The sequence below is a fragment of the Thunnus maccoyii genome, chromosome 8, assembly GCF_910596095.1.
Source record: "Thunnus maccoyii chromosome 8, fThuMac1.1, whole genome shotgun sequence".
Taxonomy (NCBI): Eukaryota; Metazoa; Chordata; class Actinopteri; order Scombriformes; family Scombridae; genus Thunnus; species Thunnus maccoyii.
In genome coordinates, this window is record NC_056540.1 from 31,329,175 (window position 1) to 31,473,353 (window position 144,179).

General features: G+C 38.7%; 4 protein-coding genes and 1 long non-coding RNA gene across 9 annotated transcripts in view; 2 read left to right on the forward strand and 3 right to left on the reverse strand.

The window, feature by feature from the left end:
* The first annotated feature begins 760 nt into the window (after positions 1-760).
* Positions 761-20,684, forward strand: slc25a48 (solute carrier family 25 member 48). The gene is made up of 7 exons (XM_042419816.1): positions 761-1,010; positions 4,014-4,057; positions 4,752-4,823; positions 5,829-6,081; positions 9,079-9,366; positions 13,937-14,070; positions 17,687-20,684. Exons 1-7 carry the CDS (start codon positions 956-958, stop codon positions 17,789-17,791), a joined length of 951 nt encoding a protein of 316 aa, XP_042275750.1. The 5' UTR covers positions 761-955; the 3' UTR covers positions 17,792-20,684.
* A 14,776-nt stretch (positions 20,685-35,460) lies between these two features.
* LOC121901343 (complexin-2) lies at positions 35,461-93,262 on the reverse strand. 2 transcript variants are annotated; one of them, XM_042418078.1, is made up of 4 exons: positions 93,188-93,262; positions 54,045-54,218; positions 36,399-36,574; positions 35,461-35,922 (listed from the first exon to the last, which is right to left on the reverse strand). In XM_042418078.1, exons 2-4 carry the CDS (start codon positions 54,073-54,075, stop codon positions 35,725-35,727), a joined length of 405 nt encoding a protein of 134 aa, XP_042274012.1. In that variant the 5' UTR covers positions 54,076-54,218; positions 93,188-93,262; the 3' UTR covers positions 35,461-35,724. The 2 variants fall into 2 exon arrangements, with proteins under 2 accessions (XP_042274012.1, XP_042274011.1); XM_042418077.1 differs by lacking the exons at positions 54,045-54,218; positions 93,188-93,262 and adding an exon at positions 51,121-51,216.
* Positions 81,864-82,884, forward strand: LOC121901345. Its single transcript, XR_006097255.1, has 3 exons — positions 81,864-81,917; positions 82,029-82,303; positions 82,442-82,884. It is a non-coding gene; the product is annotated as an uncharacterized LOC121901345 (long non-coding RNA).
* A 21,215-nt stretch (positions 93,263-114,477) lies between the features above and the next one.
* Positions 114,478-118,508, reverse strand: thoc3 (THO complex 3). The gene is made up of 6 exons (XM_042418897.1): positions 118,259-118,508; positions 116,496-116,652; positions 115,779-115,983; positions 115,380-115,541; positions 115,136-115,236; positions 114,478-114,652 (listed from the first exon to the last, which is right to left on the reverse strand). Exons 1-6 carry the CDS (start codon positions 118,436-118,438, stop codon positions 114,489-114,491), a joined length of 969 nt encoding a protein of 322 aa, XP_042274831.1. The 5' UTR covers positions 118,439-118,508; the 3' UTR covers positions 114,478-114,488.
* An 822-nt stretch (positions 118,509-119,330) lies between these two features.
* The window catches only part of shtn3 (shootin 3), a 43,600-nt gene continuing 18,751 nt past the window's right edge, over positions 119,331-144,179 (reverse strand). The window contains exons 3-17 of one of the 4 annotated variants that reach the window (XM_042419655.1): positions 138,850-138,944; positions 138,204-138,378; positions 137,719-137,816; positions 137,430-137,511; positions 136,996-137,090; positions 135,346-135,492; positions 133,622-133,775; positions 129,921-130,098; positions 128,931-129,001; positions 128,709-128,812; positions 127,620-127,634; positions 126,918-126,986; positions 126,055-126,181; positions 123,972-124,266; positions 119,331-122,788 (exon numbers count right to left, since the gene is read on the reverse strand). In XM_042419655.1, coding sequence (XP_042275589.1) covers positions 122,653-122,788; positions 123,972-124,266; positions 126,055-126,181; positions 126,918-126,986; positions 127,620-127,634; positions 128,709-128,812; positions 128,931-129,001; positions 129,921-130,098; positions 133,622-133,775; positions 135,346-135,492; positions 136,996-137,090; positions 137,430-137,511; positions 137,719-137,816; positions 138,204-138,378; positions 138,850-138,944 — 1,841 coding nt within the window. In that variant the 3' untranslated portion in view covers positions 119,331-122,652. Of the gene's footprint in view, positions 122,789-123,971; positions 124,267-126,054; positions 126,185-126,917; positions 126,987-127,619; positions 127,635-128,708; positions 128,813-128,930; positions 129,002-129,920; positions 130,099-133,621; positions 133,776-135,345; positions 135,493-136,995; positions 137,091-137,429; positions 137,512-137,718; positions 137,817-138,203; positions 138,379-138,849; positions 138,945-144,179 lie in introns of all 4 variants that reach the window. The other 3 variants (XM_042419654.1, XM_042419657.1, XM_042419656.1) reach the window with 3 other exon arrangements.

Here is a 144,179-nt window from a genome sequence, read left to right on the forward strand (position 1 = left end):
CTAACAAATTATTCCACTCATAATACCTGTAAACTCCTCTGCCTCCTTTCTGTACATCTACATTATTTTTTGTCTTTTTTCGACAGCAGTTTAAACCCCAGCAGGCAGACTGTACAGTACAGGACATATAGGACATAGTGAGACATTTATATCCATTAACATTGATAATGTTTTATCCACTTCTGTCCAAAAAAAAGATATGGATTCAGTTACCCAATTTATCCACAACCAGCAAAGATCAGATGAGCTTCAGTCCATTGTTTTAAGTGCTGAGGGAGGAATGTAAGTCCAGTGTATGATTTTTTAATTATATAACTTTATGAATCTGATTGTTTTCTGTCTCCAGAGGTGACAGACACTCACAAATCTTCCTCCCATTGACACAGAGTCTGATTGTTAAAAGAAACGAGTGATGAGAGTTGTTGTAAATATGATCAGCTGATTACAGATGCGCTATATATGTTTAAATATAACATAAAACATCACTGAAATCTTTATATAGTCTTCCACAGACAGGGTGTAGCCTCCTATGATACATTGAGGAGGGAGGTTCGGTGTGTCAACAGGCTGCAGTTCTCAGTAGAGTCTGTCTGCATTTCTGCTCAGCTTTTCCTCCTCATGGCTCATTTCCATGACTCTGTGTCTATAGGCTGTGTGGCTTTGGAGAGCTCGCATCTGATTGGTCGGGAGAGCCATCCCGCAGATCCAAACCGCGCTGTGATTGGCCGCTTGTGCCAACCTGCTGTGCGGTTCTCTTATCATCGCAGACACTCAGTAAGATCTCTTTTCGTTACAGAGAAACTGATCCGGCAACTACATTTTCAGTAAAGTCCGACCGTTGTTTTCCTCATCGCTGTGACTGATTGTGGTTTTTTTTTTTATTACTATCATTTTTTTTTTTTTTTAATGTGCTGACTGATGAAGTTTGGACGCGCAGAGCAGCTCTGAGTTGAAGATGCAAACCTCAAAGAGTTTTCGGTTGGATGATTTTATCGCAGGATGGATCGGAGGTGAGTGGCATTAAGTTATTTGCAGCCTTTTATTCAGAGTGAAGCTGCCTGTTGGTGTTGTGTGGATCAGTGCGGGGGGGGTTTTTTGGGGGAGGAAGGGGAGAGGAGGGGAGGGGGTAGGAGTTGCACTCAATGTCCTCTCAAATCTGCATGTTTGTTTGGATGAAATCAGGTTTGCATTGAGGAAAACAACAGATAAACACACGCACAGCTGTTATATTCGCACAATAAAAAGCCGCTTTGTAGGAAAACCGCTGCTGATCAACATGCATCCACATCCATTGTAAACAATGGAAGGTCTGCAGAGAAATGTTGCCCCCCTCTCCCCTCCCTGCTTTCACCACACTAATAAACACTCTGACCTCCTGCCTGCTTTAACTCACAACTAAAATAACATCCTGAAGTTAAATGCTTTATCTTCTTGCATTTAACGGCTGCGGTTGAAGGATTTAGTTTCATTCTAATGAGAAAACGTTGTTGAAGTAGATTTCCATGCGTGCAGCTCGGGCCGTTAGAGGCGCTGTTGCTGCATCAGTTTTAGTTGAATAAACAAAAGTAGGCCTCCCAAAGCCCTCATACTGACCCCATGTTGTCCTGTTTATTCATACAGGATGGTCCTGCGGCAGCAAAAAGCTATTCTGAATTAAAGATCAATAAAAACCTGAGAGAAGAGAAGCAGAAAGTCTTTGGAATTACATTTAAAGTGTTGCATGTGTAAAGCCAAATTAAGAAAAAAGTTGAGATCAAACTGTTTAAACTTAAAAAAAAAAGTAAAATTTAAACTAAAACCTAAAGTTTTGGGATGAATTTGAAAGTGATTCAAATATTTACATGGTTTAATAATGTAAGAATAAAAAAAGCTGCTGCTGCTGCTGCTGCTGCTGCTGATGATGATGATGATGATGATGATCTGTGATGAACGTTGCAACCTTAAATCCAGAATTTCTGTCATCAATGCTACAAAAATATGACTCACAGCTAAAAAAAACTGTAACTTGATTGACTGAAAACTGAACAAAAAGCAACAAAACTACTGCAAAATTCAATAATCCAACGAAACTGATTGTACGTTTTCACAGAAGACTTTGAAATTCTGACTGTAATGGTGCAATTTTTTATTAAAAGTGCAAAAAATCTGCCCTTTTTTTACAGTATGTGCAGTAGTGGACGCAACAAAGAAGTCACCTAAACACACCGTTCATATGTTTTCTCTCATTGTCTGTCGGTGAATAAAATAACAGTCGTATGTGAGATGAAGCATCTTTCACTCTGCTGTGACCTTTAGGAACTAATCCAGGCCACATGCAATCAAACTCAAGTTTCTAATGGCTTCAAACTTGCTTTTTTCTCAGGAGTTTGATATGTTGGTTTAAAAAAAAAAAAATCAAACTAACATGCAGTAATTATCCTGTTTTTCTTACTCTAGTCGATTAAAACATAGTTGAAAGGAATGTTGGAGAAGTACTGAGCAGCAAAGATGAATATTTAGAGGATCTGGGGAGGCATAAAGCATGATGAAGTGATGACTGATTTGTGACTGATTTTTTTTTTCCTGGAGCAACTCAAGAAATAAAACGAATAAAAAAAGCAAATCGTTTAAAAGATTGAAGAAAAATTTAGTATCAGTCGAACACTTTGACTTGCATTCCAGCTGAAAATGACTCAACGTATATACAGCAGAGTGAACCAAAGCTGTCTGCTCAGTTACACATCTGAAATAAAGACTTGAGATGTCTTAAAAAGTTTAAATTCTCGAACTGCTGCTAAATACATAAAGTTACACCCTAAAACCATGTTACGAGTACAAGCTGCAGTTTTAAGCTCTGCTCTAGGATTTAAGCGGCAACTGCAGGATAAAGCTTCTTTTTTTTTTTGCAATTTCTGCTTCTGTAACTGTAATGGCAGCAGCCAAAGCTGGATTAAACAACCAGATGAAGTGAGTCGGTAAAATGGGCAACTGCCCCGGGGTCACTGCATGTCAGTTGGTTTTTGTGGTCATCACAACTAACTGTAAATTTGTTGGGCAAGTTTCAAAATACGCTCTATTAAAGCCAAATATCATCAGGAAGGATTTGAGTAGTCAGCCAAGCCCTGCATCAGAACTTATTCTTGAGGTCTGGTAGAGCGCCCAGAGTCAAAATCTAGTTTTAAGATTTTCTTTTAATTATTTGATGTTGCTTAAGTCTTAAGACGCACAACAGATCTGCAGCCAGTGATGACTGGAATCTAAAAGTCAAAGATGTGTGTGTGTGATCTGTTACCTTCGGGTACATTCCCATCAGCTATAGGAGGAGAAAAGACGATGATATGAAGAGTTTTTCTGGATGTTTCAGTAAAGGAACCTTTTGCGTGGCTGATTTTAATTGTAGCCCTTGGTGCAGAAGACAAAGTTCTTTGTTTTGTAATGTAATGTAAGTATGTGTTTATTCAGCTGTATTTTGGTGTCTTGTAAGTCCATATGGGTTTAGGCGCTCGTATGTGCACGACATAACTAACTAACTATTGGTTGTGTAATGAGTCTTTAAGCAATATAGTGTATAAGCTGCCATGTGTAGTGCTGTGTATGTGTGTGTGTGCTCGATGGGTGCTGGAAGGTGATGGGACATCCACACAATGCACAGAGAGCGGTGGGGACATGAGGCACAATGGCTCATTTTTGCCCCTGGGCCTCATGATTACAGCACCGTTTGACCGTTCTCTTGCTACATCTTTATCACAAACTTCATCACAAAGCATAACAAAAGGCCATAATATTTGTTTCATAATGGAACAATGAAACTAATATGAAGTGGTGTAGCTGTCTATTGAGGGGACTTTTAAAAAAAAAAGTCTTACAAAGAAAAAGAAAAGTTCACAGTTATTAAAGTAAATCCAACTTTTCAACAAAATGCCTTTTCATCTGCAGTTCCACAGAAACATAATCTCTTTATTCCTCCTCTGGTATTTTGTAAATTCATTTTTTTTCCCTTTGTGTGTCTGTTTTTCTTTCTCTTTTGGCTGCAGGAGCCTCCAGTGTTGTTGTGGGCCATCCACTGGACACAGTGAAGGTATTTCAGTCCTACGGCATGATTTTACCACACGTCTCCCACATACATAACCGCCCCGTCCTGAATATAGTCGTGTAAAAGAACAAAAATCTGCCATTTGATAAGGCTCATGTATCTCTGGAGCTTTGTCCTGTAGGAACAATGAAAGGCCAGTTTGCCTCTTTGAAGAAATGCTCTTGTTTTTTCTGACAGACATGTATCCATTTACTGATGCACAAAGTGGGGAAAAATAGGGGATAAATGGGGAAATTATGTATTTTTTTGATACAGAAAGAAGGCAAATCCACATCCAAAATGTTATTGGTGAAAGACGTTGCAGTTCTGGCTCCATTCGGTAGTTTGGATTTTACACTAAAAACATCTTCTGAAACTTGTTAATCTCGTCTATAGAGAGGTGAATTCCAGATTAGCTCAGATTAGCTAGTTTTGCTAGCTTTCAATGTATTTTGCAGGTATTTGTTGTAGAAAGCTAACAAAATCATTGTTTTATGCTACAAAAGAAGACGTGTTTACATTTTAATGTCCAGTAAAGTAGTAGATACTTATATTAGGAGGCTGTTTTGAGAAAGCGCAATGAAAACTATAAGGAAATACTTTGTTCAGCTGATGCTAAAGGAACAGAGTCGAGCTATAATGGCTTTCTGTTCTGTTTTATTCAGTCCTGTTGTGACGCTGTTTGGTTTCTCTCCTCTAGACGCGGCTCCAGGCGGGGAAAGGCTACAAGAACACTTTACACTGTGTCCTCACCATCTACAGGAAGGAAACGGTAAAGATCAAACGATGCACTGTAACGTCCTGAGTACAGTATGAATAATTAGGAGATAACAACCATTTTCAATTCACTTCCTGGATGCTTTGTACATTGCTCTTTGGTAATAAAGATAGACAGAGCGAGAGGAAATGAAATATTCAGTCATACATTTCTTAGACTTTGAGCTTAACAAATCCTGAGATTTATAAATCTCCTCTTTTGTCTCAGTAAGTTGTGTTGCTGTCAGTTTTCACTCAATGATAATACTCTTCTCTACATTTTTTTCCACTCATGCATTATATTTATCGCATCCCAACACTGTAATTTGTGGGTTGCTTATGTTTTTATACCTATTTTTTATTTAGCTTGAGTCGGTTCCAGTTTTTGTTTTACCCCTGTTGCTTCAGTGACCCAGTTTCTCAGCAGGAATCCTAAAAATTGATCAAATGTTGAGTGAGTTTAACCAAGTTATTTTTAAAAGCTTGAAATGAAGATAAAGGTTTTAGATCACCAAAGCTTGATTATTTGTGCGATATGAATGATTATAAGTTAAATTGTCAGTGGGAAATGAAGGAAAGTGTTCACTGCATCTGTTGAACTCTAGGTTGACGGTGCAATATGAATCATTGTGGTATGTGTCAGCCTTACACTACCTTACAGAAACCAAAGGCCTCCTCCTCCTCCTCTTAGTGGTCAGATGATTTGTTAAGGCAGTGGACAGCTGTGTTTAAGTTTCAACATGTGTCTACCAAACCCCCCCCCCCCCCCCCCCCCCCCCCCCCTTGACTAGGAGAGAATGCTTTCTGCAGAAAGAAAAATATTTGGCAGCAACCTCCAGTCTTCATTCTGCTACTTTTCATTCTGTGCATTGTTGGCAGAGGAAACGCTGAGTACACTCTTGAGTTTAAAATGTGCTCCTTTAAATCCAGGGTTTTACATTCTTTCCCCACAAGAAAATGTCTTTTTTGTAATTCATAATCACTTACAACTAACTGTATTGCAACCTGTCATGTTTCTCAGGTCATGGGGTTCTTTAAAGGCATGTCTTTCCCGCTGGCCAGCATCACCGTTTACAACTCTGTGGTGTTTGGTTTCTTCAGCAACGCACAGAGATTCATAAGCAAGTATCGCTATGGCGACGGGCGGCATCCCTGTGGCATGCTGGATCTGACCGTGGCCAGCATGCTGACTGGACTGGTGTCAGTGGGACTGGGAGCCCCGGTGGATCTGGTCAAGATCAGACTGCAAATGCAGACGCAGACGGTTCTAGCAGGTAAATCAGGGTTAAGTTGTTTTTGTTGGGGGTTTTTTTGGCTTTATTCCCCCCCCCCCCGTAGGCAGCAGAGAGCAGGAAAAACAGTTTAATCTTAAAAAAAATACATGACTGCTGTTGTTGTTTCTGTTTTTTTTTTTCCTCTGGTTCTCTGGAACATAGTCGACATAGTTGCTGACAACGCTTGAGCACACACAGACAGTCCTAGCAGGCATATATGTTGTTTTAATTTGTCTTTGGAAGCTCAAATAGACTCAATTTGTTTTCTAAAGTTAAAATTTTTTTTTATAAAATTCGTACAAGGATCAGCATCAGAAACAGACTCGATGTGTCCGGTCATCATCATCAGTCAGCCAATCAAACTGAAGCAGTTCAAGGTCGTGAAATAGCCGAACGTCATTATGACATTGCATTCTGATACTGAGAGACTGAACAAACATCACTGACTGTCAGACACTGTCACTGTGTGTGTGTGTGAGTGTAACAAGGCTCCATTCAGTGATTTGGAAACATTTCCACCTTATCATGCTGTTTACTGTGAGAACAGCAAGGTCCCTGCTACTGACCTGACTACTTGACATTTAGACTTCATCCACAAGTTGCAGTTCTGGTGTAAGACTGTCACCTAAAGTAAATGTCATACTCCTCTTAAAATCTATGAAGCCTTGAAAAGTGGCTGTTTAAAGGTCAATAGTCTTAGCTTAGATTCATGTCAGATACTTAAGCATCATAATCTAAATCTTTGAGATTCATCTGCACGTTTGCTATGTTCCAAAAGCTTACATTTTCACCAAAAAATTCCAAAAAGTGGCAAAATTTATTAGAGTTGCAATGATTAGTCGATCGTCAGAACATTAATCGGCAACTATTTTGATAATCAATGAATCGTTTCAGTTGTTTTTCAAGCAGAGATGCCAAATATTTGATGGTTCCAGCTTCTCAAATGTGAAGATTTGCTGTTTAGTTATTGTTATTTAGTTAATTGAATATCTTAACATTTTTAGACTGTTAGTCAGACAAAACAAGGAATTTGAAGACCTCGCTGTGGCCCTACAGTTCACGGACTAAATGATTAATCGATAAAATAATCGGCAGATTAATTGGTAATTAAAATAGCTGTAGCTGTTGGTTGCAGCCTTAAAATTGACTACTTCAACTTAGGGCTTCAGGTATCGACTTTTTGTAGAATCCAGTATTTCTACTGATGAATTCTAGTAATTAATTGAGTAATTGGATAAGAATGCTCATGATTTTAAAAAGCAAGACCTAAAAGCAGCATTTCTGAGAAAGGAAAAAGCATTTTGTAGCTCAAAATGTACAATTGAAACATTTTAAACAGCTTAAATGTCTCAAAATTGTTCTTTTGAGGGTTTTGTATTATTGTATCTACTTGTACGGCTGTCATGGCTGAAGTTGAAGTACTGAAAGAACTTGAAGTGATAGTTGAAAGAGAAGCACTTAATGAAGTAGAAATGGAAGTACCAATAAAGTTGTAGTGGCAGATGAATTGGAGGTGCTGAGAGGGTTTGAAGTGGCAGTTATATTAAAAGTGCTAGAAGGAGCTGCGGTTTCAGATGAAGTGCAAATGCTGAACAGAGATGAGGAACCAAGTTTTTTTCTTCTGCTTTCGATTCACACAGTCAACTGGTGAAACAGTGATTAATATCCGCACTCTCATCCACGCATTACACAAGTTCATTGTCATTTGGATCATACTGAATTTAGGGAAGTCAATTATATTCCTGGAAAGGTCTGATAAGTGATACAGACACCTTTTAAAACTACAGGGGTGAGGCTGTTTGATAGTAGAGGGTCATATTTTGGTTGGGGTTTTGTTGTCTTTCTGTTAAACAGTAAACCAATAAAACTGAGGTCACAGCCGTTAAATTAAAGGATGAACTTGCACATGAAACATTTATTGCCTTTTATTTGTTTATGGTGTCTATTAAACTCGCACGCTTCTGTTTTTGGCATGTGATAACTTCCGTTTAGACACCTCAGATCCAGACTGATTATATGATGGTGCAAAGTGCCAGAAGATTCACTCAGTATCGGGCAACACTTTGATTTGATAAACCTGATAATACCTGATACATGGTTATATAAGAAACCGATTCTTTTTCACTACATTCAAAACTGTGGTTGGCATTTTGACTGTGTTGATAATGGCGAGAAATATTAACAATGCATTAACACATTCAGGGTTGGTGGTCTCATTCCCAGTGTACAGGAAGTCAATGGTTTGAGACACTTCAGAGTCAGATGTCAGCATAATGTTTTTGTCAGTTTTTCTTTTGCAGTTTGGAGAAAGATGCACCAAGACACAAATCTCTAAAATGCTCACAAACACCCTAAGAACTGGCTATAATCATCTTTTATATAGTTATATGTTTTTAAGTTGAGTTTTATGACAGTCTATTAATCACTTCCACTGATTTTTAACAACCATACAAGCAGAAATCCATCAGAAGAGGAGATAGACTAGTTTATACACCAACAGGAGCAGGAAAGTCAAGTCAAGTCAATTTTATTTGTATAGCCAGATATCACAAATCACAAATTTGCCTCAAGGGGCTTTACAATCTGTACAGCAATACAACATCCTCTATCCTTAGACGCTGGATTTGAATAAGGAAAAACTCCCTAAAAAACCTTTTAACAAGGGAAAAAAATGGAAGAAACCTCAGGAAGAGCAACAGAGAAGGGATCCCTCTTCCAGGAAGGACCGACATGCAGTAGATGTTGTACAGAATAGACCAAGAAAGTAAAATACAGTATGGAAAAACAGGATGACAAACAGTAAATGGATCGATAACGTATGAAGAATCTGATCAGGACGTTGAGCAACTTCCAATGCTGCCAAAAACAGATGGAAACTGAGCCATGAAACCTCCATCCCCATGTAACCATGTAACAAAGAGTACACTGCTCAGTCATTAGGTTAAATATTGCATTGATGTTGCTAATCTTGTTGATTTTCCTTTTTATTCTTTACAGAGAACTTACACCTTGCCGGCAATGTATCCAACGGCACCAACATCCCTCTGCGCTCTGTCGACATCCCCAACCAGAGACTCTACCGTGGCCCCATCCACTGCATCAGCAGCATCCTGCAGACCGAGGGCCTCCAGGGCTTGTACAGGGGGGCCGGAGCCATGATCCTGAGGGACGTTCCAGGATATATACTCTACTTCATCCCTTACACCATCTTCTGTGACCTGCTGAAGCCAGATGCCACGTCCAGCCCTCATCCGTGTTCCATCTGGCTCGCTGGAGGACTGGCAGGTAAATGTGACCAAATCTACAATATGCAGCGTTATAGTAGTGATATATTGGGTATTTCTGTTGTGTTATTAGAGTTTGGTTTGCCTTAAATTGTCTTTTCAGTAGGGTTAGGGATCTATTTAAGTGTAAGTTATGGTCTGCTGTGAGGCCAGGAAGTAAGAAAGGAGTAAGAAAAGAAAGAAGAGTGAAGCTAAACCTTCAGGAACATTGTGCACATCTTGAATTACTACAAGCTGGTTGGCTTGTATTCACTGGTTACGTCCGCCTACAACTCATCAACTTAAACGTCGGCTCATGGGACAGGAAGTTGACAAACTGAGGATAAAGTAGTGTTTTTTCTTCTTTGGGTTGTATCCAAATCCAGTTGCATTATTGTATGTTCTGATCAGTGATGTCAAAACCTAACTGGGTATTAGGCAGCTGTTGGAAACAGTGACTGCAATGTTACACTTTTAACCCACGCAGAGCAATGTAGTAATACTTCCCGGACCAACAGTATGTGAGTCATTGTTGATTCACCCTTTAAATGACCAATTTATCAAATTTCAACCTTATCTCCAGTGTTCTGGGGCGTAGATCTGTTGTTCTTCCAGCACCAGAACCTTCATTCAACATATACAGTGACCGAGTTGGGGGCAATGAAGAACTACAGGCTATTTTCGCTTTGATTTCTAGTCTCTGCTTCTGGGTATGCAGCTCAAAAACAAAACTTCCTTGTTCTCTTCGCTTAAATTGCGATCTAGCTACATTTCCAACAGTGAAAATGGCATCCCAAAATATGAGTGCAGAGGATACATTTTACAGTGTTTTGGCTGACTCGGATATTCAGGCAACGACGTAAAGGCCGCGGTTAAAAATGTGTGTATATATACAGTATATACATCCATTCAGATATATCTGTTCCGAACAGCCACACTCGAAGGTGGGATGAAAAGCTTGCTGTCATGAAGAGGGGCAAGACATAATAATTGTTAAATATCAGGATAATGGTGCACTGAGTTGTATACATTTGAAGTGACAAATAGTTGTGTAAAGAGTGAAAAAAGACAGCTGGAGAGACAAGTTCAAAGTATGCTTTCTTTCTCTCCTACGCACAGCTGGTCTGGACGTCAAGATTGTCAGTGTTGGAAAATTAAAAATAGGCTATTGTCAGACGCAGTTCAGACATTGGACAAGTGTGAGGAGAAGAGGTTTCCAACGCTATTTGACCATCTGACAAACTCTTCTGTACACCGGAGTACACCGGCAGCTTAAATAATGACCTCCTTTGCTTCTTTAGTTTGGACAGCAATTGGCTCTCTTGTCACCAAACACAAGCAGTACAGCTGTTGACCGTCCAGCAGCTGAGCCAGCAGTGCACTCCCATTTAAATCAGATTTGGCATGAACTGTTTCCGACAGAACACCAGAATACTAACGGTCAGTTCGTTTGATGGCTTATTGTAAGTTCGCATGAAAAAGAAGTGAACATGAAGTACATGACTCATAACTATTTATCATATTGTTGAGAAAAATCAGGTTTATTGTATATCGGCAAGTTGATGATCAATGTAAGCAACAACTCAAGTTGCATTGCCTCGATCAAAGCCATGATGCCAGTTCATTTTGGTCCCTCACCTGCTGTTATGCCAATGAGAGCACACCAAATGAACTTGTGTGTGAATGTATATCCAGCCCAGATTGTTTTAGATGATGCACAAACTTTGTGCTTTAATGGAAGCTATTTTTTCTGATTCAGCAAATAAATGCAACAAGTTAAAAGGAGGATTTCTATAAATCCAGAAACTGTATTCAAGCAATGTACAGTATATGTGCAGAAATTAAGATCAAGATCAAGATTCAAGATTTAGTTTATTGTCATTTTCTTTCAACAACAAAGAAGAAAATGGATAAAACATATATAGAGAGAAAAGTACATGTCTCAGTTTGTGCAGGCAGCCCTTGCATGTCAACGAGTGACCAGCACTGATTGGGGAGTTATATAATCCATTTAGCTGCCCAGAGAACATTTGGCAACATAATTGTTGGGACAACCGGTTTGTAAGGGTTAACAGTTAGCCTAGCTTGCACTCCTCCGTGCTTGCCCCACTTCCACGTCCTGTCACACTGCTTTCGATGTTTCCTCTCTGGCGCAGATCCAGGCAAGGCTGTGGTCTCCTTCGGGTCCACTAGGCGTAGCAGAATAAGCGCGCTCAGCTGATTTAATTGTCCCAGCTAGTATTTCTTATAGCAAAAGTATTTGTTACAATGTCCAAAAGAAACTGATGACATATTTCCCTTGCACTCCACACGATGACGTAGACTTAGACATGGACAAAGACACTGCATAGTTGGAACAAGGAGAGGCCGCCGTAAACGTTGGTCATGCCGCCATCACACCAGTTCATGGAGAGAGAGAGAGAGACAGAGAGAGAGAGAGAGAGAGAGAGAGAGAGAGAGAGAATACCACCAACAAGGACCTTTTTTAATGTATCTTTTCGTATTAAAATAACTCTTCTGTTAGCTTCCTCAGTGCAGTTTTTCCTTTGGTAGGTTGGTAACAGCAGCAGGTAGCAGTTAGCAGTTAGCAGCTAGCCGGTTGTTTTGATTTAAAAATATATCCAAAGATGATATTTCCTCTTCTGTTCTTCCTGATTAATACTGTTACCTCTTCTTTAGAGTCTTTTCTGAAGATTATTTGAAGATTGTTTTGCAAAATGTCCAAGTTTGAGATGTACTCAGGAACCCATCTCTCTCTCATAGAACGTAGCAACTGGTTTAGTAGGAAATGATGTACTCTAATACAGATGTATTTTACTTGACAGTAAAGATAGTATTCTTTTACTTTTCCTTGTAGCTACAAACCTATTTCCGGTCTAAATCACAACCCAGAATGGCCTTGATCTGATCAGTCAGCAGCGTGTGAAGTTTGTTTGTGCCGACTGATCTTTTATTGATGTCTGTGTGCTGTTTTACTGCATGATGTGTGTCGGTTATTTTTATTGACTAGTGAAACACCTTGTGACGTTTGCTCCGGATAGGTGTGCCACAAATAAAGGTTACCTCAGTTCACCTTAATTAGGAGTGTTGCTGGGTTTATTAGTGTGATGGCTTCATTCCAGGACAGAACAATTACAAGAAATCATTAACCATTCATCATCTGTGAACACGTGGAAGCTCAAACTTTAGAAATCAGGCTGTTGCTGCATTGAAATGTAGAGCAGTAGGGGTGTTTGAACGCACAGCCAACCACAGGGAACGACCCGGGTGAATGTGAGCTGTGTGCACGGTGGATAAACAGTGAAGGGCCTGTGGACTCTGATTTGGGAATTGTTTGGTCTCAGAGGTTTCAAGTAGACTTGCTTCCAGATGCAGACCGGCCACCTACGAACACGTGACAGAGTCAAAACGTGTTGGAGAGAAGACTGAAATCCCTGTGTTCTGTAAATCACTTCCATCAGGCCTGTATGTGAATCATCATCTGGTGCCAAATTGAACCCCTACAACTCTGAAAATGTCCAAAATAAACAGCGGCTGTTCGACAAGGGTATAAACTGTGGTATTTTAGAGCAGCCCTACACCATAAATTCTAACATGTTCAGTTCACTTGAAAAAAGTTTGGAAACCAATTGCCTGTCATATCACAACAATTAACCACCGATAGTAAACTCAACATTTTGTTTAAAATCTAGTAAACTTGCCATGTTATTTCTAGTAAGATATCCTATTTTTATATACTATTTTTACTATTTATACTATTTTCAGTTTAAGCCTTTTAATGCAGTGGAGTAGGACAGACTAAACTTATTTTGTGTATCATCAAATAGCCATTAATTCACATTTTCTAAAAGCATTTTTTTTTCTGCTAAGGTGGCTGTTTTCCTCCCAGTCTCCAAATAATAGACTGCGATTTAGCTTTTGATGACTTTATTGAATACTGAATTCTAATATAAAATATATCAGCTGAGAAACAACTTCAAAGAGGATTGCTGGCCTTTTATTTTCACTTTACCGCTGGTACTTTTCCACTTCCCCAGCTGTCTGAATGGATATATGACTCAACAGGTTTTATGAGATCACCTAAATGCACCATTGGTTTAAGTTATTTCTGGTTTCTGTGAGTCTTCAGGTCCACTGAAGGATCCATCTTTGTGGTCTTTGAAGTATCACATGCTAAATTGGGACATATTTGGGGGGAAAAGTCTGTAAATTATACAGTATTTTATTCAACTTTGTAAGTTTCAAATTGAAATTTTCAAGCTTTGACTTCACTGCATGTCCCAGTGGTCTTATTTAGAAAAAAACAAAACACTAACAAGCAAATTAAGATGATACCTGACTTTCCGAGCACATATTTCATGTTATATGCCATATATTTGAACACAAAAAATGTATTTTAATAGTCACATTTTGTTGTTGGATTGTGCCCCTGTTTAATATTCAGCGCCATTTGTACTTTTCCATATTAGATGCCAGTTAATCTGACTTTCTGAATTACCTGGAATGCAGCATAACGCGCTGCGGGGAAAAGAATCCATAACCCCGGCAGTGTTTCACACTTGACATCTAAAGTTATTTTTTCTCTACTTAAGGGTCCATTTCCTGGGTCACGGCCACACCGGCTGACGTGGTGAAGAGTCGAATGCAGGCGGACGCTCAGCTGCAGAGGAAGTACAGGGGAATCTTACACTGCATCATCCACAGTTACAAGACAGAGGGAGCACAGGTGAGCGGCATGACTTCCAACCTGAGGAAGAGAAGTTTGATTTACAGCAGAACCATAACACGGTCATAAAAGTGCTTATCGCAAACTCAGTCAACCTGTCAAGAATGAATCATCTGCATTATGAGCTTCCTTTTTCCTTGACAGCTTATTTGTGTAGGAAAACGTAAATAATGATGGATTTGATCTAACGTACGTGCGGTTTTCATTTTTGTGATACACTTGGCCGAATCACAAAAAAGTGTATCTATAAAAAGTGAAAAGCGGTACAACCCCTTAATAAGAAAGCAAATACTTTCTCCAGATTTACAAAAACAAACCAAGAGCAAAACCAAATATGAAAAAACAAGAAAACTTGATATGTTACGTTCAGAGGCTTTATCAGCATGTTCAACTGGAGAAGATTCTGTTTTGACACGATTTTATTACAGCTGCTTAACAGGCTGTAAATATCATTTTAAGTCCTTAACTTGTCCTCTGAACTCAGCAGAAACATCTATTTAATTTCTGTATTTTAAACAGTGTTGGGCAGTAACGCATTACTTGTAATGTATTACAGTAATATTATTACTTTTTTCAGTAATGAGTGGTATAAGGGATTACAGTTTGAAATTCAATAATTACATTACAGTTACTAATCCCAGTAACACTCTGTTACTTTTACACTTGGGGGTCGGCATGCTCGCTGTCGTAGTGCGGTTAATGGAGTGTTGATATCAATGTCTGCCATCAGCTGACAGATAAGGAGGAGAAATGTGACCTCCAAAGTTGTGATGTAGCTTAGCCGGCTTGCTCACCTGATGCTGGCTCAGTTCAGAGTTGGAGGGGTGTGTGAAACGTGCGGCTGAGGTCGGGACGTCTTCCAAACTGTTTCCTGCCTGCTTGTTTTCTATTTCTACATGTTACTGCAAAGGAGCTGTAATCTGAATTAAATGACTGCACCGTACTGTGATGAAACATATCAGTACTGGTGTTAATGTTGACGTTGACACCGAATGTATAAAACAACACGCTCAACACGTAATCTTCTGTTTAAAAACAGCTCTGAACCTTGCAAGGCCAATGCTGACATCTTTTAACCGTTTGGGACTTATCTACGTCACTCCCCCACAGACACACACACACACACATACAGGAGAGCCTCTCGTAGCAGAGCTCAGCGATAACACACATGTACCACACAGAAACTTTTACAAAGTGCCGTGAATGAGCCTCTAATGACTGTCAAAGGACTCTCTGTGTTTCCAGCACGGACACGGAGAGTCTACCAGCTCTACATCTCTGTTCATGCTACACTGAGCGGTGGTCAGTTGGTGTCCCCTTACTTCCTGTGTCACACACTACATAGTCACGCCCCCTACAGTCATTGTCCTATCCGGTCCTCTGCTGCATTTTTTAAAATATGCTGGGAGGGAGGGAACCAGCAGAATTTGGGTGTGTAGTTATTCTTTAAATACCAAAGATGCTGAGTACCATTCCCGGAGTGCCAGGGTTACTGGGTTACTAGCTGCTGTAAATGAAACAGATGGTTTAATCATTCAGAGGTGAAACCCTAGAAGAGTGTAAACACGACAAGCGTCAAGCTGTATTTTCAGAACGTGAATCCCCTGAAGGGTGTTGATCCACGTGAATCTGTTGGTGAATGAAAGCTCAGCATCCAGACAACGTCTTCTGATAAAGATCACATTACACCAACAGCAGCCACGGCATCACACCCACACACATGCAGTATGATAAACAGACTCTGGTTCTCCACTGATCTGAGAGTAATGGATAATCAGATTCATTTATTAGGATTAGTGTCATTTATAGGAAAATGTTTAAAAAGCTGGAAAATATAGGTGACATTACAATGAAATACAGACAAAACTTGCAGCTCTCATCCTGATTTATGAAATGGTTTTGATCTATCAACAAGAATCAGTATATGATGCAGCTGTAAACTGTTCCATGAAACTACAAACAGCAGATTTGTGACTTTGTCTAGCTTTAGTGGGGGTTATGTCAGGTGAACCGTTGCAACGTGATTGTATTAATCCCTCTCAAATCAACAACAGATTTGCTGCCAAAACCAACGTCCTGGTGTCAGGGTTCATAATGTTCATAATGTCAAAGGTCACAAAATGTAGACAAACTATTCAGGCTTCCAACATGGAAAAGCATCAGAAACTTTGTTTAACAAAACAATCATGTGATCAATAACAGAAGGTCACCAGGAGGGGACTGAACTGCTCATGTGAACTCACGGATCAATGAGTCAGGTTATTATAGGATACTGTCCTCTAAAGCAAAAGAAGATACAACACTGTGTTCCCTGTGCACTTTGTGTTTTTGTTAAAAGTCAAAAGTTTTATCTTGGGATAATGTTCTTTAGTTTCATATACAGATCTGGAAGAAAGAGATTAAAATGTAAAGAAAATCCTGATAATGAAAAATTGTGCAAAATCTGAGATTAAAGGAAGATATAGTAAGATAAAGTAAGCAAAGAAAACTCTGGCTGCAACTGATGATAATTTTCATTATCGATTAACCTGTCAGTTATTTTCTCAATTAAGTGATTGTAGTAGAAGTTGATTAGTTGTTTGGTCCATAAAATGTCAGAAAATGGTGTAAAATATTGATCACTGTTTCCCCAAAGTCCAGGCTGACATCCTTAAATGTCTTTTTTTGTCCCAACCAACAGTCCACCACCCAAAAATATTCAGTTCATATTCACAGAAGACTAATGAAACCAGAGAATATTCACATTTGACATTTTTCTTTAAAAATGGCTCAAAAAGATTAATCTATTGTCAAAAATTTAATTTAATAGTCGTCAACTAATCGAATAATTGACTAATTGTTGCAGCTCTAATTGCAATTATTTCTTTTTATCCTCAGCTTGCAGTTGCAATGTGCATAACATTTAGGTAGCAGTTGCTTTCACCTGTTAAAATGCCAGACATCAATGATGGCAGATTAAAGTTAATGTCATGAGTAAGTTGCCAAAGATGTTGTCTGGAAACTGGATATCATTCATGACGCAAAAGAGGCGTCACTTTAAATCACATCAGGAGTCAAAGTCTTCCCATTTAACATTGCGTATGATATTGACTCAGGCATTTTGGGAAATGTGCTTATTTGCTCCCTTGTGGAGAGTTAGATGAGAAGATTAATACCACTCTCGTCTGTTGAAGTATGAAACTAGAGCTATGAGGTGATTAGCTTAGCTTGCTTAGCATCTAGAGGGGAAGTGGGGCAAACTGCTCTGTCCAAAGTTTAAAAGGTGCCTACCACTACCTTTTTATATCTCAGTAATTAAGTTATATATAGTGTGAAAACTAAGGCGTGCAAAAATAAGTACACTACACCTGTTGTTATTCCATGTGTCAGATATATGTAATGAACATTTCACAACTTCTGCTTATTTTTTTTATGCAAGTCATGAACATAAATCTGACTGCCTCTCAAAACTGCTGTAATTCTGCACTCTCAACTTACAAATTGATTTTGTAATTTGATGAGTGGATTCAATACCGGATTCAGATAAATGCTATCCAACTCCAGCCTTGATTTTCCAGATAATGAAAAACAAACATAATGTAAATCCCTAAAACTGTCCGTATGTTTCTGTGTGCAGGTTTTCTTCCGTGGAACATCAGTCAACGCCATTCGAGGCTTCCCGATGAGCGCCACCATGTTCCTGACCTATGAACTTTCTCTGAAGTTCTTCAGGGGTCTTTAGGATCAGAAACGATTTTGGTGGTAAAGGAACGACACTCAGTTTTTTGGCAAATGAGCACACAGCAAACAAATCCCAGTTTTACCAGCTGTGAGTCAGCAGCTCTTTTAACTGATGTTAGCTTGTATGTTGCACTGAACACACAGTATAGTGTTGGCATGCTTCACTGTAAAGTGATCAAATATTTTCACTCAAATAATACGAATTAGGACACCACAGTCATCCATGTGTTCCTGGGTAGATCATTTCCATGAAGACCAGGATCTATCTGTGCTTATATAGCATGTTGAGATGTTGAGCTACTTCTTCCAAGTTTCAAAGCTAAAACTTTAGATAGTTGACAGCAGGAACAAGAGAAGATATGTGTAAATACATACAGGGTTTGAGGCTGGACTCAAATTAGGAACCTTCGTTAACGATGGTTGCCCCTACAAAGCACTTTTTATGCTAACATGCTTCCATATGATGTTTGGTAGCACTTAAACTTAACCATGTACTGAGAGATGGTTTGCTAACTTGCATTAACTCAGAAGAGAGAAAACAGAATATCTAATGTCATTGCCTGATTTTGTTGTCTTAGACAATGATATTTATTATTCATATTGCTCTATATTTGAATTGATAATGTAAGTAAAGCTACATGTACAGATGATTTTAAATGGTAGCCAAGTTCTGGATGGAAACTATGTGTGTGTTTTGTGATTAGTATATCAACCAAATTAGCTTTAAAGAAAAAATGCAATACAGTTTGCAACATTAGGGTTTTTGCAATAACTTACTAAAGTTGAAATATCGCAGGTCAGCTGTTAAAAAGAACTGCAATAGAAGAACCCCTTTGATAGTCATGTCATTGGAAAAGTGAGAGTAAAATGTTTTCGTCAGCATCTTTGTTGCTAGCTGCTAGCTTGAGCATTAGCTGGTTGAAGTTGAAGACGCCTCTGTTGGTGCTGCCAGCAACATAAGCATGATAAGCACGTGATAAGCACGTGATAAGTACGCAAAGACAAATTCTAGAGAAAGTGGGTGCTCCTCTGCAGTTACAAGGAAGTGTTTGTTTGTGGAGATTGAGGATTGATTCATCGTTTGACTTTGGCTCTTTAAAAGTGGTTCTGAGATGAATTTACCAGGGAAAGTCGATGATTGGGGAAGTTGCGAGCATCCTCGGGTTAGTTGTGTAGTTGCTAAATATTTCCTGATGCAAATGCAAAAATAAATATAGCATAGCACAAAGATAATGAAGCGAACTGGAGACACATGGATGATTCTGGTGGAGCAGCGGAATATTTATTTGGTTGAAATTTGCCAAAGAACTTAGTGTGTTTTCTTCTTAAGGTGGTTTTGTGGAAATGAGATTATGTTGTCAGTTTGGGATCAGCAGAACTTAAGCTGGAGAACAGTCATCTGCTCACACACCTGCAGGTTTTTCCTGTGAGACCATTATTCCCCTGTGTCAATCTGTGATATATTGCACAGTAATACTTTTATTACACAGTATCACCCAATAAGCACTGATTTTGTAGGTCCAAAGAAGTCTAGACATCTAAATTAAAAATTTGCCAAAATCTGGTTGAAAAATTACAGTTTTTCTAGACGTTTAGGTTATCTATAACTGTTGTGATAACATCATCGCAACACACTGAAATATAGTAATTTAAGTGCTTTGAAAACAACACTCACTTTTCAACTAAACTTGGCTCAGTTTTAATCCAGCTTTCTGGACATCATTTGGCCTGCAAATCAGTGCTTACTGGCCAAGATTTTGTAGTCATTTATCAAGAAGAAGGGAGTGGTGCACTTTCATCTGACAAAGATGAAGAAATACAAATTCATGCTGAAAACAGAGCTGAATGCTTGTATAGAGGATGTGACATTTTCAACACAACCGTGAGTTTAAATTTAACATTTTTGTGTCTTTTTTTTTTTTGCAGATGTCTCAGTTTGCTTTCAGTGTTGGTTTGGCTGTTTCAGTTTAATTTTAATTCAATTTCAGTTGTAGTTAATTGTTTTATTTTTGTACCATGCACATAATCCATAATATACATTTTAAATTATTTTACATAATAATTAGTGCATTTACGCATTTTCATCTCAGTTTTGAATATTTTTGATAGCTATAATGAGATTCAAAACTAGTTAAGTTAGCAATAAAATAACTGCTCTTTATGTTGTATTGAACAGTACAGTGTAGTGCTGAAAATGACACATCCTTTTATTCACAACGTGAAATGTTGCCGCCTTCCACTGCACATGAATTGTATGTGCATCCCATGTTACTGTCCACCTGTACATATGTTTGTGTGTTTCTTATATTAAGAAAAGTGAGTTTTACAAGTTAATTTTAACTTCATATTAACAAAAGCTAATTTTACCCATGATACCGTTCAAATGCATAAATTCTGAACCGTTTCACTACAGTTATATTATTGCTTTTTAAAGCTTGCAGCACAAATATAGAATATAATATCTCAATAGTTATATGGCATTTACACTAATGAAATTAAGTTTCATTCTGAAATTTTGAAAAACATTTATTCAGACAAACTCATTACTTTCATGGAAATGAAGCAAATTCGGAGGAAAACAATCAAACTAGTCCTCATGTCAAATTCTTCCTGGATCAAAAAGTCATATTTTTAAGACACAATCATTTTCTCTTTTTTTTTAAAATATCCATTAATTTGACCCTGCACATCTTCCCAAAATTGATATTTCTAATTTTGAAATGAATACCTTTTGAAGAAAGTTGTCTGCCCTCAGAGTTTTATAGCTATATTTTACATATTGTTTTCTTGTCATGTAAATACTTGTAAATATATAAACTGCCATTCCAGATGGTGGAGAGCCAGAAGTGTCTTATTGTACATAAATAAAGCTTTTAATAAACACTTGAACAACCCTGCTGCTTCTCAGAATCTGCTCTTCTCAGAATATTGTACTCATGTGGCAGCATGTCATGTGACAACCGCTGCATAAAGATAATGAGTTGCGACCAGATAAACACTTCAGGATGTATATATACTGTACGTTACACTGAAGGAGTTGATTTTCATGTAACTGAGCCTACCAGGAAAATTTAGGCGTTAGTAGAAATTCGGCCTGACGGTAGTCGTCTGCCTGCAGACTGCTGATAAGAGTGTGAAGCTGAGGTCACTGTCATAACTACAGTAAACTATATGCTCTGTTTGTTTTGTACATTTACCTAAAACTGGCTAATATTATACAACGTCCACTAGATGGCAGCGTGTCACAACAAGTCATTCAGCAGCTGTTCACTACCTGCTGGATGTCCACTGGAGTACAGTATCAAAGAAAACCTGCCTAAAAGAGAATAATATCATTAATTAGCCTTTTTTATATTGCACTTTTTAAATATTAACTTTAATTTCTAATTACACTTGTTCATTTTTACAGTTTAATAAAGTTTGGAGGTATTAATGATCATTTTAAATAACCATTTTTCTGGCATTTCATGTAGAATATCTACTGCAGCTGTCCATAGGGAAGTTTAGTTTTTATACCGGTCAGGGGTTTACATTTCCCACTAAATCCAACCAAAGCTAACCAGGAAGAGGCAATGCAGCAGCACAGCAGCACAACATCTGGTGTGATGTGTAATCCTGACCTATGATGCTATAACAAATAACAAAACAGCCTCCATTCCCATTTACAGTAAGATAACCACTCAGTGTACAAAAGAATTTACATTTTCTTATTACCAATGTATATGTAAGGTTTTGTTTTAGGTTTTTTTTGTGTGTGTGAAGAAAATCTATCTTTCAGTATTGTTGAAGGTCCGTCTGTGTCAGAGGACTTTGGTATTTGTTAAAAGTGTAAGTTATAAATGAGGTTTCAAGACAACATTAGACAACATATAGATGAATAAAGGGGGCCAGATAGTCACTGGCTGAACTGCTAGTCCACCACTCATAAATGCTGAAAAATTCGACATCATCAAAAATCATGAGGACATATGATGTACAGTTTGTCGAACAAGAATTAGCAAAGAGAAAGTGTGGTAACAAATAGTCCCTTAGTAGCGTCAGGTAACAGGATGATATTATGAGTAAGACTATTGAGTGTTTTATGTGCCTGACGCCAGCTAAGGATACATCAGCTGAATCCTCCCCGGTCAGAAGGAATAGTTGGATACTCTCAAGATTAAGTTCAGTCTCTTTAATCACCACACAGACGGTCGAGGCCATGAGTACTCCAATACGCTGGTATATTCAAGTTTATGTATGTGTGTGAGTGTGCGGTATCTGAATAGAAATAAAAATACATACACTATAAAGTTATATTAAAATAAAGGTCTATGACATGGGTAATTAAATCAATAAATGAAATAAACTCACTTTAGTAATGACCACATTACTTGTTACAGGTGATGTAAAATAACTGCCAATGCCAGTTTAACACAAGCACAGTTAAATATGCAATACTTCAAACAGCCACCAGAGAGCACTCTATAAATTTGATAGAGATTTTGCATAATTTATAGACAGAGGTGTCTCTTCCCTCATGTTGTGCATCAATAAGCAGATAACTAGACAGGAGTTTCTTTTTTTTTTTTTTTGGTTAATTCAACTTATTACCTGACAAACCAAAGTACTCCATGCAAACATCATAAAAATAGAGTTGTCGAATGATTTTCTAGAAAATGTATCTCCATATAATTTGTATATTGATATTGCAATATAAAATTACACATAATGTCAGAGATTTTATTTATATCTCCTCCTCATAACCTTCACTAACATCGACTAATTGAAACTTTGTAAATATGAGCTCAACAACAGTAGAAACTGCAGCCTTAAAAGTGAGAGTTGGATGTCAAAAATCACCAAATGTGTATTCACTGTAGACTATAAGATGACTGTCTTTTTTTCTATATATTATATAAATCCATATTCTATTCTTGGAGTCACTACAGGTCACTCTTGATGAGTGTGGGCTAAACAACAGAGGAGAGAGAGCACTTTAGATGTAAATGAGGCTCTCATGTTGACAGGTTTTCTGATCTGGAAGCCAACAGATCAGCAGCTGGGATTCAGTTTGAGGTTGAGTCAGGCCATAGATCAACCAAAAGCGGTACATTTTCACAGCACCTGGGAGGTTGGCTGCTCCTGTGTCTGACCTTTGATATGTTAATGTCCTCACTTTTAATTTTCCAAGAGCCAACAGAGAAGCCAAAACCAATACAGTCACACCATGTCCTCACTACTACTACAGACGCATCTGAAAATGTACCTCTAATGTGTCTGAATTTTGCTGTTCATGCTAGTTTTTTGAATTGTTTTCTAAATGTTAACACAAAGGATGCATCATTTTTTCTCTTGGTCTAATGGTTGTTCACCAACAACAAAACTGCACATTGGTCCCTGGCCTGACTCTGAGGTCAGAATGGGCTTGATCTTGATGCCGACAAACACTTAACAAACACTGGACACTAAACACTTGTCCCAGTTGTGGCTAACATACTCTAAGTTGGTCATTTTAGTATTGAGACCATGCATGAGGAAAATAAACCTGTGCAGCTGTCCCAGGCCCGGTCCAAAGACTGCGTGAAGGGTGACCAAGCCGTAACAGCTCTGTACTGTGCATATACAGGTGGCACAGGTGTAAGTGGATACATAAACATTGCTAAATGAAACTACACTGACTATAATAGGCCTTTTTCACAGCAGACACTTAAGCTATTTCCAAATTCGTTCACGACTCCCTATTTAACAGACACTTGTTAGTTTAGTTAATGATGAGAAGTAAATCAAGATTATTAATCATCATCATTTTGTGTCAGGTATTGAGTCGTACAACTGTAGTTTTTTTAATCTACAAAATGTGATATATTGCATTGTTAGCAGAAAGAACTGTACTACTCTGCAGAACTGTACTTTTTTTGGTCTGTTGTGGGAATTTTTGAGGGCACGATATAGAGCATACATTTATACTCAAATTTGGACACTCACATGGATGAATATAGTGAACTATATAATAAATAGGGTGTGGTTTTGGATGCAGCCCATGTGTTACTAATAATGTGAACTGTGGCTCTGTTGTATTCAAGTGTTCCAGTAAGTCATGACAGTGTGACAGTGAAGCAACGTGTACAATATGCTATACATATATAATATAATACCAGGAGACTGACACCAGCAATCATTTTATTTTTTACACTTGTTTTTTCTGCTGTGACAAAGTGTGGTCCGTTAAAAAGGCCTGTTGTAGAAAAATACTGTTACAGGCTACACATGAAAATTAAGGAATAAGGAATTTTAAGTACGATTAATTAAAAAACCTACTTTGAATACAAATCACTTTGTTTAAAGACGTTTTAGAATACTAGTCTCTAGATAATACAATGTAGAACTGATGTGTTTTCTGGTGTATCTGCATTATGTCTTGAGGAGAAGTGAACAATTGGTCTGTTCAGGTGGCTAATACGCAGCTTCTTTCTCCTCTTCACCACTGTCCCTTCTTCCTTTTCTCCATCTGTCCATTTCACTCCTATAATCTGCCCTGCCACTCACATCTATAGTTTTTTTGTGTCCGCTTAAATACATCACTTTGCCTTCCTTCCTCCTTCATCAGTCATTCTCCTCTCTCAACCTCCTCCAGACCCCCTCCATCCACTCCTGTTTGTTTCCTCCTTTTCCTCCTTCCTGCCTTCATTTTCGGGTTTAAAATGTCTGTGATTTTCCCTCCTGGCTGTGTCCCAGTGCAGCTGAGGTTCCCACCCCTGCACGCAAAATACAGAATCTAATACACATACACACACACACACAGTCCACATAATGACTGATGGCTTCAGTTTAAATGTGTGTATGGATGCAGCAAAGTCTGCCTTGGTACACATTACAAATACATTTTCATCCATCATTCAGCATTTTCTCAACTTACCTTAAGTTTAATTGTTTAAAAGATACTGCCTTCCTATTCTTTGCTTGCGGATGGTGATCCATCTGTCTAGCACTAACTTGAAGGATATAGCTAATGATTTTCTATATTTTTCTTATAGTCAAGAAATCTCATGTGCAGATCTGAACCGACAATGAACTGATCTATTGACAGGTATTGTGTGTGTATCTAAAGTCTGATATATCTTATTCTTCTGTGTCTTAGACCTCCATTGTTGTCCAAAAACTATTAAAAACACATCAGTGAGCCACACCGCTGCACTGGGTGACATGTTCCTTCATTGTGAAGAGTTTGGTCATGTTAGTTTGTTTAGTTTGGCTCCAAAGACTAATAACAGCGATCATGTTTTCAGTCTCCAGAGAGTAGTTCTGTGTAAGGCATTTTCCAGCTTTGATGGCTTATTGTGCTACATATCACAACCTCATGACTTTGTATTGAAGTTTTGGAGAAATTTACAATGTACAGTGTAGTAGGAAGTAAAAAGCACAACAAGCTAGTGGCAAGCTCTGTAAATTGGAAAATGTTTAGTGACATCTGCCTTACACAGAACCACTCTCAGGAGACTGAAAACATGATCACTGTTATTAGTCTTTGGAGCTGTTTCTCTTTGAGGTGAAGGAACATGACACCCAGTGCAGCTGTGTGGCTTTTTTTGGACAACAACGGAGGTCTACGGCACAGGGGAATAAGATATATCAAGCTTTGGACACACAAACAATACCCGTAAGAAAATCAATTCATCATTGGTTTGGTTCTGCACATGAGTTTCGTTCTGAGGAAAGAGAAGATGATCCCAAATGACTTTGGTGAACCTTGACCTTTAGTTTAGCACCTCCGCTGGGTTAGATTTACCACTTGGTGAGAAATGGAGAGAAACTAATCAAAATGACAGTCTCTGGTTTCATATTTCATGTTTGGATGCACAAATGACACCAATGTATCTGTGCTTACATGCTGTGAGTCCATTATACTGCAGTGAGATTTCACAAAAACCAAGGTGTCATTGAGTTTTCACAACAGTTTTTCATTACATCAACAGGATACAAGGCCAAAAAATGATAAAAATGATTCAATTGTTATCTCAAACAATTTTATTCTGTATTCAGGCTTGTATCATCTAAGCAGCTTTCCATTCAGCTTACCTTACATTTCATATTTTACAGAAAAAAAATCCATCAACATAGTTTTAGTTTTGTTGCTTTTAGCAGAAACACAGAGGAAATATAATTATACATATTCCAAGACACACAATGCATATGCTTACAACCACACACACTGTTATACAACCTTTTGTCTTGGCATTTACAGTGTCCCTGTTAAATGTGAGCATTCGCTGTAATAAACAGCTAATCTCTCTCTCTCTCTCTCTCCCTCCACATGTAAATGCCTTGTGTTGAGTTTTCCTCAGGAGACAGAAATACACTAAACCACTTCTCAGCCGTCTGTCATTCAAACCCCTTAACGAGAAAAGTCTACTGGTCTCTGGAAATTACAAGCAGCCCACACACACTAATCTGTCAGTCAGTCTTTCATTCAGGATTAACAAGACTGTAAAAGAGCAAATCACCGCTGGTAATTCATCAGTTACACAACACTGACGATGGCGGCAGCGGCGGCAGCAGTGTTGAGAAGCAGTGAGGTTTGAGGCTGTGTACGACTACAGCAACGACAGCAGGTGTGTTTGTACTGGACAAATGGTGTGAATGTACGCGAGTGTAGTGAGTGTGAAGCAGGGAGTCACTGATCTTTTTATATTGCACCATTCAGATATTCCTGTATTGACCCTAAAGGATTCAGTGTCAGTACACTGTGGAAAAAAATGACAAAAAAAGAATTGAAGGTGGCTGTACTACCTCTAACACTTATATGAGTAGATTACATTAAGAACCATGTATTTGACATCCCTACAAACAAAGCAATTCAATCAGATCCAACAACATCCTCTGGCTACTACACTTTATGCTAGTGAGAGGGAAAATCTTTAGTTTTAAACTTCTCTCCGCATCAAAATCATCCAAATTGCATGAGCAATGTTTTCAGAGAAAGATAACTTTTTTTAACCCACCTTCATTTATCATATTTGCAAAATGTTCACAACCAACATCTTCTACATGTGGATATTACAATAACCAATATTTCATATTAACAATAGATCAAATGTGAAAGGTGATGAACCCTTACAGAATTGTGACCCGACTGCATTTCCCCTCTGCTCTACAAGCTTTATAGCTTCTGTCACCTGGACTTCTGTTTGTCAGGTGAACAGAAACAAGACTTCAAATGAATGCCAGTGTTGCTCAGTAGCGTACCTGCTTTGGCAACTGCTTCCTAAAAAGTTCACTATATCAACTCAAAGGGTGATAATGTTGATAACTAATGATAATTAATACAATTGTATTGTCCTAATGTAATTAATACTTCAACAAACTATGCTCTCGTAGAGCTGCATGGATGACATCACTCAGCTGTACATTTAAATACAAATATTTTCAGTGTAAGAGACTTAAATAAAGAAAACTAAAGGACAGCAATTATTCTGACAGCACACTGACTGAGATCGACATCCCATAATATAAAAATGATAATTGGAATGGGATATTTCTTGTGAGAAATGAGAAATGAGATTTTTTTTATTGTTTATGCGTAAATATTTTAACATTGTTTTTTGAAGATGCTATACAAATAAACACCTCAGTTAACCCTATCAAGAAAGACATGTCAGAGCAAAAGAGACAATTTTTTAAAAAATTGTCATGTTTGCAGCTGCACAACATTTAGGCTAGTAAATACATAAAATAGATCATACAGTGACTTTAGTTCAGTTTGTTGGATTCTTACCTCACATAGCCAGTCAGTGTTTATTATTATTCAGCTGCTGGGATGAACAGCACTGTCGTTTGGCTGATTGATGGTTGGTGTCTGTGCATTATGTGGCGGTGATTCGGCTCCAAACGATGTTAAATCTACTACAAGCAAACTCGGTTTTGTTGTGCTGCCAGAGTTAAGAACACTGGTCCTCTTCTCACAAGTGAATGTCGGCCATTTTGCTTTGAATCTCTTGTTGTGTGTTTGGTGAGTTGGACTGAGCTACTTAGCCACTGTTGCTACACATGTCAAGCTTTGAATTCTTTACTTTTTTCTCTATTTTTTGCTTTATGTTGACTACCACTTTTCTCATCTTTTTTTGTTCATTTTTGTTTTGTATGACTTTGTATGAAACAAATACAATTGTACTTAACAAGGATGAAGGCGGCTGAATCACCACTTAAAAGTCAAGATGTTCTAAAGTTGTTTTAGAACATCTCATTAGTTTTAGACAAAAGCAGGCTTATAATTTTTTCCTGGAAAAGTCAGTGTAGCAAGCCAATTAACATTACTGATTGAAAACTGAAGTCCCAGACTGACTTTTAGTCCAGCTCATTTAAAAATGAGAAACCTTCAGAAGGGTCAGTATGGATTTGATGGCTACATAGACTACATCTCATGCTAACTGAGCACTGTTAAAAAGACTTAGCCTATGTTAAAGCTTATGATGCTAGGCACTAGGCTTATAAGACATGAAAATAAATGAACAGCATTGTTAATTTATTGCATGTAAGCTTAAGTAGGAATTGTTTTATAAGGAAAAATGTGTATATCAGTCTTTCTCTCTATATATTTTTTCCTTTTAACGATGCTAAATGATGATTTTTACACACAGATCTAAGGTAAACTTCCCCAAACACAATAAAGAGCAGGACGAAACCTACTCTCTGCCATAATTAGCATCTGGGATGCAACCTCACATTACGTTACCCCACAAAAAGGTAATTAGCTAACATTGTGCTACCCTATAGCCTTGAAGTAAATCACTACTGTAAGCTAATTATACAGCCATGTTAATAATAAATTATGTTAATTTTAGAGCAGAACACGCTATTTAATCCATTCCTTGCACTTTTGCTTTTGTGCTTTTGGTCTCAGAAGTGATAAGCAAACTACACTTGACTTAAAAACTTTAAATTAATTTAATAACAAACAATGAACAAATACTAGCAATTTCTGGTAATTAAGCCAATAGTGCTCATTAAAAAAAAAATGTAGGCTATACAGGCTACCTTTGAAGTAGCCTACAAGGAAGCGGAACAAAAAGACAGGAAGCTTTTTATAAACATTTTTTTATTAGTGTTATGTATTTAATTTCCAAAAAGAATGATTCAATTCCATTGATGAGACAGTTTTACAGTGATTGGGCTCCACATAGAGTATATGACATGCAATTAAGGAAAAAATAGAATAAGAACTTGTATTTTACATTCTTAACCTCTGCACCCTGAAATTATTTTTACCCTGAATTAAAAAGAAAGACCCTCTTGATTCAATTATAGGAACTTGAAAAAAAATCCAGTCCTTTTTCAGTCATTTATACCATTTTTAAACACTTCTTTTATTCATTATTTCCCCATTTTCCTCCCAATTTTGTTGTTGCCAGTTCCCACTGTGTACCATGGTCCATGTCATTGCCAAATCCCAGGAAGGGGAGAGACCACCATGTGTCTCCATGTGGAGTCTACAGCTGCTTTGCATGACTTTAAAGACAGCTAGCGTACTGTACAGGACAAGGTCACATCCTCTCAAACCAGTAAACATCGCCAATTTTTTTTTTTTTTGGTTGGCACAATTGGCCAAACTAAAGGGACTGTTGCCAGGTGTTGAACCCTGGGTCTAAAGGTGTGGCTGAATGTATTACCTCTAATCCCTTTCAACTTCATCGCTTAAAAGGCTGGCGGACAGTAAAAAAATTAAGGTAGTTGATGGTGGTGACTCTTTTGATGCCACAACGGTTGTCAATGTAACATTTTGACATATTCTAGTGCAAATGCCAAAAAGACTGGAATGTATTCAAACAGTGTCTCTTCACAGTAACAGTTGTGCTAAAAGCTAACAAGAGCTCCCCAAAATCTCGACATCCACTGGAGGGAAAGTAAACTTTGTGATACAACAAGCTACGTAACATGCCATCTCGATAAAAAAAAAAATTTTCACCGAGCGCAACACGTTAACTTCAACTTGTACATCTAGTGGCAGGAATCAGCAGGGCAGTCACAATAACGGTACATTTACATGAAAATGTTACAAAAAAGACAAATGTTATGACATCATCACAGCGTTCAGGCAAATCAAATCCAGCCTTGGTTTTTTTTTTTAGGTGGAGGAACGATAAAGTTTAAAGGAAAGTTTTCATCTTAAAATGTCCTCCGTCTTAACTGCTCCTTGCATTTCATTCAGTTATATTTAAGAAGTAAACGTTCATGGCAAGTCTTTTGCACACTGCCAGTATGAATTCTTTTTTTGTGTATATATCATAATAATCATGAGAAATATCACTAAACCTAATAGAGAAGCTTTTTTTCTTTTTTCTTTTTTTGGAGGGAATGTACTGTGGTTTTGAATGGCAGTTCAAAGCCAAGCCTGTTTCTCAGTTATCTGAATGTTTCTGGGCTCCTGACAACAGAAGATGCTTTGATAATCCAGTTTTTCAGCTGCAGTGTCTTGCAACTTGAGTCCCAACTAAAACCATCCCATTGACCGACAATGGAAGTAGCCTTTGAGCTAAGACGTTTCAGAGAAACACCAGCCAGGATTTGATGTAGCTGTTTAAATGTCTTTGAGGCCTTTCATCTCAAAATCTACACTTGCGGTTTTCATCTCACTCATTCACGCACATCTAAGTCTGTTCAACTGTTAAAAATATACACTTTATATATTCCATGTAAGATAATCCTTATTGTTAACAATTCCTACTCGGATTTAAAGAAACAACTCCTCGCTTTTACACTATTATCTATCAAACCAAAGATTGATCTAAACCGAGAAGCCACAGGGGCCTCTTAGATCAACATTTCACTCCACAAACACAGTTTTTTCCACACTGAAGTATCTCATGCAACCAGAATGAATTAAAACAACAACACGTCACGCCAGGACAAGCACAGATGTGACAGATGAGTAACCACTAACCTCACATACAGATGACAAGGTAATAGCCCTTTTCAAAGGCAGTTCACAAGCTGTGACGCCTTGAGACGAGTCCCGCTGAGAGACTATTTTACATACAGAGGATGTATGGCTGTAGTTTCCATGAAGGGAATGAATTTAGAATAGTTTTCATTTCCAGCAGGGGGAAATGAAAGCAAGGCTAGAATAAGCTTAATCTGTGCACTGTAGGTGAAACTGGCCTGATCTTCAGATGCAGGAGGAAATGCAGGAATCCCTGTGTTGATGTACTAAATCAAATAAATTAACGTGAATCTCCTCAGACAACTCGAACAAAGCATACTGCACTAAAAACCATCTCAATTTCTGCACTGAAACCATTTTATGTGGATAATCCTAATGCATTATTCGAAAATGGGTGGTTCGTTTACAATGATGAGCAATGCGACTGCATTAAAATAAATCTCTCTGCAGGTTAGTCTCATGTATAGAGACATGGAGATTTGCATGATGTCTTTTACATAGAAATCAAAGTAACAAAAATATTCTAGTACTACACTTAGATTATCAAAAAAGTTCATATTTTAGTTACAGTATCTTCGTCTTCTTTAATTGCACGTCCCCTAGTTTCTTTTTGAAAACCTTCAAGCCAGTTGTCAATCCACTAAATTATAAACTAAATTCATCTCAGAGCTGATGTCTTCAGGCTGTGATCACACAGGATGATTTTTAGCTCCGCTGACACAAGTTCGTGTGTTGATTGGTTGCTTGGAAAACTGATCCAGCAAATTACTTTGAACCAACAGGTGCATTTTTTTAGTCATCTGTCTGACTGAACATTTTCAGTACAGTAAGTGCAAAACAGCCACATTGCAAATGCATCGTAGCGCACTCTGGATGCGTCATACAGACAGCACAAATAAAGTATGGTAGCCCAGATGTTCCAATCCAATGAGGGAAAGTAATAAAATTGCTGCTTTTCTGGAGTGTTGTTGGACATCGACACCAAAATAGGACAGCAGAATATCCTGTCAATCAACTGACATCCTGACTTTATAATAGTGAAGCTAAAAATGCTGCATCTGGAATACAAATTAATTAGCTTGCAAGTTGTGTCAAAAGCTGTGTCCCAATTCCACATTATATGCTAATACTGTAAAGTATATTTATTTTTTGCATAATATACTAATTTGGCAAGAAATCAAAGTACTTTAAATGTTTAGTGCGTCAACAGACATCAGTCAAATTCTGACTTTAAAGCACCACTTACAATTTTAAAATTTTAAATTTGAAAACCTAAGAGAGCAAAGTCCTTTTCTAAAGACTTAATTTCTTTTACTTTTAGTACATTTTCTGTAATCTGCAATCTGACATATTTTGGTATAGTTATATCTACTGTGCATTCTTATGCCAGGCGTAAACTTTGTATTTGAGCAGAAGAACAAAGATCCCGTCTGATCACGGCCTTAAGCTTCAACAAAGCTCCATTTAGTCAACTCACTAAGACAACAAAGAACATCCAACACCCAACAAGCCCATCACACAGCTGATCTTTCTGGATCCAATGCACAGATTCTGTTGCCTGGAGACTCAGGAAAAAACAGGAAAATTGTCTATTTTTGTCTTTTGACATTTTGGTGTATTCTCTTCTTTAACAAACATTTGCATGCTCAACATTTGAAAGGAATGTGTTAAGTATTCTTTTTTTTTTTTTTTTTGTTTAGACATGGCACAACTAGGGAGCCGCCCTAGTTTACCTGTGCACAAAATAGTTCAAAGACACATTTACGTAGTATAAACCGGGACTATATGGATCAACGACATGGTCTCACATCACAGACACGTAGAAAGACACACACATATAAACACGCTCACATACAGTACACATGTAGTACATTGAGACAGTTATAACAATGGCTTCTTTTTTCTACATACATTTTCTTTTTGCGTATACATTAGTATACATGTTTAAAGATACAAGAATGTTGAGGATTTACAAACAGATATGCAAATATCTTTTTTTTATTCTTTTTTTTTTACAGAAAACAAACATGAGACAGTTAACTTTCAATGTTGAAATATTCTTTTTTAGAATTTTAAGTAATTATTGCAATCTAAACAATATGGCTTTGTCTAGTGAAAAGTCCTATCTGAGCTAGAAAATGAAAGAAAAAAAAAGAAACATGTTTTTATAGTGCTTGTGACAACTTCATCATTAGTCTTATTAATCCTTAAAGTTATTCTAATTTACAAACTCATGGAACAATGTATTAATCATACATCATCGCATAACTAACCACTGAAAAGCCACCGGATCATTTAGGAATAACTAACATGCTTTGTTTTACTGTTAAATGTCCATATATTAAGGTAGTTTCACTTATTAGAGATTGTTTCCATTTAAAGTACATCTACTTAAATGCTATATGACAAATCACTATGATATTTTGTTGGATTAAGAGATGCAGGATGCAGAATATATTCCGCTCTAAGCGAGCTCTTCAGGCAGTGAGATACGACAACTCACCAACCGGTTTTCCCAGGCTCAGTCTACAGTTTAATTATCTAGTTTAATTTAGCCATGGAATACTTTTGAGGAAGTAAGAGAGTATAATTTTAGATTAGTGGTGGTCTTTGGAATGCATGCACACGCTGAACAGGCTGCTGTGTTTCTCCTGCAAGCCTTGCACATATGATAAGTCCGGCATGCACGTCTTTGTTTTTGGCGGTGACGAAAGAAATAGTAAGGTCTCACCAGTATTTCTTTGGTCTCGATGTTGATGAATTCAAACTTCGGTCAAGGTAAACATGCATTAAAAGATAAGGGGGAAGGTTAAAACAGTTGGAATGTAAATATGGCCCTGTTCACACTTGGAAGTAACATGCGTAAAAAGGGTGATTTGATCACTAGTGGACGGCTCTAAGTACAGGTGTGAATGCACCCGAGACGTATTGAGGATGCATTGAGATCCAGTCGCTCAGACCACATATGGAAGTGCACGCAATGTGTCCAGGGCCACACTGAAGGACCGCCTATTCAACTGACATCCTCTGCAAAAGTGGAAGTATGTACTCATTTACGCACCAATTGCATCACATTAAAGTGCGAAATGAAGAAGAAGAAGCCACAAGAGGCAAAATGGATTCTCTGGCAATATTTTTAAATATTGCACATGGGAAGTGCATTGCTGCCTCAATAAGGCATTTGGTCTTTGCAAATGAAAATGATCTACATGTTTATTTACATATAGAGTGGGAAAGTGAGAACTAATCCCACTCAAGAGACACGTGGAAATGCATTCTAACGCCAGATGTAAACTGACGTACTTAGAGCTGTCCACTTGTGATCAAGTCACCAAAGACGCATGTTAACGTCAGGTGTGAACAGGGCCTGTGTGAATTACATCACAATTTTGCAGTTGCATGAAAATAAATTTGCAGCACATTCACAAATAGTAAAATTTAAAGTAAGTTAAAAAAAACAAAAAAAACAGACATTGCCTTGCATTTGCATTCATGTGTGAAGAAGTGATGAAAAAGAAGAGAAACTCTAAATAAATACTTTAAATGAAGAGCCACTTAATAGCAATCAGGTAATCAAGTGCTTAATGTAGGAACCCACTTTGAACCAGTCATGGATGGCGTGACAGGAAACGACAACATGTAGAGTACCGGCTACCCCCACTGTTTCCCAGTGGTCGATGTTTTGATTGTCTACCTAAAATCATGACGACTTGGCTTGACCTTTACACTGAGCTATATGTTAATCTGTAGTTGTTAACAAAATTTTAAAATTTTATTTTGAAAATGAGATTCTACAAAGGTAAAAAAAGTCATGTTTGCTTGCATGAATGATACCTGGAGCGAAGCGAAGTAAAATATAGTCTAAAATCCCTTTTTGATTGAACATATGAAGATCTTAAGTTGTACTTTTCAAGCATAATGGCAGTTAGAGAGTCTAGCTATTGAAAGACTAGAGGTGGAAGTAGGAGGAAAAACATCTTCTTTTTTTTTTTTTTAGCAAACAGCTCTTCAGAAGCTTAAGCTTTGTAAGTAACAGTGAATTATGTTTTTAAGATGTTGGCTGGACTGTTAGGCCTTCAAAACTTTGTCAAGGATTTCCAGAAATAGTTGATTTGAACAACAGTTTCTGGAAACCCCCTGAAAATGCCAACTAGCAAACCTTTTATCAAATACATTATTCCAAAAGTGTCCTATATTGTATCCTTGAACGTGTGCCTACGTGTTACCAACAACTGTACACCTGTTTCACTCAAAATGAAACCCTCATTTACAATTCCTCTGCTAGAGGAGATGATATGAAGGCACATCCTAAAAACTGAAATGCTGATTTGTTTTTTGTTTTCTTTTTAATATAAAGACCTACATCAGGCTCATAAAAGTAGAAAACACCCACTGAAATAAAACGAAACATGCTCCATCTACTGTAAAACATAGTGGCAGTGCCATTTGAAAAAAAAAAAAAACACGTTCTGAAGAGTCCACTGCCCTTCTTTAAAAGGGAATACTGTTCTCCATTGGTCACCATTGCCTGGCAACAGGTGATGGCCGACCAATCAAAACGTCTGATCTTGATGTGTGTAAAAACAAGAAAAAGGACACAAAAAATACTAATTGTAAGAAATGCGCTAAGTGGCAGTTGAAAGGTTGAACGGCAATTGTGGCAAATAAAAGGGGGAAGATTGACGCAATTGTCGAGGAGTAGAAAAGAACAAAGTAAACAGTTTCTAGAAAGGCAGTGTGTAGCCTCTAACAGTTTGGCAAGAACCCCCCCCCTCCCGAATCTGTTTTTGCCCCCAATGATCTTTACATTCCCCAAATCTACACTCAAACCCTACCTGCTTACAAATACCCCAACCAGTTCCCCCACCAGTCTTTCTTCTCCAGAAACCTGCAAAACTCAAAGTTCGCCCAACCCTTTCCACAAAGATCCCCTCCTCCCTTTGCCCCCCCAGCCTAGCCCAGACCAGACTGGACCCTGAATTTAGGGTTCGTTTGATTTGTTTTGGGTTTTTTTTTTTTTTTTACTTCTTCAACATATCCTGTAGAGGTCCGGGCAGAAACTTGAGGACAGTGTCGAGGATGCTCTCCTCGTCTTCTTCGTCGTCATCTCCGCAACCCCGCGGGATCGCCTTTTTCGGACGTGTCAGTGACCCTTCGCAGGCCTGCTCCATGGCCGCTTTCTCCTCCGCCTCCTTCTCCTCCTTCTTCTTCAGTCCATACTGAACAGACAGAGAACAGGTGGTGAAGTGCAGAGAAAGAAGTGTAGGTTGAATGAGAAGTTAAACCTGCATTAACTGATGTGTAGTGAGTAGTGTAGTAGTAAACACAATTTGATATGTTGAACTTGTTAGCAAACAGCTGCTTATTTCAACATCCAGCAGTTATACAGAAACATTATCATTCATTTGGAGTCGTGTTTCTGTCCACCTGGTGAATGTAAGTACAATATTCACTCTCTTTTAGCTTTGTTTTTGCTTTCTACCAACTCCTGAGGGAAATATCTGGCTCTTTAGCCGCTAAATGCTCCACTATGTTCACCAGCTCGTCTACAGCTAACTGTGTCTGTTTGCTGTTTGGTGCTGAGCGGGTAGTGTACACTGAGGCCCTGAGATTAGCTATTGTCGGAGGATCGTCTTGTATTACTGATGCATTTCTGTCAGGATGCTCCAATCAAACCAAGGCTGTGTGTCCATACCTTGTCCCTGATGGTCTGCCGTACTTTTTCCCTCTCGGCCTCCATGCGGGCGTGTTTGGCCTTCCTCTCCTCCTCCTGCTGCCTCAGCGCCTCCTGCCGCTCCTCCTCCTTCTTGGCTGCATCTGGGTCCTTCTCCTCCTCTCCACCCAGCATCTTACCCATGTCTTTGGTGGCCCCTGGACAGAAAAATTAAAGATACTGGAGGTAGGTCGGGGCTGTTTTACTACCTTTTCGACCCTGAAGATAAATGCTGGGAGAAATACCAAATACTCTTTGTCTTGAAAATGTTCTTTAGAGAGGTACAACTGTAACATCAAAAGGTGCAAACATCTAAAAATGGTAAGTATGTATAGAACAAATAACTGATATGGCAATACACTGCAATCTTGCGTAACACTGTTGATCCACTGGAACAAATATTTTGATTTGTTCTCCTGCAAAACCGGACCAGAGGTGATTTCTTTTGTTTACTTCAGACTTTTTAACTTTGGAACTGTTGCTTTCTGTGATACCATTTTACAGTATCCCCTGATGATTGTTAATGTGTATCACAACTTATTATGTGTTGCCCTGATTTTGTACAACTCTTTACCTCAGCTGGGGGTGTCATGCTCAGTTGTAGTTACTTAATTTCCCACGGCCAGATTCAGTTACTTAAAAGTAATGTAATCAAACCCAAGCTTTGGCACCGCAAACATGCAACTCCAAGGTAAAAAAAACAAACAAGAAAAGTTATTCCTCTTGTCTAATATTTTATGTTACATAAATCATAGGATAAAGTTGCAAAATTCAAAAATGTTGTAATTTACTTTAAATTCTAAACTTCCTTTTTAACTTTGGTTTTAGAACAGACAAAACCAAATTCATATGAATAAGAAAACATTCAAAAGACCACATGTACACCGACACCCATGTTTGTCATGTTCGACTTTGAAAACACTGCGTTGGCAGTTCAGAGGATTATGTGGCGACGGGGATCCCTGAAGATCCTCATGGCGTCTCTTGAAAACAACAAGGAAGAAGAAGAGCCAGCTGGAAAAAGTTCAAAGAACCACCGAGACAGAGGAAGACACATTCTTCCATCCGGAGTCGGCCATCTGTCAGCCCAACCTGTACCTCCAAATTCAGGTATTAACCGTCACTTTGAATCATATCTGAATTATTAATCATAGATGAATGTGTTTTTATTTCTACATAGTAGAGCAGCTACTCTGGGTTTTATGTTACGACCTGCAAGTTCGGATTGTGACGGAAATCTTCTGCATTGTTTTATGGCAGATAACAGGGAGAGAGCGCTGGTCTTCCACAGAAGAAAGAGCTTAACGCCCCCTGCTGGTCAGAGGATGTATTGTATTTTCTTTCAGAAGTCAATTGCCAGGTCATAGTTCAAAATATATAACTAAAAAGAGTGCAGTCAGAGTGCATATTTCCACCAGGTGTGTACAGTCAAGATGGTGGTGAAGATAACAAAAACAGGGATTTTTTCATCTCGTATCGTGTCTTACTTTAGTGGATCATAACATGTCAGATATAGAATTAATCAGCAGATGCTCCAATTCAAGATGAGACCAAACCTTTCAATGGATTTCAGTTTTTGAGCCACAACAAAGGCCAAAATGTGGCCTGCAACAGACACCGTAAGCCTTGTTTTTAATCTAGATGATTGTCAGAAATACCTTTTTCTATGTTGTACTGTATATCGTAAAATGGCAAGGACTGCTGAAAAGACAAAAGACTAAGCTTTACGATATGTTCATAAGGAATCTCATCAATATTTATTTGAATTCACAACACAACCTCTCTCAAAGTATTTAAATTTGGCACCGATGGATCTAATGTAGCAACAAGGCATGACTGGTCGTCCCTATTGGACACAAGATTCCTAACTGAAGCAGTTGTTGATCACTCATCCCTCCTCTTCATACTGACTATTAAAAAGATCCCCTTCAAATGTGCTTTCAATGTAAGTGATTCCTTGACTGGATTTGGGGTTAAATTCATTGCACCTCTAGTTCAGTTTCATCTGCACTTTCTCTGTCCCTTCTCACCTCTTTATCTGTGACAAAAGCTGCTATCTAGACGTGAAAGCGACTCCCTCAGGCCTATCGATACTGCTGTTGTTACCACCGTCTGATCGATAGTAAATACAGGACCACCTGAGAGTGTATGAATTATGGATCCTCCAGCGGAGAGAAAACTTCATCTAGGTATTGATCTGCCTCTCAGGTGCTGGTGAGAGGAGAGCCTGGCTGGTTTGCTTTTCTTTAGCCAAAACCAGAATACTGACTTAATATGTTTCACTATTGAGGAGATCATTGGAGGAAAAGCAATGGTACGAACAATAGAAAGCTGTGTATTTTCTGCAGTGTATCGAAGATTAAATGTCTTGGAACGTAAAATCATGCCCTTATTTTTTTTAGCTGCTTGACATTTTTCGTATTCAGCTACTACATCTATTGTAAAGTCATTAGTGCTTCAGTGGGGCAATGAATGTATTAGCACACTTGTTAAATAAGTCACTAAATGTGTCGGATGATGAACAAGCTTCAGTCTATGATTGACGTCTGTGTAGAATACATGTCAAAGACTGAGTTATTATAGTAAACTGCACTGATGGCTTGTATTTTCAATCTGCTTAACATGTCACATGATTTGTTCCTTCTTTATTAATAATATTGATAATTGATTTTTTTTATAGCTAGCTCTCTTAAGCTATCTACCCTGATGAAGGCAAGATAGCCAAAAATGTTAAGTGAATAAAGCATGCTGTACAGAAAAATACTTAAATTTGATTGACTGGAGGCTCACACCGGTCTGCACCTCCCTCTGTGCACGATATCAATGTTATAAATGTACGGCAGCTTATTGCTGCCACCACGACAAACTATTTGCTCAGTTTTTTCTTATAATGAGAAACTTTTCTCATTTTAACATCTTCCTTTTCACATTATAACAAGATAGTTTAGTATTATAATGACTTACTTGTTACTGATAGATACTAAATTATTCCATTTTAACCCTTTCATGCATGGTGGTCACTACAGTGGACAGCTATTCAAAAGCCGTTTTCTTATATATGCATGGGTTTTAATGGTATAGTTGCACATCAGCCAACACAGTGGACTCTAGTGTGTCATCCCATACACTGCCATCCATTGGCCAGCCTTTGTAAGTGCAACACAAATTTCTCAAAACCATAGACTGTAAAAGCTCAAAACCAAGATGGCCGCCTGTGACTGGTTTATATGCTGCTGTAGAAATGGACAATTTAAACCGCAACATTTTTTGCCACATTAAAAGCGTGGCTCTAAGGATGGCAATGTTGTTGTGTTGGTCCAAAACTCAGCAACATTTTATAGATTAGAAATTTGTATTTACTGTCAAGTCAAGTATAGTCAAGCTGATAACTAATAATGTTGGTTGTTCTGTTGGTCCAACACATTGGTCCAGAGAGAAATATCTCTATTATGTGAATTACAATTAAATGTTGTCCAAACATTCATGGTTCCCCAGATGATAAAATCCTGATGACTTTGGTGATCCTGTGACTTTTTTTCTAGTGGAACCAGCAGGTAAAAATGTCCAACATTTTAATTCATGACAAGATTCCTGTCACCCTCAGCTGATGAGATCATTATCTTCCTGCCAGCTTTAGCAGGTTAACATTTATTTATTTTTATTTTATGTTTTTTTTTAATGTTTTTTTAATTATTATTTCTTTAAGCTTAGTTTGGGTTGTTCTAAAATGAACAGGGCACAGAGAATAAACCATTTTAATTAAGGTAACAACAAGGCCTTAACTCTAATGTCACCCTCATGACACACTTTATGTTGTTTTCCACACTAGTTGTAAAAACAAGGCAGGAATTATACTACAGCCAAACAGCCGTAATGCCCGTTCTATAATTAACTACCCACATGGCTGGTTACTACATGCACATGCAACGCAGCAAACAAACAGACTCACAAGATGGTTTTAACTCATTTTCACTGAATTTATTTCCTCCGTTGCAGAAAAACACAAGCCTTCAGAAACTCCTGCAGTTGTTTGATAATTGTTTGTTTGATAATTAAACTGTTAATTTGACTGAACTGGTTAATTGGATTTTTTCTAGAATAGTCAATTAGTGACTGTGATTGGATTGAAATGAAATAAACAGAGGCAGAGTGCTGTTATTAGTCTGGTTCCTTCACTGACTTCAGTGTGGAGGTTTTATTCTGAGAACATTAAAGGACTGAAAGTTACTTCTGAAAGCTAAAGTCATTAACGGTTCTGTTATCGCCATTGATTACCAACCCTATCAACCTTCACAGATATATTGTGGTCATTTAATGTTATGTGGCAGTAAAAATCTGACTTACTGCCTCTTAAAGCACACAGGAGCTTAAAGAGAACATTTCCGAGAACCAGAGTAAATGTGACTGTAAGGACTCTGCGGTTCCATCTCGGGTTTGTGAACCCAGGGGTGGCTGGTCCTGTGGCTCTGCAGCGGACTCAAACAGCGGCCCTAATTGCCCTGCAGTGCTGTGTGGTGGCAGCAAACCTGAAGATGACAAATTATCACTCAGCTGGTGGGAGGGGTAGGGGTAGGGGTGAGGGGTGGGCACTCACAGGGGAGCCAGGTTAAGGTCAGACTGTCCGCTGTGGATGCTTCATTGTGTTAAAACACACAAACACACACCGTATGTGGTGGAACTGTGTGCTTGTCATGTCACACAGCGTTGTGAGTAAAGATGCACAGATGTACTGTGTGCAAAAACACACAAACATTGATTTGTGCTACTTTTTGCACAATATTTCCAATTGTGATACAACAATTCCCATTTTTCCATAATTCTTGGAATTCTGTTTTTACGTCCACTATCAAATGAACAACACACAATCGAGACAACAAATGAACACACACACACAAATGCGCCAATGCAAAATGTGTAAATCAAAAAGGACATTTAAAAACAATAAAATATAGACAAATGCATGATAAATGTGCTAGTGGTGCACAGCTTGTCCTCAGATAACTTCAGTCAGTGCTTTATATTTTTAAAGCAGAAACTGTGTCAGGGAATCCTTGTGGTTATTTTTCAGAAAGTCCATGAATGAACGCTGCATCTTTTCAAAACCACATTATCTTTTCCCCCGTCATTGCTAACTATGCTAACGTCCTTTAAGAGCTTGGTAGTTTTCACTACAATTAATTATGGTGTGAAACTCTATATGACAAAAATAATAAAATGATAAAAATTAAATGTATTTGCACAGTTGTTTGTAGTCTTCCTGTAAAGAGGTTTATAACCTATAACACAAAGATTTACTAACAAAAAGACCCAAAACAAATTGAAATTATTCTTCTTATAGCTCGCACTAGCATTTTCTTTTTGTTTGTTTGTTTGTTTTTTCATTATTGATCTGTTGATCTGTATTTTGTCGATTGATTAAAAATGTCAGAAAATCGTGCTCATCACCATCTCCTAAAGCCCTGGGTGACATTTTCAAACTGCTTGTTTTTTCTGACCAACAGTCTAAAACCGAAAGAAAAGCAGCAAATCTTCACAGTGAAGAAGCTGGAAACCATGAATGTGATATTTGTGCAAGAAAAAAAAAGACTTACTATGACCCTTCATTACTGTGAACACACACACACATGTCCTGATGCCAGAAATACTCACTAGAGCACTGAATGTGGATTCATCCGCCACTGAAAATAGTCCCAAACAAATGCACCGTTTTCTCCTTTTTGAGTAACATTTGCTAAAACCTACAGTGCCCAGCAGTTTTAAGAAATTGCAGAGCCTTTTTTAAAAAAAATTAGACTATATAATTGTGGGTCGTTTTTGCAGATTTACATCACCAGTGAAGGGACCAATGGGCTTGGAGCTGAGAGCAGGGGAATATCTACATGCGCTGTATAAATGGGACCTCTGAGACATAAATGATCTTGGTAAACCAGAGGAAAACGAAAGGCTGCAGATAGTTAATGAAATGGGACCATCATTATAACTCTACTCTCCAGAGAGGTAGACCGTTTTCTCTTTGACCCATCAGTGTTTTACCCTTCACGTGTTCCCTCCCCTCATCTATCCATCCTCCTCCGTCCTTCTCATCTGTCCTCTACTGTTCCTCTTCCCTCCCCCACAGTTTCCTTCTTCTAAAGTCTTCTAAATTTGATTATCTACAGACTTACTCCTCTTTTATTATCAACTCCTCTTCATTTCTTTACTTACTCCCCTCTTCTGTTTCATTTTTTTCCTCTTTCTTTATTTCCATTTCTTTCCTGCGTCCGATTCTGTCACACAACCATCAGTGATAACAGTGCTGCAAGGACTCATCTATCCTCCCCGTTTCCTTTGCTTTGCTTCTCGTCCCCCGTCTCCCTCCTCCATACTCCACCTCCACCTCCTCCGTCAGTCCATTAGAGGCTAGCTTGCAGATTGCTCTGCACACAAAAGGTGGGCAATTCAAGGCTAAGTGCTCAAACGGCCCCAGTCCTCGTTATTGTGCATTCAATCGCTCATTACTTCATTTGCTGTATCCGTGGGCCACGTCTTTGTGCCGCAGGCGTTTTAATGCAACAAAAGCTCTCAAATTTGAAGAGGCGGAGATACGGTGGCATGATGGTTACAACATGGCTCCTCGAACGCTTTAACAGACGCCTCAAAACAGACAGACAGAGAGCCCCCGTGGTTAGATATGATTGATTTAGATTTAGTTAAAGCTGATTAAGGGATGAAGAGTATAACTGTCTTCACTGTATGTAGAGAGATGTTAGTGTCGAGCAGAAAAACTTGTAATTACATCTAAATGAGCCAATTTAGGCTGCGTAGCTTTTTAAAAAAGTAGTTCTAGCTGCTGAGAATGAAAATAACTCCACAGTGGTTGAAAGTGAGACTTTAATTTCCAAGAGTATGACTAAAAATAATCACATATGGCCTTTTCTGCTGCTTTGTTTTAACAATTACACCTGTTCCTGAATGAAAGGTTCCCCAAAGTTATGATGCGTGAGTTTAACAGCTCAGTGACAGACAGCAGGAGAGGAGGTAGAACATTTCCTAGTGAATCTTGTTAGTGTTGCTCGATCAGCGAATCCTCTCTGGATATGAAAAGGTTAAATAAACTGTATCATGACGAGCCGAGGCCACAGAGCGAAGACAGTGTCTCTTCAACCAGAAGATGTCATATAATATTTATCTTAGCATTTCTGAACTGCTGGGACTCTGCACCTCGCCCTCACTGCTGGAAGGCTGATTTCTACTGTCTGGTGAGCAGCGAGGGAAGCGAAGCTGAGAGATTTTAAACAGAGATAAAGACGATGTAAGAGCAAGAGGAAAAATAGAAAGAAATGCAGGAAGGAGATACAGGTTGCCAGGAAATGTTTTGATGAAACACTGAATGAAAAAACTGGATGAAAACTCCAAACTTGCAACTGCAAAATCCCTTTCTTCACAAGGAAACCTGAGAGAAGTTGTGGTTGAAACTCATTTGCAAAATATATTAAATTATGCCATCGTGACATTTGCACTCAATGTTTTGTCCACAGCCTCCAAGAAACGGTGGTGATGTATGAACATTAAATCTGCCTTAAAAAATTCAAAAGTGCATTTCCTTTTTTTTTTGAATTGTGATTGAAAAGGCATCTTTAGCTCTCTGGTTTGTCCTTCTGTTCACACTAAGCTGGCATTGTTTGCACCCAAAGACGGAACTTTTCATGAAGATGCTGAGTGGATAAACCAAAAAGTTACATAAAAAAAACACCAGCTTATTGTAAACAGTCGACCAAATCAGATTTCACTCACGTAGTGTGGACATGGTGTGATTCTGCTGTAGATCAACTCTGAAATAAGGAGGTTTATTCGCTTAAAGGATGAATGAATTAAAATAAAACATTTTACAAGTTCTAATCCTGTATCCCTGTGTTAATTGTTTCTATCCTTTTGAATATACATGAAAAAATACATTTTGAGTGTTTTTATATGACAAATCCCTGTGAAACTTTTCAATATTTTTGATGGCTCATCTTGGCATATATGTGTTTTTCCCCAAAGAATATGGTTGTGCACTATTTTATTAATTCCTCACTAGTCTTCTTTCTCCATCAAACAACACGGCTAAGGGAGATGAAGATCGAGGCCAGCGGTCTGCAGCTCCGTATCCGCTAAGCTGCTCCCACTTTTGAGCTATCCAATCAAATGTGAAGGATTTATTGACAAGACTTTATTCCTCTTTTATTGAAAATATTTGGACCTTTATCTGCTGGTTTACATCCCTTTGTCATAAGGACACGGACCGATAGCAAGGTGTAAAATTACTGGCAAAACACAAAGATCCCTAGTAAAGCTTACTAGTAAACAAATCCGCAAAAAAAGCATATAAGGTTATCTACAAGCCCATAGATTTCCTCTATAATGACTTTAACCTATAATACTTTATAATATGTGGTGTTGGATATTGTTGGCCATTAATCCTTGTGTATTTTAACTCTTTCTAACATTCCTGTATTTGTATTTTTAGATTGTCTTTGTGTGTGTGCATGAAATATGTATGTGTGCATTGTTTGCCTTTCGTAGCTTTACCCCACCCATATATTTTATTTCACTCAGAAAATACGTCATGTTAAGGAAACTAAAAACTCTCTAAACTTTAAATCCAGCTGATGGGGACAAATTTAATCCACATTTAGCTTTTCTGCAGCATTTATTAATATGGAAATGTAACTGGGAAGAACAGGTGTAAAAATAGAAAAAGGGTAAAGACAGGAAGCTTAAGAATGAGAGAACGTGAGGATGGTTAGTAGAACACAAGACAGGAAATTAGAAAGACGAGACATGGACCATTGACTCTCCCTCCAGCCGGTCAGATGGATGGTGGTGCTGCTGGATAATTTGTAAGAGATGGGGGGAGGGGAGTGGGTTGAAAAATGGAACTCATTTAAATAATGGATGACCTCCGTTGCCAAATTACTCCCTCATAAGTCACATGAATGCCTGAAAAATCGTTTGAGCAGCAGGGCAGGACGGCTTCGCGGTTGCGTCGCTGGATGGTCACCGGTTCCAGCCCAAATCCCAGACCCGTGTGCCTTGTCTAGAGTCTGTGGTCAACTAATCAACCTGTTTATGACTTCCTGTTATTGCACCGTCTTCGCCTTCTTGTCCTCAACCAGCGGAAATGAAACTGCAAGCTTGACCCGCCTGCTGAGGATCAGTTCATGCCGATCTTTCAGAGATTATCTTAACATTATCTTTCATATGAGCTCCTTTATGAGAAAAGGCACAATGTTTATGTGTTTGATATCCTGGCCAAAGCAGAACACGCAAGAGGAACATGCTGCGGGACAAAATAAATGTTTTGATGGACAATTTGCCGGAGACAAAGAATGGACAGCGCACGCATCGGTTATATCTCATCACCAAAATAACACAAATACCCATTTTTCACCTTATATTTGCTCACTCACATGCAAAGAGCTAAATTAACTGTCTCTGGAAACTCCCTTGACAGTTTGCTAATTTAAATAACCTTGATCTTTGCTCCTTGTGCAAGAGTACACACAGGAGACAAAAAAACATGCTCAGGTATATTTAACATAAAAAAAAGTCTAAACACAGCTGAGCCACAGTTTCTTCAGGGTGGATCATTTCATCCCATTTCTCTCCTCAGTTTGCTTCTTGTCTGCCAGAACTTCTGTCCTTTTCTTCAAGATGTTTCTATCTGAGCAGGAGATTAATGAAGGTGAGAATGATGCCATTTAGACTCTAGTGACTCATAAGAATACAGACAAGGCGAAAATGTCTGAGTCCAAAAAGAACCCCAATTTTCCCAAAGAAACTATAAGTGATTCTGAGTAGGAGACAATTACAACTAGCCAGGATCTAGACCGGTGAATCACCACACAGGTCTGATATGTTCAGTGATTCATAGACTGTGGGTCTTGCGCACTGATGCTGTTTCAGTCCATCAGTCGTCATCTCCCCACAAAGTCAGCAAGCTACAGTCATAAACAAAAATAGCAAGAGAATACACCTTACATGTTGACCACCATCCCAGCTGAAAATGGGCTAATATGATCATAATATCAGGCTTTATGAATCAAGTGAAACAAATTGGCGATTGATTCTGATTGATTCTCGTGGATGATGGAAACTCAGTCATTCATTTTAGAGGTACAGAGGTATAAACTGAAGTAGAAAATGTGACTTGTTTAAAAGTCAGGGGATCACCAAAGTCATTAGGACTCATTCTCTGTAGCGTTTGAATGTTTGTATGAAATTTCAGCATCAATCCAATAGTTGTTGAAATATTGGAGACCAGCAGTTCAACCATCTACTACATACAATACAGTACATACTAGGGGTGTGCCCGAATACAAATACATTATTCGGCAAAGCTCAAATAGTGTGTCTCTTGCGAATATTTGTTTCATACAAATATTTTATAAATTATTTGTTTTCGGGAAGAAAAAAAAAAAGTCAAAGACCAGCATGCAGGTCGGTTACATCACTATCTCAGTGTCTCTCCTCTGCTCTGCTGTGACTTCTATCAGCAGGTCTCAACGAGGGGAGTCACATCCACCTGCTACATGACGCACATTTCCTAATTTGGACATCACTCCTGGAGCTACTGACACTTTAATTTTCTAAAATTAAAAGCGTAATAAAAACAAAAACAGTATTTTTAGGCCTCTTTCCACTTTTATTCGAATACAAATACAAATCATTTTGCTGCCTCAACAAATACAGATACAAATACAAATACTGGGCTCTCTGCATTTCCCTACTAACTAGTGACGTACCAGGATACACTTTACAAAGGGAGTCTAATCATTACATGCTAGAATTTATAATTAGTAACAAGTTTTTTTTTTACTTTTATGAGCTATAATCCCTAGTACATACAGCTTTGATGTCTGTAAAAAGACTTGTTGCATTATTTTGGTGTCTACACATCGTGGTTCACAGCCTTTTCCATGGATCCACCATGCTGTGCTGGACTGATTAATCCAACACAACATGGAAACTGATGAATCCAATTTCTAATTATAGAACCAGTAAAAACAATCTGTGGCCCACAGCTGAAATCTATAGCTCCGTCTGCACCAATGAAATGTTCAGGAGATGTCCAATATTTAATGACATTAGTGAGGCCCAGTCTGGTTGTGTGTGTCAGGCTAAATTAGATAAAAGTTTGACTGCAGATAAACCGGAGGGAGTAGACGGCTGTGTGAGTGTGTTTGTGTGCACATTTATCTTGGTATACAAGTGTGTGTTATGTCTTGTCTGTTTAACTCACATGTGTCTAAATTAAATAACACTGAATGTGTGTTTGTGCTGATAACGAACACACAACTTTATTTCTAAATTGATGACAGTCCGTCTCTGAATGTGAAGCAAATGTTGATGAAGAAGATTTAGAGTTAATCCAATCAGGTTTACAGGTTTACATATATCTGTGGTGTTAAATGAGGATTACTGCTTTTTTACTAGAATACATTTTCCTTCACAAACCAACTACTCCAAAATATATAAAATACATCAATAAATTCCAGAGTAAAAAGAAGGAAATAAAAGTCCTTGGTTCTGGTCTATTAACTTACATTTCACTAAAACTAAATGTGATGCTTTTACTTCCATGGAGAAACATTTCATGATGTTACATTATACCTGCAGATAAAACTGTTTACAAAAAGACCTTAATGAGCAGCAGTGAGCATATTGTTGTCCTTTTTTGGCCTCAGTTTTGCACAAGTCCTGCTCTACCCATTAAATCATCTCAGAGTTTATATTTCTTGAGAAAATGCAACAAATTTGGAGTTTAAAGGGAACATATGGTTCAGCTACACATCACTGTTGGAAACTCTGATAACTTTGTCTGGGTTAAGTTTGGTTTGGTATCCTGACCATTCAACACTAGGATATCCAACCTTTATTGTCATGGCAATAAATTTAACTCAGCTCATATCTGATTGTCTAATTTGTCTGTTTTAAGAAAACCTAACTTAATTGTTTTACACCTACTTCTGAAACCACGCCTTCGCCCCTATTTAACAAGAAAACGCTTTATTTTACAGGTCTGTGGAAAAATGTCCTAATATTTTCCACAGTAAATTTATGAGAAAAAAATGATGCAGTCTTGTACTATTTATACCAACAATAAAGAAAATGTTCAAATTATACACTTTCAATTAATTACTTCTGCAATTAGTTTATAGGTGAGAATACAATTCAAAATATATGTAAAATAAAGTTTCCTTGTGTTCAAGTCTCATCTCAAGGTCCATTTAGTAGCTGTTCTGGAGCTTTAGATCATATCACATGGTCTTTACCAGCAGAATGACTTGTCATGCAATTGATGTTCATTGATATTTTCTGTTTCCTTCTGAGCGTTTTGGTGAAATTGTTTCCGAGGATAAGAATGAAACTTGAACCTCAATATTAATAATAACTATTAATAATAATAATTTTGATTTTTTAATGGAAGTACCTGTTTTTCCTACAGTTAATATTATGGACAAGTAAAATAAAAAGTTGCTAGAAATAAATGTTTTTTGGCTGGTGCAAAATCAATTTGGTTATGCCACCTGAGTCATCTCTATGTATGAGAAACACTGCAGGGGTTGTTGTTAGATTGATGCCCTGACACACCTATCTAAACACAGCACCGTCATTGGATGGAGCACACTTCATCTCAAAATGGTCTTGTGTGTATTTCGTGAGCATTTTTTGGTTGCGGTGTATGTCTTCATTTCTGGATTTTTGTGTGTGTGTTTGTATGTGTGTGTGTGTGAGGTTGCTTGTATATATTTATGGACGGCCAGCTGTGTCCCAATGAAATAAATGCCAGTCTGCTCCAGGAGAAAAGGTCACAGCAATAGATGCTCTATGGGAGGTAAATTACAACACTTCAAAGATGGACAAAGGGGGTGATGGAAGGAGGGATGGAGTAGGCTATAACATGCACAGAGGGAGGGATGGAGGTAGTAGGAGGAATGAATCCTTTGGATGGAGAAATGTTTTGCTGCTCTCAGACCTGCACCAGCTATGGATGGAGGGAAGGATGGATGGATGGATGGGTGAGTTAAAGGAAGAGAAGAAAGCCTGCACTGCTCAGAAAGCGGAAAGTACAAAAGGATGGATGGATGGAAAATAGAGTAATAGTGGGAGCTGAATGGAAAAAGGTGGAGGAGAGCAAACAGTAACGAGCCTATGGGAGAGAAGGATGAGTGAATTAGAAAAGAGAGAGGGGGCGAGGAGTGGAGAGCAAGGAAATTGCCCCATCCATAGCTAACAGCAGGTGTTGTAAGAAGGTGGAGGGAAAGAAGAATGGATGGATGGAAGGCTGGATTACCAATCAGGCAAAGTGGTCAGCTTCCCAGAGGCTGAAAAAGCCCAGGTTTACTCCATATTTTTTAGGTCTACATCATATGATTCGCAAATTTGTTAGAAATTTTCACCACTGGAGTAAAATATCAACTCTGACAAAATCTGGTTTGAAGACTTTACTTGTTTTAGTTTATATTGTGCTCATTTGTTGTTAAATTGTGTTTTAGTGTATAAAATATTGAAAAATGCCATTATTGCCAATGCCATCATTATCCCCTGAAACCCAAACTGATATTTTCAAATTGCTGGTCAAAAAAAAGATGTTGACAGAAAACAGGCAAAATGAGCAAATATTCACATTTGAGGAGCTGGTACCTGTGAGTTTTTGGCATTTTTGAATTAAAAAAAAACTATCAGAATCAATTTTCTGTGAAGTACTACCATGTATAGACTAATGGGGGTCATAGGGGCCCCAACAATAACCTTTTGCCCCAGGGCCTCATAGGAGGTTAATCCGCCCAATGATGGATGGATGGATGAAGTTAGACATAGATGAAGCAATGGTGTTCAGACTGAGCAAACAAGCAGCACCCCCAAGAAGCTGAATGGCTGCTTAAACTAGAAGTCATTACCCCCGTTTACCAGAGGCACAACACGTTGCAATTCATCACAAATTGAACCTCCAGATAACATCCTTGTGTCACCCACTGTGATTCAAGACTCAAGAGTCAACATGGAGAAGTTTGCAAAGCTTCAACTTAATGACAATAGTCTCTGACACATTGGACTGAAAGCCTTAAAATAACCCCTTGTGCTTGTTTGGAGTCGCTTGGGAAAGGGAAGCACAGCTGCTTTTTATTCCAACTCAACTACTTAAAGTCCAAGTGAAATTAAATAGCATTTTTTTTGTCTACTACATTTACAGCATATGTATGTGCTCTATAAAAATCACTTGTCCTGTGTTTTCCTTTGAGAAAAATCAGAACCAAAGGGGAGAAATTTCTACATTTCTTGGTTTCATGACATTGCCCTCTAGTTCTACATGAATTCAACAGAATACCGGAATATCCATCTATGTAAGCTTAAGTAGTTGTTTCCAGAGAGCAAATCAAATCTTGCATAAAGTGATAACGTGACGTTCTATCACAGGCAGAGCAGTCGGTCACACTGAGCTTGATAGCATGCTGCTACACAACACAAGAGCCACAGACTCTGAACAACAACCCACATTAGCTTTCCTGCTAAATTCTCCTTTTTATCTAACTTACAAACATGAACACACATCTTGTCCTGCAGCTTAGCTTGTTGAATGAGCCACCAAACAAACATTCATCGGGGAAAAGTGCACCGCTAACGTCAGTTAGCAGCTAGATAGCTAATTAACTGCTCAGCTGCAGCACATTAAACGTACCTGATAATGTCACTTCAGTCCTATTTGAAAAGGTCATATCCTTTTTCATCGTGTGCCTGTGTAGTGTGTGTGAACAGGGTGTTAAAAAAAAGGAGGCAGACACACAGGGATTGGTCCAGATGGAAGATGTGAAGTGGTCACGTGACCACTTATTTCCCACATGTAGGTCATGTGAAGACACTTGAGCCACATTTATTTGCTAAATGACCAACTGAAGGCTCAAAAAGTTAGTAAGTGGAGCTTTGAGATTTTCTTTCTCTTATTTTCCCAATATTCAAGAATGAATATGTGATCAAATACTTTTGAAAATAATTGGATTTGCATTTTAGAAAAGGTGTTTATTTTGATTTGAACTTGGTACTTTTAAATACAAGTTTTAGTTTAACCTGTTTTGCTTCCACAATGCGCAAATTTGCTGCTACATGGGTAGCTGAAAATTGCTCTGCATTTAATCTGACCACACCTCACATCCCGACTACACCAAAAAGAAAAACTGTAAAATTTCTACACTTTTACAGTTACAATTTCTTTCACAAGTTGATTTGTTAGTGCTATGACACCAGGAGCAGCTAACAAGCTAGCAACATTAGCATGCTCACTAGAAAGAAAGGGGAGATGAAAACACAGGAGAGAAATGATATGGAGATTTAAGAGAATGGCAAATTTGGAAGAGGAAAGAGAGTGAGGGAATAAACCATGAAGGAATTGATTGAATGAAAACCGTGAGGAGTAAATGAAAAAGTGGGGATGAGGGATGAATGAGGAAGGGGAGGAGTAGGAATAAAAGAGTGATGAGGGATGAGAGAGAGTCGGGAGGATGGAGGGAGAAGGAGGGCAGGCCGAGCTATAAAGGAATAAATCTCATTTCATTCTAGCTGGTGGTCACTGAGCTGATGAAACTAGATGAGAGAGTTGATTTAAGGAGGCATTGACCTCTGGCCCCCGGGGGCCCCTCACTTACAAGAACATTCACACAGCTTTTTTTATGTTGCTCTTACTGAATGAGTCCAATCTCCGCCAATGCACAAGTCACCTGGGGTGCTAATGAAATCCAGGGCCAAGACTTTAAGAGAAATCCAATCGTCTTGGCAAAAATCTATCATATCCTGATAATTATTCCGTCCTATAACAGAGCTCTTGAAAGAAATAGTCCAACATTTGGATAATATGGATGATCAAGTTCATCTCTGTGTGTCCACTATGGACAATTTGGGCATTTCAATAACTAGTTTCAGATATAAATGTTGACATCTTATCCATTTTAAAACCAAACAGACCAGACCAGATAATGATTAGAGAGTACATATCTCCACTAATGCTGGACAATCCTCCAAATTTGTTATTTCTGCATCAAAATACATACACACAGTGTCAGACAATCATCAAGTGGAGTTGTTCATGAGAAATGGTTAATGACCTCTATTATATATTATTATGTTTAGTAATCTTTCACAAAATTCCTGGATCTGCCTCAAAAACCAATCACTTCTTCCCCGTTTTGTGGCCTTGCTGGACCACCACATTTCAATAAAATCTGTTAAATAATTTTTAAGATATCTTGATGACTAATGAACTATTAAAAATATTATCAACATCATTACAGCATATGCCAAAGAAGTTGTGTTTTTTGGGTGACCATTTACAGCTTATTACATGAAATTGTTTATATCAAATCAAGACAGACACAAACACACCAGTTCTTTTTAGAGCTTCATAAACTCAAAATCTCCTGCCTGCAACATTGAGATCAAAGAGGCCACTTCAGTCAGATTCAACCCAGTTGGCTGGTGAGATTTGACCAACAGCTCTTTGCTTTCCATTGTGCTAACCACTGATCCACCCTGTTATCCATAAAAAATTACACAGAAATTGTGTTCTGACATGAGTGTTCATGATAGATTAGGACCTTTTTGGGCCACATTTATGGAACATATTACCAGAAGAACTACAGTGTGCCCCAATAATGACTGTCTTTAAGAGCAGACTTATAACCCTGTTATTCTCTGCTGCCTACTAATGTTGTGTTTGTCACCATGTGTATTGTCTGTTATTTTGTACATTTGGTTACATTTTCTTTAACACTCTCTTTCAGATTTACTTTTTTTAATGTTTTCTTTTTTGTAAATACACATAAACCACTTTGAAATTTCCCTAAGTGTATGAACTATTATATAAAATCAAACTTGCCTTTTTTTCATAGCCATTACTTTGTGGCAGCAGCCATACCAGCAGCTCTGTGAGGCTGTACACAGCTGAATGTTAACATGCTAATGTTTAGCAGGTAATGTTTACCATGTTTAACATCTTAGCTTAGCATGTTAGCATGCTAGAAACTACTAATTGACACCTCTCACGAAGTGCAGCTGAGGTTGATAAATGTCATTGGTTCTGCAGGTCTTTGGTCAGAAATCAAAGTGTTGGACAAAGTCAAATGTTGACTTGATTGTGGGACTATGAGAAAAATTACATGATCAACAAAGCTGTTCTAATTCATCCTGCAGGGAACATAATATTCTGTACTAAAATTCATGTTAATGCATGAATGCATGTTGTGGAGAAATTTTATTCTGAACAAAAAATGTCAGCCTCGTGATGGAGATAGAGGAAAAGTCAGGGGATCACCAAAATCAGTAGGATTCGTCCTCTGAGGATCCTGGAAGTTTGAACAAAATGTAATGGCAATTCATTCAACAGCTAAGCATTTGAATTGTCATTGATATCCCTGGTTCAAATGACTAAAATGACCACACTAATGTGTAATTCAGTGGAACAAACACAAGATACAGGGTTACCAGACATCAGACTATCTCCAGGAGAAAACCAACTGAGTCTTCTGTTCCGACATGATGGCGACATGGAAAAACTGTCAGAGCAATGACAGGTTACGGTGTACATGGACAAGAGGTCTAGAGTTGGGTACTTACCACCTAAAGCTTGTTTCATTACAAAATCCATGGTTCCTGCTGATTCGTACGGTTGTTCTTCTCAAAGCCAAAGAGATCTGAGCATGTAGCCACCAAGCCTGGGATCTCCGGATGTCTCGATCCTTTTCACTTTCCCCTTCCTCTGTGGTGATGCAGAGCGTCTTTCTGCTGGACCTGAGAGAGAAAAAAGATGGAAAATATTTAACAAACAACCTCTGTAAACTTAGTTTAAAATAGACGTTAAGCCATTTTCATTTACTGACACAGCACGACAGTAATTTTGCTTGAATCAAGTTCACAAAAGATTTTCCTTTTCCTGCTGTACCCATTTCAGGTTTGTTTGGAATAAACAGAAGGATATGAATAAAGGAAAAGACAGGAGAAAAAAAAACAAGGTTGTTTTTTTCCTCATTTCCTGAAAAGCCTTACATCAGAGAGTCTAAAGCAATTTAACCAATGTGTCCAGCTTGGAGTGTGAGACAGCAGATCACGCTGATGTTAAAACAACAGATAATGGGGATCTTCTTAACACTCTTTAGCCCTGTGACAGGAATCCCATTCTGGGAAGCAGGTAGATCAATCAATGGCCATTTGCTCCAGGTCACTTATCTGTCTGTAACTCAATACCAACGGATCAGTCATCTTGTGTTGCTAACTGCTCATAAATATTTCACAGTAAGTGAAACGATGTGGTTGTTTTCTGTTTAGATCCATCCGACACATGGATGACACACTTTCCACTTAGATGCAGATTGAGGAAATGAGTTTATATCCACACATATTACTGTATATAAAAACACACACTTGCACTATTTGAAAGGGAAATCCACTTCACAAAAAAAGATAGCCACATCCATATTTTCTCATTAATATTTCATGAGCTATGACAATTAGTGTCAGTTTCAGAAGATATTTCCTGCATTTCCATACCAGTGTGTAATACAATCGCTTTGTATATCATTCTCATGTACTGCAAGACTGCCTGAGTGCATATCAACATAAAAAAAATTAACATGAAGTTTATTTACAGAGCAGTGTATGAGCAGTAAGCAAAACGAGCTCAGAGAGTGTACTTTATTATAGAGCTGCTACGATAAGTTGATTAGTTGATTGACAAAATTAATGGACAACTATTTTGATAATCGAATGAATTGAATCAATTACAGCTAATGGTCCGCGCCTTAACCTTGGTGCTATCAGAGGACCATGTACACTACTTTTTCACAGTCAGTGACAGGCAAAGAAGGCAAAGTGGATTCACAGCTTACAGTGTACACTCTTATCAAAACATCACTTTGTCAGTTTCACCTTCCTTCTCCATGAAGTTGTGGTTGAATTAAATGTGGCAATTTCAGTTTAGTGAGTGGATTGTAGTTTATTGAATCAAATGAAAGTGCAATTAGAGTCCTATCCAAAACATACTTCTCTTTAAGCCCTACTGTCTGCTTAAAAGCATTTAATTGTGATTTAAAACATCACCAAGAAAAATATCAGAAGAAGGGAAATTAGCTAGTGTCACATTATGCCATTTTTAATTAAGGTATGGTCGATGAGATGTGCCAATCTGGGAAGAATATGTGGTGAGTTTTAGGTTTTTGGGTTTAGGTTTATTGATACCTTAATACATTTTAGAAACACAACATACCAGACTTTGTCTGGGATAGCACGATAAAGTCATAGACTTAATTCCATCGTTGTCCCTGGTGTTTTCACAGTCCATCAACCATTCAAAAGATTGGGACAGGAGTTCATTGTTTGATGTGAAAAAATATCATAACACAAGCACCAAATGTAGACATCTGAAGAAAAAGTGGTAAGCAACATGCTTTTAGGATGTAGTCAAGACAAAAGGCAAAATAAACTCACATAACATCACATCTTAAGAGACAAGGGTTGGTTGTTAGACACAAAAACATATCAAGATACTGTACTATCATTCGATTCAGGAACTAGTAGCCATTGTTTTGCCTCTGCTGTTTCACTGGAGCATTAGCACTGTCAGGTGGTCATTAGAGTCATCAGAAGTTCTCTGGGGACCTTTTTTATGATTTTACAGATACAAGCTTCATGAATACCATCCAGAGAGCCTATCACTGATCTGCAGCTACTAAGGAATATATAATAGGCTGATTTGTATATATTTGAAAGTCCTTGAGCTTTAGGAGTGCAGTCTTGTGTGAAGAGATGCTTGTTCTGTCTCTTCTTGAAAGCATGAACACCTCATGACACATCCGACGACAGCAGGGGGAAGGCTGCTCCATGTTGTTACAGTGGAGTTGAGAAAGCTCCTGTCAAGGCATTTGGTGTTAGCCCTGGGGAGTGACAAGGCATGGCTTGGTGGTAACCTCTGGGTGGTTGGGAGTGTGCATCTTGAAAAAAAAAGTTGTTACAGCAACTGCTCTGTGATGGCTCAGCTTGGTGATGGCAGAATCCTTTAGGACATAGTCTTCATCCACACAAATTATATTTATTGCCTTTTTCCAGATGATATCTAGCTGCCTAAGAGTGGTTTGTGAGGCATTCATCTAGGCATGGCAGGAATACTCCATGATGCTCCTGACCTGGGTGTTGTAAACATTGGCTCTGCCTCTGGGAAACAAGCTTGTTGGCCAACTTCTGCAATGCTCCAAGATGTTAGACTGATAGCTGGTCCACTGGAGTTTTCTATCAATGCATCGTCCTAGAATTTCCATCTGCTCACCGAGCTTGATTTGTAATGCTCAGGCTGATCAGGATGAGATGGATTCCTCTTTCTGGACAGGATCATTGCCTTACACTTGTTGGGCTCAAAGACAACCTTCCAGGCATCAGCCCACTTTCTGATGTTTTTCTGATGTCCAGGTCTTTGTTTAGGCTTGCTAACACCTCAGACTCATGTGATGGAGTTATAGTGGAAGATCATGCATGTTTGTACCAAATTCATGGCAAAGCATTGAAAAATAGTTGTTGAGATATTTCAGTCTGGACTAAAGTGGTGGAGCTAACGACATTGCCATCCCTAGAGTCATACTACTAGCGTGGTTAAAGCATATGATTGATGATTTAATATGTTCTTTTACTGTCAACAAATCTCATGTGCAGAGCCAACAATGAATTGATTCACTGACAAGTATTATGTGAGTATCCAAAGCCTGATATATATTATTCCTATGTGCTGTAGACCTCCTTTGTTGTCCAAAAACTATTAAAAACGCTTCAATAAGCTATACCATTACACTGGGTGACATGTTCCTTCGACATGAAGATTATGGACAGCATGTTTTCAGTCTCCAGAGAGTGGTTCTCTGTAAGGCAGAGGCCACTGATATATAGCACAATATGCATACATACGCAATGGCATCCACCTTCCACAGAACTACTCTCTGGAGACTGAAAACATGATCACTGTTATTAATCTTTGGAGCCATTTCTAAACAAACTAATATGACCAAACTCTTCACAATGAAGGAACATGTCACTCAGTGCAGCAGTGTGGCTCATTGATTTGTTTTTAATAGTTTTTGGACAACAATGGAGGTCTACAGCACAGAGGAATAGGATATATCAGACTTTGGATATACACACAGTACTTGGTATAGATATATACATTATGCTATAGATCAGTTCATTGTTGGTTTGGCTCTGCACATGAGATTTGTTGACAATAGAATAATGTAGACAAATGCCAGCCTGATCCTTTAAGGATGGAGTGGAAAGACCCTTAATTCATTTGGAAGAATATTTATTACCTTCATGTTTCATTAGAGAATTGTTTTCAGTATATTTGGGTTTTTCTTGGAGCCAGCATCCAGTGGCCATTAGAGGAACTGCAGCTTCAAGCACATCTGCACATTGAGGATTGCACCTTGTTGTCCCTGCACTGTGTTACTGTATACTGTCTGCCTGTGTATCTATTTGATAAACTGCACTAGTGTCAACGACAATGAAATCCTCCACATTTATTGCAGCTGGCGAACCAGAACACCATTTCCATTTTGAAGCAGATCCCTCCCCGCTCTCCTCGCAAAGCGCCCGGTGTCATTTTGCTACGCCAATATTTTTCAGAGCTGAATAGAGCTGGGATGAGATGGGATGGGACAGCAGATTGAGCTGCACAGCTTATTCTGGGAGGCAACAGGGGAGACGAGGACGCGTGGGACGAGAATCCATTTGTAACTGTGACCAAGTGCTTCAGGGGGTGAAGCACCTCATTTCCATACACACACATACACACACACACACACACAAAATGAGAACACACACCCACACACAAGATTTCATTAACAGGGAAATACGCAAATACATGCTCACACACAATACGAGAAACACAAATGCTACACATTTAACCTATGTGAGGAGAGTAAACTGTGCACGTATACATAAATGTGTGTTTGTGTGTATGCATACAAAAATAGGTGCATACAGGCGTGTGTGTCACTAAACGACAGTGTCATTAATCTGAATTTATGCTCAACTGAAAGAAGGACATGAATCAGATCATTTTAGAGATTAAATCAGTACTAAACAAGGATGTATAAACACATTCCGGTTTTCTGAAGAGCCTTGAAGAGAAGTGTGTATGTTCAAGCATCCATGAATGAGTGTGTGTGTGTACTTTTGTGTGTGTTGCTTGCAGTTTGAATACATATAAATATAAAGAGAATATATATAGTATATATATATATATATTTTATTATCTTGATTTTCACATAGAGTACAAGCAGTGTAACAGTATTTCCTTTAGAAATACCTCATCCTCCTACACCTGAGCTTTCACTCAGCAAGGTCAGAGGTCACAGACACCCACGGTTCAGCTATGGTACTTATTGTACTGTATATATCTTTTTTTAACACTTTATGCTGCTGAACAAAGGAAATATATGTACATAAATATGAAACTGTGGCCCTCTTACCATGTGGATAACAAAAGAGGAATAGCAAGAATGAAAACTGACAGAAAAAAAGAAAATCGTCATGTTAGGTTCCTGCTGCTCTGAGGTTTTTCTTACTGTTGCATTTTCAAGCATAATTTTATTAGACATGATTTTATGTTTCTGTATTTAATGAAAAAGAAAAACAAGGACAGCACTCCAAATTGACTTTTCACAAAAAGACAGAGGTGGGTTAATTATAGATTGTTAGATCTATAATTAACCCACCTGTGTTTATTGATTGTGAAACTGCCAGTACACACGGTGAAGAAGGGCGTCTCGCCCGAAACGTCCATGTGGCAATTAAAAAAGTCAATTTGGAGCGCTGTCCTAGTTTTTCTTTTTCATTATTTACTACTTTAAGGATCCAGCACCCAGTTTTCATGATATTATTGTGAGTTGAGTGCGTTGTATCTTATTTTTTTCTGTTTCTGTATTTGTCATTGAACTTTACTTTGCAGCTGTAGTTTCATTTTGAGTCTACATTTTTGGTTTTGTGTAGACAGTCTTACAACTTACATAAATACAAATACATCACAGTATACAACAGCTGTGTGTGTGTGTGTGTGTGTGTGTGTGTGAGTGTGTGTGTGTGTGTGTGTGTGTGGCCTCTGGTGTTTGTGGTCTGGCAGTAGAACATTTCTCTTATCGTTACAGAAACAGACTCAAGGACACACTAATGGAATAAAGGAAAGATGCTGCAGTCAGAGAAGGACATCTGGAAAAAAAGGCACACATACACACATACACACACACACTTGTGTATTGAGGGCATTCAGTTAAAGTCATAATCCTTGACAATAAATGTTCGATTATCTTCGTATCTTTGTATCCCAGCAGTGATGCGGCCTGTATGAAACCTTCTCTGACCCTGATCATCTGGGACAGGTCTGCTTTCTGTCCCCAGAGTCAAAACTAAACCTGGAGAAGCAGCGTTTAGTTTTTATTCTCCACATATCTGGAACAAACTCCCAGAAGACTTGAGATCTGCTGCAACTCTCAGTCCTTTGAAATTGAGGCTTAAGACGTTTCTGTTTGCCTTTTATTAAATCAAAATCTGGACCTTTTGATTCATATATCGCACTGCACTGCCATTTTCATTCTCCAGTTTTATTCTATTTTAGCTTATTTTAATTTTCTATTCAACTCTTTTAAATTTGTATTTTTATAATGCATTGTGTTTCTTTTACATTTTGTCTTGATGCCTTTTAAGTTTTATGTAAAGCACTTTGAATTGCATTGTTGTTGACATGTGCCATACAGATAAACTTGCTTTGCCTTCTCTGTTGACTTTGTTGTTCCAAACATTCATTTTCTTGTGGCTCTCTCTTGAAGCGTATTACACTTTTACGAGATATTTTCAAGAAAGAAAACCATGGTGACCAAACAGCAACCTAAAATGTGTTAACACTCAGTTTTTCTCACCAAAACACATTGTGTGCGTCCTTGAGGTCTAACCAAGCAGCAGCTACCACAGCTTGAAGATGAAACCAGTGCAGAAGTGCCACCGACAGCTGCTAGATGCTCCAACTTACTCACACTGAAAAAGCCTCAACTTCTCTCTAGAAATACAAAGTCAATCACTTTTTTTTTTACAGTCATTATGGTCTCAATCTCTAAATTCTGTGCTGGTGATCATTTTGGAAATTATTGCTCCATTAATGAAATTCAAAGACTTATAGTAGCTTTGATGTCTGCTGTGTGGGCGTTGATTGACAGCTGTGATTGACAGTTGGTTGGACAGTTGGCTCCTGGACTTGCATTGAGTTGGATTATTGTTGCAATATTGTTGCTTTGAATTCATTTCCTTCCTAATAATACATTTGCAAAAAAATGTACAAAAAAATGTTTGCGAGCAAGCAGTTTTCTTCTGAGTATTAAGTGTATTGCATCACTCAACAAAACATGGAAATACTTGGAAAAACATTTTTGGGGATAATGCATTAGAGTACTCAGATTGCTTTTTTGTTGTAACGAGATACATCACGCCTAGTGCTGGACGGGGTAGTTTGTTAAGTTTGCTGTTTTATGTTCCAAAATGCAAATGTTACTTTTTGTTAGCGTTTGTAACGTGTCTGTTCAGAACATGGTGGTTTATGTTGGTAATTGTCATTTTTGTGCTGGTTTACAGTTTTAATCATGAGTGAGGTGGCTGTTACATTTCTTGACCACAGCTGTTTTTGCTACGGTGTTTTTGAGATCCTGCCCACTGTATTGTATTTCAATAATTGCTGAGAACTGCTTCCTGTCTTTCATTCCATGCTGCTCACCACAATATATATTTCCAACATGCCCAGGGAATTGCAAAGGGGTTTTCAATTTTGGTAATGCAAAAGTACTCTGATGCACTACTTTTCCCAGGAGGTAACGTTACTTTTTAGTGGCAGTAATGTAACATAACATGTTCTTTTAAAAAATAATGTTACCCAACACTGGCTACTAGTGGTCAAAAACTCCACAGGGATCCTTTAACTGTAATGCAGCATTTAAAAGGGTAAACACAGAAGTAATCTGTCATGGTATTGCATTAATTGAAAATCCCACAATCCTAACATCTCCACTTCTACTCATTAGAAATTAATTAAAACATAACTGATAAAATATAATATCCTTTTAATATATTTTTAATTTCAAGGGTCATAAAACTTGAGCATGGCGTATTTTAATCACGCATGTTTTCATCTCTCCTCGTGTCATCTTCCACATCACTCTCTACCTGCAAACTGAAACCTCTCCAACACAACAGAAACATAGCAGCACAATCTTAGGAGCTCCTTCATCTGCCAAAGACCGGAACAATTCATCACGCTGTTATCATGTGAAACAGAGAAGCGTCACTCCACCTGCCTCCATTTACATCCTCGTCAGAAACCAGAGGCCTGAACCTCGGCTCGTTATGTAAGAGCTTATCAGTGGGCGGTTAGCGTTGGACTGGAAGCTGAAGCAGCTCTGCCGCATACTGAACTTCTCCATTCCAGTGATAGTGGCAAGGCTTTAAAACCTTACGTAACCCTCCCTTTTACACAGGGCCAAATATACCATACAATCACTGACAACAGCACCCAAGGGCAACCCCCACCCCCCACCCCCTCCTCCTCCAATCTCCCATTCCCCAGCACCCAACCATTTTCCCTCCATCCTCCACCACCCTTTCTTCTTCTTCTTCTCCTTTTTTTTTTTTTTTTTTTTAATTTCATAATCCAAGCGCTGGCAGCGGTGCATGACTTGGGATAATGTTATCAGGGCCGGGCAGGACCGCGCGCTGATCCTATCCAGTTAATTGGAAGTTGTTTCCCAGTTTCACGGCCGGAGACGGGGATGGGAGCGGCTCAGGAAGGCGGACATGAGCCTGTCAATGGAACATGTTTATGACAGGCAAAGTAAATGTGTTAGAGGGAAGGGAAGAAAGGAAAGAAAAAAAAAAGGACAGAGAAAGCCTTAAATGTGTGTGATTTCAGTTCAGGGATGACAGGTCCATTAAAGGAGTTACAACCAGCATGGAGAGGCACATACTGGATCCAATAAGCAATGTTGCTATTACCTTTTTTCTAATGATGGAATAAACAACATATTGCTGTTGTCATGCGAAAACCCATTACTCCAGTTTTTGCTGAGTTTCATTTTTTAGCTTTAAAGGATGATTCTATGTGTTTCTTATTGTCAACAAATCCCATATAAAAGACCAAAACCAACAGTATGTTAACAACAAGCTATGTAGGTGGGATTAAGAATGGCAGCGTCCTCATCCTGTGGTCTTGCGCTTGAGGCAGAAAAATGGCAAAAATCACTAAAATCTAAATTGACTCAGCTGTACAGATTGTTTTAAGTCGACTGACAAAAATAAAGACACAATATTTCTACAATCATCATGACACAAGTTAGGTTTGGGTGACGTAAAATCCTTCCCAAACAGAAAATAGCTACCATGAACACAATGTCAGACTGAATAATGAAGTGAGTCAGTCGGATTATCAGACTGTGGAATAAAAATAGATTTTACAAAATTTACAGCATGCATCCAAAAAAGAAACCCTAATGTGTAATTTCGAGCTGCAAAAATTAGTTGATTGACAGAAAAAAAATCGGCAACTATTTTGATAATGAATGAATCATTTGAGTTATTTTTTAAAGCAAAAATGTCAAACTACCCCGAGTTCCAGACAGTCATTTGTGAGGATTTGCTGCTTTTCATGGTCTTATGTGATAGTAAATTGAATATTTTTGAAACAAACAATTTGAAGATGAGTTTTTAAATGTTTTTTAACTGAAAATAACATTAGTTGCAACTCGAGTGTAATTATAACAATTTCCTGTTCTCTCAGGCTCATGAAACTCTTTTAATGAGCTCACAAATGCACAAGGATCATCAACCCTTTTTATTACTCCTGAGGGTTGTGAAGATTCAAGGTTTTTACTCTGCAATTAATGTGCTGCATTGTAACAGTCTGTGCAGTGGAAGTGGTTGCAAAGGTCCCACATCCTGCATCTGTGCTGCATTAGTGGTGTAATGCAATGTTCTCATCATTGGTAAACCACATCTATGACATAATAGTGATCATCACTGACCTGGAGCCAATTATACGTGAAGATGGAACTCACTCGTATAAATCTTTTTGATCTTTCCAGGAACCTTTACCTCCATTTTAACCTCAGTAACCCAGAAAGCTCAAAACGAAGCTTTATAAAAACAGACACTAAACATCTAATGAGCTCTGAAGTGTGGAGAACGTCTCTCTTTGGAGAATCAGTTACACAAGATGAATCAGAGGTGAAAGGCTCGTGTCCCCTTTAACCAGTTTCAAGGACAGATGTTAAAAATAAAAGTCATTTGTAGCAGTCAGCACACACACACACACACACACCCACACTCTGCCCCCAGCTAGCCTTTCACCCAGTGTTTGATGAGCTGACCCTAGGGACAATCTGTCGGACATGAATGGGAAAATCAATACTGAGAGCTGGACGAATGAACCAAGATGGATCCCTGACAGGAGCTGTTTTTATACCAGGTTAGCATGACGCCAGCTGGACACTCAGTCTTTATCTGTCAGCAGTTAGAGAACACAATACTGTGGTACATGAGACTACTAATCAAATTTGAGGCTTTTGATTAATATCTTACACTGTTTCATGTGTCTTATTCTATTTGAGCTTATTTTTATTTCCAATTTAACTATTTTTAATTGTATTTTCTTTTTTTACATTGCCTTGTGTTGCTTTTACATTCTGTCTTGATGCCTTTAATGTTTTATGTAAAGCACTTTGAATTGCGTTGTTGTTGAAATGTGCTATACAAATAAACTCGCCTTGCCTTACACAGGACTACAATAATACAGTATCCATTACATATTAACTAGGGGTGTGCCCGAATACAAATACGTTATTCGACGAAGAACAAATAGTGTTTTTTTTGTTTTGTTTTGTTTTGTTTTTTAACGAATATTTGTTTCATACAAATATTTTATAAATTATTTGTTTTCAGGAAGAAAAAATAAAACATGTTAAATACCAGCGTGCAGGTCGGTTACATTGCTATCTCAGTGTCTCTCCTCTGCTCCGCTGTGACGTCTATCAGCAGGTCTCAATGAGGGGAGTCACATCCACCTGCTACATGACGCACATTTCTTAATTTGGACATCACATTCCCCAGAGATAAGTGAAGTGCTCCAAAGGGAACACTTCATGAACGCTTATTGTAACACTTTAATTTTCTAAAATTAAAAGTGTAATTAAAACAAAAAAAGGATTTTTAAACCTCTTTCCACTATTATTCGAATACAAATACAAATAATTTTTGCTGCCTCAACAAATACAGATACAAATACAAATACTGGGCCCTCTGCACATCCCTAATATTAATGCTAAAATGCTTTTTTTGATTAAACATGTTTTTATTTGTTAACTAATTGTAAATTTGCCATTACATTTGATAATAAAATAAATAAAATGGTTTCACTCTTGGTAAAGCTATACTGTCATTTATATCTGACTGCTACAACACAGCAGACATACAGCTTTATTTAGATTATGAAAGCTGTTCTAAACACAAAAAGTTTCTACATCAGTGTTTTGGGGCATCATACATCACAAATTTCTTTCCTAATGTCCAAAAATGTCCAAACTATTTGCCATGTTTTGTAAAAACTTACTTTAACGGATCAAATACCTAACATATTGATTCAAATGACAGAAAGTATACAGAAACCTGACCTCAAACTAGAGCCAAAATAAATTCACTTTTTTTTGGTGGACATGTTACCTTTTTCTGTTCTCATTACCGTCATTATTAGAGGACACGCTGGTGTTTAAATAGACAAAATTTAGTGTCATCTGCTCTGACAAAAGTCAAACAGGATTATGGGCATTTTCTTTAGCTATTTAATTCAAAATATAATCTGAAAATGATCAGATTATACCAGGCATCTTATTCCATTAGTTTTCAAACAGGAGGTCAGTTCCTCCCTTTAAAGCCAGATCCTAAGTTAAATGAACCAGATTCACGAGGAACCAATAATCAATAAAGAGGGCTCTGATGCAGGAAGACTATCAAGATTTAAGTTTGTGAGATTTATTCTGACAGCAATACATGTAAAGGACTAAATTTTGGAAGACAAGCAAAGACAAAGGTACCCTGGGCTTTCATATTGGTTCGTTTTTGTGCTGGTGGGGTTTGGTTTGGGTACAGATTGGTGGGAGTGGCTCATGAGAGCAGTGCCAGGGTTAGTCTAATAGGCACAGGTGTTACCTGTTGTCTAATAACTCTCTCCTTTTTATGCAGTAGCGTGCTGGACCTGAAAAAGACAAAACACACACGCTGGAGCAACAAGAGGAGGACGGACATGCCAGCCCTCTGTTATAATTGTATATTGATTCTGTGTTGTTTGAAAAACTGGACTGTGTGCCCTCCAGAAACACCGGGCGAGTGAGCAGAGTTAAGGAGTGAAAAATGTGTTTATGTTGTAAAAGCGTGTGTGTGTGGTCAATAAAAAGACGACCCGATGTGGACAGAACTGCTCGCGACTGTGTTTGTGCTGCGCAGAACCTCCGAAGTAACACTGAGACACCTGTTACGGTTTTGTTACTGAATTTTTTGGTCTTTATTTCAAAAAGTTTGAGAACCAATGATTTGTCCTTCAGTTTTGGTGTAGTACTGATTTTGTAAAAGATGCAGTTGGTCTTTATCCTGGTTTCATTTATTCTTTATTATCCATGTCTGCAATTCAGGAGGTAAAAAAATTCACTGCAAAATCTCAACCTAAGAGATAAATATGTGATGTAACAGCCAGTTCATTCCTCTCAATGGAAACTACAGTATTTAGTAAAATTTTAACTTACTTTAAAATCTGTTAAAACCTGTCAGGATACAAAAACTCTCCAATTAGCTAATTCTGAATAATTTATTAGTTGTTGTGAGCAGCGGAAAAGCAAAATGAGTCAAAGTTGAACGTGCAACAAATCGATTCAAACCGAAGACAGCGAGGCAGCCACCAGGAACGTTAAACTTCTCCCTAACAGGGCGTTATAAACACACACACATACACACAAACATTTTTCATTTTGTTTGTTCTGAATGAAATAACGTTGTGCGATGCAGAAAATTCACGGTGCAAATGTCACCGAAGACAGAAAATACATTTAGGAGACGAAAGTTAATGAATTAATGATGAGCTGCTAACGCCGCGCCTCGCTCTCAGATCTGCGAGGCAGCGACTTCACCGCTCGACAACATTATTTATTCATGTGACTCTGTGGTGATAAATTATTCCCTCAGCACAGGCTGGAAGGCAGAGGAAGGCTACACGACTCCATTTAATTTCTCTTCTTTAAAAGTGACTAACCCCCCCCTCCCCTTAAATGTTAGAGGAGGCTCTAGGAGACCTTGTTGCATAGATGAGGCTCACTTTAATTTGCATATTTTATTTTTAATAATGTGGTTTATAGAACTGGATTCTTGCAGGTTAGAAATGATGACATAGTTATATGATTATAAATATGTCATTCTATTTCCTCTGTGGGTCTATGATACAACATTATGTACTGATAGCACTCTTTAGTGTGGGTAATTTATATTAATTCAGTTCTGGTCTGTTTGTAACTAAATTAAATGACTGGACTGATTATATCACCACATCTATGCTTTTTCTGTTTTTGTTCTTCGTCTTCTCCTTCGTTTCTCTAAATCTTGCCTTTTGGCATTTTGTTGCCTCGGTCATATTTCTGTTTCGTTCTCTGGGAGTTTGTCGGTGGGAGGACTCATGTGGGAGTACGCAGGGAGGTGGATGCTGCTTCTGTGTTCCTGCTTTTCTAGTGTATATGAGGTTCAGTTTCCTTCTTTGATTCAGGTAAAAATTAAAAAGAGTTTAGAAAAATAATCGCCAATGGCCGATTTTAAGAATGATTCAATACGAATAATGTTTTGGTTTTTTTTGAGCTGTTAATACATAAATACTGTAAGTTCTGTTAGTAGTGAAACTTTAAATGCTGTTTTGGAGGTTAAAACTGGAGTTAAGATGCTTTATCCTAGTGTGTAATTTTAACCACTGCTGAAAAGTTGATGCTACCTCATTCAATAACATTACTATGTATTATTATTTTAATACCAGAGACTCTGAGGGAAGGTAAAATCACCTTAGCAGCAATTTTGCCTCCCATTAACTTTAATTAAAGCTTGAAGAACTGGCAAATTCAAGTATGAAAATGAAAATGTTAATAATTGCAGCTTTAAAGGATCTCCTGTCTCTTCACTATACACTGGTTTGGTACTGAAATTATGAATACCTCTAAAATTTGATATAATAAGGCAGGAAACCAGTTGCTCATTGATGTGTAATAACTGTGGAGAGACTGTGCCACGCCATCATTAACTCCCTCGACTTCTTAATTGTTGCACTCGGTGAATCTATCTGGTGTGAAGGACTATTGATGTGCGGTACATGAGGTGTAAAGAGGTGAAGTGTTTTTTTTTTCCCCCCACTGTCTGTTGTCTTCCTCGCTCCATCTGTTTCTGTCTCTTTCATTCATCCTGCCTTTGTTTCACCCTCTGCTATTGTTTGATTCTCTCTCACCGTCTGTCTGTCTCTCTCTTTTTTAAGCCTCTACCTCTTTTTCAACGTTTTCCTCATGTTCTTTCTACCACTATGACCGTTTTTCCTCTTTCTTTCCTTTTCTATTTACTTTATTTAAACAATTATAAGACATAACGGAGGCTGTGGGATACAATGAGATGCAGATTGAGGGTTTTTGTATCATTTGAAGTGAAAACTGCGTTTGGTTTTATTGTTAAATAATAATAAAGTTTTGACTTGTAAATATTTGACAACATAATTCTCTATATTTGTATATTTATATTTATATATTTACATGGAGATATCGAGCCCTTTCCATGATCCATGATCAGTTTTGCAACACAGTAACACTGCGACAAATCTACATTTTAAAGAGTCATTTTTTAAATTCTTTAAATTTTCTGTTTTTCCAGCAATTTTATTATCGTTCTTCTATAAAGTCAGTGGACTTCTGAGTGACATGTTAAAAGACAAACAGTCAAAATCAAAGACTTGACAAAACTCTCCTGGAGTCACAGAAGATATTGTATGACTGTTTTTCAAGACTGAGTAGTACCAACCATGAAAATTCAGCTAATATTGAAGCAGAAAATTGTTGGAGTGCCCCTTTAAGACAAGCGAAGAAATTCTGCTACTGCAGTGAGATTATTCCAACCTGTTTAACAATCTTCTTTTTTCAGTTTTGTACAAACAAGTGTCTCGAAAGAAGACAGAAAAAGGCAAACTTGCTGCATAAGAATGAAAAAAAAAATGACTCTATGAATGATTGTTTTGTGTTGGAAATGGGTTTTTATATCACTGCCACAGCAGATTTTCTTACTTGTATTAGAAGAATAAGACTTTAGGATTCAATAAAGTTGCTAAAAAAAAGGAGAATACGGAGATATGAAGGTATGTAGTGGTGATTCTGGAGGATTGTAGGACAAAGACAGATGAGGAAGGAGAGAAACTGAGGCCGACATACAGAGGCAGGTTGAATGTTATGTAATTAATGGAGCAATTAGCTGCTACAATACGGAGCGTTTACTCAGACATCTGTTCGGATGACAAACAATGAAATCGATCCGGCGCAGAGTCCCGACGTTCAGCCATTAAACAAACAATTCAGAGTCGATCTGAAAACACTGAAGGCTTCATTTACACAGATAAACCCCACATACGATATATTCTTCAGGTGTTTACTCATCATCTCTTCCACCTTTGTCCTGGTTCACATCCAGTGTGTTTACCTTTGAGCTAATTGTTGGATTAATTAACATCCATCTGTCAGGTTAACAGTTTAACCAGATTAGTTTAGTTAAATTAAGTCTAAAGGTAGAGTAAACATAACCAGATTAACAGACTTGAGCTAAAAAAATGACCTGTGCTGGAGCAGGAAAACTACTCTGATTTAAACCACATTATCAGTGCAGTGAGAGTAACGGTTGTCCTCCCTCAGGGGGCAAAGGAGGAAGTAGTTTAACATTTTTATACTGCCGAAAAAGGTTGTATGAATGACACCAGAGACTACAGTTCACATCCCATGTCTTACCAAGCGTCAACATTGGTTTATCTTAAAAGACGACTTTGACATTTAAAAATTCACTTATTAAGTGAGTTAGACAAAAAGACGAAACCTTTAACATCCTGGAATCTCTGTAGGTCTCGACCCAGAAATAGTACAAAACCCCTCGTAAAATGGTTTTGTTACTATGGGACAGAGCCAGGCTAGCTGTTTTCTTGTGCTAAGCTAAGCTAAGCTAGCCGTCTCTTGGCTGTAGCTTCATTTTTAGCGTACATGACATCCTCTCTCGTCTAGCTCTCGGCGAGAAAGCCAGCACGTGTACTCCACAAAATGTCAAACTTTCCTTTAACCACAAAGGCAATCTTTCCCTAACCTTGAATAATTGCTTTTATATCATTTGGATCATTTTAGAGGGCTTTTTTTTAAAAAACTGGCAGATGGATCCATAGAGAGAGCAGATGACTGAGAGATGATGTATGTGTTGGACATTTTTGTTGGAAAGTCATCAGTTACACTCATTTCTAGCGTATATAACAGGAGTATAAATGTGATTAGTGTCATCTAAATAAAGTCTGATGTGAAGTGTCATGCAGTTCATGTAAACCTAGTTGGTGTATTTTGAATAACTGCCTTTTTTACTTAAGTGTACAGTATGTTCCTTCTTTCCAAAAGTAGAATATTTAACATCAAGTCAATCAGCTACAGATGATGGTAGAAAATGTCATAACTGGAGCTGCAATCAGAGATTATTTTCTCAATCAATTAATCTATAAAATGTAAGAATGGTGGAAAATGTCGATGACCGTTTCCCAATACCAAGATGCAACCTCAGATGTTTTGTTTTTGTCCTGACCAAAGATATTCCAAAAATACATAAAAGATATACTGTATATGAATATATTATACAAATGAATACACAAGATATTAGATATTTACCAAAATTGCTCATGAATTTTCTGTCAGTAGACCAATCAATTAATCTACTGATCATTGCTGCTCAATTTTAGTGATATAAAACCCTCAGAGCTGAAGAAGGAGCCGCCATTTTTTAGTTCAACAACCATACAGGGTTCATCCTCAGAAAAGGGGAAACAGAAATCAATCTGCAGGAAGGAAACCACAAAGCAACAAAGCTGCGACACATGTTGGAGTTTCTATCCGCATTTGTAAACCAGAGATGAGAGAAACAACATCTTCTGGCACAAGATGCATCCTGGGAAATGTAGGAACTAACTAATACCAACAATCCATCACAAAATGACTCCTGGAGTTGCTGTGAACAGATGAATGGAAATCTTTTACAACTGTGCGATTTGCATAAAACACTCAGAAGCAAAAAAAAAAGCAACAAACAAACAAACAGCAAAGAAAAACCAAGCAGGGAAAAGGCAGCTGGTGATGAAGTAGAATCAAACAGCTGGTGACATTTTCAGAGTGAACTCATTCAGCCTGAAGACAAAAGAATCCAAACAGACAAAAAAGCCTCCGATGCACCTCTGACACAAACACAGAGACGGCCTTCGTTTGTTGACATTTAATTATCTGCTGATATTTTACTATTTGCATCAGTCCAGAATGTCATCCAGCCATCTTGACTTTTTCCATCCATCCATCCAGCCATCCATCCTGACTTTTTCCATCCATCCTTCACATTTTTCTTTCTCTTCCACTCCTTTCATTTATCAACGCTCTATCCATGTGAGTCACTTCTTTCACCCATGAATTCATCCGTCCATTTGTTGTATTGGTTGTCCAGTGATCAAACTCTACCTTCATCCATCCAGCCCGCTGCCAATCACTCCATCAATCTATTTGTCCATATCTACACTTTGGTCCACATTTTTTTTCCATCCTTCCACCTGTTTATTCATTCATTCTTTTATCCATCCATCCATCATCCATCCATCAGACAACACACTGGTTCCATTCAAATGAATGAGAAGGCTGTACGCAGAGATGATGTTGGTTTAAGCCTTTCATCTATTATCCACTCTTCTGCCAATTTATCCAACATTCATCCAGTCACTCGTCAGTTCATCATCCATCCATTCTTCCATCCAATGGCTTATTTTTCATCCGTCATCTATCCACCCACCCCTACCTCCACCCATCCATCAGCATTCATCTGCCCTTCCATTCAGCCTTTCCATCTTTTATTTCCATCTCTTTTTATAATCTATCCATCCATTCATCTACTGTATGTTTGCATCTATTATGTTACCCATCTATTGAGTACTCTACCGCCATTTTATCCATTCATTCATCCGTCCATCATTCACGAAATCCATCAGGTCTGTATTTTTAGTCTATTAGTGTTTTTTAATGCTCCTTTTAAGGTGGTATCAGTAAATACTGGGAAATTCTAGCCACATCTTTGTCTTCACAGTAATATTAAAAATATGTCTTTTTCTTTAATAACATCTAGATTTTGAGAGATTTATATATGAATCTTTCTGCAAGGTTGCATTCATCTGCACAAGCACAATAATCCAGGAATTCAATTAAATGTAAAAAAAACAACCCTTTGATACGCAGTTAGTCAGCTTGGGTAGTCACTTCATGAAAATGAATGTATAATTTAATCAAGGACGGCGAATCCGAAGACGACAGCAAGGACGCAGAATCTGTTGTCACTGAAAATCACAACGCTGATGCACGGACGCTGGAGCCAATGATATCACACATACACAGTCCACTGACTCTGGCTACTTTTTGAGCCTTATACATGTAGCTGCAGACCTCCTCCCCTCAGGCGACGGAGGATGGAGGGGGAGGAAGCAGGCAATAAATCACCAACGAGGCGTTCGTCCATTTGTCTTGCGGTTGGGTGGCTGAAGGAAGAGAAAGAGGGAAAAGAACGGAAAGAATGGGGGTGGGGGTGCAGGGGTGGACATAAAGAGAGAGAGGGAGGATAACGAAGAGAAATGAGGACAAGGGGGGAGGGGGAGGAAAAAGGGAGGAAGGTAGGAAGGACGGATGGAGAAAGGAAGAAGATGATTGGGTAGGGACAAAAAGGAATGAAAAAATGTGAATGGTTACTGTAAAATGTAGAGAGGGATGAGATGGAGGATGGAAGAGGAAGGAGAAAACTTGAGCGAAAGAGTGAGTGGATGTGAGAAATGCGTGGCAAAGGAAAAGAATGCAAGGAAAAGGAAACAGAAGGAGACAACGACAGGTAAAGGAAAAAAAGGAAATGATAGATGGAGAGAAACTGGAGGGCGACAGAAAGAGACAATGAAAATGGAGAAGACACGATGAAATCAAAAGTTAAAAAGAGATGGAGAGAGAAAAGGGAGATAAGGATGAGACAGAGAAAGAGAGAGAAGACGCAGAAATAAAGGAAGTGAAATGGGATAAAAGTAAAGAAAGAAACAAATGTGCATTTTGATCGTGTAGTCTCTGTCAACGCAGCGATTGGAGACAGTCACCCAAAAACGATCCCTCCTACAGTACTTTCATAAATTTGGACCAATAATATGGCCATTGATGTCATGGTTAATGGCCGAACAGATCAGTTCTTCAACAGAAAACTTTCCAATGATCATCAAAAATTGTAAAAACCTGACCAAAAATGTTCTTTTCTTGATGCAGCGTCACCATTTTAAAAGTGTTTCAGCATCGTGTTTATTGGAGAATATATTTGACTCAAGGGTCAGACCACCCAAGCTACCAACTGCTGTGATATCTAACCATGCAGAAAGTTTCATCTTTAAGTTTTTATATTTGATTTTCATGAAGCATCTTTGACAGATTGGATTAAAATGTATTATTTCCGAGCTTTAAAAATCATTAAAATTTCTTTCACCTCCATTGTCTTGAAAGCTGAAACTCTATTATTTATTTATTTATTTTTATTTGGATGTACTGACCCTTTAATTGATTGACTGTCAGCACACGCACAAATATAAGAACCACTCACTCGGAGAGAACCGCCATCAGAGATGTCAGCACACACGATGAACAGCGGCTCTATATTTCTGTTTCGCTCGAGGGAATTCTGATCATTCGATGGCCCCGCAGCTAATTCAAGCTGTAGCCACAAGTCACCTGCTAACAACCGCAAAAAGCACCTTCACCTTCCCGGTCAGCATGTGAAAGCCCCCCCCTCCGTGGCCGGCCAGACATCTGTTGTCAGGCCTGCAGACGTGCACACATCACTGCTGGAGGGTGGCAGAGATGTGGACTAATGGAAAACTGATTGATGTGCTGTGGTTGAAATAGTAGTAAAGGTGCTACAGGTGGTGCTTTTAAAGCTCCGCTAGTCAGTAGTTTTCTAATAACTCTGAATCAAGAAACTATGTGTAATTTGAAAGGATTATAGGTTGTAGTGACAAACCTACTGAGAATTCTCATCAACTCTGCATCTTTATGGAGCTTTTTAGCCTCTTTCAGCTCATAGTTTTGGTTTTAGAGCACATTTACTGTGTAGTTCAGTCTCAGCTCATTGACTCCATGACAGTTAATGCAAATCTAAATGTTCAAACTAATATCGAAATATCAGTTTTCTATCTCACATCAGTTAGTTTATTCTCCAACATGATTCCGTCCCATTTTATACTTTCTACACTAAACGAAGCAGTTTCTTTTTGTGTGTTTTTAACTTTAATATGTTTAATATTAGTGGCTAAATAAATCGAGAATGGAAACAACATGCAAACATATTAACTTTGATTTAACCTGAATCTATACTTCCTTGTAGCTGTAGCTGCTTCTATCCACAAAAATGTCAAAAAGTCATTCCAGTAAATGCCAATAAACATGTAGTGTAAAATGTCAGACAAAAATGATGCTTCAGCAATGCCATGAAATGTTCTCATTATTTAAAAAAAACATATATTAAAGGACTTCTTTCTGACCCAACAGTGTGTCATTTTGTTCGAATCCACTGAATCTGCAGCTGAATCATAAAACCAGCGGATTACAGGTCAATGTGTGAGTCACACTTTTTATTCTTAGGTTTAAATTAGTCTGAAAAGCTCAGTTTCATTTCAACATGTTCATATTTTATCTGTCAAATATTCACATGATTGTGAGGGATTATTTTTATGAGAGAAAATCAGGTTTTAATTGAAGCAACTGGAAACTGTTAACGCCACACAGCGAGGAGACGAAACACAACAGCAACAAATGTAGGTGAAAAAAAGGTTGGAGGAGGCTGGAAGTGGACTGGTATGTATCTGCCAAAATGTGATGAAAATGTTTTATTTCACAGCCCAATAAAACAAGAAAACATAAGTGGGAACATAAACATTATTAGAAGCCAAATAGGATTAAAAAAAATATCCAAGAAGTGAATTTCCAACCCTACATAGACTGTATCATGCTGTGCGAGATGCTTTGGATGAACCCGTCCACCAACCGGAGGAGGAGAAGCAAGACGGATACACTGAATTAGTAATAGCAAAGCCGTGTAGCGCTGTGTTTGCTCCTCTTCCTCTGTTTGTACGGGCCGGAAGTCCTCAGAGAGAGACGAACGCTACATAATGCATGCTGAGCTGAGTGGTTTGTCTTCAGTCCTACTACGCTGTCTGCTCCGTTGGGCCGGGACAGATCGAGGTTAAAGCCACTTCACCGAATCAGGGCAGACATGTAGACATGGTCACGACACCCTCAGACTGAGGAATTTCTTCATGTGTCAAATGTTGATAATACTTGGACGTTAAACTAGAAGATGAGAATTGTGAACAGTATGTATGAAATGTATGTATAAATATATCTTATAGATACAGATAATTACATCGACACATTACTAGGATGTAATGTGGAAAAGGAACTACTCTACACAGCTCACTATGATCCTGAAATTATTTGTAATTCAGACACCATTATTCAATAACCAGTGTTACAGTAGCAGTCAAGATAAACAGTAAATCATCAGCAAATAAATTGGCTTGTTCTGATGGATCTAATCTGATCAAACCTCTGATTTTTCTTTCTTTCTTTGTTGCTCAGCACTCATGGCTGCTCAGTGCTTCTCTTTATTCCACACAAACTGGAAGAACATCACTTTGGTTGCCTCTTCATTCACATTTGTTCCTCTCTCTCTTGCGATTACGTGAAACAAAGCAGTGTCCTGAGACAAAACTTCAGTCTGTAAAGAGACTAATTAACCCCCCTCTTCCTCCTCTGCCTCCAAACACTGGTACTGAGGGATCAAACACTGGTATTGAAGGACATCCAAAAAAAAAAAAAAAAAGCATGTGAGGAGGAAAGAAAAAGGGATGAACAGAGAGAGACACATGAGACTGGATGGTTTCTTTTTGAAGGGCTACTCCTAACGCAAGGTTTGGTTGGTGATAGAGAGGCAGAAAACAGACATTAGTTTATATCAGTGCAGTTCCTGTTCAAACTGATCAACAGCTGACTGCTTGACCTCCAGCTGCTGCTTCAATGCATAGAAAAATGAATACAGTTGAAGGGAGGTGAAGGCCTGAAAGAAACTACTCTATTATACATAGATGATATAAATAACAGGCTGAGTACTCTAAGAGTAAATAAATGTTCTCCTCTCATTTCAAGTAAAACAAAGGCTGCATTTAAATATAAAATAATCCTAAAATAAAGTGGATCAATCATATCGGGCTCTTAGATCAGTCCTATTTTCTGTGCCGTCAGCTCAGATTTGAGTGGGTTGATTTGCTCCAATTATTTGTGCTTTTTCCAGTCACCACCGTCTTGGAGCATATGAGACAAACTAGTTTTGAACTTTAAAGTATTTGCTCCGTTTAGTCACTGTGTACTGGGCTTCCAAAACGTGAATGACCTACGCTCAACAGTGTGCTTGAACGCCTCCTGTGTAGTCACTCGCTTGCTAATCTGCTAAACGTGCTGCTAACGCTACGCTTTCTGTCTACACATGCAGTAAGAGTGTCTGTTCTTGATTAAAAGCTCTGTTTTCGCTTTCTACCTCTCTCTTTGTAGAGCACTTTTCTCTGATTCTGAGTCGATCAGCGGAGCCCCTGAAGCTCCGCCCTGCACCTGCAAAGTGGATCGGCTCATTGAACACTGGTTTATTCAATACCAGCAACCACAAAGTTAGGTTGTGAAAATAGATACAAATACAAATACTAGGCTCTACTGCACATCCCTATTGAACGTATTGATTGTCCAAATTGCACCAAATATGAGTCGATCCGGTGAACAGTTCAAGAGATACGCAGAGGACATACAGGCATACAGAGATTCCTTCCTTTAGTAGATAGAAGAAGAGTTACTTTCTCCAGTGATGACCTTGATTTCACCACATCTGCAATTTAAGATCAAGAGTCTCAGAGACAGAGAGGAGTCAAATCCACTCGTATGTAAATCTGACTGAGCTGTGCTGCTGTTTGTTTCTTCCTTCAGCTATTTTTTTTTCCTGTCAATAAGTGCTCATTGAGCCCCCCCCTTCACTCCATCAGGGTTAAGAGGGCTCTGGTAAGTGGCCAGCAGCAGCATGCTGTGTGGGTGGGAGGTTTGCTACGCCTGCCAGCTGCTGGAGTACAGTGATGAATGTTGCTGGGAGATGGAGAGATGCGCTGTAAAAAAAAAAAACATATACCACATAACAGCAATGTCCGCAGACCCTCGTTGCACACGGTACCCCTCTCTCTGCCCTATTTTCCTTCCCTTATGCACTTTCAATTATCAAATAAAGGCAAAATATACCCCAAGTAATCTCTCAGCTACCGCTAGCAGGATGATAAATAATAGTCAGAATTCCTAAATTATAATTTTAAGGAAATCAAATTAAAATCTTAATTACTTTAATGAGGATCTTTAAGCAGCTTGTTCTTGTCTGTGAAATTGTAACGTTAGCTCAACGGTAGCGTGAGCTCAACCAGATCAATTTTGATAACGTGACTTATGTTACGTGATGTTTATCATTACTTTAAATAGATAATTACATTCACCACTTTATATAAATTCCACTTTTTAATGTAATGATTTGAATTATAGACAGTGACGTTCTTTTCTAGAGACAGATGAACTAATACGTTCTTTGACTTTCATTTGATCATCACCATATTTTTGATTCATATGATGCCAAAGCTATAATTTCCAAAAAAATTCTCTTTTGTTTAGAGTAATCGCAAAGGAAACAAAGTTATATTTCTAAAATAACATGTCTAATATCAATATATTACACATATATATTATTTTAATAGTTTTTTGCAGCACTCATCGGGCATTTTTTACAATATCGTTTATTGTCCCCCTTGGATGGAGCAGTGACCCGCTATAAAAGTACTAATAGGCCCATTTGACCCCATCAAGACAATCCTGGCTCGTTAACAGCTGCTTGCAACATTTGATCATTAAACTCCTGTAAAACAGTCTGAACGAGAGCATCATCTAAATCCTGAAACTGTGAAGTTGTCAACATTTTGTGTGTGTTTGAGCGTCGGGTTGGTGGAGAGGTGGGGGCAGTCTATAATCAAGTTATGCTCAATATAGCTCTTCCTCTCTGACAAAGTGGATGTGACAGCAGGAACAATGGATGATTAGCATTAAATACACAACTCTGGTGCTCGCAGTGGGTCGCTCGCTGCCCCACGCCGACAAGACGATCTGAAGAGTTTAAAAATACTGAGAGACCACAGGCTGCTGTCTGAGAGAAGCCTCATGTCCAATAACATTATTTAAAGAGAGAATATTAGCTAATTAAGGAGATTATTGCACACTGCAGGAAGTCAAGGGAAGATCTGAATCTTAAGTATTTTTCTGGTTCACACATTTGTATCAAGGCTGCAGTGGGTTTTTTTTTTGTTTTTTACTTGAATAAACAAATTATAGTCACCTTTGTCGTTCTATGTCAACACCCAAATCTAAAAAAAAGAGAGAAAATAAGCGACCGTGTAATCATGGGTTTGCTGACAAGAGCAACATATTTAAGAAAAGGAAGCAGCACATAACCCTGATGCTATTTTCACTTTCTGGAAACACAAATACCTTCATTAAAATAAATACTGAAGTCCCAAACCAAGCTGTTGGTCCAGTCACACTGTTAGCTGATACAATTCTTAGATCTTTACTACTAAAGGGGTGAAAAATGTAAAGTTTGTCCTCAGGTTGGCGCTTGTTGTTACAGCACGGAGGCTGTTTTAGGGATTCTCAGACTCAGTTTGTCAGGCTCAGCTCAGCTATCATCAGTCAACTGTTTTTATACTTTTTTATACTGTGAGCTAAATGCTCAACAAGCTTAAAGTGGGAACTACTGGAAGTTTAGCATGTTCAGTTAGCAGCAAACAAGCAGAGTGTACGCTATGAGCCCCAAGACGATATGATTATATGGGTTAATCAAATGAAAAGACTATTCTTTTTCATATTAACAATGGATAAAATGACGGTGTGTAGCATTAAAAATATTCTGCAGTGATGAGCCCACTGAAAATTAATACCACCTCTCAATCTTTACACCGCTTTTTAGCCTCTTTTAGCTCATAGTTTTGGTTTTACAGCACATTTACTGTATTAGCAGGCAGCTATTTTCAACAAACAAGCTCTGATAAACCCACTGTAACGGCACCAAGCAGCTATTGAGCCAGAGGTGTTTCTCAGGAGTTGGTGGAGACCAAACCAGACTTAAAAGGAGAGTGAAGATTCAACTTGGACGCAAACATCAACAGTCCAAACGTGATAAAGTTGCTCCATGTCTGATGGACTTTGGCATCTTTTTTGCTAACATGTAATCCACAACAACTCTATAAGCAAGTATTTTTCTGCCATTAAAAATGGCTCACAGCAGCTTTAAGCATATCTTAAGGCGCCTTTAGACTGTGCGATAAATATGGACGATGTGTCTCCATTTCCTGCCGCTATGCATAAGTGAAGCCAAAATATCTCCTTTCCAGGAGCTGCCATTTTGCTTGTGTGACGTCATTTGGAGCCAGAGTCTGCACAGTAGAGTCAGGCGCCCCCTCAGCTGTCCTGCCATCTGACGGAGGTTTGAGAGTGGCTGTCACAGCTGTCAATCATGATGTCACACCCCCTTTTATATCGTCAAATAACTGGTTGAAAACATACTTATCAGAAAAATTAGCACTTGAATATACATCACCATGATAAGAACGACCTAAAAAGACAGAAACCATCTTTGGGAAAAATGTAATGACATCTACTTTGATTTTTTAGTTTGGCTCATGTCCCATCCACTAACATGGAGGGGGCGGGACTTATGACCTATACTGCAACCAACCACCAGGGGTCGATCCAGATGTCGATGCAGCAAAGTCACACAAATTTCTTTTTTGTTTCACCTTTATCGTTTTGTGTGTTTGTGTGTCATGGACGTATTAAGAAGAACGAGTGTGTTTAGTTTCTCCCTAAACTTTATTTTAAAAAACTGCACTTACGAAATGTCACGCCGGCTATTCTGTGTCATTTCATGTCATATTCTGATTGCTTTGTTTGTTGACGTGGATTATAGCAGCAGTTACACTGTGAGACACATCGCTTTTTCAATTTCTGACTCTTTGGTCACCAAATCTCCAAATAGGTCATTGGTGGACGAGTCTAAGAACACTGTTTGACAACCAAAGATTTCACCACTTTTCTCTCACGATTATAAACTTTAGTCTCAGACAGTTCAAAAATCACCCAGTGTGAAGGAGCTTTTAGCTGCCAAACACACATATTATAGGAATAACCAGTGCTTTGCTTTGATATATTTAGTGTCTTATAATTACTACACCGTTTAACTTTCAATGTCTAACAAAATAAAATGCTAAAAACATGGAGCTATAGTGCAGAGGATCCAGTAAAAACAGAAACTTCACCATCTGCAACTCTGTCTAGTCCATATACTGTACAGCTTCTGTCTCATGTTCATTCTAGTTCATGACCTGTTTCTGTTTCAGGCCACATACAGACTCTGCTGTCACACTGCCAACATTGTGCTGAACAGTGAAGCAGGGCCAAGATTTGCCCCGTTTCCTGTCAGTGACTGACAGCGTGAGGAGCTCCGTGATAAACGCCGTGACAGCCGTGTGTAAAACAAGACTTCAGAGGCCTCGTTACATTGGCGTCTCGCCAAAGCAACGTAAAGCCCACGACTTACGCTCTTGTGTGTGCAGCATACAAAGAGAGCCGCGGCGTCAAAGTGTAGATAATTAAAACTCTAAATGAAAAGCTCAGCAAACCGTTTCAGCAGGACTTTGGTTTCTTCTGAATATATTGAAGGTATTTAGTTGGAATTAAGTGAATTAGCTCTGCTTCAAGGGGGCTACCGTGTGGGCCGGCCGCAAGTTATTTAACTTGTCGGTGGAACCTGCTGTGCAGTTAATTAGCTGGGGATTCTGGATGGTGGGATTCATTACATGGCTGATTGAACAATAAATCCGTGTGTTTTCTGAGGGGTGACATGAGGAGCTCAGTGAAGCTGAGGTCGAAGTGCAGAAACAGCTTTGTCCAAGGAGACCTGGAAACACAGCACCGATGTGTTTCTGAATTAAAAGGCCAAAATATATGAATTTATTGCATATAGGATCATAGTTTCATGCTCTGGGGGACAGATGGTGGAGCCACAACCCTCCACTGTCTCTGGTCTGCATTATATCATTTAATTGTAGTAATTATTCCTTGTTTCAAGATCTGTGTTATCCAACATTTAAAGTAAAAATAACACTTTTCTTGGAAGCATTAAGATAATCCAAACCTTTAAAGTTGCCATATCAGGTTTCATGTTCTGCTCCGTTTGTGGGCAAGTTTCATTCACAAAAATGTTCACAAAGAGTAAAAAGAAGAATATGACACAAAAGACCTGCTCAACAGATGAAACCAGTGCCAGTAATGGTATCAGTGGCTCTGAAACCATAAGAAAATGACTATGAATCCACCAAGTTAGATGCTAAAAAACATCAAGTGCTCCATGACTAATATGAGAGGTGGTCATGTGACAGTCAAAGAGATATTAGAGAGAATATTACAGTCTACAGTAGGTGATGTTAAACTGCAACAGAAGATGATGCTGGACAGAAACCTGCAGAAACACCCTGAGGTAGCTGTTTGCAACAACTACTGCTGTGCCAGAAGATGACGATTTGAAATTGAATAAAGCTCAGTAAACTGGCAGCCATGATGATGACGATGAAGTTTGTTTACAGGTCAAGTGACTGTTTTTTTCCCTGTTGACACTTTCTGATCATTTTCTTTTCTAGGAGAAAATTACAAGAAAAAGTACCAGAAAATCAGGACACTGAAGTAATTGGTCCCATTTTCGCTCCCGTGATGAGATTTTTTTATCTTTACATTCCAACATTGTTGTTTTTATAACTAATTGTCGGTTCTTTTTCTTTTTCCTGACGCTATAAATGAGACGTCACCTGTTGTTTTCTATTCTGTTTGGAACTGAATAGAAGTGACTGAGTTTAAGACGTTTGGCTGAACAGATTTAATTATCTCAATGGTGCTTCATGTAGGTGGAACTGTGACAATTAACATTACAGGGATAAAAAAAAATAAGCAATACAATTTTCTTTCTTTTCTGTCTTTAACACATTAAAAAAAATCTCTTTCTCCATCTTAGATCAGTTACTGTAAACATTTAACACCAGAGACACTCAGCAAACTGAGATGAAGTCACTGCCTTTCCCTCCCTGCTGCTGCACAAGCTGCTTTCTCTCCCAAGTCAGCTGGAACGTCACCGATTGGCACACGCTAACGCGGTGATCCACGGCAACAGGTGCCAAAGGGTTGTTGCTGGGGCAACAGTGGCACTTTGCATCAGCTATAAGACATTGTTAAAGAGGCCAACAATACTGAGTTCAGATGAGTTCAACAGGCAGAAACCCTGAATAAACAGTGAGCAGGAACATAAATGAATGATTCTACTGCTATTACTGCTACAAGTACTGATGTTGTTACTGCTGTCGAGCTGCACTGGTTTCCCCAGGCATATAAAAACTGATTTAAAACTGTTCTTCTCACTTGTTTTGGCAGGAAGTGAAGAGGTCAACGTGATGTCCTGTTATTCTGACCTTTAGCTCACAAAAAGTCCATTAAATGTCTGAGTGGCCATTAAAAAGAATTACATGTAAAAATATTTCACCATGAGTCATCTAATGGGAAACAAAAGTGAAATCTATCACAGGTGTGAGACACATAATGGACCAGAGAGGCGTCAGTGACTCAGACAGTTTTTAGAATGAGTCATCAATTCACAGCTGATCAGCGAGATGATCCATCAGCTGCACAGCGAACCGAAGCAGACACAAGACAAGTAGACTGAGAGAGAAACTGACAGACAGACAGATATGTCTGTTACAGATATGTAAAATCCCCCAAAACCAAAAGAGGAGAAAGACCCCCGGACAGAAGACTGACAGGTGAACCAGAAGAGCTGCTGCTAAACTTCAGCATTTAGTTGACACAGGAGATAAAAAGGCTGTCTGACTCGACTCCTCCCCAAAGCTTCCAGACACATCACATCCATACTGGGGATGTGCAGAGATCCCAGTATTTGTATTTGTATCTGTATTTGTTGAGGCAGCAAAATTATTTGTATCTGTATTTGTATTCGAATAAAAGTGGAAAGAGACTTAAAAATCCTGTTTTTTGTTTTTATTACACTTTTAATTTTAGAAAATTTAGACTACTGAGCTAAAACTTTACTCATCACCTCATTGCAGCCAGATCTATCTATTTATACACCCATAACACAGAGACAGCACACTGTGTAACATGTAGGGAGGAACTTCAAAGGCCATTCTTGCTTTGCACTTTTCATTTATTGCCTATTTTTTACAACCTAACTTCGTTGAAAGGAGGAGGGGAACAACAGGTTATGGAGAGACTTTAAGAGCACTTTGCTTGTGTCAGTAGCTCAACTTTATCTCTGGGGAACACCCCAAACAAATAATTTTTAAAATATTTGTATGAAACAAATATTCGTATAAAACCTGCTATTTGTGCTTTGCCGAATAATGTATTTGTATTCGGGCACACCCCTAATCCATACTGACCCTCGCTTTTTTATAAAAGATTTCAAGATTTGATGTGTACACACAGACATTCACATATATACCTTACATACTGTTCATATTCTGACCCTTCACAGTATCTCCTCATAATTAATCTCTATGCCAAACATCTGAACCACAGATCTATTTTTCATTCACAAACATTATTCTTTAGGTTTTACACTAGTTATTTATGGAGATAAAGTTTTCACAATCACACTATATTGTAGTGAGATTACCTGAAACATGTTACCTGAAACAGGAGAACATAACGACCAGCATGATCTCAATTAATTTCATTGAATGTGAAGAATTTGATTGGTGATTAATAATTGTGTTAATAAATATGGGTCAACTTTAACATGGAGCATCCTCTACGTACAAACATGTGTATCAGATGCACAAAAATGTTTTTATAAAAGTTGACATATTTCCATTTTCTGTATATTCTGGGTCATTCTAAGAAAATTAATACAATTTTAGGTTAAAAGAACAGTGTTCAGGATATTTTTATTACTCTTAAATGTAAACATTTGACGGTTAAGTGATTAAAAGAATCACAAGATGGCAAAAAGTTCAACTCTGAGCTGAACTTCTCACCCTGCATGAATATATTTATACTCATGTTGTTTACAGATCATGTGATCGCATCGCCGTGTGTTTTCCCGTTGGTCGTGTTAAAACCCGTATCCGCTCCCCTCCTGGTGGTTCAGGCTCGCTCCAGCTGAGCCGGGCTGCGGCGCCAAGATAAGGCGGCGGCTGAGCCTCCTCAAAGCGCAGCGTGAAGCTCAAACCGCATTATCTGCATAACATTTCAACAAGATTAAACACTCACACATCCAGCCACTATCAGCCCCCTCTGACAACACCACCGCTGGATTAAGAAACAGTCGCGGCGGTCAGGTCCGCAATGGCTCGGTGGATGGTTTTTTTGGAGTCAAGTGGGAACCAGCAGAGGAGAGTCTGAGGTGTGTTTGGTGATCTGGTCACTGAAGGAGGAACTAAGATTGGTTCCTGAATGCCGTCGAGCCGAAAACTTTCATAGATGATAAAACTTTCAGTGGAAATTAAGGATATTTAAATATCAAAACAGCCAAAGTTTTTCAGTTTACAGTGAAATGACAATAAGGTTTGACATGAACACCAGAACAGTTATTACATTGTTCAACTTCTATAATAAAACTTGAAACTTGTTGCGGTAACAAACGGAGTGATTGTGTTTTTATCCTAAAAGGTTTTTCATGATTTTAAGCACTTCATGCTTCAAGAGAAGCCAAACAAACAATTACTTGTTTACATTTTGTCATCAGTTCAGAGCTGCAATGATTAGTCGATTAATTGATTAGTTGAATGACAGAAAACTCATTTTGATTTTGAATAATGGCTTTAGTTTAGAATAACAGACAAAACTATTAACTTATTGCAAATTGTAAAACAGGAAGTTTCCTGCACTTGTGTAACCCAAACAGGCGACTATTTCCTGTCAAACACTCTGCTGCAACAATTAGTCGATTAATCAAAAAGCCGACTGACAGAAAATGAATCAGCAACTATTTTGATAATCGATTAATTATTATAAGTAATTTTTTAGCAATAATGCCAAACATTTGATGGTTTCAGGTTCTCTGTTGAGTATTTTGCTGCTTTTCTTCATCTTACATTTTACTGAATTGACTTTTAGACTGTTGGTCGGCCAAAATAAGACATCTGATGACATCACCTCAGGCTACAGTTTTTTGATGTTTTATTGACTAAAATGATTAATTGATTAAATAATTGGAAGATCAAATCAATAATAAGAATCATTAATAGTTGCAATTAGTTCTAATGCTGTAGAATTACTTTAAATACTGTAGTTTAATCTCCATTGACGCTTCAAATCAGAGCAGCACAAGTGTTTTTCCTGCTGTTGTTTAATGTCATTGTATCCGATCCTCGTCTATGAATCTTCCTCTTAATCTCAGCAGCTGTGAAATCTAAAACCGCAACAGCTTCATTACCCTGATTGACCTTCATCAGTGAAAACTAATCAACCACAAACTGGCAGACGAACGCTGAGAGAAAGACGCCTGAAGCCTGTCTCCAACCCTGAGACTCATTCTCCCATGAGGCTTAGCATTTCCTGAGCATCCTAGCTGTCCTCCTGTCATAATTTTGTAGATAATAGATGAGACTTAAATTTTTTATATCACCACGCACAGACTGAAAGGCAATAAATGAATAAAACAGTAAATACTTTTTTTTATCTTTTAGACTAAACCTTAGCATGAACCTATATGTTTAAGACTGAGGAGTGTAGTGAGAGGTCTCACAGCAGGGAAACTGTGAGATTCACTCTAAACAAAGAGCTCCAGGAAGCCTAATTGAAGGTATTTCAGTTTCACAGTCGGTTATTAATAATGCATCTTTCATGAATTCCCTCTGACGTACTGTCGCTCCTGCGGTGAGAGTCCTGCAGAGTGCAAGCATGACGAAATAAACACACACACACACACACACGTCACTGTATTGAGCCTGCTGTTGTTTTCATTAGTTTTACATAATCAGCATGTACATGATCCACTTCAGAGCATGGAAGATGTGTTCAATATGAAAATGTTTTGCAGCTGTTTAGAACATTTTCTCAGGTTTCTTCCTCACATTGCTCATATTTAGAGGATGTATTATGATGAAGTTAAAAAACATGGTGTACTGGGGTCCGTGCAAACAAAAGAGTGAGCTGGTTCCTTTTATTTAGTTTTCTCAGTCAGACTTGAGCACTTGAGGGGAAAATGCACAGATGTCTCAGCTATGCTTCTTCAGTGTGTAACACAGTTGGGTCCTTTTAACTTTATGACAACTGGTGTCTGCCTGTGATCGGAGGCGTCCTCAGATCTGCCTCACTGGAAACATCATCAGGCCCCCAAAAACAAAACTGTTAACACATTTACAGACATGTATATACAGATATACAATCAAACAGATGTTGATGTGGGTCATCTGGACAATTACAAGACAACTTCCAACCACCGCAGACCACAAAACCAGAATAAACACAGATATGGGGTACTGCATATCTGTGGTATATTGTAGTAGTATATCACGGGAAAAATTGAAGGTATTTCAATTCATTCAGTTTATTTTATATTTTTATTCCTGCTTGCTTTATCCTCTGTGTATCTACTGTATGTGGTCTGTTTATCCTCATGCTGTGGAATCAATAAAGTGTTTTATTATACTGGTTTTGAATCATATTCAACCATTATTATTCTAATATTATCCAGGTTTCTGATCATCTGTGTGCACGTCCGTCATTTCTGAGTTACAGCAGCAGTTGAGAGTGAACTCAACTAAGTTTTTCCAGTTGCCCAATCAGACTGGGATCACTGTATCTATCTCCTGGCTGCTGGGACTCTGCTACAGTTACTGGGTCCCTCTGCTGGATTTGGTTTCTCCGTCTGATCACCGGTAATCGAAGACGTGTGTAACAATACAATTTATCCTCCGCAGTGTCTTTTACTTTCATTTCAATATCAGAAACCTATTTGAGGTATCAAATACTTCAGGATGCCTGGCAGGTGATGTATTTTACAGCGAGATATTAAGATCATTTGCCTTCTCAGGTGGATTTTGCGACTCGGTTATTAGAAGTGACACGATACGGTTTGAAGAGCGTCAGACTGGTTATCTGTCCCCCCTTGTGTTTTCTTGTATTTCATCCCTTTAATTTCTTCACTTAATGTGGGAACAAATTGCGAACAAGTGACGGAAAAAGCCTGAAAGCCAGTCGGACCTGGACGAGGCTCGCCTGGAAGGATACGTTTCCAAAATAATTTACTCAAGTAAACTGGGCTTAACTGGTATAAGTCTCTGACACCAGTATATGATGTTTACATGCATCAAACACATCATTATAACCAGGATTCTGATGCTAAATATAATATATATATATATATATATATATATGTATATTATACTAAATGCACTCAATCATAAGTGACTAAACAAACATCAAGCTGCACAACAACAAAAAACAAAAAGCTGCTATCACTATCAGAATGATTGACGGATCCTTGAACACAACATGTGTCACACTACATTTAACATTATCTGTGAGTCAGTTTACATCAGGATACGACTTTAAAACATATGATTAAACCTACACTTTAAATTAATTTATATCAATCTGCTCATCTATGATTTTAATTATTTATATGTAAATATTACATCTGATCTACACAGTTAAAGCAAGTTCTGTGTACGGATGTACGGTGTAAGGATGTTTTGGGGGCAAAGTTGCTTGTTTGACAGGTGTCTCAGCCTATTATGATCAGACAAGGTGGTTACCAGTTGCTTATCCCACCTCACTTCCATCCCATGTGTCCAAATAAGGATTTTCTGACACCAGTAACTGAAAAAAAGATGCTAGAAAACAGTAAATACAAACATCTGGATTCCTTGTTTTCACTGAGCATTTCAAGAAATCTCAAAGTATGCCTTCAGTTTGGAGCAACGAGACAAACGAGGGGGGTTTCCTCTCAGCATATGTGGCTCATACACTGAACGCGCACCGGCTGGATGACTAACGAGAGCTAATGGTGTATCAGTGCAGCGATAGCTCGCATGTATAGAAGTCTGTTTATGGCAACAGCGGGATGACAGACAGAGAGTGAGAACGCCAACACGCCGGGTGAATGTTTCTATGCTGCTGTCACTCAAACCTCTCGCTGTTCGAGAGCACAAAGCCAGAGATTCAACAAGCGATGCTCGAGATTTATTCATTTGCAGAAAAGGTTTTCTATGAGATATGCCGTAATGATAATGGTAGCTCATTCTTTTCCTTGTGTCTTTTCCTCAAGTCGATGCAGCGACGACAGCCCAGATACTGCTCATCGTCTGCTTTGGTTGTTGATGTTTTGCGGTGGGATTAGTTGTAACGGCACATGTGCCTTTTACAGTGTTGTCATGAGAAACAGGAGCCTCGTACAAAGACAAAGGCAGAGGGCCGTGACAGAGAGGTTTACCTCAAAGGTCAACGGAACAGAAATGACAGCGATACATGCTTTTAGCAAAACAGGTCATGAGCTTTGAAGTCAATTATTTTCTCTGGCTTTGCAGGGCTGATCTGCTCGTACTGTATCAGAGCCTACGTGGAGCCGGATTCGCCACAGATCGCAGGAATCCTTTCCAGAGGGCTTAAAGGTAACAAATCTAATGACAGCAGAAAAAGAAGAGGAGACAAAATTAGATCTCAACAGATCTGAACTCGCAATAACTGACTGAGAGGACGTAAAGTATGATGGCAAGTTCCCACCTCTGCTCTGATACCCCTTTTCAACCGAGGGCCAACAGAACTGGCTCCAGAGCAGAACCAACATTTTTGCTTTACACACACAGCACCTTCTTTAAACTGTATCTACACGTCAGGGCTACAGCGGCTCAGGAGGTGACACCGTAAGACCTGTGAAATTTCTGATGCCGGTCGAGTTTGTTGACAGTGAAGACAAACCGGATTTTAGCTTGACACAAGGGTGTTAACAGGAGTCCAGTGTAGGTTTTCATTTACAGTTCAGTGTTGGATTTACATCACCACAATACATCAGACACATAGATCATACATGTCATGCTTAAATTACGGTATACTCTCCATGGTAACAACAGGTTTCATTTCATTTTGTGATATAGAGTGATGACGGGCGACTCGCATACTTACAGGAGTTGCATTCAAGAAACTTCTGTTCAACCTTTTCTCATCACTGAATAAGGAAACAACATTTATTCATTCACTCTGAATCGTAGTGAGCAGAGGGTTTGCTGGATGTGCACTTCTTCAGAGGCACATACAACTGTCAACAATCTTTTATAGCATCGGACAGTTGTAGGAAAAAAAACACAAGCAGCCAAAGCTGACAAATCAGTTCTTCTTCTTCATATTGTCTCTCTGTCACTGTCAGAGCCCCGGCATGTAGTAAAAATTTTGAGATGGCGCATGTTAGCTATGTATAGCTTGGAAGCCCATGAACATACATGTAGGTACACTGCAACATCTTATTTTCAACTATAAATTCAATTAAAGGAAAGATTCAGTAACCTGCTGTTTCTCACTAACACATCTCCGCTGCAAACACTCATAATGAATGAAACAAAGTAAGTCAGTGGGTACAACACACACCGCTCGCTTCCTCATGCAATTGTTGACACATCAGGAAATCATTTACCAATTTCCCACAATCAACACTTCAGAAAAAAGACTTCAACAAATCATCTCGCTGGATCACAAAATGAATCCCCAAATGCTCTGTAACTGGAATGTTGAAAAACTGTTTAAAAACCTTCGGATCAGCACCAAAAACTAATCACTCGTTCCTTCGCTCAGGGACTAATTGTGTTCCAGTTTTACTCAAACTCTGGTAACAAGTTTTAAAAATATCCTGCAAACTGACAAGACTGGAAAATACCAGACTGGTTTAAGGGCAGATATTAGCCTCAAGTGGTTCACATTATAGCCTAAACTGTGTGCAGAGGAAGCTCTTACAGTATACGCACTGTAGTGTTTGCTGCACATTTTCAGATCACTGACTTTCTTTTCTAACAGCCTGGAGGAACGATAAAGAGCACATTACTGGATGCTCTCATCATGTCCGCGATGCTGTTGTTGTTATGATTCTGTTTCTGGTTACTGTCCAGATACAGTATTTGTGTTATTATAGACTACTGTATGTTTATTAGGTTATATGTGTTGGTAAGAACTCAGACGTACTTAATAAAGATGACGAGTCGGGGAAACTCTGTCGTGCTGGTGTTATTCTGAGTGTTATAATTTACTGAATATAAGGCAACAGTTTTATCATCTAATGTAAAAATTCATTTTACTGTTTGTTTTCTGAGCTCTCATACAAATAAGAACTCAAAACCTCAACTGTTGATTTCTTTAAACCAACTGCAACATTCTTCATTTCAGATATTATTAGTTAAAAGTCATCTGCCTGCAGTCATCACTGCAAATCAGAGGAAGTTCAACCTGTAGTTTAAACCTGCATTAACTGAACACTGATATATCATCAGCATCTAAGTTGCTTATTTCCACATCCAGCAGTTACGGAGCAACATTATCATTCATCTGGAGTCGTGTTTCTGTCCACCTGGTGGATGTAATTCCAATATTCACTCTCTTTTAGCTTCTGTTTTTGCTCTCTACCAACTGCTGAGGGAAATATCTGGCTCTTTAACTATGTTCACCAGCTAGTCTACAGCTAACTGTGTCCGTTGGTGCTGAGCAGGTAGTGTACAGTGGCTTTTTACAGCTTTTTCTCTGAAAACAGCTGCCTGCTGTGGCCGAAAACGACACTATGAGAGCTCTGAGAGTGAAGCAGAGCAGTAAAGTTGCAGCCGGACAGATTAACAGGGAGCTGGAACTCTCTATAAAGCTCCATAAAGCCGAGAGGAGCTGCAGAGTCACTGATAGGTTCATCAATATGAGACACACGCAACACATTACACACTGTCATTGCATATATCTGTATTATAAAAATATAGATTATAGCTGTAACTGCCAGCTGCCACATCAGGGAGAAAATACTACTAATGATATAATAAAATGTAATATCAGTCACATCATTACAGTTAACATTTATTGTTTTTAATTTAATTCTTTCAATGTTAAAAAAACTAAAGATTTAACATTAAAATGTTTCTAATATCCATGTTTGTTTAATGTTTGTCTTTCTGACAACACAGCTCATAAATGCTCAACAGCAGCTGCCGCAAATATCAGATGTCGCAGCTTCTCTCCTGCACCTGAACGCAGCACACCAGCCGCATTAAGATGGAACAATATCTTCACTCCGGTGGATCCCGTTAAAGTTTAAAGCCTGTAAGTTTATTGTTATACTGTACTGGAAGTATACATATAGAACACATAGAAAATATGAAAAAAAAACATAAAAAGATGTTGATGTGATTTAGTAAATATATGATTTGTTGGAACATGCAAGTCGTCATCATGAGAAATATACTTATATTTTTGACATTTCACTGATAATTGTATGCTCTCTGACTTCATCTGCAGTTTTATGATTTCCTACATATTTTATGATGGTGACCTTTTATTAGGAGACAAGAAACAACAAATCAGCTGCCTGCAATGTACTGAGGAGGACAGTTTTCCTTTTCTCTCCCCTTTCTCTAACCACAGCTTGCATTCTGGTCTATATCCTGCTCCTGCGGTTACAAAAAATTGGTCTTTTTGATGGATTTCTGTCTGTATGATTGTTGGATGTTCGGTGCAAAATTCTCTAGATGTGTTTTGCTTTTTGATGGGGGAAGAATATCGAACGACAAAAATGTGTTCGCAGCACAGAAAAGCAAAAAAAAAAAAGGTTTTGCAGAGAAACTGTGTTTTGTTTAACTAAGATGTCGAAAAGTATTGTTTTGGTATTAGTACAAAAACTCAAGTACTGTGTCTGCAGCACATGACATCCAGCCCTGCCCTTTGCTTCTCCGGGTACTGAAAAAATCCTCTACATCGAGCCGGTTTTTCACAAGAAAAAACAAACTGTACGGAATGAAACCAAAAATGCAAACTACATGAGCAGCGATGTTTTTTTTTTTTTGGGGGGGGGGGGGGGGGGGATTTTCCTTTAAATGTGCAGTAAAGCTGTTTTATAGGTTACTATGGCTCAATTCTCTCTCTGCATGTGATTGGCTACAGGAAGATATTTGCATCTCACACCCATTTACACACACAACCACCTCTCAACACTATCTGAAACACACCTTTGATTTCTAACACTGTTTCCTTGATGCGTACGCACGCGCACGCACACACACACACACACACACACACTATGACAGCCCCTCTCCCCGGTGCATTACATTACATAAAGCTAATCAATGCACTGGCTGCTATAAATAATTCAGCCTCTCTACCATCCATCACCAGCCGAGATGCTGCTACTGCTGCTGCTGCGGCTGCTGCTCGGTGCTGGTGACGGCACTGCAGAGGACCGGAGCCGGCCAGGCCCTCCTCATTCAGCAGCGAGAGGGATCTGCCTCATCCTTCATCAGTGGTTTTCAGTGAAAAGCACTCAGCTGCAGCAGCATCCTCTTCCTCCTCCTTCTCCTCTTCTTCCTCCTCCCCGCCTCATCATTCGCACCTACAGGCGCGATATGGCGGTGAAATGGGCAAGAAGATGAGCCTTCACCTGGATGAAGAGATAGATAACACCGAGCAGGAGGAGCAGGAGGAGGAGGTGGAGGAGGTGGAGGGAGTGGGGAGGTATGATCCGCAGCACGCCTTGATGTTTGGCAACCCCGCGTGCCCAAACTGAAATATGAAACCGTGATTTTTAGACAGAAAGCGCGCCTCTCCTGCCGGGCTGTTTCCGCATGTTGCATTACAGCAGCCCGCCAGGTGCACCTGACTGATACCTGCAGCCTGCAGACCGTCTGTAGCCTGTGTTGATCTGCACAAACACACTCAGACACACACACCAGCAGTTCACGCCTAAAAAAAACCTATGCGCACCCCCCCTCTCTCTCTCTCTCTCTCTCCCTCTCTCTCTCACCCCTCATCTACATCCTCACACCGTTAACATCATCCGAGCTGCAGCACAAAATGCAAATCACTTCCACCAAAGAAAAGAAGAAAAAACAAACAACAACAAAAAATAACGGAGCATTCCCGCCGCCCCTCCCAACAAGGCTTCTGTGATGGTTTTGGCGCACGGTGCGTTTGGTTTTTACTGACCTGATGCGTCTGAAGCGACCGAGGCGGCGAAAGGGATCCCGACCAGTCTGCAGCCAAACCACCGTTTGATGCCTGTCCTATATCCCCCCTCTAGCTCTCTCTCTCCCTCCCTCTCCCTCTCTCTCTCTCTCTCCCTCTCTCTCTCTCTTTGTCTCTCCACCACCACCCCCTCCTGCGCACTATTACCTCACAGCCTCCATCCACTCTGTTCCTCAAAGATAGGAGCGAGCAAGAAAGCATATGGCGACAGACTCAGCAGCAGAATGCTTCAATACAAAACCAGAGAATCAACAGTTTTTTATGCATTAAAAATAACAAAAAACGAAGCAAACAGCATCAGGTCTACAGGCACTGATAGCCTAGTGAAGTCATTCACAGTCAAATGTATATTTTACAGGCATTAAAGTCCTCCTACATTTAAATATATGTTTTCTTCTTGTTCCCACAGTTGGATGTTTGAGCTTCACTATGCAGAATGATGTATGTGCACAGTTTGACACTAGAAGACCATTTCAAGTTTATTTTATTTATGTAGCACTGTAAAAGAAAAGAGGTTTTGCACCAAACTGCTTCACAAAGACAGGTGTATGTAAACACATACAAGCATAAAGACATATACGTGCATAACAGATAACAGATAACATGTTTAAGCACAAATTAAAACCCAAGAAATCAGATAGAAATAAAACAAATTAAACACAGTTTAAAGCCAGAGAATAAAAGTGAGTCTTCAGGTGCATCTTAAAAGCAACAGTTTCCCTTCACTCACCAAAAATCAGATATTAGGGGACTACGAGCAGGATTTGTGACATCACAACTAGTTTGGAAGCTAATCATAAGTAAGCAAATGGACCAGCTGTGATGCGGAAACTTGAAGCCTGAGAATGGACTTCACAAGTCCAGTAGGAGACATCTTACAGCCAGTAGTTCAACTTTTTAAATGAAATATATTTGCATATTTTGAGATTTTGACATTTTTAATGAGGTAGAAGGAGTAGATGCCATTTTACACACACACACACACACACACACACACACATTATTGTCCCAAGCAGAGTTTTATATGTCTGGAGGGGATCTTTAAGGAAAGCAAACACGCTGTAGAATTTAGCAGAGTAGAAGAGTTTCTAACAGAGCTGAAGTTAGAATAAGTCCCTCAACACTCCCTCAATTACTGTCCAGTGCAGCAGCAGATACTCTTAAAATAGGGACAGAAGCTGTAGAGGGACAGATGCTAGCTAAGAGAAGAGGTGGCGCTTCAGCTCTTTATAAATAAAAATAACACTGCTGCTGTTGCTGCTGCGTTCAGGTGTCGTCTGTCCGCCTGTTGTAGCTGACGGTGGCCGCTGATGTGAAGCCCGGTGTAACACTAATGCACTCATTGTTAAAGTGTCATTACCAGCCTCATTTATCACTGAGCAAACACACACATACAGACACTGAGCAAACAGACAGGACAGGTGCTGCCCGCTGCTCACCACCGTGTCACGCTAACAACATGGCCGAACCAGCTGGATGAGAGCTCAACATCATCTCATGTTCTGCTCCAGAGAGAAATGCACTAAAGTGGATTTAATTTTAGCAACGTGAAGCGTCTCAAAAACAGAGAAAAAGTAGAAGTACATTTATCATAAATGTACAGATGTCATTATATGTGTCTGCAGGAAAATCTCTGGCACTCAACAGAAAAGTCTGGCTGTTCTGTTAAAATTCAGGGTGACAGCTCCCCATCCTCTACATCCAGAGCTTCAGATTTTTACCTTCTGCTTCTCCCATCAGCAAAAACTAAGAGATACAAAAACTCTGTCATCTCCTCGGCCATCTCTCAACTTTACTTTGTGAGGAAAAGGTGATTTAAGCACACAAACCTACTCAGGACCCATGTCGGGTCTCGTGCTGCATTTATCTTCCTTTTTATTATCATTATTTTTTATTACAGGCATTAATAACAAAATGAAGGGAAAAAGTAATACACACAATACAAACTGTAACATACATGCATCCAGAACAGATAGATACAAAAACACACATACATACAACAACAATATACATACATCATACATATCATATCACCCCTAAACAGCACAATTTACTGATAATAAACACTAAAAATTCATGTCACTAACAGTTTATACTAAGGGTTCATTATATCAAGTAATCCACTGAAGTTTAAAGAAAAATAAAATAAAATAAAACACACAATGTACCAAATACCAGTTTGCTTCTCCAACTTAAATCTTTCAAATGACATCGTTTGTAATCACAAACACAGTTTTTTTAATCCAATGTTTACACATTTTAAGGCGTCCAGTATCAGAGAAGGTTGTGTATGTTATGTGTTTATGTTAAAAAGTGAATGTTTGCTGATATTTTATTTATTTAACCCTTATATACAGTTCATATCCTGAGCCTTCACAGTATGGAGCGGGTCATTTTTGACCCGGCTCAAGTATCCCTTGATAATTAGACCAAAATTTGAACCACAAATGTAAACTGAATCCATATATATCTATATCTTATCAGTCATTAATAAATGGGTGATTAATCCTTCATTTTTGAAAGCAGAGAGAGAGTTTTCTACTATTTGTTTTTAACATACTATATTATGATCTCATGTTATCTAAAACATTGTGACAACATTTTTGGATGGTTTCATTATAACCATTAAAACCATCAATCAACTCTGCCTGCAAAACCACATGCCCTCCTTTTCTGTCAATTGTACACAATCAACTCTGTATCGAGCGTATTAGTCATAAAACAAAACAACTGGTTTGTAAATTTCAAACAAACGAAACTGCAAAAAACTTTTATCCCCTTGTAGCAATAAACTGTGGGGCCTGCAGACTGATCAGGGTCAGATTCAGACTACTGTGCTGCCACGGCTGCTGTGCTGTAGCTGGTGTGTGCATGAGAGAAGTCACATGGACCTTTCCTCCATTTTTTTCTATGTCCTCCTCTTCTAATACTTTCTCTTCAACTCACTGTCTCCTTTTTCATCTTGGATTAAAAGATCCATCAAATCACTCCTTCCACTCCATCAAATCAGTGAAATAGGGGCTCAGATACTTTTTATAGTTCTATGAAAGCTACTCTCCACTATAGGGAGGACTATGCTGGGCAACCACTCTGCTGGTTGCTTGGTAATTGACTAGCTTGATTTGGTACGTTGTAAAGGCTTATTTGCAGGTGCAGATGCCCATCTGAGCTCTGTCCCCACTGTCCCAATGACAGAAATACACAGACATGGCAATCTATAGTTTCACTGTTTCAAGATTCCACATAACCACTCTGTACCTTGACTTGACCCCCTTTAGTGACTTTAAAATCCCTTTGAATAAATATGGGTCAAATTTGACCCGCAACACCCTCAATGTACAAATATTTATACCAGAAATATTTCCATTTTTGTATATTCTGGGCCACTTTAGGAAAAGTCATAAAATTTCAGGCTTAAAGAATGTCATTGAGGGTGTCTTTACTGCTTTCAAATGTCAAAATGGGTCAAATTTGACCCGAACAGTATGTGTAACCAGTTGACTCTACGTTGTGTCATAAGGAAGAGGCTCAGACGAGTGTTTTGTTGGAGGCCACCATTTATTCCGGCAACTGACAGAAGTAAATGGAAAGAAAATATACTCCAGTCAATCGTGACACTAACTCAGGCTCCTCTCCCATGAAGTATGACAACAAAAGGGCAGCCATGTTGCAGCAAACACACCAAAAATACAGAAAACGTACCTCACAGAGGTAAATGGAAGGAAAATATCCTCCGGTCAATTGCTAACTCAGGCTCCTACACAAATTAAATTACAGAATTGTGTTACCGTACTGTACAATAAGTCCAAACTGATAAACAAACTTCAAAAAGGAAGTGCACAACGTTGCTTACCTCTCCCATGAAGTATGACAACAAAAGGGGAGAGGTAAAGGTGGGGGACATCATTTATAGGGGGGGGGGGGGGGGGGGGCACCCACAAAAGTGAACCTAGGGGTACAGTGAACTGAGCCTTAAATGTTCCACCTGTTGACCCTGGAGGAGTAGCACGTCAAGATTTAACTATTTACAAATTTTGTGTAATTGTAATACATATGCTGCACAGTTGACCCTGTTACATATGTCATTAAGGGTATCTTTAAGGGTAAAATTTGACCCGAACAGTATGTAAGGTTTAAGGTTGTTCACATTGTCCACTCACATATTTCAGGTCGTATTTCGGCTTGAACATGATGTATTTGAGTTGTTTTGATTAAAGAACGAGAAGAAAAAGAGGTGATATCATACTACAAGTGTTTGTTGACGCAGCCTCCGAAGCCAGAGGAAGTTTCCGGAAGCCGGCCAATCAGATCGGGAGGGGTGGGGGCTTAAAGAGACAGGAGCTAAAACGGCCTGTTTAGGACAGAGGCTGAACTGAGGGGCTGCATAAAGGGTCAGTATAAGATATATAAGGAGTTTTTTAAAAATGTAAATCATACAAAGATCTTACAGTAGAGCCCCAGAATATAAATATCAACCTGGAAATTAATGTTTTAGGTTGAATCTGTCCTTAAACAGCTTGTAACAGTAATACTATTAAGTATATTTTGTAATTTGTAAACTCCCTGTTTAATAGTCTGATGTATTGAAAACTTACAAACTTGTCAAACTCAAAACACAAGGAGCATTTCCTCAAAATGAGTTTCAGAAGAAATTAGGTTTTTCATCCAGCAGCAGTAAAAAATTTTTTCCACCTCTGAGGATACAAATCTTCCACTGCTCTCGCCTCGTCACAAAATCCATCCCGTAGAGTCGGGGAGAGGTTACTTACACAGCATTACACGCCCACTTCCACTGTGGAAAAACCTCTCAACTAATGAAATATGTCTGCAGGTCTGATTATTGGCTGGATTAAAAGGCTTAATGCTGCCATAGTGTGAGATCAGTGTAAATGTGATAATGAAGCCTGTAAATGGCCTTCGCATCGCCGACGCTGTGCTTTCAGGCCGAGCTGCCGCCATCTGTCTCATCGTTCACTTATCACTTTATGCGTTTCTTCTTATGGCATTTCTCGGTATTTCACATTGTCTGCATATTGAAAAGTTAATATTTTATTACACTGTCATTAGTGGTGTGGTACTTAAAGTCTCAAGTCCACATTTTTGTGATTTAAGTCTCCTCGCCTGCAGTTTTATTCCTAAAGAAGCAGCACAGTTTGTACGACTACGGGAAAACCCCGGGAGGAAAACATGTCCTCACTCACACTGCTAAAAGTACGCTATGAAGTACATTGCGATTTCCACATCTTCGACTTTTCCCAACACTATTCAGCAGTGATGGATTGAACATGTGACAAATACAGTCTCTCTAACTGTTAATCCACTCTGCTTCTTATTACCAGGCTGTTAAATCAAACATAAAGCACAATAACAGTCTGATGAAAGAGCTGAGCTTTACTTCGGAAAATGCAATCAGTAATAGACTGCAGTGCAAGATTAGCTCCGTATTATTCAATGAATCAGTGTGCATAAATAATATCGGGTGCAGAAAGGCGATCACACCACAGCTGCTGCAGAGGAGGCAGAGTTTGAGCCCCACGACTCAGACGTGACATGTTCGGAGTTGGTTTAATTTCGGTTTGGATCAGCGTTGACTTTATCTGCATAATTAGAAAACAGAGAAGACATGATTACTGTTTCAACTGTTTTATCACAGACTAAAGTTATACTTGGACAAAAACACATAGGACACAGTTGTCTCTTCTGAAACACACATTCACTAAAGTCAGTGGGAAGCAGCAGAACAGTGACATGAACACTGATATATGTTTTAAATTTGACACGCATGAGGCGGCTGAAGGCTGTTTCATGACAAAAACAGGGATGAGGGTGTAATTGCATTAAGCCATGATGCCTTTAAATAGCAATTTCCTGCTAGCAGTCCTGCTAGTCCTGCTAATCAAAATGCTAATTAATGTGATTTGGGTCTGTCAGTGTCCACAGTGTGTGTTTGTTCTGCAGGTCTGAAGTGTCCTCAGGCTGAGCCTCCGTCTCAGTCAGTTTGCAGGAAGATGTTGTATATGTCGGACTCACAGATAAACAGAAAAACATGATTCTGTAATTTGGTGTCTACAGTCATGACTCATGGACAGAGAAAGGATATTTATAAACTAGAAGACCAATTTAGAATTTAAAAAAAAAACCTAAACAGGAACAAATCTACAAATTATGGGCAAATGTTGCACTTCAATAACTTTAATGGACTGACAAGACATTAAGTTTTTTTTTTAAAGGTCAATATTGATGTAGCAGAGGTCTAGGTATCCTGATGTGGACTCTCTGGTATGGGACAGGCTAAAAGAAAGATAAGACATTACCGTTGCTATGGAGAAGAAGCCAATCAGAGCGTAATGAATTCAAAACGTCTCCGTTGTTCAAGTTGTAAACAAAACTCAGTGCGATAGCTGCTGAATTCACTCAAAAGTGACCTAGAAATTAAAACTGAACTGATTCACACTGCAGATTGTAAAATCAGTTTTCTCAACACATAACTTTAATCTTTAGCTTCTGCCTGCTGTTAGCAGCACACGTGGCTGAATTTTAAGTTTGGTGATTGGCCGTTTCTTGCTGAAATGCACCTCGGGAGTCTGGACATAAATGTTTATGTACACAGTCTTATACTTTCAGGGTTTTACTAAAGAAAAGTGATTTTTACTTCTTTACTTTTACTTTTACTACTTTCTTCTTTGCAACTCTATTAGACCTTCATTTAAATACTGTCAGAAAACTGAAAAAAATGTCATTTATGACATATTGTCATATGGTTTTTTAAATATGGAAACAAATTACGTTAAATAGCAACTTACGTTGTAAGTTATTATGAATTCAGACATTAGTCTGTTATACAACAGTAAGAATTGTAATTTTTTCCTCTTAACATACATACACTTGTGTGTTGGATCTGATCATCACTGCAGCCACAGTCGGTTTCTCTGGTTTGTTTGGACCTTAAAGTGTTTTTGCTCTCTGTTATCAGGACTCATTTTTATTCCACTAATAATGAGAATACGAGCTCAGTCTTTGTAAACGGCTGGTTTTTAACTTTTCAAAAACTGTTGTCATATTATTTCTCTTTTTCTGAACATGCTCACATAAGCTTTCTGTCCAACTTTTCCCTGATAATACATCTTTGAACAGTAGAAGTATATTCTAATAAAACAGTTGCTTCAGTACAGAACTGCAGCAGTAAACTAACAGCGCTGCCATGATGGACTCTACGCTGCTCTGGCTTCCTCTAAAATTAGCTTGCAGTGAAAGCAAATATTAGAAATGTCAACAGGACACCTTACACGATCATTTTATTTTGTTCTTGTGAAAACACATTTGCAGGAGTCATGAAAAGAAAAGACTGGCTCATGTAACTGCACCCGCTGTTTGCTCTTGATAAAATTTCTCGTGAAGAAAATCTGATTATGTTTATGATGGTGAGAAACGTTTTTCTTTTCCTCGACCTGGTGATCATTTTATCCGGCAGAAACAGGCGGCGGCGGCGGCGGCGTGGACCAGATGTCGTTAAAAACACATTTAGTTCGATCGCAGTGAATAATTCATACGAATATAACACTATATGTGTTTTCTTATGTGTTGATCTTCACTTCATCATGTTCATACTGCAGAGTCACCGGCGATAAAATCAACAGTGTTTGAGTCCATCAGAGAGTTAACGCTTTGGTTTTTAACCTGCTGCTCCGATGTCAAACCAGTTCAAACTGAAATTTCTTCACATTAAAATATTGTTTAAATGCTGATATGTGAAAAGTCCTCATCTGGTATAAACCGTCATAGTTTGTGATGTTTATCTTTTAATCCTGTATCCCTGAGAATGACGTCCATATTGGCTCAAAGAACATCACTGTGGAACGATAAACTACTATCAGTTTGTCCAATGTGATGAGTTTGAGAAAGAAATATTTATATATATTTGTAAATATTTTATAAATATTTTGGTTTTGGCCTGCAAAAATCTTTATTTGTATAGATTACATCATTTACTAAAACCCAGTAAATACTATGTGCTCACAACTTACATGACATATTTTACACAAACCTCCCACATACCATGTATATACATAATTCAATTCAATTCAATTCAGATTTTATTAAGGACACAACTCATGGAGGGTCCATAGCACAATAAAATACAAAGTGTAAAGTATAAAACAAAACCAAACCAAACAAAAAAGAATAAATGAATAAACAATCTCAAAACTATTACTATTTTTAAACAGGTTTTCCTTCCTTCCAGGGCTCGTTGGTTTCAGTAAACTTTAGATCAAAATCAGCTCACAGAGACTTAAAACTTCCTCAACATAACTAATACATCACAATGACACACATGTCTGAGCTTGTTTTTCTCCACTCAGCAGCCACACAACATGACATTCATAAGCTACGATGTTTGGAAACTCAAAAACAAAAACCAATAATCATCGGACACGAATGTCATAAAGACTGGTCATAACTTTGACAGTTGGTTGTATGAAAGTTAATTAGCTGACCTCGTGGTGGGAGAAAGTTTTAGCAACACGACAGTTGAACTCTGATGTGCACACTGGGTTTTACTCACTAGCTGGTAAATAAAAAGTAATTATTGAAGAAGTAACTCTGCAAAGTGACACTTTCATTACAAAACGTCAGGCGGCGAATAAGATGATGATGATGATGATGATGATGATGAAGAAACGGTGCTGAGGCGAGCAGAGTTAGACGAGGATGCTGACGTTACATTATCGGATCGATCCATGACGTGGCGTCGACAGTGACGACTGATTGATACACTGCACATGTCATACGGTATGTAAGAACATCCCGACTTGCTGGATGAGCAGCAAGTCGTACAGAAATGTTAGTCGGTAGATCACCAGAGAAAAAACTTCTTTTCGAACATGACACCAAAATGTAAAACTGGGAGAGCTTTTACAGGTTGCAGCGCATGGGTTGAGCAAGAGGTTAAATAACAGAAAACTATAAAATAAAGAAAGAAATACCAACTGTAGCTACAAGACGGATTGAGTTAAGTGACAATATCTTGCTCTGCAGTGGTTTTCGCTTTTTTTCAGGTATTTTATAAAACTTGTGGCTGAATGCAGCAGGTTCATGTTCCATCTGTGGGGACTTGGGAGGAAGGTATATTGGGAAATCTGTAAATATAGCAGAGGCAGATGAGGCAGGTAAAGAGACAAAGACATAGACAGAGAAACCTTAAAGACACAAAAATAGTCACAATTGCTCTTTGAAACCCTGCATCATGAGTTTACAGCTTCTATACAACAGCTCCCATATTTCTGTTGACCATTTTTGCTCTGTTTCCACCTCTCTAACAGCTCTGATTAGTCCATTAGTCACAGAGAAGAGTCCAGTTTATCATCGGTGAACAAGCCATCGCTCCCGCTTCGCTTACCGATCCATCATTCTCGTTAGTCGCTTTATTTGTTGGAAATAGTTCAGAGAAGAAAAACATAAGATTAATTGCCGCGCCAACCCTTTTCTCGTTACAGCAGCAAAAGAGGAGGAAGAAGGGAGGGCGACGGTCAGAGGAAACAACTTGTAAGATGCGTACAAGTATGAAGGAGAACATGATGGCGGGTCGAAAAAAGAGAAAACGATGCCACTTCCTGAGAGACGGGTGTATGTCCATCTGTTAGACCTGCAACAACTCTGAAGAAGGTGAAAGAAAAAAAGGTAATAAAAAGCAAATGGATCTTGGAATTAGGATTGTCAAATTACTATTTCCAAGGTCAAGACTGAACTGACAAAAGCTGAAAATTACACATTTGATATGCAGAACTGTGCAAAAGTTTCATGCACCCTAGATGTTTAGATTCTTATCCATTATGCAATACCATCAGGGAGGTGTCTGATTGGTCCCAAATGTATTTATGACATGACAATGACCCCCAGCATACAGCTAGAGTCATAAAGAACTATTTCCAGCAACAAGATGAATGATGACTCCTGCAGCAGATGGTATGGTATGACCCCCACAGAGCCCTGATCTCAACATCATGGAGTCAATCTGGGATTACATGAAGAAACACCTGAGATGGCCTAAATAATAAATCCACAGAGGAACGTTCTTTCTCCAGGATGGTTACAACAACCTCCAACCTGCAAGTTACCATGAAAAACTGCTGCTGTCTTAAAGGCAAAGCTGCTCACAGCAAATATCGACTTCATTTAGGTTTCTGCTGCAACTTTGTAAGAAGTTAATTGATAAATTAAAACAATTTATAGCAATATTTTTATATTGCATTGATATATACATAAGCAAACATCAATGAGCAACATTAATACGAGTTTTTAGTTGAAGCTGCGTGTTGAAGCTGAACATGAGGTCGATGAGATCGGCGAGACTGAAGCAAAGCAGTAAAGTTGTGAGCTGGAAAACCAAATCAATGAGTTTAAGAATATAATAATATAATAATTCTCTGTGACAGATAAGCAAACTCCATCTGTTAATGAAGACTGTGTTAGAAAGATAGTAAGTGGACCTTGAGTGGTCGTCATTTTGTCAAAATTGCTTTAGAGTTGCAGCCATTTCACTAATCATGAACCAAACTACCTTAAACCCAGTATCGTTGGGTCATAAAGTCGTGTTGCTTTTACAGTTCTGCTCACTTCTGTCAAGGAAGGCGCTCCGCAGCAACAGAAACGCTCTGCCAAAACAGAGAAGCAAGTTGTGAATGCAGTGTAAGGCCACATTCAGACTGACACCGACTCTTCATAACACAGTAGTGGTCTCAGTTTAGAAGGATTTGGCAAAAACAACTGTTTTTTTTTCTGTAGAAAAACGCAGCTGGAGCATTTTTACATGCGTTAACCTGATATTTTGAATCTCTGACCATGTTTAACATCCGACACTGTAACTTTATATGTCCCCTTTAAATAAGCCAGTGGCTCTGTGAATATCCACTTATACTATATGTTCATAATTACTACTGACACAAAAGGTGATGGATAAATATTATCTCATATTTGATGTACATGATCCAGTAACACACTGCTCTGGCCAATCAAATATGTCTAAGCGACAGTAATTACTTCGTAACATAAACAGAGTCATCCTAAGTTTTTTTTAAATTGCAGAGACATAAAATAATTTTCTCTGTGGTAACTTTCTAAAGCTTTAAAATTCTTCCTCATTGTATTATAAACCACTTTGCAGCATCGTGGCTACAAAATCGTTTTACATCAGATACATCAACAATCTGTATTTAACATCATTTTCATCCCTATAAGCTTCTTTTGGACTTTAAAACAAACTATAAATAAATAAACTACAAGACAAATGTGACTGTTTTCGATCAATAGAGTGAGAGGAGAAAATGAAAATGTAAAACCTGCTGTCTGTAAGACGGATGCTGCTGTGCACAGTTTTCTCTCTCTCTCCATTACTCTTCCCTCTTTACTTTCTACAGCTCTCTCCTCTGCTTGTGTGTGTGTGTGTGTGTGTGTGTGTGTGTGTGTGTGTGTGTGTGTGTCCTCGTGCTTCTTGTCTTTATCCGGAGTGTTTGGCTCAGCCAGCCGAGCGTTGCCGCTGTCAGCAGTTCACTGCCTCTCCAGAAAGGAAAGTCCTGACTCCTACACTTCTAGTTAAAGCGGTAATCTGCGTCCTCGCCGCTTATTCCCCAAGGTCAAAAAACACAAATTAGAAACCTGAACATCGTGTATTGTTGTCTGTGATAAACTCTCCGAGTCGGGTGAACCTGCAGCTGTAGTCTTTATTTATCCAGAGAGGGTTTGCTGAGCACACATGCTGCTTTCTATACAGTTTATGCAGGCAGGAGAGGAATATGACCTGACTTTTATTATGTCTCTTCTTCACCTCCATTTATCCAGAAGCACTAGACTGAACAACCTGCTCTCATTCAGTTCCTTTTTTCCATCACATTCACCACCGTTCAGGACATTTAAATTCCCAGTATAACCACAGATTTCTGTTTGCACCCGTCCATCCACCTCCACTGGAGCAACAGAGGCCCGGCAGCGGCATCACAATTCTTCCATCGTGCAGGTTCGTGCATGATATAAAAGTTATAAAAAGCGTTACACATAAAAATTGAGGGGTCATTGAATTATCACCATGAAAAGGCAGGTTTTGCTTGATTGTTTTTTTAAAGCTGAGCTTGCATTACAGGTAGGAAGTGGCGAACACTCATCGTTCAGAATGTGGTCTGTATTAGACACGAACATTCAGCAGGACGAGCCAAAAGAGAACAACACTATCTACCGACCTGCAGTTACAACAGTTTATTTGTAAGATCTTACAGGTTCTTGCTCTCCTGGTGGCTTCAATGTGTTTTCTGTCATTGTATTGGTTCCCAGATAGTCCCATAGAGAGCCAAAGTCAAACCAGAGCTTCCAGATTCTGTTCCAGAAGTAGGAAAACCTCAAAATCTCATTTATATTTGTAACTATGCTAATAAGTATGAAATCCAGTCTTGGAACAGAAACACTCTCAACAGTATGTGATGTGACTTGCTTCATATGTTAGTTGTACATAAGGTCTGTAGATCTGATATCGTTATTTTCAGGTTATTTAAGTGGCCTTAAACGAACATCGTTTCCCATAAGTCCTGGATGTTTGCAGGACAAGAGAGGAGCAAACGCTGTACAAGTCTTCACATGGTACAGAAAGCGTTGAGGAGTTTTATGAATACGGACAAAACCAAGTACCCGCGCTGCCATGCTTGTAGTTCTTTTAATGGAGGATGTAGTTTTTTTTTCTGTACGCACAACAAAAATGTTGTTAAAATAACAAAGATTTAAATTTCTGATAGCAGATGTTCAGATGTTTATAACCCCAGACTGGTTTCATCAGCTACATGATGAGAGTGGTAACTATTTTTAAATATTCTGTTGGTGTGCAGACGTCACTCTTTTCATCGGTGCTGTTTTCCAACATCCTGGCACCTACATGTGATGTACATATAAATATGCTCATTTGGAAATGTTATCTTGACCAACAGACCTGACTGACAGAGATATGGTCCTTTAAGGACAAAATTTCACATTTCACATTTCAAATCAAGCAACATCAGATGAACAGCTGATATTATCTGATATTTTTATGACTCTTGTAATTGTTTTTTATCAATTCTGCAATCAGTTGTGGTTGTTTGGCTTTATTTGTGTTGTTTCTGTATGCTGGTTGCCTGATTATGAATTATCTTTGTTCTTAGATCTTTCATGAAAAAGAGCTTTTTTTATGAGACAACCTGATTAAATAAATGAAATATCTGCTTTTTTTCAGTTTTTAATAGCATCAGTGTTGATTTTCATTCCTCAGGCTGAAATAAAGTCACCTATCAGGAAAACAGAGAGTGAGAGAGAGAGAGAGTGACCAGACATCAAAGATTCTCATCTCACCAAAACTCTCCAAAAATCAATCAGGGAGCCTCCGGTCAATTCAGCACAGCAATTATCCAGAACAGCGGAAGTGCCCTTTAACAGATCCAGAGACTAATTCGTTTTGACTGAAGCAAATGGACGGGTGGGTCTGATTATCTCTCTCTGCACGCAGCTGCCCCTCCTTAACACACACACACAGAGGAATAAATACACAATAACACATCGCTGATACACATACACACATGCAAAATGTGTACACACATACACACACACCTTGTCTGAAAGAATTATAATCTGAATGGATTGATCAGCATGCCCGAGCACATCTGAGCACTCCGTGTGATGATGCAGAGGAGGATCACCTTGGGAAAAACTGCAGTTCAATGAATGAGAATATTGATCAGATTGAAACCCGATTTATGTTATGAGCTTATTTGTGACACTGTTTCACCTTCCATACGTTTAACATGTTGAACACATTAGGTACAAATGAATATTAAAAGGCTGTCGGGATGCAGAAGGTGTCCTTGTGATTACACATTTATAGTATGTTGCAGAAATAAACATTCTTGTTGTGTTTTGTTTTAAATGTGTGCCATTAAATGTGATCCCCAAACTTTTCATCTAGAAACTAGGGATGTGCCCAAATACAAATACATTATTCAGCAAAGCACAAATAGTGGGCTTCATACGAATATTTGTTTCATGCAAATACTTAAAAAAATGATTTGTTGGGGGTGTTCCCCAGAGATAAAGCTGAGCTACTGACACAAGCAAAGTGCTCTCAAGGGACTCTCCATAACCTGTTGTTCCCCTTCTCCTTTCCACAAAGTTAGGTTGTAAAAAATAGGCAATAAATGAAAAATGCAAAGCAATAATTGCCTTTGAAGTTCCTCCCTACATGTTACACGCTGTGCTTTCTCTGTGTTATGGGTGTATAAATAGGTAGAAGTCTGTCTGCAATGAGGCGATGAGTAAAGTTTTAGCTCAGTAGTCAGCGCAGTCGTCTATGATCTGGGAGACTCCAGTTCAAGACCCGGTATGGGAACCTCCTTCATAAGGTATTTTATTCATGAACACTTATTGTAACACTTTAATTTTCTAAAATCAAGTGTCATAAAAACAAAAACGGGATTTTTAAGCCTCTTTCCACTTTTATTCGAATACAAATACAGATACAAATAATTTTGCTGCCTCAACAAATACAGATACAAATACAAATACTGGGATCTCTTCACATACCCACTAAAAACGACCAAATTCTTGTCAGCTTCAGCTGTACTTTCACACTGATGCCAGCGTAGCATGTTCACATGTTAAGTATAAACATGCTAATGTCAGCATGTTAACCTGCCAACTTTAATATAACCCTTTTATTTATCCTTGGGGGTAAATTAATTATTCAGCATTCAGCACATGGCTGAAGTACAGTTTAGACGGCTGAAAGCTCAGTCATGTCTGACAATGAAGAGATGAGACTGATGTTAAATTGGCAACTGAACAAAGGAAAATATCTTTAAACATCCTTTTCTCTGAATCCTCCTACTAACCAAATTTTACATTTCAATTATTTTGTTTTCTGATCTGTAATTAACAGAGTCTTGAAGGGTCACTGGCTGCAGAGTTTTAACCTTCATAATCTTACAACTAAACCTAATTTTCTGGTTTTCCAGGCCTTTTGTCTTTCTGTCAATAAATGTAACAGGATCAATAATTTCTCTGTTTTTAGCAGCAACCTCTTAACCTGGAATTAAGCCAATTGGAGTGTTTTATATTAAACCCATTCATGTTACTAGTCATAAAAACTCCATGTCTTTTGCTTGATATGTACAAAAAAGAGCCATCAATGACTCAACAAATAAAACGAGTGAAACAATGACAAAGAGCTTCTGATTTTGATTCATTGATGAGGTGTTTAAACTCAACAACAGACCTCAAAACTTCAACAGTGAGCTGCACGGGGACGTTACTCCAAACCTTGATAAAATCAGACGTGTACCTTTTAAAAAACATCACCCTAACCTGAGTGTGGCAACAGATAATTAGCAATCTTAGGAGAAAGAAATTAAACCAATTAACCAAATACGTTGTTTGACTCCAGAACGACACATAGCAGCGTTTTCTAATCCGGCGCCTCCATCGGCAGTAACCAGCAGGACAACATCATTTATAATTTCCAAAACTGTCACTACTGTAAAAAAAAATAATGATGTTTTATGTGACAACTCAGTGGTTAAGGTCTGGTTAGGTTTGGGCTAAAATGATCAGTTTGTTAATGTTAGAGAAACATGTGGTGGATTAAAGTTACTACTTCCTTAAAGTTTGGCCACCTTCGTCGTCATGGCTACAATGATAAGGTTGAAGGTTAGGGGATGATCGTAGTTTTGGTTTCTAGGGGTTAACCAGTTAAACAGTTTGGGTTAAGCTGTCCACCAAATGAAGAAATCTGTCTGCATATATTGTATAATAATATATAAACGTCATCTGAACTGCACTGCTGCTCCAAGTCAGACATAGTACCGCTACATGACATGTCGATTTCGGGCGACTGACATTACGATCCTATTGTGTCGTTTTTTCTCGGGAGGACAGTCTCTTGAATTTGGCCTGAGGTTACACAAGTTTGAACTTTGGATACCGCAACTTCTCGAAGTTATCTGGAACGCAGCATTACAGCAGTAAATGGAGAAACTTTTCCCTAAACTTCAATATGTTGTTGCCTTAAGGTGTTGCCTGAATCACTGCTACAGTGAGAGAACAACATTTATCAGCAGTGAAATAAGGTTATTACAGATTTGTCCTGCTAGCTCTCTGCAGTGTTCCTACTTGAGCTGGAGAGGAAGAAAATTATTATTTGGACTGTGCGTACACCAGCAGCAGTGTTTAATGCTGTTCTCTATCCACTTCCGAGCTTCAGAGGCACATCAAAACGTCAAAACAGTAGTGATTTAGAGGCCGGCGGTAAATGGAACGGTGAGGTTGCTCCATGTAGATCAGACCATTAAAAGTCTAACCAGATAGACCCTCCTGCTTACACAATGAGACAGATGCAGATGAAGGAGGCCCCTGCAGGTAGCTATATTTGATTTATCGTCCCATGATGCTCGCTGGCAATCACATCCGTGGATATTGACCGACCTCTTCACAATGTCTCGGATGCAATAAATAACAGCTGGGATCAGCAGGGAGACTGATGGGATGACACGCTCGAGGGCCATCCGACTGCACCAGGCCACGTCGCTAAATTCAATAGCAGGTGCTTGACTCAACCAATTTGCATGTTGGCTTTGAAATGGTCCCTAAGCAAACACACAAACACACACACACACAGTATGTCATACACAAACACTTTTAGCTTTTCTTGTCCTGTTGGTCAGGAGATTTAAGAATTTATTCTTCAAAATCATCCATCAGTTACAAAGTATGCAAATGTAAAAGGCCAGTATGCAGACATGTTTCCTCATGGAAACTATTTTCATATTGCAAATTTTTGACTGTTAACATTCACAATTTAAAGCTCAGCTGAAACACATAAATTGTTCAGAAGTACAGTTTTCTTTACTTTCCAGTAGTGTAAAATAAATCTTGTTTAGTAGTTAAAAGTCAGAGTAAAAGGCTGGATTTTATACTTTACATTGACTCTTTTTTTTTTAGCGTTTAACACTCGTCCCTGTGGACTATAAAGACAGCTGATAAAAGGTTTGTAGTTTCCTCCCTTACAGAGAACAGATGCTGAATTTATGTCAGTGAAAAGTCAGAGTTGGTTGTTTGAATATTTATGTCAGAATGAGCTACGAGTAAAGTGAGACAAAAATACAAAAATGTCCCAAGAATCCATCTCTATGTCATTATGATACAGATACTAGAAACATTTCATCTCTAGAAATCCTCCAAACAAAACAACAAATGATTTCATGTGTCAGTGGTGGTTTGTTAGCTTTATGCTCATAAACTAGTTGATTACATTTATTGTACATCAACACATCACTTTTATATTTCTCTTTATATATTGTCATTTCCATCTTAAATGTGCTTTTATTTGGTGTCATCATTTTATTATGTTGTATATGCACTTCAATATGTTTTGCACTTTTATCTGTTTTATATTTAAGTTTTGTTCTTTTAATGGCATTTTAGCTGCTTTACATGAGTTTATTTCTTTTATTTGCATTTTATTTGTTTATATATTAACTTATCTTTTAATTTGCACTTGCATTTTCATCTATATTATGGGTTATAGATGCAGATAAATGTGCTCTAATGTTCCTATTTCTTGTACGTCATACATTTGGTGGCTTATATGGGTTTCTGCTCTTTATTCTGTTTGTGATTATGCTTGAAGAGGAAATAAAAATGATGAATTTTGATGATGAAAATGATGAACAAAGTTGACTGCTGAAGGAAACAGATGTGAACAGCTGTGTCTTGTGTCAAAGTCACGTTACCTTCAGCTTTGCTCCTGCAAAGAAAAACACAAGTCATAATTCACAAAAGCTCCTTGTCAGGTAAACGTAATCATAGGTTATAACTGGCATTTGAACAAACAACCAGTGATGTTGTTTCACTGGGAATAACAAGCTCCTGTTTCTGTATAAATCCTCGTCTTTCCCTCAAACTTTTAGCTGTGAAAATTCACTTTACAACTTCAAATAAAACTGGAAGTGAGGTATATAGTCTTCCCACAGCGCAGCTCTCTGTTCACCACATAAATCAGCTACATTATGTTCAAGCAGTGAAACTATTTTCAGCAGCAGCTGTTTGCCAAAAAAAAAGCACAAATATTCACAAATAAATCAATAAACTGAAGTTAAAATAATATATATTCATTCTGAGGATAGGTTATATTCATTCATTAATACCAGTGACTCAGCAGAGATGACGCTTCACAGGATTTCACAGGTTTTGAGCTCTTCTGTCTTCTTGGACGACAAGGTTCTCATGTGGTTTTTAAATTAAAGTGGGGACAGCGGGGAGCCTTGTGACATCCCCGCTACGATGACAGGAAGCTGCGAAGCGAAAACATCCTGCAGCCTGCTGGCCTGAGGCTCGGGGTGGGGGGAGGAAAGGGAGCGGCCAGCTGTCACCGGCCCGGGCCGAGGGCCTCGACTCTGGGTTCACGCTGCGTACGTCTGTCACGGTGGACGAAAATGAAGTCGTCACAGGAGAAAAGTACCTGGACAGACACTCTCACTGCTTTAGAGTTGGACTGATGTTTGATATTTATAAGTCTGCAGAGGGAAAGTAGTTTATACTGATATTGAAAGAAAAGAAGAAGGATGGACAAATCAATCGACAAAGTAACCAGTGACTCAGCATCAAATAATAGCGCAATAAAAAAGTCAGTCATTATGAAATGTAGAGGAGGAAAAGTAAGCAGTCTGGAAAATGGAAACACTTAAAGGACACATTCACAGTTTTTCAAGTCTGTCTTGAAACAACAGTCAGGAGCCCAAATGAAGACTGAAAGAGGTTTTTCTTGCTAGCGTCATTTCTCATGTTCATACTGACCATTAGAAGATCCCTTCTGAATGAGTTATCAAGTGGATATCTTCCAAAGTTAGTTCTTTTTAGTGCCAAATTCCCTCTTTTTGTTTCTATCTGCAACACAGAGAGGGAATTCAACACCAGAAGGACTGTTGCTTCAGAAGATATCCACTTGATTTGACTAATTCAGACTCGTATTAGCTTCAGATAAACTTTTGTATTTTTGTACAGAACAAAGACTGTGGATTGAAAGCACATCAGGAAGGGATCTTTTAACAGTCAGTATGAACAGGAGGAACTAATTAAAGCAAGCAAAACATGTGTCAATGTACATATCTGAATATTGTTTGAAGACAGATTGTGGAAAAATTGTGAACATGTCCTTTAAGTAAATTATGAGACGCTCAAAGCTGAGTTTAAAGTTATAATCCTTATGATTTACAGAAACAATTTATGGCCAGCAGCTGTTTACTTTATTAGTAGTTTTCCATCTTGCTGGCAACCTTTTCCGTGGAGGATTAAAATGACCAACCCTTCACACGTCATGGTCACACACAGGATTCACAGAAAATGATGCAGGGACGACGGGGATGTGACGCAGGTGATAAAAGCAGGTGAATGAGCACATTATACACAATGCAGAAGATGATATTTGATCATTAGTTCAGTATTGCTGTCTTATCAGTGGTGAACAATCATTAATAAAAGGTCAATATTGGCGTCATTAATCAAACAAGTTCATCTTTGGGAGAGTAATGTGTGTGTAGGTAAATTGTAGGGCTTTGTGTGGATGCATGTTGACTTGGTCTAAGTTTGTTTAATCCCCACCTTTTATTACCAACACACACACACACACACACACACACACACACACACACACACACACACACACACACACACACATCACACGTCAGATCGGTTCAAAGTCCAGAGTGATTAAATGAATGTTTTTCTGCTCAGACTCTCTGCTGCAGCCCTTAACAACATAAAAACACTGTGAGCTTCATCTTCAAAAATACTAAAAATGAATTAAAACCTGCCTGTCCTGCCATCATTTCATCAATAAACATGCATACCTTTTTGCATTTCAAGTTAATCTGTGCAAACAAAATAAAGATTAAAATATGTGATTGATAGTTATAGTTAGAATCCTGCAGCTGTGCACTTTAACTCATTGGTATTGAACATGTGAAAACTCCCAGAAGGGGAGGAGACATCAACAACATCCTTTTGAAAAGAGAGACATTCTATTTGAACTTTTGATGGATCTTTTCTAAGTATGATTGATAGACTCCATTTTACTTTCACAGATACTTTAACATTAAATATTATTGTCTCTCCAGTAGGTTTATATTTGTTGATGCAGCCTCCCTTTTCATTCTTTTTCTTCTGTTGCCTTTTCTGTCGTAGGTTTCAACACAAATTTCTAGCTAATTATTAGGATGAACTTGCCTGCATTACCAAAAAATGTAATATATTATTTTTTTCTATTTTTCCATGTATTTTTCTATATAACGGTTGTTATGGTAACTTCTTAAATTACTTATGTGGTTTATGATCTATATTTGATTCAACTTTTTCTATTTCACATGAGTTTATATAATATTGATGTTGTTTCTCAGAAGAACGTTCTGTTCCACATGTTGGAGTATCAGACAGTGTTGTCCAGCTCTGCTCTGATTGGTTCAGCTCGGGAGCAGATTGACTCTCAATCGATCATGCAGATCACAATCACCTGTGTGCTAAATGCGTTTGTGCCTACATACTGTTCATCTTTGTCTCTGTGACGGTGATTTGACGACGCCTGACGAAGATCTCTGATAGATCGAAACGTTGCTCAGTTAAATTAGCTGGGAGCTATTACGGTACAGTGTGCGGATCTTTTCTCTGATCTTTGCCTCTATGGATTCTTCTGGACTAAGTGTAATAAATATGTTTCATCTTCTACAGCATGTGAGAACAGACTTTAGTCTAGTGTGCTTTGGAGAATTTAAACCATCAGCCTGTAAAAAACTGCCTCGTCACACTTTACAGAACTGAGAAAAAGACATAAATAATTTCATTACTTTGATTAAACAAACAATCCAACATTAACATTCATCAGTAAGAACTCATGTCACACAAGATATAAAAAGACCATTTTTTTAATATCAAAACAATGCATATTTTACATAAAAAACAATATATTACAGCACCGGGATCATGTTTTTATCTGTGTACAAAAATGGAATAAAGCCAGCTGTTTTATAGGAAAGGTAAGTAACTCCTGATGTGGCAGCAGCACCATCTGCTGGTGGTAAAAGTCACTTCAGCCAAATGTAGCATCCTCATTTCCTTGTGATGCTTCCTTTTTAATTTCCTCACGGTCGGTCAGACTTCAGGAGACAGCAGACTCATTTTTTTTAACCGGAACAAACTCAGCTGATGCGTCTCAAGAGTCATTGGGAAGGCCGAACAGTTTCACGGTGCCCGCCTCTCGGTTGTTGTCGTACTTGCCCTCCTTGTCGTCGCAGGCGTAGGCCAGCAGCGGCCTCTTGGGGTGCCAGGCGACGGTGAAGGTTGGAGAATCGCACTGGACCTCCCACAGCTTCTCTCCTACAAATACACACACACACACACAAGAATTGAGGAAGAGTAAAATTATGTCAAATAAATTAAACACTTTTGGGCCTGTTAAAGGCAGTTAGTGATGATGTAGATTCCGTTCATAATTCCTGTCAAGCACCATTTCCCTTTCCTCTGATTCACAAACTCCAGATGTTTCTGCCTAATGTTGCTTTTTTGAGATAACTTTCAACAAAAATGAAACAAATGGAGGATTTTCCATTTATACTGTAACTGAAAAGGCTCCACAGCTGTTGCCTTTGTGAAATACACCAAAACAATTGACAGAAAAGTTTTCTTGCCTGAGCAACGTCTGAACATTCACTCTTTCATTTTTACCAACAAAGAATGACTCCTAAACTTCTTTCTTCTTTTACCAGTGAACTTCCTGTTCAGAACAGATACCTGGTTTCCTGCCACAGTGTTTGGTTCTGCAGACAAGGTCTCTCTGACCTGACAGGATGTCGTACTGACCTGTTTCGACCTCTGCAATGTCTATGAAATGATCCTCGGAGGCCGACGCCAACATCTTCCCGTCGTGGCTGAAGCTCAGCGTCCTCACCGGCCAGTCCAGCCTGCGAGAGCAACACAAATACGAAGAGGTTTATAATTCCATACAAAGAAAGATTCAGCAACATAACCTTACAGGGACAAGTCACAATGATGCCAATTTTAACAGGCACAGAAAACACACACACACACACACACAGAGACTGACCTGGAGAAACAGCGAACACACACCAGCTCGTCCACATCCCACAGGCTGACCAGGGCGTCAGCGCTTCCTGTGGCGAAGTATTTTCCTGTGGGGTCGAACTTGATGCAGATGCAGTTGGACGGGTGAGCGTTGATGGACTGAATGGGCTTCAGCTCCGGATAACTGCAAACAACCAGACAGTTGATTTCAGCTCAGTCACACAGCTGGAGACGCGTACGAGATGCAGCAAGAGTTACGATAATCTAAAAAAGATCTTCACACCAGGTGGATCTCGAAATGTTTGTTGTCAGCTTTTTAACGTCTTTTTACATTCCCGACGACCAGTTCAGTCACTTTCATACCAGATTTTTTTTTTTTTAAATTAAATTTTGCCACAGTTTGGCTCTGTGCGGTTCCTACCTTAGGATATTGATGCAGCCGTTGCCGTTTGTGAGGAAGAACATGTCGTTGTCGTTGTTCCAGGAGATCTCGTTCACCTCGAACTTGAACTGCTCCTCCGCCTTGGAGCGATGAGTCTTAGCGTCGATGAAGGTCACCACGTCGTCTTTGTTCCCGACAGCGATGGTCTGACCGTCAGGGCTCCAGCAGATGTTGATGTTCTCGCCTAAAAAAACCAAAAAAAAACAAAAAAAAAACAGGAAATCAAGAGTTTAATATTCTCTCTTTCAAAGACATGAGTTTATCAGGTCATGTGGTGTATAAATGTCTTTCTTTTCCATGTGGACGGAGGGAAACAGAGCAGCAGGGAGGAAGCGGAGTGTCTCGTCAGTCGTAGGAGGTGTAATTCGAGATGTGTTACTGTGAAAACTAGCGTCTGGAGTCCTGCTGTGAAGCTTCTGGCTGCGAGTTTGTAGTCGTGCTAAGTTCTGCTAAAGTTCTCACATATATTATGGATTTCATGGTGATCAGAACTCCTAACTTGTTCCACTCTGATCAACTTATCCAAACAGGGAGAAAGTTGAAGGTTTGATTTTTATTAGGCAATTAACAGCTATATTAACAGCTATATTAACAGCTATATACAGATTTATGTCAATTATAATCATAAGGCTCAAATATGTTCCCTTCCAATGAATGACTGTGGGTTCCTGTAGAGCAATAATTTCCATGTCTTACCTTTGGTATTGACAGTGGCGATGCATTTGGTGGTGCGGACGTCCCATATGCGAATGGTCTTGTCACCGGACGCCGTGACAAACAGGTCTGGGTTGGTTGGATGCCAGCAGAGCTGATCCACGCTGTCACCGTGACCCCTGTAGTTGTTTTCCTTCACCTGGGGATGAAAGAAGCTCTTATTTAACAGACATCTACCAGATTCCCTCAGAACCAGACCTTCACAGGAGTTACTGCTGCATTCATGATATATTATAGAGACAGTATACAAGCAATGAAGTGAGGAAAAAGAGTTTATGTAGCTTCCTAATTGTAATTTGGTCAGAAATAGAAGAAATTTCTAAAAACCATCTACAATATTTCCCACTTCCTGAAAGGTGCCAACGCTTACAGCTACATCTAGCCTAAATAATATTCAATATTTAACAATAGTTCCGTTCAACTAATTAAAAATGAGCTGTACACTGGTTATTAATGGTTTCACATGTTAACCATTATAAATATGTAAAACAATGAAAACAGCTGGTTAATTTAGTATCATTTGGGTGACATCGGGTACATCCGATTTATTTGTCCTGCAGAGTGTAAAAGGCTGTTTTCTAGAACTTTGATTAGTCAATTAACCAATTAGTTGTCAACCATTAATTTATTTGCCAACTATTTTGATAATCGGTAAATCGCTTGGAGCAATTTTTTAATGAAAAAAAACCCAACAAATTCTTTGATTCCAGCTTTTCCAATATGAATATTTACTGGTTTCTTTAGTCTTCTATGGTAACAACTAATAGATTAATCGTGAAAATAATCGGCATATTAATCGATAATGAAAATACTTGTTAGTTGCAGCCATACTATTTTCATGATAAACCTGATAAACCTGTGCTTTTTAAGACATCATTTCCTTACAAAATCTGACTTCACAAGCTTTAGTACAACACTAATTTACAATAGTACATGTAAAACACAATTGAGACCCTATGCTTAAGTAAAAGTACCAATACAGCAATGTAAAACTCCATCACAAGTAAAAGTCCTGCATGACAATTCCTCCTTTAGTAAAAGTACATCGGCTAAGTGTAATCAACTTTTTGTAAAACATCAAAAGCCAAACAATGTGTTGTATTTTACAAGCTAGTAGAAAGTACAATATTTCCCTCTGAAATGTAGTGGAGTAGAAGTATAAAGTAGCATCACATGGAAATACTCGAGTAAAGTACTAGTACCTCGAAATTGTACTTAAGTACAGTAAGTTACTTCAGTAAATGTAACGTTACTTAGCTACTTTCCACTAAGTTAACGTTACTTGGTTCGGTAATGTAATAACGTGCTATAACGTTACTGATTTGTCGTTACCGCTTAAAAACACAAATCATTACAAACTAGAGTACTTGCTGAGTGCTCTATCAATTTACAAATTAATACAGGAAAGGGTGTGCGTCTAGACTGAGAGTTAAAATGTTAAATCGGGACATTTAAAAGCGGAGTTTGACGTAATATTTTCTAGAGTTAAAGCTAAATTAAGTCGAAGGCAGATTTCGTGGCTATAGCTAATTTTTGCAACAGCTAACGTTTGATGTCGGTGTGTTGGTAGTATGTTAAACACGGTTATACTGAAGTCTGTACATAATTACAGGCCGCAGAAAATGTTTGTTTTGTCACTAGATAACGTTAAAACTTCCACAGGGACCAACATCCTGCACTTCCATTCATTCTCTGAAACGAGGCTAGGGCTAGCATGCTAACCTGAAGACTGAACGGCCACTCACCAAACGGTCCTTTTCGAGGATGAAAACGCTCGCTGTTTTATCGAAAGACCCGGAGGCGAGTCTCCTGCCATCGCAGCTCCACGCCACCGAGTGAACTTTAGCTGTATGAGCCGGGAATTCACGACTTTTGTTGTTATTTTTGAAGCTTTCTTGCATCTCTTGATAATACTGCGACGCCATCTTGACACTCTACGTAATGTTTAATCAACGGTTGGAAACCAGCCGTTAGGAGCTTTACCGCCATCTTCTGCTTCGGGGTGGGAAGCAAATTCTAATTTTAAAGGTGCGGTGTGAAGGATTTAGCGGCATCTAGTGGTGAGGTTGTAGATTGCAACTAACTAAATACCCCAAATTTCTCACTTATTATGGGAAAGTGTGTACAAACGTTTGACTGGTACTGCACAGTGGGGATAGTTTGGACTTTTGAGTTAACTAAGACAAAAAGCTGGATCTTGGTGTAGTCTGTGCCTAGAAAGGCTCAGTGTTTATGATAATGATTCAGTGCTACTTCTTGTCTATACAGTGATCAGAAAGCAGATTAAGAAATAGACATGAAAGAATCAGTATAATCAGTATTAGGCAATATTTCCATAATGGATGCATCATACAGCGAGAACAACGGGGCCATGTTTGTAGTTCTGCTCTGAAAAGCTGGTCACAGTTGGTGGAAAATGCTGGATTCAAACACTGGTTTCACCTGGTGTAAAGATGTTTTCATCCCGACAGACAGTAAACACCTGTGCTATCGCGAAATACCTCAGAAGATGCCGGATAGAAGGTTAAATAATAGCAGTTTTATTTCCCCATGAGGTTTGTGCTGAAAAGCCCCGAAAACTGCAAAAGAACATAGTCACAAAGTTTCATTGATGTACAATATTTTAGTGTAGAGGCAGAGTTCAAACACAGAAACTGGATAAATAAAACTACAACAATACCATTAGAGGAAAGCAGATGTGGGTTTTTTGTTTGTTTGAGTTTTTTGGTTTTTTTTTGTAATTTGGGTGAAAAAACTTGTTACTTTCCATCTGTGGCTTTTGCTGATTTCTTCTTCATATAAAGACAAACACAAGTGTTAGTTTGATTTGCAATTTATTTCAAGTGATGCTAAAATGAAAATCCATGTTTTTTAAAAAACTTTTAACACTCCATTTATATCCCAAACACACACAATATCTATAATCACCCAAACTCTGTCAGATACAGTAATTCCCTTTGTTAAGTAGCCACTTGGTTAACAACTGTATGCAATCAGTACAAGGACCCAAAAGGCAACCCAGCTGCAGGCCGGCTCTACAGCTGACTGGAGGCCTGTACAAGGCCTCGATATGCATAATATTCAGACCTGTGGCAGCTTAAACGGCTCTAGCGGGTTTGTTTTATGTGCAGCCTAACAGTTCAATAACTCCCTAACATCTGGCCCTTTGCATTAGAATAAAATACACCTAATGGACAGAACAAAATGCACTTTTAAATGTGTTTCTGTGTTTTAAGAAAGACTGACAAGGTGTGACAGCATCATACAAATGTGCCTTATGTAATTGCATACTCTTCAAAATCGTTCTTAATGTTGCATCACATTTCAGGAAAGCTATATATAAACAGCAGGCCCTACAAATAAAAGTTTAAGGAATGCACGGTGAAATGTGATGGCGGGCGTGTTGACCGAGTACAGAAACGATAAGGGTGTGTCAGAATATGTGCATACGGGACTCTGGACTCAGTGCTGATTCAGTGGAGGAAGGCGTGTGGAAGACATCTTTTCTCCAGTGGAGGGACAGTGACAATATCTCATGAGTTTTTCACACCATGAAATGTAACTGGGGACGTTCAGGTTTAGAGGCAGGTGTCTGTGGAGAGGTAGACAAAGTACACAAGCACCTCATTCCTCCAAAGCTGTTTTTTTTTTTAAACCTAGTCTTTAAAAAAAAATGGCTTGCTGTTTGTTTCCTGATGCCACCAGCTCCCCAAACGATTTCTTATCAAGCCCCAGAAGTGGATTCGATGAAATTTTGTCCCAAGGACCCTGAGAAGATTTCTGTTAGATGTGATTTAGTTGTAACTATGTGCTACTGTCTTTGCTATTTTGAGGGGCAAAATCTCTTGCACTGTCTCTTTAAAACCTGAAATATCAGTCACGTTTCTATTCCACGTTTGTCCGTTTTTCCACCATAAACCTTCACAAGCCTTACGACACACTGATAGTCGACACGCTGAAACCTGGACCAGGTGCTTCAGCCGCAAAAAGCGAAAGAAAAGAAGAAAGAAAGAAAGTGGCTTTCTGTACAATTTTAACCCTTGTTGTATAAATTGTTCCTGGTTGTTTTCACTCCCTCTATTTAGACTCAGGAAGAGGTTGGACTGAACAGAGAAAGTTCATGAATGAGATACTCTAAATACCTGGATATTACAGGTAGGGCTGCACAATTAGGGTTAAAGACACCAGCCTGGTTATTTTGTTAGATATTTATAATCATGATTAGGAACCACTTAAAGTATGTCAATAATTGCTCCAAAAAAATGTAAAAAGCACTTTAAACTTCACTTTTGAACAGAACAAAACAGCAATTTCTGGTCAGATTGCTGTAAAAGTTTCTGTGGAAAAGTTATGCTCCCCTAATTTTGACGACATCATGAGATTTCTTCTTGGGTCATCCAAATCCAAATATCCCCCTGACCAACACTTTGTCCATCTGGAAAACAAATTAACAGATTTCCATGAAATTCTCTGAGGATATTTACAGTCTGTAGAGAGTGAAAACCAACAATTATGACGACCCTCTTTGATTTTAACACTAGCGCCACCATCAGTCCAAGATGTCAAGTTGTAATTCCCAACCTTTCTTCTCCACCTTCAGTAACATGTTTACATCTTTAGCTCCACTATTGGAGGCTAAACCATCAATATGTTGTTTGATCTGTTCAACTTTTTCATATTGCTACGTGCAATGAACATTTCAGCCTCGTAGGGGGGGGAGCTAGCAGGGCTTTAGGATTTAGAACAAAGATTTCCATTAAAACATTCAATATTCATAGATAACTGTGTTCCAATTCAGCCATTCCTAGAATTTCCGACAGTCCCAGACTTAATCAAGGTTATCCGTCATTATAGTTGAAGGAAAAACTCTTTTTTTGCTTCTTCATTTAAAATCATCAGTATTTTTTTCACCACATCAAATAAACTATATACATTTGTTTCAGTACTGCCACTGACTAAATTAAAATCCCAACATATGATTACACACAGCCAACTGTGCAGCCCTCAGTACGAGCGGGTGTGAAGAAGAAGAAGAAGAAGAAGAAGAAGAAGAGGAGGAGAAGCAGAAGAAGCCGGATTAACTGGATCCTAAACGGTACAGTGCATTCCTTCCGATGACACAAAGCGATATTGAACGGATCCTTTGTGCATCGAATAGAAAAGAAAACAAACAAACAAAAAAAAACCCATCAACCTAAAGCTTCGCAGTCATCATATTAGTCAAAGTGTTTGAAGAAAACGGAGGTTCTGTGCAAAAAAAGGTGCAGCTTCCCTCATACAGTTCAGTCAGTCAGTCCTCCAGGATCCACAGGTTTGTATTCAAAGAAAAGAACAACTTAGAATATCGACCATTATAGAAAGCTCCACTGTCACTGACTTCTTATTGAGCTGAAATCTTCACTTTTGGTTTCATTGATGGTGGTTTTAGTGAAGTTTTATGTGTCTGGTTATTGTAGATTATAAAACCTGAAAACTGAAGGAAAACTGGCACAAATAAAAAGGGAAATTAAAGAAAAAAACTCAATATTTTTTTTATGTTTTAGACATGTTGCATTAAACCAGGTTCTCAACCTTTCTGCTTGTAATGACATCAAAGGCCTAAACAGGTCAAATTACATAATACTAAATTATAGTAAGAAGAAAAGCAACCATTAGAAAATAAATATAAAAAATGATTTTGTGTTGCTAAATTTAGATTTTCTTGCGTCTTCTGTTAATATTCCCTTTGACTCCTGCTGCATTTATGATTTTTTTTCTCACAGTTTTGACCAGTTTTGAAAGTCTTCATGACGAGGTGGAGCTTCTACAATGTCCAGAAATGTTAAGAGCGCATTCACACTGAGCCGTAAACAAGTAAATAAACGAGCTACATGTTAGTGACTTTTCTTTACAGGCCCTGGTTCACTTTTAACTGGTTAAGTGTGAAAATGAAAAAAAAAAACCACAAAAACAGCAGTACAATAAAGTCAACTTCTCCGTTCTAGTTCCGACCCTGTAAAATCAAAAAGCCATGGTGTGATCGCACCCTAAAACTCCTGATCTAAGAGTGAATATTTGATGACATCACTCTTCATATTAATCAATAAATGCATGGATCAGATGACAGAAACTGAACCGGGATCCTCGGAGTCCATCCATCCTAGCACTCGGCGTCGGTGTTGCCGTTCTCGGGGCCGGCGCAGACGGCGGCGTGTGCGTCTTCTCTGGGCTCGGTGTGGTCAACTCCGTTTGACCGGACACATTTCTCTGTCGCGTTTCCATCGTCCTCCCCGACACTGCGGAGCGGGGACAATGAGAGGTCAAAGGTCACAGATCTAAAACAACCAAATAACAGCAACGTGGTTACTGTCAACTTCCTGCAGTAACATGAAAAGTTATGTAAACGATAAACCTGGTTTCCTTTATCAATATGATATATTGGCGTCACCAGGTGCCAATCTTCTCCATGTGCTCAGTGCAGGCGGTGAAACAGCATTTAGCATCTTTCTTTCAGTCAAGCATTTTCTTAAAGGGATTTATAAGCATATGTACATTGTATGTATGTGTACTTTTATTTATTTTTATTTATTAGTTTATTTGTCAGGGTCCATGCAAAAAAAACAAAACATTGTAACAGGTTAAAATAACATGAAACAGATGTATTGCATGTAGCATTTCTAGCCGAGGCTAATTTGCGACCCCTGTCCATGGTTAACTAATTAACCAAAAGCTCATTATAAATAGTGACATTCTCAATAACAACAATATTTACATCACATAACAATTTACTTGTGTTGCATATGTGTGCACATGTGTATGTTCCCTAATTATGGCAATGATGTATTTATGTGCATGATATTTATAGGTGTGTGTGTCCATGTACATACATGCATTATATGTATGTATGAATGTACATTTCTTATATGTTTGTATGGATGTGAGTATAAATACATATTTGGCTTTTTTATTTTATTATTTCATTTTCATGTAAAGCACTTTGAACTGCTTTTGTATCTATACAAATAAAATTAGAATTGAATTAAGTTACAATTTAACAAAGTAGTGCTGAGATGATTGAAGTTAATTTAGCTAAATTGGCAACATTTAATACTTCCGCTTCATTCAGGCTGCAGCGTTGTGTGATCTGCTATCTGGTTTATAACATAACCTTTAATCTGAGGGAACTGACTGAAGCAAAATCACCAAACATTCTCCAGTTTAAGTTTCTAACATGTGAAGATTTGTTGTTCACTGTATTTAATTGTAAAGTGAATATCTTTAAAATTTTAACTGTTGTTTGGAGCAAACAAACAATTTGAAAACATCACTTTGAGCTCTGGGAACTTGTGATTGGTATTTTTCACTATTTTCTGGCAATTAATGGAGCAAAAATGAATTTAAACACAAGTTATCATTAGCTGCAGCTGTAGAAGTGAGTCAGCGGAGCCCCCGTGCACCTCCCACCCCGTTATTCTCCACCTGTTGATGCAGCCGTTGCTGATCGGAGACTCTGCTGTTTCTTTCTCGGACAGAGAGCTGCAGGACCTCCTCTCCTGCCAGGAGCCCACTCGGGGCTCTTTGCCCGTGTCGGAGCTCTTCCTCCTGGCTACGATGGGCCCCGGCCCTGACCCCCGTCTCTCCGGGCTGACCCTGGGACCCGCTGGGTCGGAGGGAACGCTCAGCCCCTCTGGATCCTTGCCCGAGTCGCTGCTGGTGCGCCTTCCGTTCAGGCTGTCGGAGGAGGAGACGTGGCTCATCTGGCCCTCCTTCTCATCTGCAGAGGAGAAGAACAGTTTGTGTTTGGGAGCGAGGGCGTACCGGAGAACAGGAATTATGTAACACGCTGCCATGTTCAGTCTGTCTCAGGTCATTCAGTTCACTGTCTGATCATCAGTGAGTAAAAATCACTGTTATATCTAAAATACCTTCATTGAACAGTTTAAACAGACTTTTACATTTTTTTTTTGTTTTATTTTGGCATTTTTAATGTTTATTTTATGGGTTTCAATAAATTTCTCATTTTCACCCACATTAACATCCTCCATCAATTTGTAATCTAAACCACTACACCCTTCAGTCAATTATTCTCTGACTATTATTGTTTGACTTTGTATCTACTGAATCTGCTCTCATTTTCAACGTACTTTTGATGGAAAAGTGTTTTCATTTTGTTCTGGTTTTGTTCTGTTCTGGCAGGGAGGAGTGTAGGGCAGTGACACAGTTTAATGCGTCTCTTCGATGCTTCTTTTACTTTATTTATTCTCTATTTGAAAAGTCTTTTTGGGATCTAAGTTGACCGGCTTCCCTTCAGACCAGAGTCACTCATGTATTCAGTTCAATCAATCGCGGAAAAACGGATAAATCCATGTCAGCGGTTAATCTGACCTCCTTTCATGCTCTGTGTGTGTGTGTGTGTGTGTGTGTGTGTGTGTGTGTGTTGATTCTGAGGTGTAGGTTGCCCTCTTCTGGACACACACAGACACAGCAAATCAGATCAGTTTTTCCCTCAGAGCATGAAATTGTTATGAGTACAGTCTCAGCGGGAGTCGAACCTTTGACCTCAGCAGTTTGAACGCCGCATGCTCTGAAAATTGACTAACAGAGCGACATGATAATTAACAGCAGGACCTCGTCTGAACCGTCGGGGAACAGAGATCATTGATCCAGCCACATGTCTGAATTCACTTTTTGTTTTATCATTGTTCAATTTGCCTGTTTTATTCTTCTGCGAGCCTACATATTATTTTATTATCTGATATTATGAATCATGGACATATTTTCTTGACAAATCAAAGAGTTTAAAGGCCTTAAAGTCCTCGACTCAAAGATGTGTGTTTCCCTTCTTGTTCCTTCATCTGCTGAAGGAGGAAAGTTTCTCTGCATTCACCTTGAATCTCAGTTTAACACGTGTGCTATGAGCGTGTTTTGTGACATCACAACTATTTTGGAGCCACTCGTGGTTCAGTAAGCAACTTACACGAGTGTGATGTGGAAACTTGAAGCCTCCAACTTTTGAAATGGAAAATATCTTTTGTGGAAAAACCGTATTACGCCCCAAATTATGATTTAAAGCAGAGTATTTTTATATGTCTGAAAACACATCTGGAGGGGAGCTTTAAAGATCATAATTTAGTTTTGTGGTTTGACATGTTATGTTAAAGGTTCATGTCAAAAGAGCATTGGTAGGACAACCTTAACCCTCCTGTTGTCCTCGGGGTCAAATTTGACCCATTTTCAAATGTTTTTATATCACAAATATGGATTTTATTTCATCTAATTGCCTGAAAATCACATGGATGGTTCCACACCACACACTTTGCAAGTAAGAGTAATGATCACTACTTTCATTGAATTTTAGGTGTTTTATTAGGATTTATAGCATCTGTGGACTTCTGTTCTCCGGAGTCAAAATTGACCCGGGAGGACAAAAGTTGCATGATCGATGGGAAGACAACAGGAGGGTTAAGTGCATCATCACTTTCTACTGGATGGAAATTTTAAATATGTGCGAGATGAGTCCGCTTTGCATTCCTCCCTGAGCGTCCTCCTCAGGTGCGTTTACCTCCGGAGCCGGCTTCTCCCGCCTTGTTGCGTCGACGTCTCAGGATGACCTCCAGCTCGCTGTCCTTCTTGCCCGGCGGCGACGGCCCCGCCTCCTGGGAGCCTCGGCTGGGGCTCCTCTTCACCGTCTCCTGGAGGCAAACACACAGCAGGGACTTTATCATCCACAACAATTACATTAATACTATATGTCAGTGTACGACTGCTTTATTAAAGCCTCAGTGTGTCATTGTTTGTAAGTTACATATTATCTCATTTATATGTAATTGCAGGTGTGAATTCAAGATATTGACTTATAGATTAAAAACTGTATTTTATGTGTTTATTAATTGATCATAATAAAAAATGTCTTCATCTCTTCTTAAAAACTTTTAAGTTTTTATTTTCTCTGAAGAGTTTTTTTAAATTTCTGTTTCTTTTTAATGTTCTTTTCTTTTGTCTTACATTACTGGAATTGGTTTTATCTCTTTTATCAAAATGAATGAATAAAAATTAAGTTTATTGTGTAGAAACTTTACTGATGTAAACAAATCTTCAGCTTCAGACAACAATAATAACTAATAATGTACTAATTTAGGTGTTGTCTAGTGTTAGTCACTGTTTTAATCTTTAATCAAACCAAAGCCCTAAAGAATCACCTCTTATATATGCACAAACAACTGATAACATTCATGATCTCGGTCACTTCTAAGAGGTACAAAGATAGTAAAAAAATAAAGGAGCGACTGTTATCTCAATCATTTCCACAAATATAAATCGTGAGATATTGTTTATCAAGACTGAATTAAGGATTTTCATTTCAAAGCAGCAGTTTTGAAACATCACACATATCGTGACAAAGCTGATAAAAAAAGCTGTTTTTACCAGGATGCCTTTCAGTTCGTCCATGGCGCTCTCCTGCGGTTTCTCCTCACACAGCGGAGGAGAGAAGGGCTGGAAAAAAAAGACAAATAATTCACCTGAACTGTAAGTTTTGTCTCTGCATGTAAGTCAACGCTTAGAGCGCGGCGCTATCGCTGCGTTCAACAGGCTCGTTCCACAAGAGTGATTTGCAACTGCTTGATACATCTGTGGATCCTACAGTCCACTCACATGCTCATGTATGGGTCACAAATATCTTTTGATGAGTTAAATGTGTCAAAAATAACACGACAGAAAACGATCTCATGTTGGAAACTTGGTGAAAGTGGCCCCAGAATCACTGACGAGTCGGATATTTCAGCTTCCTATGAGGGAAAAACTATCTAACGCAGCATCAGTGTCGGAGTTTTCTGATTAAAAACTGATCTTCCTCTGTTGACAGATTGATTGAATGTTTGCTACAGCAGCATTGTAGACTTCCCTTTTGGAGAGGAACAATAAACCAGCAAGCGTCCGGCCCCATTAAGTTATTAGAAATGGATGTTAAAATGTGTTTAACTGATTAAAACAGGAGGTTCTGCAGCATGCGTGTGTGTGTGTGTTGGGTTGTGTGTGTGTGAGGTCAGGGGGAGGGAAAATGTCTTTTCCCCGGAGAGCGTCGATGACATCACCTCATAAGATTGATGCAAATGTCAATATACTCACTTTTACTGCTATTCTCTGTGGCAGCACAAAGGAGGAGACACGCGGAGAGGAGAGAGAGAAGAGAACAATCAGCCAGAGTGCATATAATGTGGAGTCAGTGTTTACAGATGTCTGAGCTTCACAGGAAGGAGGAGGACAGAGTAAAAAGAGACATAAAATGACAGTGAAACATGTTTAATTTTCAAACTGATGAAGCAGAAATGTTTAATTCTCTTGTGCAGTTAAAATTGATTTCAAGGCCACAGGGACGTCTGAGTGCCTCTGTTGTCAGGTGCACTGTCACCTCTGACCCTTGACCTTCTTGCTGTTATTGCATTCAGGGTCAAAAACTAATGAGGACTGAAGCTGAGCGCTGTACAGATTAAAGGACAGATTCACCATTTTTCAAGTGTGTCTTAAGACAACAGTCGGGTCCCCAAATGAACACTGAAACATAATCATCTCTCCTGTTCATACTGACCATTAGAAGATCCCTTCATAATCCACTTACAATGGAAGGACAAAATCCACAGTCCTCCTTCTGTGATATCTTTCAAGGTTACAGTCTTTTTAGTGTCAAAGTCCCTCTTTTTGTTTCTATACTTCCACCTGCAGCTCAACAGGGAAACACAAAGAGGGAATTTGATGCTTTTGATTTTTAGAATCAGGCAGAATTTCTGCTCGACCGGTTGTCGTGATCTCAAACTGCATTTCAAATGACAACAGATCATTACCATCGTACATATTTTTCCCCAGTACTAACTCTCTTTTCGTTCCAGACCGATTCTTCCATCACCTGATCCCCCTTCATACCTGCACACCTGCCCCTCATCACCTCATTAGTCCCTCAGTAGATATACCAGCTCACTCAGCCGTGGCCTTTGTCAGATCGTCTGTGTGTTTAGATCTTAGTGTTCCAGCCTCTCTGCCTGTTATCAAACCCGTTCTGCTTTATCTCTGCGTCCTGCTTCTTCCTCATGTCAAAAAAATAACTACATATAGAAACACGGATCATCAGAATCTTCTGCAGCAGTGAAACTTAACCTTTGCTAAACCAAAAAAACGACACTGATGTTATTTTTCTCAGTTGTCCGCCCGTCTCGTCCTCACCTTGTTCTCCTGACTCTTGACGGGTCGCAGGACGACGCCGTGTTTGATCCGCTCCATCATCTCATTCACCGCCTTCACCTTCACGTCATCTACGCCCTCAGCAGCTGGAAAGAGAGAAACAAGACGCGTAAATAAGAACTCCAAGATGTTGTAACGCATCATGATAAACACGTACGACAACATGGATAGAAAAGGGCGTGACGGTCAGGGAGTGAAACCCACCTGGAGGCTGCTCGACCTTCACGGACGCTTTGGAGCCTTTTGACGACTTCCTCATGATGGCTATCAGAGAGCTGAGAGAGAGAGACAGACAATAACTGAGGATGATATATCATTATATTCTGAAAAACAGATCATAAATCCCTTTCGAAGATCTTTCATTTCTCCGTCGCCGTCCGCTGGAAAGGTTTGATACGTGGAGCGTCTGTTCTTCAGCAGCCACGTTTATATAATATAGTTTAAAGATGTTTTGCCGACATTTTCCTCATTTTACAAACATAACTCATACATGTTTTGCTGCCGCATTTAGATGCTCACTGCTGTACTTGAACATGACGACTTTTTAATGTGTAACTGATGTGTAAAATAACGACTTTACCTGCAGCAGCGTTTTCGTAATGACTGCTGGTTAACAGGAAGTATTTATGTGTAGTATTTATTCAACCGTGATCAATTTTCACACTATGTCTGACATCTGACGTCAGAAACACAAAGATATGGAAACGAGGAGAACTTCAATAAGTCTCGAGCAGGACCCTTCCTCTCTCTCTCTACCTCTCTCTCTATCTCTCCTCAGGCAAAGTCAGCAACAAATTAAATGCATAATTAAAAGGTAATTTTCAGTAAACTGTCAGTGAATACCCTCATTTATATACATTCACGAGTGAATTTCATGCTTCAGGAGGCATGAATAGACCCGGCGCCGCTCGCTGTCGACGTTGCACGTAATGCTGCTTTTATGCACTGAACTGCCTTTACTATGTCTTTCAGTTTGATCCTAAAGATGCTAAACAAGTTTATTATTATTGTTGCCACTTTGTCATACAACACTATGATTACTGAATTAAATTGTAGAATAATGTTAAAGCACGGTACGATAGCATACAGTAAATCCTGCACAGTTCATGAGTTTTTAGTCATGTTTGTAGTATCATCGTCCTTTTATTCTTTTGTTGTTCAGTCACAGTTTATATTAAATGTAAACGTCCTCACCTCAGGGGGTTGCATCTGGAAGGGGGAGGTGGAGGAGGAGGTGGAGGAGGAGGAGGAGGAGGGGGAGGTGGCTGTGGGGGAGGGGCAGGAGGCGGGGCCACACCGGGTGTAGGGGGAGGAGGGGGTACTGGGCTGGTCGTCATGGCGATCTTTTCCCGGGTCTCCTGGAGCTCCCGGACTGTGGGGAGGAAGAAGAAGAAAACAAAGGAGACTTTTTAATATTACAAACATCTAACTCATCACTTCCATGTACTGCAAAAAAAAAAAAAAGATCTGTGAGATTAACGACTTTCTCAAACTGTCTAAAGAGATTATTTCAGTAAATACCACAAATATTCACCAGATATGTGTGTTTATCTGTAAATATATATGGTCTTGCAACTTTCTGTCCCATCATCTTTAGTAAGTTCCTCAAGTTTTAATTCTCATGATACTGGTCGACCATCTTCACCTTCCTCTCATGGTTTACATCTTTAAGTACTTCTGCATACTTTCATTTACAGAAATTCATGCTATTACTTTTTATTTTTATAACTTTTATGCTTTTTAAGATATTAAGCTTTTTTTCAACATTTTTTTTTTTTTTGCAATGTATGTAAATAAGAACATACAGACTTACACATGCATACTGGCCCTCATACTGTACATACATACATACAGACGTGTGAGAAATTAAAGGGAAAACCTGTACAGGTCTGAATGCTTGACCTCTACTTTTTAGGGGATCTGGTGGCTCTGTTGTGTTTTGGGGGGGTATTTTCCTGCCCTGAGAAGCACACGCCTCTCAAAATATTCACATTCTTACTATTGTTCTTCAAAGGTTTATTTATGATACGGGGCAGGTCTGGGGAAACACAGAACAGGGCTAACGATGCTAGATGCAGGGCAGGTGAGAAGATGGGAAAAGAAAGCACAGGAACATAAGAGGGAACACAGCAAAAAAATAAAAACAACCCACAAAACTCTTTATAATAAACCGACCTGCATAGAACCGCCACAGAATAAACATGAATACAACTCAAATACCCAACAACCAACACTACAATCTCTCATCTGCGACAAACAAAACCAAAAACCCCCAAAACACAAAAAGTCCAAAATACAAAAATTTCAAAAACCACAAAACACAAAAAGTCCAAAAACCAAAAAAACACAAAAAGTCCAAAATTCCCAAAACACAAAAAGCACAAAAACACAGAGTCCATGACAGAACGTCTATAGGAGGAAGGTCTGTGAGGTGGTATCTCAAAAACTAAAAGTGCTAAAGTATTCGTACTACATGGACAGGTGTCCAGTGTGGAAATGCTTAACACATTAGCTTTATTTCTATTATCTGGCTTTATGCTGTTGTTTATACAGTATGTGCAAATAAAAAAATGTACTAAACTAAAACTATCGCTGTTACTATTACTACTACTACTGTTACTTCTGTAGATGCATCTATGTTCTCTGATTTTAGTTTGTTCTTCTTCTCTACTGTAGCAGCTCCGGTTTAATACTTCAAACCTCCGAATGTGACTCCAGAGTGGAGTCTCTTACCGAACGCACTATCTTCGGACACCGTGCGACTAAAGTGGTGAATGAAAGAGGCTTCTGTTTTTTGTTTTTTTTTTCCTTTCTAACGGTTTCTGGTTGAAGCCAGTTGGTGGTTTTTGGCCCCAAACTTCATGTGACCCATTTAAAAGTAACAGACAGATGCCATGTTGCACGCAGAGAGAAATTCTGCGTGTTTGCCAGTTTTTCCTGCAGCAGATGGGTCAATGGTCTGTTTCAGCATCAATGGAGAAATAAACACACAACAGCCACTAATGTTAGAGGCTAGTGACAGAAGCACTATTCATCACACGTCCTGTTTACTGTGGATCATCCAGGTGGTGCTTGATTTTTATTTTATCATATGATGAGACACATGCATTAAATTATGGCAGTCTAAAGAAGAATAAAGTTGTAAAAAAATCTAATTTTTTTGGTGTAAAAATAGTGAATGATGCCTTTAGTTTTCCCCCTTTAACATTCTCCCATGTGTAGCTTTTACTAAATTATATTAATATGTTTTTCATATTAATATTCCATTAAATATTAATTCATGTTATTGTTATTTACTTTATTAAGGCTACGTGATGCATCAATTGAGAAAAATGTTCAAGACAGATTTTCCGGCTGCACCTTTTCATCAAACGTTGGAAATATTCTAAAGGTCTTTCAGCAAATTTCCTCAAATTCCAGACAGATTTGATATCTTTGGAAGCTTTGTGATCTCCGCTAGAAATGTAAATTTAAAGTTCTGTGTCTGATTTTGGGCCTAAAACTGGGTCAAACGATGTATTCCATGTTTGAGTGTTAAAAGAAAGGTTCACAATTTTTCAAGTCTGTCATGGCTCTCACCGTGATCCTAGTGTGTATCTCTCTCTGTGTTTGTGTGTTCTTGTGTGTCCGTGGGCGTGGCTACTCCCTCCTCCTCCTCCTCCTCCTCCTCCTCCTCCTCCTCCTCCCCCTCCTGCTCCTGCTCAACCTGCGACTGGCACACCCGCTTATCATTACCTCATCCTTTCGACAATATATCTACTCAGGCTCTCCTTTCTCCTTTCTGTCTTTGCCAGATAGTTCTGTCACCCATAGTCGTAGTTAGACGCTCAGGTGTGTTTTTTTTGCTCCTCTTTGTGTTTCCTCGGACAGTGTTTCCCTGTTGAGCTGCAGGTGGAAGTATAATAACAAAAAGAGGAACTTTGGCACTAAAAAGACTGTAACGTTGAAAGATATCTACTTGATTTGACTCATTTGGACGCTGAAGCTTCATATTAGCTTCAGATAAACTTTTAAACACATTTTTTGCACAGAGGGAGGACTGTGGATTTTGTCCCCCATCACTTCCACTGTAAATGCATCATGAAGGGATCCTCTAATGGTCAGTATGAACAGGAGGAATGATTACAGCAAGAAAATTTTAATGTTAATTTCGGCTCCTGACTGTTGTTTTAGGACAGACTTGAAAAATTGTGAACCCGTCTGTTAACGTATCAGCGCATGCGTTAATTATGCGAGTCTGCCCATGTGTGTCTGTACGTAGTAAACATGTAAATAACAGGTTTATGCTGGTATGTCTGTGGGTTCATTGTTGCTAGTAAAGAGACGCCCTATGGATAAACATCATGTTTGCAAAGGCTCAGGACTGAACACTGCAGCCTGTAGACATTCATTCTTGTTTATCAGTTTGTTTCCTTCAGGACTTTCTCAAGATTCTGCATGTAATGAAACATAAGGAGGTATCTAAATACATTAAGTAAAGGTGTCCAAAGTGACATCCGGTTTCTCGCACGCATGCATCGGCAATGTGGAGTTCATTCTCTCGCTCAGGGACACTGTGGCACACAAACTGGAGGTTAGGTTAGTTTCACCAGCTGGCTAACTGCTAACCTAGCCAGAAGCATCAGTATTGTTGCTATAGTGACCTTGAGCACTGATTTAAATGGTGGTTAAACATTAATGAGATGTTTTTTGATGTTTGATGTGTCTACATACATGGAAACCTGCCAGTAAATCAAGTAAACAAGTATTTTCTGTTGCCATGGTGTGTGTGTTTCTCGTCTCCTGCTACTTTTATGTATGTGTGATTAACTTCATAACTGATTGATGCACATGTCCTGCTGCGTGTCTGAGTGTGAATGACTGCATGTGTCACATAAACACACACACACACCTACCTGTGTTCTCCAGCTCCTTGTTCTTCTTCTCTGCTTGCTCCAGTCGTCCTTCCACCTCCTTTTTCTCCTCCTCCAGCAGCTCCAGCTGCCTCTGCAGAGCCTCCAGCTGCTTCTTAACACAGCTCTGCTCCAGCTGGGCCTCCAGGCTCTGCACCTACACACACACACACACACACACACACGTACTGTATGATTCACAACATGGCTACACAATTATTGAAATTTGAAGTTTATTTCAATCAATAACAGATAATTTGGCAAGAAATTATAAAAAAGGAAATTACTTAAATACCACAGTTGAACACAATAAAACAACACGAAGATTTCTGCAGGCTGAAACTACAATTTATTGTTTCAACCCTTTTTATAACATTTAATATCATCAAGAGCTAACATCAAGCTAAAACTAACAATATCCTGCACCCTATCATACTAATACCAATGTGCCTTTATGTTCGCTTTTATATTTGTTCAGTAAATTAATTTTAAACATTTTCTAAACTTATTAAATGTGCTACATGTTTTCAGTTCCTCACTACAGCTTTATTCTTTATGCGGATCCCCGTTAGCTTCCACAAAGTGGTCGCTAGTCCTCCTGGAGTCCAACAACAACAACAACAACAACAACAGCAGCAGGAAATAAAACAAACAGGAATTAAAAATCACATCGACAAGAAAAATCAAAACAAGCCAAACAAAAGATCAGAAAATAAGTGAAGTAATAAAATGTAGGCAATACAAATAAATACAGTCAAACAGAATTGTCAAGATAAAAACAAAAAGACAATGAAAAATAATCAAAGTTCATAAAACCACAATAAACTACAGCTGTTCCATAAATTCACCCCTTTAACTGAAATACAATGATTTCTTTTTACATCAGTAATCTACATCAGTAATTTACATCACAATCTATTAAACGTGCGAATTCCTCTTAAATCACATTGACTTTCTCTCATTTAAAACAACATTTGGATACTTTCGGGTAATTATTGATTTTTAACTGATTTTTAACATGATTTGAAACTTTACTTTAATAAATAATGAGTTTGTTGGTTCATGGTAAGTACTTTTGTTTACAATTATTATGAAGTATAAAAATTGGAGTTGTATTTGTTTTATATGTATTTCCTCATGCTTCTGCACAGTAAGTTATACAGTATGGAACTATAAAGGAACTGTATAAGGTGTATATAATGAAGCTTGGTTTAGAATATCCTTAATTTTATACAGTATTACAACTGACTTTAAAAGCATAATTTATTATTTATCATCACCTCCAGAAATGTAATTTCAGACACAGTTTCAATTGCATCACTTATCATGAGTTTGCCTCATATTAGAATTTAGTTTTCTCAGTTTTACACTTTACTGTAAAACTTTTTAACATCAGGTTATTTTCACTGAGCATGTCACTGTCTTTGTCAGGAATCTCCTACGAAAATGTTGTTGTATCCCCACATCTGAGATGGTGAATATACTTTACAAAAATACAAAAATAAAACCCTGTTTTTGTCCCTTAAGAAAAGCTCTAGCTGGCTGAACAAACAGAGACGGTGATGACTCGGTCCTTCACCATGAGTCGAACTTTCTGTCAGTCAAACTGGGCGGATATCTGATAGAGACGGACATGTCATCAGCTCTGCCGGGAAGAACACCGCCCTCCTGAAAATAGAAACTGAAGCTGCACATGTTTGGAGCTCTGACAGCTTTTTGGGGTTTACCTTCTGCTGATGCTGCAGACGCTCCTCCTCCAGGGTTTTGGTGATGGTGGAGACGTCCTCCAGAGCTTTCAGTAGCTGAACGCTGGGCTCAGCACTCTGCAGCAGGAGCATACTCTGCCTGTTGGCCTCCTTCTGCTTCACCAGCATCTGCAGGAGAGGAGGGAGGAGGAGGAGGAGGAGGAGGAGGAGGAGGGAGAAGGAAATCAGTAACAATTCACATCTTCTATATTTCTACTTCCAACAAAGCAACCCAGTTTATCCATCACACACAAGGTCTGTTTTAATCCTGCAGGCTTTTCACTTTTCAGGTCAGTAAACAGCATATTCAGGACATTTCATTAATCAGGCACAAGGTTATTAACACACATCAATTACCAGCACAACAATGCAGGTCACCATTTATCACTGAAGCTAACAACAGCATCACCCAACAGCTTTCATTTCATGGAAAGCAGTTAGACAGCTGCTATAAAAGTGTTATGAGACAGCAGCAGGACAAGGACATTTTCAGGTGTTCTTCACATTAAAGGTTAGCTGACGTTATGTGTTATGTGTTATGTGTTCAGTGTGTTTGATGGATGAAAACTGAAAAACTCCTCCACTCTTGCCACACTGCTGGTTTAATTCAATTTCAAGAGTTATAAGCAGCTATTTTTGTATCCAACAGAAGCTGAAAAAACAAGTTTTTTCTCTACTTGACTAAAAGAAATAATACATTGAGAAATATCAGCACTGAGTTCAATATCTTTTAATAGTAAAATTGTTTGTTGTGACAAATCCTCAGAGAACTACTACACCTCTTTTGGTTTTATGGCACATTTTCTGTCTTTTCCTCATCTTTCTTCTTTTTTGTTTTTAAGTTGGAGAAGTTTCTGCTCTTTTAAAACTGACGGGAGCCCAGTGTTGAGCCCTGAGGAATACCAAGTTTGTTTCCCTCTTTTCTCTCTCTTTCTTTCTTTCTTTCTCATTTTCCATTTTTTCTTAAAATGTATCCCTTTATTTCTTTTTTTTCTGGTTCTGTCTGTCTGTATTCTTTCCTCTTCCTTAGTCTTTCCCTCACTTTCTCTCTGTAATTCACTTTCTACTCCGTCTTTCAAGAACTTTTCCTCTATTCTGTACGGTGGCTAAGAAAGCTCAATACACTGCAACTTGCAACTGCAGAAAAAAACTAAAAGATAAAACACAAGTAAATAAAACCACAACAGAAATTATGAAACACATTCACCAGTCTGACAATAACAATCCAGGGTGAACAAATTCAGATAAACGCTGCCAAACGCTGCCTGCCCAGCACCAAACAACAGCCAATGCTAGAGACTAGCTAGTGAAGAAAGTGGAACATCTAGCAGCTAAAGAACCAGATTTTTTTTTTTCAGGAGTTGGTGGAAACTAAACCAGAGCTAAAACAAGAGAGAATATGGGATTTTTGTAATTAGCCATAACAACTTTCACCTTATTTTGATGTTTTTGTGGTCTTCGATTTCCAAAAATCAATGAATGCATCTTTAGAGTCCGCCGCGAACTGCGCTAGCAACCATAAGCTAACACATGAACACATTCTCTGTCCTCCTGCTTGCACTGTGTTATATTATAGTGCCCCAATTTCCACCTTGACAGCAGTATGTTTTGTGTGAGCTTTTCTTCTTTTACCTCATGTGCATAAGTCTCAGCTTTGACTCTGAGGCTCTGCTCCAAGTCGAGCTGCTCCTTCATCCCCTCGTACTCCTGAGTCGCCATCATTGAGACTGCAGAGAGACCGCCGGACAAGAGCGAGTCATTTCACAGAGAGAAAACATCAGATGAACACTCATTAACACCAATTTCTGCTGTCAAATCATATTATTATTAAAATGCAGGAGAATTTTTTTTCAAACAACTTCTATTTAGCATGTTAGCTTGTTATATGCTAATATAAGCATGTTGACATAAGTACATTTAACTTTTAACCTTTTTATAATTAATATAGTGTAACATACTGAATGTGTATTAAAAAGGGTTTTTTTTGTTTCAGAGTTAAAGTTTAGTAGCGTGAACCTCCCCTGCTGTAATGTTTTTGATATATTTCATGATGTGCTGCGACTCACCTCTGTTAAATCTCTTGATGGTTTTATTTTGTTGCTCAACTGTTTCACGCAGTTCCTTCATTTCCGCCTGATCTTTCTCGGACTGCAAACAGCGAAAAAGAAAATGTCAACGAAATCAGGCACATGGCATCTGAAGAGTGAAATTTTGCTTTAATTTAAAATTTGATCTACAGTGTAAAATGTTTTAACATTTTAAATAAATTCTGTATGTTCTGCCATGACATTTTGCAGCGGTAGACGTTTGAAGAATTGGTTCTGTGACAGGACGTTTGTACGGCTCCTTCCTCACCTGTGCGGCCATCTCTTCTATTTGTCTCTGCTGGTCATGAATCTGACAGACGAAATTCTTCTTCTCCTCCAACAAGCTGTTCACCGTGTCCCTCAGCTCTGACAAAACACAGAGACGCACATGTGAAAGTGAGTTCACTTCATACTAAAAATGACAAAATGATTTACGCTGGAAAAATGCCAACATGCAGACTAGAATCATTAGAGTGGTGTTGATGAGCAGGAATGCAAAACAGTATATTAATATTATATAAAGATAGTAGTGTACTGTGGTGTGATTCCTCCATGGATGTGATAGAAAATAAAAACTAAAGTAACATATCCTGGAAAATGTTGGTATTGATGGCTTTGATATTTCTTGTGTATATACGTGGAAATGTTTTGTTGATGGCGGCGCTAAAGCGATTCATCTTCTTGGGACAATTAATATTTACAGCAAACTTAATAGTAGTTAACATGTAATTGATCGCATGTATTGTTCACTACCTTTAACCTGTTGTTGGTACTGCGTGAAGGTGTCAGGACTGCTGTCTGCTGCGTCTGTGTCCGCGTCTGCGTCGGTCTCCAGCGCGATGCAGTCCGAGATGCTGGGAAGCAGCTCGTCCAAACACGGCCGAGACGACAGGCTCAGGTACTTCAGCTTCCTGTTCTCACAGTTCAGCTGGAGGGCAAAGGTCACAGGGGTCAATGATAGCTCAGCTCTAGTAGTAGCTTGACCTCTAGTAACAGCATCAAGTTACTGAAAGTATTTGTGTAATGAAGAGTTTATGGAATACGCTTGTCATACATGTTCCACATTTGTTGATGCTGCTTTGTTGTTATATTATGTTATATATATTTTAAAAGCAAAAATAAATGATTAACTTGTTGGATCAACTTCCAAACAATATTAAAGTTTCATACTGTATGAGCTCAGATTTTTTGCTGTGGAGGCAGTAAGAGATGATGTAGTCTCTGTGCCGAGTCATCCTGACTCAACTTTTCACTTTATTCTCCTCCTAATGCCAGCTGGACCCTGGACTAATCTTATAGCATTGATTATTGTGTGTGTGTGTGTGTGTGTGTGTGTGTGTGTGTGTGTGTGTGTGTGTGTGTGTGTGTGTGCGTGTGCTTGTGTGCTTGTGTGCCTGACCTTTGTGGCCAGGGCCTCTGCATTCTCCCGGCACGACTTCTCGATCTCTAGCTGAGTCTGCAGAACACTCACCTCCTCAATCACCATCTGAGACACTGAGGGGAGGACACACACACACACACACACACACACACACACACACACACACAAATCATTTTAATGGTGCACGATATACTGCATTAACGGTGCAGTGTGTAGAATTTAGTGGCATCTAGCTGAACGATATTGGCAGAAATATAATATATACTGGATAATAATAATACTCATAAGTATGTTTAGGTAAAAAAAATTAAAACACACTTATGAATATTACATTCTGTTAATTAGGGCAGTGGTGGTGCAGTGGTTAGCACTGTTATTAAGTAAACATTGTTAAGCCGGTGATTCTGGGTTTGAACCAACCGGCCGGATAATAAAACAAAATCTGTCTCAGTGTGATGAAGGAAGCTGCTGTCTGTCTACTAAACTAAAAAGAAGTTTGGAAATGTTACACTGATATATTTACAGGTTATCATTCTTGGGCTTAGCATTGAAATGGAAAACATACAAAATCATTTTCAAAAAGGAACAAGGTAGCATCCATTTTTAATCGTTTAACTAGCAAACAGTGTAGTCTCCTGTTTTTAAACAGCAAGCACATCTCACGCTTGACCTCTCATGTCAGAAATACAAACTCACACGAGTTCCTTTTGAAGGCAGCGTCTAGATTTTGCATATAAAAAAAACAAGAAGGAGTAATGTGACGCATTGTCAAGATCACAATAAGTGTGTTTCTGTGTAAAACCGTCATAAACGATAACAGCTAAAGCCTGAGCTTGTTAGACGCTCGCAGCTGTCAAACGTGTCACCAGAGCTCAGCTAGTCCTCAGTTATTTTAAAATGACCCAGATATGGAGACTTTAGGAAAATCTAGACTGAGAGGAGAAACTCAACGTGATGAAGCAGCTTTGCCGTCATGTCAAAATAAAGATCAAGCTTCTTTCTTTTCCCTCCTCCGTCTCCTTCTTTCTTCTCCTGCTGCATTTCGTTTGTAATGAGTCGGACTGCTGGGAGATAATTCCAATCATTTCAACCTTTTTCACACAAGAATTTAAATAATATCTTGAGCAAACACTCGGTTTACTAAAAATTGATTTCATTGTGTCCTAAAACAGTTTATTAACAAATGTATTTTGAAATCAATTTTAAGAAATAATCCAAAACAATTACAAAATTTCAAGCTTCTCTTCTCTGCAAGTTGATACTAAAACACCATGAAGAACTAAAAAATTACAACTTACATCCATTAAAGGACCAGTGTGTAAGATTTAGTGGCATCTAGCAGAACGAAATAGAACATAATATTCATGAGTATGTTTTAATTAGTGTATAATCACCTGAAAATAAATATCATTGTGTTTTTGTTACCTTAGAATGAGCCCTTTATATCTACATAGGGAGCAGGTCCTCTTCCACAGAAACCGCCATGTTTCTACAGTGGCCCAGAAAGGACAAACTAAACACTGGCTTTAGAGAGGGCCTTCATGACCACTGTAGCTTCTTCTACATGCTTGGAAGGGGAGGGTGAGGGGAGATGTATTCATTTGGTTGCATTCTGCAACCTCACAGCTAGATGCTACACACTGGTCCTTAAAATCTCAATATTAAATCAAATATTTGCAGGGCTCAACTATCATTTCCTCTTCATCTGTCTCCCTCTATCTTCATCGATCGTTGTGGTGACACAGTTGGACCGGGACTCTTTCAGGCTGCTGTGGCTGGATCGTGTTACAGCCGGCAGGAAGCTCCCACTAACATCCCTGATCCATTAATGGTGTCCTTCCTGGGTGATGTACAAGCCCCAAATGTGATTACACTGTTCACACACACAGCTGAGGGCAGAGGGGAAGATGTTCCTGCCCTAAAGCACTGCCAAAAATACTCTCAAATGAGATAAATGTAATCTTGCTTATTTGAATGTTTTATTCAAGTTTATGCAACTACAGTAGAAAGATAATTATCAGCTGTACAGATCTTATGCATTCCAGTACAGTAGCTGTGCATTGACCCACAGCTCAGTCTCCTATTAGTTATGTTTATAAAGAATAGTTTTGCTGCAGTGATTTACATCCAGTGCAAATGTTCAGAGCCACAGCAGAAGTTAGTGTAATGTTCATGTAGTGCAGTCAAAAGTGAAAGTGAGTGTGTTTTAGTCTGTATAAGACTGCAGATATTTCAGTTTTAAGACTAAGAGTTTACAGCCATGCTAGCAGCTCTGAGAAGCTGCATTTTCAAGCCATTTTCACCATCATAGCATGCTAAAGTTTGCTAATTAGCACTAAAAACAGAATACAGCTGAAACTGAAGGGGATGTCATTAGTTTAGCAGGTATTTATCATACACCAAAGTATTGTATGAATTAAATAAATAAATCAGAGTAAATGTTAAAGGATCACCAAAGTTATTAGAATTCATCTTCTGGGGAACATCAATGTCTGAACCATACTTCACGGTTATCCATCCAATAGTTGTTGAGATATTTCATTAAAAGCCAAAAATGTCAACCTCATTATGGTACTAGAGGTAAAGTAGGACCATGAATGTCTGTACACATTTTCATGACATCAAATAGCTGTTGAGATATTTCAGTTTGGGCCCAAGTGGTGGACCGACAGACCGACCACTGTTACCATCTCTAGAGCCACTAGCATGGCTAAAAGTCAATTTATAAGCAGTGATTAGCCAAAAACTGAGTTACTGATTTAGTTAATGGTCAATATTTTGAATCCATAGTGTGTGGTGTGATTTAATTGGACTGTACTGTCTTTGACCAATATTTCAGGAAGCTTCAGACCAGTTAACTCCTTTCCACTGACACCTGCTGCAAAAAGCCCTTTCTCCTGTTTTAAGTTTATTTAATGTCTTTTATAAACTAAAATTGCTGTAGACCTATCACTATTTTTGGAGTTCCTCTTTCATGTTGCTTTCCCTTGAGCCCAGGTCGTAACAGTGTCCACCCCTGTTTGTAGTCATACTTAGTTCGAATTTGCCGTGTCATTACACCAGAATATTCTCTATGGTTTGTTTTTACCCAACTGACATGAACAAACAAACAAATCAATAAATCCTAAATAAATGATACAGTTTGGTCCTCAAACAAAAGACAACAAGGCAGCACCTTTACAAATGTGAGAGCCGATAACGAGACACCGTTTAAACTAAAAACTACAACAAACCAACTATCTAATTAACCATCTCACTAGCTAAGTAACCAAGTCATCCATCTTATTTACTGGTGGCATATTGGAAAAATTTAAGCTACGACATGAATTAACTGTGTTGGAGAATTTGAGTCTCTCTTCAAACGGAAACTTACATCTTGCAGCTTGCTTTCTTCTTTCTTCTTTCTTTTTATTTGTTCCTATGTATTACTTAAAATCACTGTATTCAGATTTCAGCTATGAAGATAAAATAACAACCTGATATTAAAATATGTTGTCTTTAGATGAGCATTCAAACACAGTCATTAAGTCTCAACATTCAGCATATAAACAGTGTAACGTTCACTAACACCTGCTCAGTGCGTGTTTCACATCACAAACATCAATTGAGCAGTTAATGACAGGCTGCCTGTCCTTCATTTTCCACATGCAGACGTGTTGTTATGCTGCTGTAAGTGAAACCATCCTGCCTGCTCAGCACACGCTCAAGTTTCATACAGATAACAAAAGTGTCTGTAACACTATCACACTGACGCGCTGCCATCAATCAATCCAATTCAAATAATGACTGAAACATCTGGGAGTGTTATTATATACAGCCATAATAGAAGAGTGATGGAGATGTTGAAGAAGAAAACTGCTCATTTATGTTCACAACCGCTGTTTGGTTCAATTCTTGGCTGAGCTCAAATATATCAACCATCCCTGAAACAGACAAATAAATGAAAATGAGTTTCAGAGACACTGTGATCAAGACGTAATTGTATCACAAGAGTCAGAACTGTACGTGACATCCAAAGCTAGTCTATCAGTCCCACGCAAGTCCACTAATCCTTTTTTTTCATACATCATAATGTCAAGGGAGTAAAATCATTTTAAGCAAAGGAACCTTAGAAAAACTGATGGATTAACTGTGTATTACTCTGAACTAGGGCTGCCTAGTGTTTTGTTATTGCATGTTAACTGTCATCGTGCACAAAAAGATGACTTTTTATCAAAAGTAACTTTGCCGATAACTGTTATATTAGCAAATTTGAGTCACAACAGTCCATTAAACTGTGATGTGAATAGTTTAACTATATACACACCGGCCACAGTTTAGACAGCCGCTCTGACTATCTCGTAGTTTAATCATTTGTGTTAATGTGATAATACAAACTTAACACAAACAGCAGAAGATGAATTTATGTGGCAAGTGTTGAAACATTATTAAACTGGGTGTTCCTCTCTACCTCAGTCAGTAACTGTATGAGATAACCTGTATTTTTTAATATGCATAATCATGATAGCCTTGTAGATGATGCAGGTCTTTTATTATTATTGCTGTTGTGTGTTAAAGTCCTGAGAAATATGACTGTATATTTAATCCTCCTGCATTAGAATATCCAGGTGACACATAATGTCCCACAATCACACTGATCTTTAGAAGAAGCCAAATATTTAATATGCAACAGTATTAGAAAACCATGAGTAAAGCTCACATTTATATTGCTTATATATACCTACTATTGTGTTAACACACTGAGGAAAAAACAATAAGAATGTCACCATGACGACCATCACCAGAACAATAACTGTATCTGTGTCATCGAGGCCTTCAGGCCCACAGAGCCCATTACGCTTCAGCCTCTTTCTGCCTCTCATAGATCTCAGGTGGAAGGTTCTCTGCTCGCAGGCTACATGACTAATGCTTCTCTGTCTGTGATGATGCAGCCTAGACGCAACGCAATTAGTCCTACACGAACACACAGAGACACACACACACATACCAGCAGGGCTTTGTGTGTAGCTGGTATGTGTGTAGATGCATTATGTAGGGATGCTTTTAGAGGACAGCATGTCTCCAAGACATCACGCTGCAACTACAGACCGACCAGCAGCTCATAACACAGAGCTCTGACTTCATTTAAAGCTTTAGAAGTAAACAGATCCAAATCCATTATTTCCTTTTCCACTAACAGTACTTTGTAAAGACCCCTTTTATGGGAACCTGACAGAATAAAAGGCTTGATCTTTCATATTATAGAGATACTACAACAACTACAAAGCACTCAGAGAACAGGCACCTCCGACCAAGGCCAAACAGTCCTCCCAATGTGTTATTTCAATCATGGAAAACATTTTTATTCT

Bases quoted from the DNA above. Each gene is read 5' to 3' on its own strand.
- thoc3 (XM_042418897.1), bottom strand. From the start codon at position 118,438: ATGGCGTCGCAGTATTATCAAGAGATGCAAGAAAGCTTCAAAAATAAC. The intron at 115,984-116,495 runs GTAAGACATGGA...TGGTTTTTTTAG, and splicing joins CGCCACTGTCAATACCAAAG to GCGAGAACATCAACATCTGC. The intron at 114,653-115,135 runs GTCAGTACGACA...GTGTATTTGTAG, and splicing joins CATTGCAGAGGTCGAAACAG to GAGAGAAGCTGTGGGAGGTC.
- LOC121901343 (XM_042418077.1), bottom strand. From the start codon at position 51,169: ATGAAAAAGGATATGACCTTTTCAAATAGGACTGAAGTGACATTATCA. The intron at 36,575-51,120 runs GTACGTTTAATG...TTTTCTGTCCAG, and splicing joins GACTGAAGTGACATTATCAG to GGGCCACCAAAGACATGGGT. The intron at 35,923-36,398 runs GTATGGACACAC...CTGTCTGTTCAG, and splicing joins GGCAGACCATCAGGGACAAG to TATGGACTGAAGAAGAAGGA.
- slc25a48 (XM_042419816.1), top strand. From the start codon at position 956: ATGCAAACCTCAAAGAGTTTTCGGTTGGATGATTTTATCGCAGGATGG. The intron at 4,058-4,751 runs GTATTTCAGTCC...TCTCTCCTCTAG, and splicing joins ATCCACTGGACACAGTGAAG to ACGCGGCTCCAGGCGGGGAA. The intron at 4,824-5,828 runs GTAAAGATCAAA...CATGTTTCTCAG, and splicing joins CCATCTACAGGAAGGAAACG to GTCATGGGGTTCTTTAAAGG.